We start from the raw sequence: 116,525 nt of genomic DNA on the forward strand, positions 1-116,525 counted from the left end.
TTTATAATGTGCTGGAGTTCCAACATAATATGTTGGAAGTTTATACGTTAAAATAGCACGGTCTAGCAAGTTTTCGGACGGGTCATTCAAAAATAACCAGCGTTTACCAAGTCATTGAAAAATAGCCACTATTTTGCTGCAATAGAGATCGGTCCAGCATAATATACTGTAGTTCAGTGCACCTGTACATGAACTTCCAACATATTATACTGGACCGGTATACTTTGCTGGCTCCAGTGTACTTTGCTAGAACTTCAGTATATTATACTCGAGTTCCAGCAAAGTATACTGGAATTCCAAACTCCAGTATAATATGTTGGAGTATAATATATTGGAATATCTTCCGAATTTTGATCAGTGTTTCCGTTCAAATTTATCTTTACATGAAAAGTGGCTAAATTTCGATGACTTTTGAAACTGTGGCTATTTTTGAATGACCATTTGTAAATATGGCTATTTTTGAATTTCTCCCAGTTTATACACAGGAGCTCCATAATCCAACATATTATGCTGAAACTTTCCATGTGCAGGAGATATGCTGGATGTTTATACGCATGAGCTCCATAATCAAGCATATCATGTTGGAACTTTCCATGTTTCAGCAAAATAGTGGTTATTTTTTACTGACTTTATAAACACTGTTATTTTTCAATTACCAGTTCGAAAACTTTCTAGCCCGTAATTTACTACTTTCACAACTCGAACTGTGACCTATAGGTCATACAAAAATAATTGGGCCTCCTTTGAGCCCAGATTACATTAGAAGAATTAACCCAAATCGCCGCTCACCCAACCACTTAAACTAGAAATAGTCGATGATGGTATAATTTATGCATAATTTATGTATTATATATGTATAATCAATGTATAATTTATGTATATGATTAGAAAAAGTAAGCAATGAATATCGCCGGCTATTTATGTGAAGATCCCATTACATTATCTGCTTTTGAATCTGGGCCTGGGAGTCACTTCTAAGCCCAATAAAATTGCTAATGGACTATCCACACTTGAAAAGGACCTCACAGAATCTGCTTTAAGTGAAAGGTATGGGCTTGACTGTCCAACTTGCATAGCAACATGCTATACTTGACCATGGAAAGCAACTCCATTGAAGAAGACATAATTCTAGATATTTCACACTATGACAATTGCAGTGGTGAACAACAACAACAACGACAACAACCCAGTATAGTCCCACTAGTGGGGTCTGGAGAGGGTAGTGTGTACGCAGACCTTACCCCTACCCTGGGGTAGAGAGGCTGTTTCCAATAGACCCCTGACATCCTTCCCTCCAAGAACTCCCTACCTTGCTCTTGGAGTGACTCAAACTCACAACCTCTTGATTGGGGTGAACCTTTTTCTAATATATTTTTTACATCTATTAATGTGATTTTAACTTGGTGAAAAAATTATTTTATTACAAGTTTGAAATATGAAACAATTTTAAAATATATAATTTTTTGGTGCTGGTGCTGGTGGGGTTGCTGGTGGGGGGGGTGGGGGTGGGGGGGTGTTGCCTAGTATCAATTTTTCAAGATTCAAAACTTGATGGAAATTCTATCTTAATAATTTGATCTTTCTATTGTTTATTGATAAGTTTCTTATTTAATTTGTTGAGAAGTTGTTGAATCTAAGAAAAAAAAAGGATAAACAATTTGAATATTGTCACATTTAAGAAGGATCCTAATTAAATTACAAGTCAATATGTGGAACACTTAACTAGTCATACTATAAGGGTCGTTTGATACACGGGATAAGATGTAATAAGGTGGGATTAAGTGTGAAATTAAATTTATAACGTGTTTGGTTGACAGTATAAATTTATCCCAACAATCAAATATAGTATAAATTTAATTCCAAACTTAATCCTGGATATCCTACTTTACCCCGTTAAACTTGGGATTATTTTAACCCACCTGCCAAGTGGGATAACTTAGTCCAGAGATTATAATTTCAGGACTTATAAGTTATAATCCCGAAATAATTTAGTCCGCGTCCAATAAAACCTTTAATGTTTAAAATGAAAAGATAGACAATATCAAATTTGGTCCCAACAAATTAATTTCATGGCAGTGCCCATAAAGAAATCAATTTCTAAAGATCTAGGTAGGGTAGGGTCTCATCCCCAATTTGAAGAAACTTTAGATTGGCTTACATGCAGAGGAACAATATTGGACTATACTTAGTGGGCGTTTGGACATAAGAATTATAAAATTTCAAAAAAATAATTTTTTTTAAGTGAAAATGGTATTTAAAAATTAGCGTTGTGGTTGGACATGAATATAATTTTGGGTTATTTTTGAAGTTTTGTAAGTGATCTGAATGAAAATTTTGAAAAACAACTTTTTGGAATTTTTTGTTTTTTGAAAAATTCCAAAATTCTTTTTCAAGTGAAAATTGGAAATTTTATGACCAAACACTAAATTCTAACAAAATTGAAAATTATTCGAAAAAAGTGAAAAATTTGTTATGTCCAAACGTGACTCTTTAAAAATTACAACATGAAACAAAGAAAATTTGGAACAAGCGCTTTCTCCTTTAGTAGGCTTAGTGGGCGTTTGGACACAAGAATTAAAATTATGAAAAAAAAAAATACAAGTGAAGATGGTATTTGAAAATTAGAGTTGTGTTTGGACATGAATATAATTTTGGGTTGTTTTTGAATTTTTGTAGTGATCTGAGTGAATTTTTTGTAAAATAGCTTTTTGGAGTTTTAAAAATTTTCGAAAAATTCTAAAATTCATCTTCAGGTGAAAATTAAAATTTTTATGGCCAAACACTAATTTCAAAAAAGAAAAAAAATCGAAAAAAGTAAAAAAAAAAAAATCAAAAAAAAGTAAAAAAAAAAAATGCATGCCAAACGGGCTCTTAGAAAGACGCAAATCCAAATTAATCAGTTCCTATATAGAAGTTGTAAATGATTCTCTTATAAATGTGCTTAAATTAATTTCTCTAAAATTTGTGGTTCTAACAATGTGGCCACTTTCGGAAATAACCATTTTACCCCTCGAAGTAGTGATAAGGTCTGCATACACGATACCCTTTTTAAACTCTACTAGTCAAATTTCAGTGGCTCTTGTTTTAACAATGTGGCCACTTAAAAGCAATTTAGCATTGATTGATTGAAAAAAGAAAAAGGAAGAAGACTTGGGTTCCTTCTAAAAAAGCATTTCCATTTTCTTTTTCTTTCTCTATATGTCAAGTCTTAAACAGCTTTTGATCTTAAACCAAGAATTCACGAGACTCCCTTGAAATCATTGCTTTGACATTCATCCTTTTTTTTCCCCCCAAACCAAACTAACTTCTTTTTTCTTCTCAACATGGCTATTCCAAAAGTTTCATGCAACTTTCACAGGCTACTTCTGCAAAAAAGACTCCATTTTTATGGCTATTTTTCTGTCAATTTTTATCACCATGAAATCTTTTCTACCTTATCTTCATCGTCTTTTCCTTTTCCACAGCTCTTTCTTGTAATTTTTACTCTTCAATGGTCTTGAAAGTTCTCTTTCCTTAATCATGCAAAGCTTCTTTTCTTGTTTTTTTAACGTCAACCTTCCTAAAACGCTCTTGTCTTTATTTACGTGAAGGCAAAAAAGTTATCGCACTAGCCAAAGACTTCCTGTCTATTTAATAAAGAAAGACTGATTCTTGAAAAATGGTCTTGAAATTTTTCTTTCTTGTTTTTTAACGTCGACTTTCCTAAAATGCTTTGTCTTTATTTAGGTTAAGGCAAAAAAAAAAGTCCGCGCTCTAGCCAGAGACGTTCTGTCTATTAAATAATAAAAGACTGATTCTTGATCTTCGAGTACTTTGAAAAAGTTTTTTGGTATATGGCTTAATGGTTTGTTTTAATGATAGATTAATGAATTTAAGTTTACCCTTTAGAACCCATGTTTCTAAATCAGTTCATGCATTTCTTGAAATCAAATCACACATTCAGAAGAAAAACACCTCCTGAAAGTGTGTTTTTGATACTTTTTGTCTTCGATTCTTAGAGTGCCAGTATTAGGATTGTTTTAGTACTATCTTCCGCTTTGGTTTTCTATTACCCTGTCGTTTTACTGCTTGTTGCTATTGCTACTGCTTTCTTCCATTTGTTTTTCTTCGGTTCTTACATTGCTGATATCATTTTCCTAGCGCCGAGGGTCTTTCGGAAGTAGCCTATCTGCCCTCCGGGGTAGGGTAAAGTCTGCATCACGTTACCGTCCCCAAACCCCACTTGTGGGATCCACTGGGTTGTTATTTAAAGGGGTTTTGTCAATTTTTTTTCCCAATGGCTACTTGTTTTAATCCCTTTAGGCTTAGGAGATCAAAGAGTAAACCATTAGAAATGCCATCATCATCATCAAGAAATCAATGGAATTCATCTGATATAGAAACAATGGACAAGAAAAGATTTGATAGTTTAGAATCATGGTCAATGATATTAGAATCTGATAATGTTGAAACTTGGGAAGTTTCTAAAGAAGATCAAGAAGAATGGACAGCTGATTTGTCTCAGTTATTTATAGGTAATAAGTTTGCTTCAGGAGCACATAGCAGGATTTATAGAGGAATTTATAAGCAGAGAGCAGTTGCTGTTAAAATGGTTAGGATTCCAACTCATAAGGAGGAAACTAGAGCTAAACTTGAACAGCAGTTTAAGTCTGAAGTTCGTTTGCTCTCTCGTTTATATCATCCCAATATAGTTCAGGTTGCAGTTCCTTTACATTTCAAAATGATGATTTTTTATGCTCTTTTTATGTTATTTATCGTGTTTATTTGTCGAGTAGTTTTGGTGCATTACTTAGTGTTAGTCTTGTACTTTCTTATTCTTGAATCTCTGTTATTACTTGTTGTTTCTTTCGCTTCGGTTTTCTGATTGGTTTGCTTGTTGTTGTTCCTTCCTTTTTATCTTTCCTGAGCCTAGGGTTTACCGAAAACAACCTTGATCTCCGCCTTCTTAAAGGTAGAGGTAAGATCTGCGTACACACTATCCTCCCCACACCCCACTAGTGGGATTACACTGGGTTTGTTGTTGTTGTTGTTGTATCGTGTTTATTTGGTACGTGTTATCTCTCACTAGCACATGTACCGCGACATTCTGCCCACTAAGACTTAGGCAGATGGAAGGAAATCTGGTTTTTGTCTCATGTTTACTTGTATTCTTGTAATTGGAATAGTAGAAATTTTCTATGATTAGTGAAAATTATGCTCCTGTGGAGGCTAAGTGTTCATTTTACTACTGTATTTAAGAAGATTCAACTAACCAAATATACTACACAGGTGACTAGAGAATTGTGACATTACCTGTTAGTAACACATGGTTTTTCCTTAAGCACAGAAACATTGATGTCTAGTATTTGTCTTTTTTCTAAGCAACATACTTTTTCATGTGTTGTTTCTCCCTTGTTCTAAATACTTGATTTTCTCATACCTCTAGCTTTAACTTCAGCTTGATTATTAGGAGGAAATGCTTGAAAGCACAGAAACATAATAAATCTTAGGCCTTAGCTTGTTCTGCTCCGGTGAAAATCCCCCCGTTCTAGTGTTATCAAAGGTGCGCCTAAATTCTGAAGCGAGGCTCAAAACGTGTTGAGCGCTTAGTCTTGCTTAATGGGCGCTTCAATGCTGTCATCAAGTTCTAAGGCATACTTTTCCTTATCAGTGAGCGTAATCCTGAAGAGACTACACTAGACAATTGATATTTCACTTTATCGTAAATTTTCTTCAATTTCTTTGTCCATATATTTGGTATTCATGCTTATAGATATTAGTCTTGGACTACAGATACATATTTGTAGTTTTCCTCCATTTGCGTCTTTCTTCATTAAAGCTCACGCTTCTACCCTCTTTTATGTTCAGTACAAACAAATTTATGTTCATTGAGTGGTTTTGTTGTGTGGGATCTTCCAAGTTTTTAGCTTTTCTTTTTCTTTTCTAATTTTTATATCCGTAAATGAGACTGTCCCTCGTGCCGAGGGTCTATCAGAAACAACCTCTTTACCTTCTTATGGTAGAGATAAGGTCTGCGTATACATTACCTTACCCAGACCCCACTCGTGGGATTACACTGAGTTTGTTGTTGATGTTGTTGTTGTTGTAAATGAGACTGTCATTTTGGATTCCTTAAATATGTGCAGCTTCAAATTGATGCATAATTTACTGTCAAATTCTTGTCCAATGATACAGTTTTGCTTACAAAATATCCTCTTTTATCTACAGTTCATTGCTGCTTGTAAAAAGCCTCCTGTATACTGCATTATTATGGAGTACATGTCACAAGGAACATTGAGAATGTATCTAAACAAGAAAGAGCCTTATTCACTTTCAATAGAAACAATTCTGAGGTTAGCTCTCGATATATCGCGAGGGATGGCGTATCTGCATTCACAAGGAGTGATCCATAGAGACCTGAAATCAAGTAATTTACTTCTGAATGACGAAATGCGTGTCAAGGTTGCAGATTTTGGGACATCATGTCTTGAAACACAGTGTCGAGAAGCTAAAGGAAATATGGGAACTTATCGTTGGATGGCGCCAGAGATGATTAAGGAAAAACCTTATACGCGCAAAGTTGATGTGTATAGCTTTGGAATTGTGCTTTGGGAGCTTACAACAGCTCTGTTGCCGTTTCAAGGAATGACGCCTGTGCAAGCCGCTTTTGCTGTTGCTGAGAAGGTTAGACTTCTGCACATATTTTTGTTTTCAGTTAGGCAGTCGCGCGTTTCTGTTTGTCTTGCTCAGTTCGCTAGCGTTAGTGTTAGTATGATATCTTTTTATTCATAAATTGTTATTACTACCTAGAGTTTAACTGCATTCTTGGATTCGATCTTATTTTATCTTGCTGTTATTCCTACTTGTTGCAATTAACTTTTCTTTTTCAGCTGTTCTCTAGCCGAGGGTCTATCGGAAACAACCTCTCTGCCCTTCTAGGGGTAGGGGTAAGGCTGCGTACATCTTACCTTCCTAGACCTCACTTGTGGGAAACTACTGGGTTTGTTATTGTTATTGTTTTTCATTGGAAATTTGAGGAACTTATTAACAAGAATAATTCATCTTCAAAATGTTATGGAGAAAAGATCTGCTCTCAACCAAAAGGAGGAGGTCATAGTACTGATATCGTCGTGTACCTTTACCTAATACGTCAAACATCTCTATAATAGTCTCGTTTGTTCCGATATTTTTTGGCTGCTATAGTGAAGTGTTGTTATAGAGAACTTATACTATAACCTAATATAAAAATCAATTCCAAGAAAAACTTAGCTTTTATAGTAAATGGTTGTTATATAGGGATACTATTATAGAGAGATCACACTGTTATCTTATTCTCATCACAAGCGAAAGCAATTAAAGAATTGTGCTTAGGCACCCTCGCTAATGAAATGGCTCCGTTACAATGGATGACAGATGGTCCATAGTACCCGAAGCACTGGAGCAATCTAGTAGCCGGGAATGAGCCTAGAAGTGGCTACTATTACAACACATTACACTTGGCTCTACACATTTATACCAACTCCCAAAACAATAGCCAGTGCGCAAATGTATATCTTTTGTATATTAAGTACAATATACATATTACTTTATACATAATCAGTGTATATGTTTTGTATATTTGGCTAACGACTGTAATTATTTTTGATCGCCTGGAGCCCTGGACAAATGTGTTAATAGCCCGAGACTTATTGAACCGTTTTTCATTTCTGTTCTGATGCAATGTTCTTGATAGTTCCATAAAACTTGAATGAAAATTCATCTGTTTTATATCTTTCTTTCACTATATTGCAGAACGAACGACCACCTTTGCCCGCGAGTTGTCAACCAGCACTCGCGCACCTCATAAAACGCTGCTGGGCTGCAAACCCCTCAAAGAGGCCAGACTTCACAGACATTGTATCTGCATTAGAGAAATACGACGAATGTGTCAAAGAAGGGCTTCCATTGACACTCCATTCAAGACTTGTCAGTCGAAACGCCATTATCGAACGATTGAAAGACTGTGTATCAATGAATTCATCTATACCTGTACATATCTGACCTGACTCTTTTATAACCAACAATAAATATTGTCATTGTATTATTGATCAGCCTTTTGGTTTCTCCAATAGGTTAGTAAACTACAACTTGTATATATAGTATACTTATCACATCTGATGTAATTCATGTTATATGATATCTAACAGTGCTATTGTGAATGGACTGCTGGTGGCATTTTAGCAGTATTTTCTACTGCTAAAATATCATAAATTATTTTATTGTGTTATGTATATTTAAGATTGGAAAGAGAGTCTTTGGCGCCAGAGGTAAAGTTGCTGCCATGTGACAAGGACGTCACGGGTTCGAGTCGTGAAAACAACCTCTTTCAGAAATACAGGGTAAGTGTAAGGCTGCGTACAATAGACTCTTGTGGTCCGACGCTTTCCAGACCCCGTGCATAGCAGGAGCTTGGTGCACCGGGCTGCCCTTTTTATGTATATTTAAGATTGGCTTATTTTATTTGTGTGTGCCAATAACATCAAATTTATAGTACATTATTTTATTTAAACTGAGTTTACCGAAAACAGCCACTTAGCCCTTCCAGTTCCAGGGTAGGGGTAAGACTGCATATATCCTATTCTTCTCGGATCCCACGTATGGGAATACACTGTTAGTCTTTCAAATGATAATGATAATTAGTTGAAAACGAGATCTATTAGTTTTCTCTCATACGCCTTTTTGTATGAAACTTAAATTTGCATAGACTCCATCTTCATTATATCATGATTTTATACAGATGAAGTTTGAATGAACAAATTATTCACTCATTTTTCTGAAATAATAAATTTTATTATTAACCAGGTAGGTCGCTGGTAGAACAGGCGACCTGTTGTTAAACTATTAACGTCCTAAACCATAATGAAGTATTTTGATTAAGTGACAAATAACCTAATCACAAGTGATTTGTTTTTACACAAATTAAAGAATGTCTCATTACCATATATGTCTTTTGTAAGGCATTTAACACGTTGTTTTTGAAGTTTTCTTTTGCGCGTCTATTGAAATAGTTTGACTGAGCGCGTAGTTTAAGAAAAAAGAAGAAGACTTTTGAAACTTGTAGTCTTAAAAGTTTAAGGGATAAAAGCTTTGTGGAGTCATGATATTTGTGTGGTTATGAAAGCTTCTCATTAAGGGTAAAATGAAAAGTTTAAAGTTGAATTATTTTCAAATTTAGAAATATGACATTTATTTTGGAACATATTATAAAGGGAAATACTTCATCTAATTTGAAAAGGATGAAGTGATAAAAATGCAACTAAAAGCAAAATAAAAAATAAATAAATAAAATAAGATAATAGATTTTAAATTAATAATTTGTACGCATTCAATGAATTTATTAAGATAAATATAGCATGTGTTTATCACATATGGCACGTGTAAGCATGAGATTTTTGCTTCACGGACAATCGCTCCAAAAGAAAATAAAAATAGTGACAAATGACTTCGCTGTACAATGTTTCGAGTTTTCCGTGACATGTGTTGTTAGTCATTTATGGGTCTGTCCATTTTGCATTTAATCTTACCGATCAAAATACAAAGCATGTATGTCAGGGTAATTAAAATCATAATTCGGTCATTAAAAAGAACGAAAATTCAAAAAAATATATATGCATCGTTCGTTCTAGGTTGTGATTTAACTTACTTAAATATTTTAATTTGGTGTGATAATTGTGTTGAAGTGTCACATGGTTGTTTGTTTTAATTTCATTTGTTTTATTATTTTTTTTGTTATTTCATTTTTGTTTTAAAATAAGAGAACAAAGAAAAGAGTGATTTGGGCCCAGGAAATGAAATAAAAATAGGCCCAAAACCGGCACAAAGACCCAGTCCAAGTCAGGCCTGCCCAAACACTGATTCGAACGACGCCGTATCAGCGTCCTTATCAGAACCGTTGATCTGACTCAAACAAACGGTCCTGATCAGGTTGATCACTTCACTTCGACGACGTCGTTTCAGGCAGATTAATCTAAGCCGTCCAACCCCTTGATCCAACGGACCTAGGCCATTCCCCCTAAAACCGTCAAACTTTGACCCGATCCAGCCTCACCCGGTCTCACCCACTATCAAACCCAAAACGACACCGTCTTCCCTAAGTGAATAGATCCTGGCCATAGATCTCATTTGATCCAACGGCCAGGATCTAAACCCCTAGATCGTATATAAGCTTTCTATCGTACCCCACGCCCCCTATCCGAACCCCACCCTTCACTCATCTCCTTCCCCAAGCCCTGAAACCCCCAAACCCTAGCAGCCGCCCTAGTTTCCCTTTCACCAGAACCCGGCGGCATGAACGCCGGTGACCACCCCCTTCACACCCCTGAAACATCCAACCACCCTGAACACGAATCCACTAACCATGTACCTCGAATCACCCCCATCGTCTCGAATCTGGATTTGAAGATTCGAGACAAAACTCGATCTATACCAAACCTCACCATCTTCGTACCAGACACTCCCATGACTTCCCTCGTGACCAAACCAAGCTTGGTTTGGTCCGAATCTACCCACAACTTCTAAAAACCAGATCTGAAAATCCAGACCCTAGAACACATGAACCTGTGGAATCCGGCCAGTCTTGACAGGGGTTTGAGGTCTAATAGACCTTAACCAAGGTGTTCTCATGTGAGAACACCCTGGTTAAAGTTTGTTCGGCCTCAAATGGTCAAAGTTGAGTCAGATTTGGGTCAGTTTGGTTTAAACATTTTTCGGTAAGTTTTTCTTTTCCTTTTTGTTTATTCAACTGCTAATTAAGTCGTTAGCATGCTTTGTTGTGATTGTTTGTTATTTTCTGATAGTTTTCTTAATTTCTTCCATCTCTGTCAAAGACCTTTTTATTTGGTCGATTGTTTTCTGTGTATGATTTGAATGTATCCTGTGATAAGCATGTCCGGTTAGGATAGTCGTCGCATAAATAACTTATATAGGTTCCCAATAATTGCACAAAAGTTGTCCGAAGCCCTTTGGGTCCATGTACGTATTGTTTATATGAACGACTGATTGTTACCTGTTGTAATTAGTATAGTCGACTTGATAAATGTCGTCGATTAACTTCCTACGACTGAATGTTCAGATATGCTAATGCGTACAACCTCACATGACTGAACGAACCTGTATTGTGAATTGAATGTTGGACATTATCTGTGAATGCTAGTTTGTAACTGCATTGTAAACAATTAAAAGAATCAGGCTAGGGCAATTCTGAAATTGAACTTTCAGAAGTTCAAAATGCCCTGATGCTACTATGGGTTTAGGGCAGTAATAATCGAGGTTTAACAGGGGGAGTCTGGGGTTTGAAAAGAACAGAAAACTTAGTTTAAATGAGCTGACAAGTAGGGTACTAATTTGGGATTAAACTAATACCAATGGGGAACAAGACACAAGAGTATGGGGTTTAAAATGAATACTAAAATGAGCCCATAACTCTTGATTAAAGAATAAGCCAGGCGTGGGGAACAAATGGCTGGCATCAAAAGATGCTTAGGCATGGGTTTAAAGGGTATGGGCAGTCTGCAAATTGGCAGAATCCAGGCAGCTTGACTGCACTGGTGGTTTGGCTTATAAATAGGCCATTTTCAGAACTTAAAAGGGGCTGGAAATTTTAGTCTTGAGAGAGGTCTTGTGAGTTTAAAGAAAACTGAAAACATAAGGAAATTTCCAGTAAACACTGTAACCAAACACTGTCTGAAAGCTACATAGGAGTTCATATTGGTCAAGCTGTCTTGGCCAAGTTCTGTTGTTTGCACTGATTGAGCTGCTTGTGATTGTTGGACTGCTGGTGTTGCTGCATTGAACACTCTGTTACTTCTGTTGTTTCATTACTCTTTTCTGGGATTACTTGTTTGGTGCTCGACCATCTGTTGGTTTTCTTTGTTCTGGAAACTGTTGCTGGTTGTCTGTGGACTGTGGAAAACACTTGTGGTTGTTGGTTTGTTGCTGTGTTGTTGCTGTGTATCTGCTGTTGCTGTGTTTATTGCATACTGCCCAGCTGATCATTCCTTTCTTCTTTGTCCTCTATACCAGGTACACAACCAATGCACTGTCAAATGTAATTGGAACATTGAGCATGAATACAAAAAGAAAAGACCTGAAGTTGACTTTCATACATAGATTGTTACATTAGATATCATGTACTGTATAATAATTTTCATTCCTGTGTTGACAATAGAAGTAGCCTGTATGCCCAGTGTATATCAATATAGATTAGCTGAATGATAGTTTATATATGTATGCTGATAGGTGAAAATATTCCCAATGAAATAGGTTGTATCTCAGACTTAGTTTTACTTTGTAATATGTCCTTTAATGTAGGCCAAGCATGAAAATCGTACTCTATTAATTAAGTTCTTTCCTTTCTGATAAACTGCTTCATATAACTGGTAAATCATGTTTTAAGACAAAGAACACGGAGACTGCAATCTCAACCTCACGAAGGTCGAGCCCGGGTCGAAACAGACCAAGCAGGCCTGCATCGAACGAACAATGGCCCAGGTCTGGTCCATCACGCATGGGCTGGATTTGGGCCCTTAATTTTTGCTCGGCCGACTGTGTACGTGGCCGTGCTTCTGATTTTGTGCAAGCACTCGGAACTCTGTATAGATAACTTGGCAAGCATGTAATTAATTAGGGCTATCTACTGTTTTCAATTAGTAGAGACAAACGCAACAAGAAACGTAGTTGCTATAGGATATCCTTTTAAAATAAGGACGAGATGAGCCTCGACAAAAAAATAAAGAAAAACGCACAAATTGTGGGGCCCTTGTTAAATATATATATGTTGAAGCATTCAGTCCCTAAGGTGGGTCGTTTAGCAAATCTCACGACCTTCCCGGAATAATAACGCGATAGCCTCTTTAAGCGCGTACTTAATAATTTTACCTTCTTAAATTCGGGTGTGCATTTATGTGACCCAAATCCAAATCTCGACGGATCCGAAATGTGTTTCTAATCACGGGTACATTGATTGTGACGTGGTTCGAGATGCATGTCCATGACGTCGCAAATTCCTTTTAAAATAGAATGAGATGAGCCTCGCCAAATAAAAATACAAAATTGCGGGGCCCTCAATAAATATTTGCCTTAAAAATTGCTTAGATTTCGGGATGGACCGTTTAGTAAAATTCCACGGCCTTACCCAAAGTAAATGATACGCTAGTCGCTTTAGGCGCGCCTTTAATAATTTAATTTTTCTTAAACTCGGGTGCACATTGATGTGACCTAAATCCAAATCTCAACGGAGTCAAAGTGTGTCGACGACCACGGGTACATTGATTGTAACGCGGTTCGAGATACATTTTCACAACGTTGCAATTCCTTGTAAAAATAATAATAATAATGATAAAAGCGGTTAAAAGTTAAATTTTGCACATAAGTTTACACTTGTATAAAATCAGATAATCAAGCCGAATATAACAGTTGAGCGACCGTGCTAGAACCACGGAACTCGGGAATGCCTAACACCTTCTCCCGGGTTAACAGAATTCCTTATCCGGATTTCTGGTGCGCAGACTGTAATATGGAGTCATTCTTTTCCTCGATTCGGGATTAAAATTGGTGACTTGGGATACCCTAAATCTCCCAAGTGGCGACTCTGAAATAATTAAACCAATCCCGTTTTGATTGTCCTTTAATTGGAAAAAACTCCCTTGCGCCCTCTCGGGTGCGTAAAAAGGAGGTGTGACAGCACGAAAGGAACTTGAGGATTTTCAAGGGAAAACTAGGCAGAAGGAGGCCATTATACGGGTAATAGTAAGGGTGTCCATTCGATTTTTGACCCTTATCGATAATTAATTATCGATTATCGATTTGTACATATGCTTATCGTTATTGTTTCAATAAGGTTTCGATTTTTTCGATTTCGATTTATCGATTTTTGGGGCTTATCGATTCGGTTATCGATTACACCAATAAGAAAATTTGTGGGATTCCACGAAAAGTATATCGCTATAAACACGCCTAACTAATATGGACAAAAAGAAGCTAAAATAAGACGAACACCGTTTATAACATAAAAATTGTGTCAACAAGCACATGCAACGAAACTAAAGTAAGGGATCAAATGTATGCCACCAACACTCCAACGGTATAAAAAAAATACATCATCACAACTAATTCTATTTTCTATTAATTTGAACTTCATTTCCTTGAGCTTTAAATATGATCATTCCTTAAATGTGGTAGATGAAATAATAGGGCTAGGGACTTAGGGTAAAGGGAAGGGTATTATAGAATAAGGGTAATTTTTTTTTTTTTTTTGTCTTTTTAGTATATCTTATCGGTTTATCGATAAACCGATAAGATATACTAAAAAGACAATTATTTTTTTTACCCTTCGGTTTATCGATAAACCGATAACCGAAGAGGACAAAATCGAAATCAAAATCGATAACTCGATAAGAAAATTTTTTAAATCGAAATCGATAAATCGATAAACCAATAACAAATAATCGATTCGATTTATCGATAAACCGATTCGAATGCACACCCCTAGGCAATAGCATAGGAAATTCATAGTCGTAGAAGTAAATACAAGAAGTTAGATAGGAAATTACAAGAGATGAAGGAGTATCCTAGACTATGAGTTAGTAGTAGACTATTTGCTGTTTTTTTGTTTGTAATTAGGAGAAACAGAAGAGTATAGGACCTGGGGCATGATGTCGAAGATTTTAATGAACGAGAATTGTAAAGATTATACTTGGTTTGTGAACTAGAGATTAGCAAGTACTTATTATGTCCTGAAATGTTAAACTAAAATTTTTAATTACAGGACACTTTTGTCGTTAAAAAAATGAACTGAAAAATAGAAATTCAGAACGCACTGGCTAATTCCTAAATAGCAGCCCTTTAAAGTGGCTACCTTGTGTCATTTCTACCAAATCAAAGCCTAGTTGCCTAGCCACAAAGAAGGAGTCACATAGATTGAAGGGCGGTCAATTGATCACGTACATAGAGATTTTATATATATATATATATATATATATATATATATATATATATATTAAATCTTGAACAATTAATACTTTTTAAACATATATATTAAATCTTGAACACTCTTAGCGATGTTTAGAAGGGGAGTCTTGGCTTAGCTGATAAAGTTGTTGTCATGTGAAGTTGCATACGATAGACCCTTATGATCCTGTCATTCCCCGAACCCCGCGCATAGCGGGAGCTTAGTGCACGAGGCTGCCCTTGCTCTTAGCGATGTTTACACACATTAATAGTTCCACCAAATACATATTATCTCCCAATTTTGCCCGTCAAGGCTTAGGCATATTATAAAAAATTCCTCCACTGTGTCAATATGGACCTAACCACAATTTTAATTAGTAGCAGGGAGAAGAGTTGTTAGGCAGCCAAGTAATACAAAGTTGGTGGACGTGGATTATCAGATGAGTTTATGATTTCAGGGTGTTAAAATTGAGTTTTTCGGGTTGCTATTAATTGATTATTACTTCCTTTCGTTGTTCTTGAGATGAGGGTCAGTCGGAAACAACTTCTCCACCTTCATAAGGTAACGGTAAGGTCTACGTATACACTATCCTCCCCACCTCACTTGTGAGATTCCACTGGGTTTGTTGTAATTGTTGTTGTTGTAATCGTAAAACTCCTTAGAAATCTTGTATAGTTGTCTTGTAGTATAAGATTTGTTCTCGGTTATTGTATACATTATATATTGAACTATTGCGCCGAAGGTCTATCGAAAACAACCTCCCTACCTTCACGTTGATTCCTCTAAACTTTTCGGTATCCTTTCCTCCAAGAACTTCCCACCTTGCTCTTGGGAAGACTCGAACTCACAATCTCTTGGTTGGAAGTGGAGGTTGCTTACCATCAGAGCAACCCCTCTTGTCCGTCGTTGATGTACAAAAACTTGATTTCCCTTCACACTGTCAACTAACGCATTGTGCGCTCTTATGTTATTTCGATGGCTTGTCTCTTATCCGTGTTCGGTTTGGCGATGAAGTTAAGGAACTTTTTCTATGGAATCCGTCCACAAGAGAATCAATAGTACTTCCCAATCCAGAATTTTTACCGAAGGGATCCAATTTTTACGGATTAGGATATGACTCAACTAGTGATGACTATAAGATTCCTACGATTGGCATGTATAGGCCTAATCGTCCCCAAGTTCTCACGCTGAATAGTGGCTCCTGGCGAAAAATTGATGAATATCCTTGCTATACTAGCAATGTGTTCTTTGGTATGGACTCTTTGGCATTTGTACATGGGGCATTTCATTGGATCATTTCCAATGGTAATTATGTGATTTCATTTAGTATTTCAATGTACGGAAAGATACCTTTGGCAGAGCGAATCTACAACAACACAACAACAACGACAACCCAGTATAATCCCACTTAGTGGGGTCTGGGAGGGTAGTGTGTACGCAGACCTTACCCCTACCCTGGGGTAGAGAGGCTGTTTCCAAATAGACCCCTGACATCCTTCCCTCCAAGAACTTCCTACCTTGCTCTTGGGGAAACTCGAACTCACAACCTCTTAGTTGGAAGTGAAGGTTGCTTATTGGGAGGAATGCTTTGCGCTTATTCTATTGGTTATGTTAATTATAAGGAGAGAGACACTTTTAAGGTATGGGTTATGAAAGACTGTGGTGACAAGGAATCTTGGACTGAATTGTATAGTATAGGACGAAGACAACAACAACAACAATAATAATTCAGTATAATTTCATTAGTGGGGTCTGAGAGGGTAATGTGTACGCAGGCAAGGCGGATTTAGGAGGCGCAAGGGTGTTCACCCGAGCACCCTTAGCCGAAAAATTCCACTGTATATATAAGGCAAAATTTATTTTTTATCTCTATATATTAAGTTTTGAACACTCTTAACACAATCCAAAAGTGTAGTTTAGTGGTTAAGGGGATTCAAAATCTACATAAGGTCATGAGTTCAATTCTTACTAGCTACAATTTTTTTTTTTGAACCCCCTTCGTGGAGATCCTGCCTCCGCCACTGTACGCAGGCCTTACCTCTACCCTGAGGTAGAGAGGTTGTTTCCAATAGACCTTCGGCTCACTCCATCCAAGAACTCTCACCTTGCTCTTGGCGTGATTCGAACTCATAATCTCTTTGTTGGAAGTGGAGGTTTGAATTGTATACTATACGAGACACTAATTTTTTCTTAACCATACCAAGATATAGGTTTGCATATGGTGAAGTACTACTCTATTGGAAAAATTGTAAAAATTTATCGGCTGCATTTTATACATCCGGAGGACCATTTGAATTATGGCCTCAATTTGAAGCTCATCAACAAGGATTCGTTTTTACAGAAAGCTTGATCTCTCCAAAATTACTTACTTAGTATTTCTTTATGTTGGATAGAAACAATTTTCTTTTCTTTTTACTTAGTATTTGCTTATGGTACTTAGGTTTTATTACATTAGCAAGGTGGTACTCACTTTGAACAAGGTAGAACACTACTACACTTTTCCTAAGAGATTATACAGCATTTCTATTATTCTCTATTATACTTTTGGAGTGTCACAGATTTCAATTGGACCTGTGTTCCATCCTGCATTTCCAATTACAATAAAAGGGCACCCGGTGTACTAAGCTCCTGCTATGTGCGGGGTCAGGAGAAGGGCCGAACCATAAGAGTCTATTGTATGCAGCTTTACCTTGTATTTTTGCAAGAGAATATTTTCACGGCTCGAACTCGTGACCTCCTGGTCACATGACAGTAACTTTATCAGTTACGCCAAGGCTCCCCCTCGTATTTCGAGTTGCAATAATCTCCCAAAAGTTTTACTTAATCATCAACTGAGGTAAAGAACATACAAGTATGTCTCAATTGGGTATACTGTATTTAGCGATGTTTTTGTTGTATTAGGGTAGGTTGCTTACATCACATCCTCTTGGGGTGCGGCACTTCATCGGATCCTGTGTGAACGCGGGATACTCTGTGCACGGGTTGCCTCTTTTTTGTTGCATTTAGCACAGTAGAAAAGTATAGAACCATTGCTCCATTTTTTTCGGGCAAGTTAAATATTTGGCTGGTCGGTAAAAAATAATTGTATTTGCTAGACAAATATATACAAAAATATACACTCATCATGTAAAAAAATATGTATGTAATACATTAATATACAAAAAATTTATTATTTTCTGGAGCGACTAGTTTTTCCTCTCTTTTTTTCCTTCTTGTAAACTTTGTACTAAAACTCTTCTTCGCAGGAGCCTAAACTGTACGGAAAAGTACTCGCAGTATTATGTGAAGATATAATAATAATTTTGTCCCTCTCATCCTGAGCAAAGGATTGATTGGTTCTGTTTCAGTTTAGATTAAATCTGAATCAACCCGAACTATGAACATTCCCTGATCCAAATCATTTTTGGTTGGTGATATATCATATATGATTAAGGAGATTCAATGTCCCATTCAAAAGGCAAACAAGGTGTCGTTTCTTACGGACATCAACTTAAATGCTCAACTCAAATTGAAAATGCCAATTAAAAACAAACAAACTTTTGCAATTTGAGGACCAAAATAATTGTGGTAGAAAATGAGAGAAAAATTAGAATTAAAAAGATGAATATGATCACACAAATACCATAAATGGTGATCTTAGTATTCATGATTCATAACATAACATAACATAACATAAACAATATGTAGCTAGTGGTAAGTACTTATCAATTCTTCAAAATCGAAATTGTATACTGGTACTTACACTTTTATGAGGATTCTAAGACACGATCATCCGTCAAAGAAATATCCTTAGGCCTTAAGTGTACAACTCTGTAGCTTGTGTTACCTATATAGGGTAGAAAAAAATGCTTTGCAAAAATATCTCAATGTCCAAAATAAAAAGAACGAGGAGAAAAATCAACGAGGCGAGTATTCTCGAAGAGAAAATCGTGACAAAAAAAATGTGAGGAGAATTCTAAACTCGAGATATGCAAAATAAAAAGACTCCTTGGGAGATGGTTCTTTGTTTTAGGTCTTGATAGATTTTTCTATCGATTGAGGTTATTACGGTGGATGATTAAATCTCTTCCTGTAATAAGAGGTAACATGTTCGAGTCCTGAAAATAGAATTATCTTTAATAGGAAGCGTTTTATTCACAAAATGGAACTTTTCGAAGCGAATATAAATTATTCGGGTTCCAAAGCGGATAGTTGATACCGGGTGAAAAACCACCCTCTCAGTTTAGTGGTAAGAGTTGTTGAGTGGTTAGATAGACTCTTTCAGAGATGCTACTACTAGCATATCATTCTTGGTATCTTGTACTACTAAAATATTACTATTTCATTGTATAATTGAGATTGGCTTATTTTATTTTGAGTGTGCCAACAACAACAATAATATTACATTATTTTAATTAAACTTAGTTTCATGATTAATGCTGCATATTCTACTCAAGAATCATGCCATACTTTCTGAATATATTTGTTTTATTTGAGGTAAGTTGATCTTGCTCTGATATAGAGATGCAATTCTAATCTTAGAGGTCATTTGGCTGGTGGAATTAGGGATTACAATCTCGAGATAAAATAAGGTAATTTTACGGGATATTCTTGTCTATTTCATTCCGATAACCAAACAACCCCTTAATGTTTGGAGGCTTGTGCATAGGGCTGCCCATCATTTGATAATATTGAATTACCGTACCGAAAGCAAAATTTTGGTATTTAATATTCGATATTTTGGTATTCGGTATGATATTTGGATTAATTTTTAAAAAAAAAGTTGTATTAGGTATGGTATTTGATATTTTAAAATAAAATACCTAAATATTGATACCGTGCCTATATATATATATATATATATATATATATATATATATATATATATATATATTATACAATTAAGTTATTAATTATAAGATAAATATAAAAAATCTAAAAATTTATTTTTCTTTATTCTCTAAGCTCATCAATTTCCAAGCAAGTAACAAGACATTTCTAATGATCAAATTTATTTCTTTATGTATAGTTTTCACTCTCCGAGTTGATATTTGCTGGTTTTGGACAAAACTTTTGTCAATAAACTTTTTTAGTTTTGCACTTTTGAGTATTTTAATTAAGAATATTATAATTTATGATTCTATCGCACTAGTTAGTATTCAAACCGAATAAATCAAAATTACTAAACCGAAACCGAAATGTTAAAAATCGAACCATATCGAATTTAATTAGGTACGGTATTCGTATAGCATTTTAAGAAATCGAATATCGAAAATATCGAATCGAAATATCTAAATACCGGACCGGACCGACCGACGAACACCCCTACTTGGGCAGGAAGAGCCTACCATTGCAGAAGTGCCACTACTAGCAAGTTTTCCTTGGTTTGATTTTTAGAGCCATTTAACGTAACTAATATACACTGACAATAAAAAATTAGCCAATTACATGTAATGCTTTGCAATACGTAGTCGTGAATTTATGTGTATTTAAGTTAAATTCTTTTTTGCGTAGTTCAAGATTTCTACGATCTATAAAAAGTACTTCCATCTTTAAAACTTGACCAAGATTTCTAAGATTTGACGGATTAGTATTTAGCGTTAAATCTATTATATTCTTAAAGTTATGGGTATATACTTAATATTTATTGTACTTTTAGCAAATTTTTTATACGTGAATTTATGTTCCGTATTTAAAATATTAAATTCAGATGAACCCGATACTCCTACCAAAATGTGAACCGACCAAATGTTGATAAGCTCCATCTTCATTAAATCGGTTTTATACCAATTAATAAATGGTTGATACTCGCTCCTCAACGGAGGGAAATAATGGTTACCATAAATTCAGCTATGTTTCATAGTATCTATGATGTTTCTCTTTTACACGCCCCTAAATATTAAATAGAAAAAGTTTTTGACTATTTTATTTTTATTTATGTCTCAAGATATAATTTTTCTTTTAATATTTACTCATAATTAAGGTATTTGTAGTCTTCAATAATAATTAACATTAGGACAAAATAGGAAAAAATTAAAAGGAATTTATTTACTCTTGAACCTTTATAATAACAAGTAATTTGAGACAACTAATTTAAAAACCACATTAGATAATTTGAGACAGAAGGAGTATTATTCATCATTTTAGTTCTTGATTGGAATATGTATCCATCCATAGCCTTTACTAATAAGTTAGGACAAAAAGGAGTTGCTCAGATGGTCAGCAGCCCCTCATCCACAACCCCGAGTTATGGGTTCGAGTCATTAAAATAGTAATAATTTCAACAAAAGGGAATCAACCCCTATCTACAACCCCGGGTTATGGGTTCGAGTCATTAAAATAGTAATAGTCCCAATAAAAGGGAATCATAAGGAAATAAAAGGGGGAAGGGGGGGGGGGGTGGAAATCAAAAAAATCAAAGTAATTTTTTTTTAAATAAAACTAATAATTTAGAATTAAAGAACAAAAATTAAGTACTACCAGATTAAAGTAACCTGAAAATTAGAATAAGAGTTTGCTATAACCAAATTAAATGCACTGATAGTATAAAGAATTTATACATTATTATTGTATTTAACTTAAATAAAAAAAAATCAAAAACTATAGAAGTACTCATTTTCAACATTTATGTTGACTTATTTCAATAGTAAGAATTGTTGAACAACCAATTGACTCTACTTTCTTGGTAATTTCTCCACGCAGACCATTTTTTAGGTTTTATTTTGGACTTGGCCTCCACCAACCAACTAATTGTATCCATAGACTTCCATTAACGGCTGCTACAATCTTATTTAATTGGTTTATAATTGTAGAGCTAGTTTAGGATTATTTAGTCGGAGGTCTCGAATTCAAATTATTAAATTAAAAACTTTTTATTAGGAAATACTTTACCTCTTAATGTTTATTCGAGGTAAATTCGAATTAGGCTGATTAGTGGGCTCTGATTATTGAATAATTAAAAGAAAAGGTAAAAATAGTATGGGTTAGCTAGTTTTTGGATTGGTCATTGAAAAATAGCAAGCGTTTGCAAAATCATTGAAAAATAGTCATTATTTTGCTGCAACACGGAAAATTCCAGCATAATATATTGGAGATTGGTGCACCTGTGTATGAACTTCCAGTATATTATGCTGGAACTCCAACACGTGAAAAGTTCTAGCATAATATACTGGAGACTGGAGCAACTTTGTATGAACTTCTAGCATATTATGCTGGACCGGTATATTATACTGGAACTCCAGTATATTATACTAGATAATATACTGAGTTCCAGTATATTATACTCTAACTCCTTATAATATACTGGAGTTCCAGTATATTATACTGGAATTTCAGGATATTATGCTGGAATAATTTTCGGATTTTGAACAGTGTTTTTTTTTTCAAATTTATCTTTACATAAAAGGTGGTTAAATTTCGATTACTTTTGAAACTGTAGCTATTTTTTAATTATCACTTGTAAATCTGGCTATTTTTGAATTTCTCCCAAAAAAAAAAATCGAACAATAAAATAATTTTCCTAAGGTGTCAAATTATTTTGTCGAGGCCAAAGTTAAATAAGACTTCCTAATAAATTTTCCTTGGATTTCAAGGTATCTGAAAGACGTTTTCATCCATAGCCTTGCCTTGCCTCCATCCTCATTTACACTTGTCTCTCATGGAAATAATCATATTATACTATTTGAGAAATAATACTATGCCTTTTCAAAAATATTTAAATATAAATTTGTGATTTACAATCCCTTTATATATTTTTGATATAAAATTTTATTAAAAGAGATTTACGAAATCAATAATCGAGTTCACGTTGAATTACGTTAAATGACTTCAATCCTTCAACTCCAAATGTCATTTCATTTTTTAAGGAGTAGCTATTTTTGTTTGGCTATAAAAAAACAACTAGCAAAATTATGCAAATAGAAAAATTAAATTATTTGGCCAAAACAATAATGAGATGTTTAAGTTAGCCTAATTAAACATGGTTCCTGAAAGTATATGCTTAATAAACATAATTAGGGGACCAGACCAATGTATTTAACTAACAAAACAGTTACTAATATTTAAATCCTGTACTTTTCCAACCCATATTAGTTATTATCTTGAAAATAACTTTTTGTTTAGTCATAAAAAGACTACTACTTGGACTAATATGGAAAGAATTCATTGAGTTGTTCCAAATATAACTCTTAGGGTCATTTGGTTAGGAAACAAAAATCTCATGATTAATTATCCCGATATTAGTTATTCCGGAATTAGTTATCTCACCCTCCTATAGGCATAAAAAAAAAATACTACAAATTGGGATAACTAATCGAGGGTTTAGTTATACCATGATTTTATCCCAACCAAAAAAGGGATAAACTCATGTCAAATTTAATCTCGAAAATAATTATCCCTTATCCCTCATACCAAACGAGCCATCAGGGGTCGTTTGGTTGGAAATAAGTTATCCCGGAATTAATTATTCAGGGATTAGTTATTCCACCCTCCCATGGGGATAAATAAACACTACAATATCAGGATAACTAATCCCAGGATTAGTTATACCGCAATTTCATCCGAACCAAACATAGGGTAAACTTATTTTAAATTTAATCTCATGATTAATTATCTCTTATACTTTGTACCAAACGAGTCCTTTGGGGTCATATAGTTAGATAACAAGTTATCTCATGATTAATTATCTAGGGATTATCTCATGCTCCCATAAGGATAAAAAAAATATTATAATCCCGGGATAAGTTATCCCGAGATTAGTTATATCATAATTTTATCCCAACCAAACACGAGATAAACTCATCTCAAATTTAATCCCGAGATTAATTATTTCTTATCTCTCGTACCAAACGAGCACTGAGAGCCGATGCATGTTGACTTATACATTTCACTCAACAATTTTGCGTAGAATTTTCCCTTGGTATTTATCCTTTTCCATTTTTTTCCCCCGATAATTTACCTGTGGTGCTTTTTTGTTGGCTACATGGAAAATAAAACTGTCTACTAACATTATTTTTGACTTATTAATACGTAACAGCAGTCTTAAATATGTCATGGCTTAGAACAAATTTATTAATTGAAATTTGGAATTCCAAAAAGAAACAAAAAACAAAGTCAAATTCGTCAGGCATAGTTTGAACAAAAGAGATAAATCGTAATCATAATGAATTCAAATGTGGCATACAAAATCCCAAAATGTTAGTTTATCAACTAGAGTCTTGTCTCTGTTTGAAGACCTTGATTTACACTTTGACCAAGTCAAGTTTCAATTTTATTAATATAAAATAGTAAAGGACAGTCTAGTGTATTAAACTGCTGTTATGCGCGGGATCCGGAAAAGAATCGAACTATAAGGATTATTAATATAATGGTGGTGTATGAGTTAATTTGCACTATTTTATCGGATATCCACCATAATAAAAATCGGATAATTTTACTCTATAAGATGTAAGTAAATGAAAAAGAAAATACTTAATATTTATTTTTATCTCTGCTAGAATTTGATATTCCAATTTTTTAGGTTTACATCCATTTTGTTGATCACTATGCCAAGTTCCAAGCTTTTCTTTTATTGCCTATTGCTGTGTAAAAGAAAAACAAATTTAATCAGCTGAACTTACATGTTTAACATATAAAATATATATATATGATCAACATAGGCAGATTTATAATTTAAACTCTATGAATTCTGTTTTTAATGTTTTAGCATTGAACCCATTATATTTTAAAAGTAATGGGTTCATATATACTATTTTTGCAACTTTAATGAATTTCTAAACATAAATTTTTACTATACGTCGAAAGTTATGGGTTCAATTGAACCCGTTGCATATATACTATATTCGCCCCTAATGATCAACTATTATATATACACCACTATTAGATTTAAAGGTAAATTCAGAATTTAAATTTAATAGATTCAAATTTAATTTGTAGTAAACTCATTATATTGTTCAAACTATTGGTTCATATAACATTTATTATAATTTTAATAGGTTCTTACGTACATATTTATACTTTATATCGAAAATTATAAGTTGGAATGAAATTATAAACTCTAGGTTACATCTTCTTCTGTGATTTATCAAATGATTATTAAATTTCCTTTTGAATAATAAATATTACAAAACTCATGTGCTTATAAATGGACTCATGGCCCTCCCTTCCATGCAGTGGAATGCTGGATGTTACGATATTTATTTATCAATTTTTTCTTGGCTTAACGCAATAAGATAAGATCTTGTCAAGTGATTTTGGTGACAAATTTCAAAACCCTAAATTGGATTTTGACTTGGAAATTGTAACATGTAAAAGCGAAAATGACTCCGTCCGGTTCAAAATAAGTGATTTTTTGGTTGTTTTCACATATATTAAGAAATTCACCTTTTAACATTAATTAGCAATGAAATTGACCATATTAACATTTACTATCTCTTCACATAAACACTCCTAACACATACTCCAACATTAATTACTCCAAGAGCAATGTAGGAAAAAAATAATTAATTTATTCTTGAAATTTGAAAAAATTACTTATTTTGAACTACAAGAAAAAAACCAAAAAAATCACTTATTTTGGACCGGAGGAAGTATTTTTTTTAAGACTCCTTTATGTTAATTTTCTCCCAAATGACCTCAACCACGGGCGAACGTAGAAATTCAGATATGGCTTTAATCGAACCAAATAACTTTTGTTTGAACAATATATTTATGTTAAAAAATTGTTAAACATGTACACGTTAAATTAAGAATTAAATTGTTAGTGCTAAAATCGTCGTTCTACAATTTAAAATTTATAAAATTAAAATCCTGGCTATTCCCTAACAGTCCGTTAGTATTAAACCTAATAGCCAGTGGCGGATCCACATGCTAATTTTGGGTGCTCAAGCACCCATTATCTTTGACAAGATTTAGTAAATGTGTATAGCTAATTATAAAAATATTTAGATAAATATTGGGTGAGCACCCATAACTAAACTTTATTTTTCTTTTCTTTTCGAATTTTTATCAGTGAGCACCCACGACTTTAAAATCCTGGACCCGCCACTGCTAATAGCAAGCATTGTTCTGGCTTCTATTATATGTTTTTAAGCTCCCGTTTGACCAAAAAATTTGGCTTCGTTTTTTCAAACCAAATTTGTTTATGAAATATGATCATGTTTAAGAGGGGGATCAAAAAATTTTAAGTTCCCAACAAAAAACTGGTTTAGGGTAGTTTTTTGGTGAAATTTTTTCTTCCTCTCACAAAACTTCAACTTTTCTTCAAATAAAATACATGTCCAAACATAACTTCAACTTTCAAAATTTATTTTTCAACACAACTTCAAAAACTATTTTTTCAGATTTCTATTAAATTTATGTCCAAATGCTAGCTAAGTGGTCAATAATTAAAAAAACTTGTTTGAGCAGTCACTTCAAGGACATAAGTTAAGTTGCTAGATGTTTTAAAGAACTAAAAATTAATTGAACTAACATGATTCTAATATTCCCAACAAAATTATATGAAATCAGCTAATTCACTATTCAAAATTCGTTCGGCCTTTATTTTTCTTCACTTAAATACCAAATTTTTCATCAAGCAGTGGATTTTAAACTCATGGGTGCGCCTAACTCGTATCCTATATTTCATATCTCTTATATTGTTGTTATTTTATTATGCATTTTTATGGTACTAATATATCGGCTCCTGTTGCTTTTTTTGAGCCGAGGGTCTCCTGGAAACAGTCTTTCTACCCTTCAGGGTAGGGGTAAGGTCTGCGTACATATTACCCTACCCAGACCCCACTTGTGGAATTATACTGGGTCGTCGTTGTTGTTGTTGTTGTGAGTGCGCCTAACTCGAATATTTTACAATACGCTTTTACCACTATACCAAAGGCCATGACTAATTTATGTTTCTTTTGAAATTCCTAGTTATTTATTTTAAAAAGTTTTACCAAAAAAGGTAGGAAAGCATTAGAAAGAAAAAAAAAAACTTTGCTTGGAGTTTAAATAGTTGTGTAAAAAGGAAGCAGAGTGCTAAATAATGGAAAGAACAAATTCCCTTAGGCTAAAGACTCAAAAAGGAAGAATAATTTAAAGGCAATTTTGGACTCAATTCTCTTAGTATATCTCTTTTTTAAGCTTTAATCCAAGCTAACTTTAACAACTTCTTCACCACTTTCTCCAAAAAAAAGATAAATAATAAAAATAATAATAAAGGGAAACGTGTTTTTTTTTGTGGGGGGGGGGGGGGTGAAATTCAGCAAATAAATTAAAGATAAATGGGGCTGTCTTTAACTTATACTCCATCTGTCTCATATTAACAGTCGTGATTACTAAAAATAGTTGTCTTAAATTATTTGTCATTTTAAAAATTCAATACAAATTGATAATTTTTTCCCCCTTTTTTACTCTTAGTAATAATTTTTCTTGAATGGAGATAACATATATATAGAATAAGTATTCAATGAATAGAGATTATATCTTAAGACATAAATTAAGGTAGAATAATCTAATTCCCTTTTTAATTAATATTATTTCTTAAGGGGCGTGTAAAAGAGAAACACGACACATAATATGAGACAAATTGAGTATTATAATATCCAAAAATGAATGTTCTCTCTTTGTGGCATTTAATAGTGCAAAATTGCACGAATTTAATGTGGAAATTAAATCCTCCCTTTTTGTGTATAAAGTTAAACTTGTTAATGATGGAAATGTAAAGTCTCAAACAAAAAATGCAACAATAAGAGGGATTTTTAAGTGCAAAGGAAAACAACCATAGTTAGATTTGAGTTTTTGGCAAAAATCATCCTTAAATTATAGCTCAAAGCAAGGGTACATCCTTGTCTTATCCTAGTAAACAAAAATCATCCTTATACTATTTAAAAAGTTGCAAGAATCATCTTTCCGTTAAATAAATAAGACAACACTTGATGGGAATTGAGGAGTAGTAAGGAATGATAAAGAGTGAAATTCAGTCACCCTCTCCGCTTTCTTTTCTTGAGAAGAATGCTCTGGTCTGGCATAAATGCCACTAGGTCATCTATGATTTGCATCTGCAAGAATGAAGGACAGAAGATTGGAAAACTAAAAAGAAAGCCAGGGCGTCCGGTGGATGAAGTCTACCTTTGTAATGTCAGGCTGAAAAAGGGGGGATATCACTAGAGAGTCGGGAACTTTCACTGCAACTGAAGAGGCTCACAGTCACAAAAACTAACAGCATCATCAAAAGACCATGTCCATCACGTGCCTTTTCTCCTCAATTTTCCAATATTGTCCCTCCTACCCAATCGACTTTTCCAAGAACGTGTTGACCGTCTTCTTTTTCCTTCTTAATTTTTGTTAAGGATGTACCCTTGGTAGTGGGGATGACACTTATATTTAGCCTTATATTTTTTTTCCGTTACAGTGATATCCGGACTAGCTTGTTCACATCTCAATTAATTTATAGAATATTTTCTTCCTTCTACCAGATATCGAGTAACTTTATTCACAAAAATTTGGACATAGTGACGACCCAGGAATTTGAAGGTCGGGAGTGTATTTTTGTATTCAATCAAAATCTACTTTGTATATAGGGTGTCACTACTAATATATCAGTATTTTCTAAAAAACATATACATGGATTCATGAAAATTTTGTCGAACTTTCCGGTTGTCGGTGAACCCTCTCTTAATAACATAGATCTGCCTTTACTTGGACAGATAAAAAGAAATTATCTAGTATTTTTATCTCTACTATTTGAACCTAAAATCCCATAATTATCAACTCATTTCATCCAAAAGCATAAAACAAACTAAAGCTAAAATTAAAATGGAGATAGATATTATCCTCCTAGCTTAGCTCACTGGGATTTTTTTTTTCCAAGTGTCCCTAAATAAGTATTAAACTAGAAAATGCCAAAATGTATATGATCATCTCTAAATTAAATAATTTTTTTGGATTAAAATAGTAGTAGTAGATAATAGTACTCGTGGTAGATAATTATATCACATCACGAAATTGAAAGTTTTCCTATTTGGATTATTGAATATTTTACATTGATCACATCAAACGTACTATTGAATCAAGAAATTCAATAGAGTTGGTAATGTTAGTATCACCAAACCCACATTAGTATTTGGTACAATTATGTACACTATTATAATCAAGTTCACAGCAAAAATATTTCAATTAAATATAAATAAAAAGGAGAAATAATCAAATTTGCCTTTTAATATCCGCAGTTGAATAAATTAGGAGTAAATTGTAACGGAGAAAGTAAGTATTTTTTTCTAACTAGTCCAAGAATTAATAAACAAAGTTGCGCGATACTTAGCTAGCGTTTGGACATAAATTTGAGTAAATTTTAAAAACGAATTTTTGAAGTTGTGTTGAAAAATAATTTTTGAAAGTTGAAATTATATTTGGACATGCATTTTATTTGAAGAAAAGTTCAAAATTTTCTGAATGGAAAAAAAAAAATCACCCAAAACTGTCCTAAACTAGTTTGTGGGAACTTGAATTTTTTTTTTAATACAAAATATGATCATATTTCATAAACAAATAATATTTTTAAATTTCTTTTAAAAAAAGAAACCAAAATCTACGGCCACACCTCAACATAGAGTTTTCCTATTAGGCCCTTTAACTAAATCACATCTATACCAATTAGACACTTTGTAGTGACATAATTGAGTGTGTGGGGATCGAAGACGTGTGAACATGAGAAAAAGGTTGTTGATTATTATTATATTCTAATAACTTTGACATGAACCCATCATTTTTTCTCTTAATTTTTTTTAAAAATAAAGTTTAGTGTACATGGATCTGACTATTTTTATTTGGCATGCTTGTTCTCTTTACATGACACTTGTAAGTCACACCAACTTAGACGAGGAATAGAGAGAATAGCGTGATTTCAGTAAAATCGAAACAAGAAGAAGTGAGATGAAGTTGAACGGGGGAAATTTTCAGCGGGCTTTTTAGGGTACTAAGTCGCAGAGGACGGTCAGGTTTTCCATTTTCTGAAAATGAGTTCAATTTGTTTGGGGGGTTAATTCTATAAGGTCGAAATTTTTAACGTGTTAGAGGCAACTGTAATACACACATTTAATTTTTATAAAACTTTTTCTCAGATGGTCTACAAAGTGTCTAATTGGCACAAATATGATTTTAGTTGAACGTCCTGATAAGAATAACTCTGTGTTTAAGTGTTTAAATGACAAAAAAGGCCAAATTTAAGGGTCCAGTTATGTATTCTGCTTACAAAAGATAAAATTGAACAATTTCAAACAATGAGCCAACCAATTCAAATCTTTTTCAAGAGGCGGACCTATGTCATAAAGAAATAGATCAAAAAATTCTCACACACACACATATATATATATATATATATATATATATATATATATATAGAAAATAGTAATATATAAATAATTACACTTCTTTATACAAAATAAATTTTTGGTTAAATATAAAAGTTCAGGCACGACCTTCAAATTCTGCCTCTATAGAGAGGACACAAAAAAACCAGTACATGAGTGTCTGAGTCATTCCTGGCAAGATGACAAAATTTTGAAAAGTGTCGTCCTTTGTTTCCTCGAGCCAAATGAACTTTTTTTATATAAAAAAAAAGTACTCAAAAGTAAGAAAATAAAAGGACAATAGTTTTGAATATTCAAAAATCGACACCAAAAGTTGCAGAAAATTATTTTTAGACCAATATTATTTTCTATGGCCTAGAAAAAAGTTCAAACCTTTCTCTATATCCAAGAAATTTCAAGAATGGCCGACGTTTTTTGTCACTGTTCAAAATACAGACTTCAAACCGTCCATAGATGACCTAAAATTCCCTAGCCACTTTTGGCCATTAAACAAATAAAATTCCAATTTAACCTCTTTTAAAAAACTAATTATTTACAAAAATGTTCCCTTTTTTAACAAAAAGAAGGAAATGCTGATACCTACACTATCTTGCCACTTTATAATCAATAATATCCAAGAAAAAAACATATAAAATTATATAGTTAAAGTTTAAACTACACCCATAAGCAACTTTTAACCAATAGGGAAATAAAACATTTTCTACAAAATGTAAAATGAAAATTACCCATAAATTATAAAGTGGAAATGAAGTTGGCAAAAAGTAAACCTAAATATTTCTTGGAATTAACATAAAAAAATTTATTATTTTAATCTAAACTACTCCTTAAGCAACTTTTAACCACAAGGGAGAGAACAAAGATTATACAAAATGTGAAAATAAGAAAAAACCAATGAAGGTGATCATTCAAAACTACTACCCATATTTTACATTGTGAAGTAAAAGGGTATTTTACAGACCCCCAAATGAGGAACAACAAGAAAAAAAAATTAAAAATTAAAAAAAAGAACTAATATGAGATTAAGTAGAAGGGGAAATGGCAAAAAACCAAACTAAATATTTCTTGAAAATTACCTTCAAAAAATATTTTTTTAGGTCCAAACACTCCAAATCTTTTCTCCAATAAAACTAACAAACTTTCTAACTGAACCTTTTTCACCTCCCTCTTCTCCACCACTTTCATCTTCATCGCCGCCGCTATGGTTGCCGGAAGTTTCCTCCACCGGGTCGGACTCAATTGACCCGGCCGGAACAGACCCGTTTATGTTCAAATTTGACTCAGATGATGTCGTTTTTAGCTCAACAGAACCACTACTAATATTAGAGCCTTTGTTTTTATTTCTTCTTTCTTTTTTGCTTTTTTCTTTTTTGCTTTGTAAACCTTCTTCATAAGCATCAAGAATCTCATGAATAAGTTGACGGTTAGGTGATAAATCCCATTTCACCCAATAACTCATGTAACAGCTAAAACAGTCGCAGTTAAAAGAAGCTGGATGGTCAGCAACGCCGCCAACGCCGCCGCTAACGGCAGCGCCACCTTTTGTTCCACCACCGGAAGATGTTTCAGTAGCTGAGTTGGGTATCTTTAATTTGTGGGTATTTCTCCGATTTCCAGAAAACTCACTGGAAAGTACACGTTCAGCTCCTCCGCCGCCGCCAACGCCGCCGCACACGGCGGAGCTACCACTTTTTGCACTAGAAACTGCGGTTTCAGAAGCCGAGTTGGGTGTTTTCAACTTGTGGGTGTTTCTCCGATTGGTGGAAAAGTCGCCGGAAAGTTTGCCGGAGCCGGTAGAACAAGAAATGAGATAAGCTAAAACTTCTTTATCTTCTTGAGATAAAGCAGCAGCAAGAGTTAAAATAGCAACTGGTAAAAAAGAAAGATGGTCAGAAACCAAAGGAGGAGTTGGATGAACTGTACCTTTTCTATAAAGTTTCTTCATAATTAATGAAAAAATGGAGTTTTTTTTTTTGAGAGAGAGTTTAGAGAGGGTGGGGTAGTTGAGTAGGGTGGGTGGGTGTAAGGAAGATTGAATTGAACTAAAGAGAATGAGGGTTTGTGGGGACTTTGAAGAGTTTATGGTAAGAGAAAAAAGAGCATAGAAATTGATTACATAATTTTATATGACTTAGTAAAAATAAAAGGAAAAGGACATTGGGGGTAGGGTTCATCTGTGGGACAGTGTATTTTACAGAATTTAGGGCATCAATTTCTAAGAATTTTGATTTTTTTTGTTGGATTTTGATTGGTTAATAGTGGGGGCTATTTGATGGACCCTACTTATTACAGAATCTAATGATCAAATTTTCCCTCTTTTTCTCTCACTTTCCGAGAAGAGATGAAGTTAGTAGAACAAATCTAAGAGATAAATTTAGGCAAAAAAAGGTAAAAAAAAATTGGATTTTAGTTGCGATATTAGAGCAATTAATCTTAGCATATATATGTATTAGATAATAGCGTAATTGATTAATTATATAAGAAAAAAATAATTTTTGCATAAGTAATATAATATTTGGTTGAAGATAATTCTTAACAGTTGCGAATACAAAATTTCTGCTAATGGAATTAAAAAAAGAAAAAGTTAAAAAATTACAATAAATTATGGCGTATGAGAATTGAACCAACAACCTAATAAAGATTTTAAATCACTAAGATATGTTTTTGGGATATGTCAAAAAGATTCAAAATATAATATATAAAAGTAAAAATTAGATTTTGTCTTCTACGTACAGTGTAATTTTCCGCGCGAAGGAGGTTCAGGTGAATCTCTTTCTGCTCCTATTTCGTAATAACCCTATTAAGTTGTGAAAATTCATATATATACGAAATAAAAATATATATTAATAATACAAAGATTAAACTATTAAAGATAAAAATACCTTTTAAAAATAAGTAATTCATAAATATCCATTATCTTACTGTTAATCATCACATAATAATTTATTTATTATTCGTTATTACATAATAATTCATGTATTATAATTTTCGTATAAGTGTAAATGTATCTCAAGGAAATAATTAGGGAAAGAATGCGTCTACTCTATGTTTTGATTTGACATGTCTTGCTGTTTTGCTTTATTTATCAATAATCAATTTATACCATTGTTTGTTAAAGGGACAATCGTTCATGAGATTAAGTTTTCGTTTGGCCATAAATTTTGACTTCATATTTTTTTAAAAAAATTAAAAATATTATTTGCTTATGAAATATGATCATATTTTTGGGGGAAAAAATTCAAAAGTTTTCAAGTTCTCAAAACTTGGTTTAGAGCAGTTTTTGGGTGAAAATTTTTCTTCCGTTCAAAAAACTTTAATTTTTCTTCAAGTAAAATATATGTCCAAACACAATTTCAACTTTCAAAAATTATTTTTTAACACAACTTCAAAAACTCTTTTTTCAAGTTTCAATCAAATCTACATCCAAACGTGTAAGGCCCCGTGAAAATTTCTACTCAAAAACCCGAAATCTCGTAATGCCAAGTTAGGACCATTTTTGCGGTCCATTTGCGGGCCGCATGTCCATTATGCGATCACAAAGTGTGTCGATGCTCCTAGTTTCTAACTTTTAAACCCGATCTCATCCTATTAAAAATACCCATTAGACCTCTTTTATGTTATTTTTACTGCAAATAGAGTAAGAGAGGGAGCTCTAGAGGGAGAACTAACTCTCAAACCTTGCCAAATCTTTGAAGACTTTCAAGCAAAATTTGCTAGGTTTTCACCCCAAGAGATTGAAGTTGCTAAGAATTCAGAATTTTGTAAGAATTTAAGGAAAGCTCTATTGAGGTATGTATGGTTAAACCCCTCTCCTATTAGAAATTGAGCTCCGTTGGTATGTGTATGTGCAAATGTGGTAAGACCGAAAACTTGATTGATGTATTGATTGTCATTTTACATTAATTGGTTTTGAAATTGTATATATACATGAAACTTGTACCTCAATGTGTGCAAAGTACTATTCTAGATATTTAAAGATGTGCAAAGAATATGAACCATGTGTTGAAATTGCCTAGATTTTACGTCAAGAGTTAAAACTGAGATTGTCATGCTAATATGTGAAATCTTATTTATGCTTACAACTTGAATTGCTTTTGTATGTACCCATGATCATAAATTGCAAGGTTGACATTGAAAGTGGAAATGATGTGATAATTGTGGCCCTAAGCGCCAATGAATTGATATGATATATGTGAAATAAAGATTCAAATGAGATGATTAATAAGAAAGGAACAACGCCTAGGTAAGGCGGCCTAGCCGATCGGGCCGTGATTGGACGTCATGCCGCACACATGGTGGTAATGTGCTGATATTGAATTCCGGAAAAGGGAAATAAGATGGTGATTGAGGTATATGTCTCAAATGAGGCAACCTAGCCGATCCGGTCGTGATCGGACTCCGCTCAAGATAGCGGTGGTATTGAGAACAATGATGAACATATGAAATGCCCCAAACTAAAGTTATGGAAATCATGTGAAAGTTGTAAGATTCTTTATTTGATGATGTGGTGTTTGGTTAAAGCTTTGATTGTCTCTTGTAATTCCCTTGAATTCTTGTATGATAGTTCTTTCTAATAAGATGGTGTTTAGGTATACATACTAGTACTATTCCATGGTACTAACGTCCTTTTTGCCGTGGGCGCTACATTTTTAAATGAATGTAGGTGGCTCCATAGCGGATAGTGCCGATCGTACGTAGCGGAGTATCCCCCTCTCAAAGCTTTGGTGAGCCCCTTTCTCCTTCAAGGGGTTATATTGTACATCTTTTGTTATAGATATCTACTTTTAAGGTATAGTCGGGGCCTTGTTGTTGGCGTTGTTATAATTGTCTTTTGTATTCTTAGAGGCTCCGTAGACGTTTGTGTGGGTTATGTATGGGTATTGAATGGGTCTATGAACTATGCTGTAAATCTAAACTCTTGTTTCTCTAGATTGTAATTGTATGAGATCTTGGAAACTTTACTACGGTTTAAGGTTGTGATATAAAATGAACTAAAAATGTTGAATATACAATCTTTCCTATTGTCTAAGTAAACAAAAACATGGTTCCCTTAATCATATTGAGTTGGATAGAAAGTTTTAAAAAGGCTTACTCAGTTGAGATCACTCGATTAAACGCCGGTCGCGCCTTCCGAGATTGGGGCGTGACAAAACGCTAGCTAAATTTCACTGTTCTCTTCTTTTGCAATGACTAATTGAACCTTTCTTACTTTATATCAACTATGTAATAAAGACAATTAAACATTTAAAATAATTTTTACTAAATATTGTACCAAAATAAAAATCCATTATTTTCCTCTCTTCATTTTCTATCAGTCAAATGATCCCAAAGAAATCCCTTTTGCCATTTTAGGAAGAAAAGATTGGACTGATAAAGTAATGGGCTTGGGCCGCTCTTTTTTTAAGTTAATGGGCCTAAGTGGATCATATGAACGTGAAGTAATGATTTTCAGTTTTTCATATTCGGTGCCAAACCCACTATTTCTTCTCATACAATCATATGTCATAATTAGTAATTATGGTAACTATAGTATAATTTTTCAAACTCTAGTTTGACACAGATTTCCTCTACAATTGATGTATTCACCTAACTCATTTTCTAAATCAAGAGCAAAAAGTTTTTGGGCGAAACTAATTTTATTCGCTAGCCGAAAATTATATCAAATATGTATATACTATACCCATATACAAAAAAAATAATACTTTATCCGCTATTATTTTTTAAAACGGTTAAAAATATACGTTTCTCAAAATTTTTAATATTTATATTTGCCAACTCATTGTAATTATCAAGCTCTTAAAATGGAAGAACTCTCTGTATTTACTTGTTATTGTTTTCGTGTGGGCTTTCTGATTGTAGTACCTAGTGTATTTAATTTTGTATTTTTGCTTCGGTTTTCTAATTGATATGCTTGTTGTTGTTGCCCTTCCTTTTACCTATATTAAGCCGAGGGTTTTCCGGAAATAGCATTCGTGCTTGAAAAACGACCTCATCGCTCCTTTTAATGGACATTCTTAGTCGTTTTCCGAGGGTTAACACCCAATAGATGAGATCGTGAACTCTTTCAGACCCTTAGTTTCACTTGGTTGGGGCAAAGTTTCAGCCTGTCTTCCACCGAATATAAAAATGACACCGAATATAAAAACCCTTAGAGCTGCCTAACCTGCTGACATCCCGACAATCTTGAAGGTAGGGGTAAGCTCTGCGTACACACTATCCTTCCCAGACCTTACTTGTGGGATTACACTAGGTTTATTGTTGTTGTTGTTGTCTCTGTAATAAATCCGAAATCCAGACTATAATCCAACAATTTTCTTTCAATTTAACAGTTCAACTACTGGTCCCATATTTCATAACTACAATTGTAAAATGAGTTAAGAAATACAGTAGAAGAATTAATATGTGAATGAGAAGGCATTCCAACTCAACTATAAATATTGTAATATGAAGCAAGCTCATCACACAAACAAGCAAGCAGCAAATGAGCAGCAATTTTTGAACTCAAGAGCTTGATTGTATGAAATGCAAATCGAATATCATGTGGACCTTTAAGAATTGCTTTGAAGACGAGTCTTGATCCACGATTCCAAGTTCTTCAACTCCTCGTTGTTTATCGAATGAGCAAGACCAGGGTAAGCCTAACGAATATGGCAGACAATGGCTTATTGGTGATGCATTCACGAAAGATAAACGAAACGATCTGAGAGACATGAGTAATTACCTTGAATTCGCAAGTCATACCAGCTCGCTCCAGGAAAGGTGGTCCTGCTTGTCCGGCTTCAAACAGTACTGTCCTATCAGCGATACCATGAGACCACAAAATAGGAGTCTGTTCAAAGTGTTTTGGTGTTAGATGCTATAACAACATGGAAACTAATCAAGAAACACATATCAAATGGTAAGAAGGCAGTTGTGATGTGTGGATTAGGTGCATGTCGGGAGTTTGGACCCTCTGGTAATTAAGTGGAGAATTGTTGAGGGGCAAACCAAATTATCCACCGAGTTTCGAATTGTGCACCAGCAGGCCCTCGAGAATTTCTCGATTAATTTAATAAAAAAAAAAGGGTTCTCGAGATAACATATCTTCCAATCATCAACAACAACACAGTAAAATCTCACTAGTGTGGTCTGGGGAGGATAGTGTGTACGCAGACCTTACCCTTACCCCGAGGGAGTAGAGAGGCTGTTTCCGGAAGACCAATCATCAACATCAACATCATTATTCAAATTACAAATGGCCAAATACTCTTTGACGAACATCTCCATACAGGGCGGAGGCACTATTTTATATATCTAGGTAGAAATGAGGAACAAGTGCTAAATTCGTTCAATGGTGCTGTATCATATTGTCATATATACATCCTAAGTATTGGAACAGTTAGCAGATCGGGGATCATATAATAAAGTCTTATGTAACCGATGCCCTTAGCACAAACTTAAGACTCCCTCCACATAAGAAAGCAACCAACTTTACGACAAGAATAACATTTTCTACTTCAAAACAAAATTTTAGAAAATTATAAGTAGAAGTTAGTATCAGACAATTACCTTTTTAGCTTCAGGAGTTTGTTTCTCTAATATAGAAGAATTAAAGGGGACCCATCCGCTAAATACGGCACCTCCTCCTAGAGTTTTTGGGTACAGAAGAACACTTGCTAATGTTAACGCACCTACAAAATCAAGTATAAGTTGAAAGTTCAGTGTATTTAATAGCAGTACAAAAACTTGCCAGGAAGAGAGAGAGAGATAGAGAGAGAGAGATAGAGAGAGACCTCCTTGACTAAATCCACATATGAAAACATTATTAGGATTAGTGCCAGCATCGATCTCTTTATCGATCATTGCATGAACATTCTTAACCGCTTTGAGCAGACCACTCTCATCGTTTGGCGAACTCTGGTACATGGTATTAAACATTAACTTATATGGAAACAATATCAATAAACGTAAGTACAACCATGTCTTTGTTTCTGAAGCCAATGCTCAGACAACATTAACATAAGAATTTTGATGGAGACTATTACTGGCATATATCATACTCACTCCGTTTCAATTTATGTGAACGTATTTCCTTTTTAGTCCGTGCCAAAAAGAATGACCCCTTTCCTTATTTGGAAACAATTTACCTTTACAGAATGATTTATAGCCACACAAAATATATGTGCCTCATTTTACACCATAAGATCAAAAGTCTTCTCTCTTTTCTTAAACTTCGTGCCCAGTCAAATGGGTTCACATAAATTGAAACGGAGGGAGTAGTATTTGATGACATAATGGGGTCCCAGATAAGACCAGTGTTATCAAAGGCGCGCTTAAGCCTGAAGCGAGGCTCAAAACATATTGACCGCTTCGCCTCGCTTAACGGGCGCTTCAGTGTTGTCATCAAGGCTCTAAGGAATACGTTTCCTTGCTAACGAGCGTAATCCGGAAGATGCGACACTAAATAGTTGGTATTTCACTTTATCGTAAATTTTCTTCAATTTCTTTGTTCATATATTTGGTATTCATGCTTATAGATATTAGTCTTGGACTACACATACATATTTGTAATTTTTCTCCATTTGCGCCTTTCTTCATTAAAACCCACGCTTTATTTGCGCTTTGCGCTTAAAGCCCCAACATACCTTAGAGCGTTTTTGCGCTTTTCGCCTTTGATAACACTGGATAAGACATGTTATTGTTGATTTCCTTATTTTCTATAAGTCAAGTGGAAAAAGTTCGCCTTAGATAAAATTCTATCCTATATTTCTCAGTATCATCCTTGCAGATAATGCATAATGGCATGAGTATAAGGAGAATTTGAGAAAAGAAAAAGTGAAAGGAGATACGAGGAATGAAAGGGGTGGAAGAGAAAAACTTACAGCAGTCACTGGTATTTCATGAATGTCAAACCACGATGGCATAACAGCACCATCTACAGTAAAGTAAGACACGAAATAGTTTAAACTGTAGATATAATAAGTATCACCAATATTAGAGTGAAAAAGCTGGCAATGTTACCATAATATTTATTTGAAATGAATGTTACCATAATAATATTTACAAATAACACAATCACTATTCCGTTGGAATTTGTTATATCGCGAGATGATAATAAATGGACAAGGTCAAATATCTAGCAAAAGCAATTTCCAGTGAAGGACTAACAATCATACTGTCACTTTAGTAGGAAAACAATTGGAAGACTACAACATCTTACAGACACGTTAGTGTATCAACCCTGCTCAAACATTATTGTCCTTAATGGAGAATCTACATATTCTCTCATGGAAATGAAAGCTCCGGTAGAAAACCAAGCAAGACTGGCATCATAGTATTTCAGCAAACAAGATGGCGTTAAAAATCTAGTGTTCTTCTTACAAACTTCCTTTGTACCATTTTCAGATACAATAATATGATACATCATAAAGTTTATGGAGAATGCTCTTTGACGTTGTTGGCCAATTGCACCTAAATCACCGCCAAGCTAATCTTATCATTAAGAAGCTGTTTTTCACATCCTGAAATGTAATTATGCACTAATCAGGCTGAAACTAGCCTGAGTTGCTTCATTATCTTCCAATATGTCCAGAATGAGATGCAAGATTATCTACGCTAGTAGTTAGACACATCCTTCAGGGAGAAAATTGCTTATATTTATCAATTTGCCTTTGTTGTTGACTAACTGTCATTATACAGAAGGCTATTCCAAGCAGTATTTCGCAAGTCTTGAGTGTTCATCTTAGTCATCTAAGAGCTAAAGCTGCTCATCTTTGCCTATAATGGCAAGCATTAACTATCAAAAAGAAAAGTCAAAACAACCAAAAATAAAGGAACTTGATAAAGCTTCTATTTAAGATGGTTCATTAACAAAGAGGAACTACACTACAACGGTTAAATCCCTACCCAGAGGGCTAACTTTCCCTCTACGCTACCAATTCTCCTCCTTTCTACTGAATTGAATGAAAAACCATAGGAAAAGGAAAGAACTAACGTATGTTTCCTAGAAATTCATTGGGTTGGTTTCTCAGAACTTCTCCATTAACACATTGTTAGAGGAACAACAAAACTACATGTTTTGCTATGTTACACTTTACTATTCAATTTTTTTTCTTTCTTTTTAATTTTTGAATCACAACTACTGACATAATACTGAAGCAGAAACTGCATCCCTAAATTGAAATTACTCTAGTCTAGACAATTTCTCTCATCTCCTCGAACTGCAAATTATCTTATAAGGACCAGACATATATCCATTCACACCTTGAAAATGAGCTGAATTTTGATTAACCAGCCGATGAAAGTGGACCTAGTCTACATTGCAAGTAATCCCATCCGCTAGACCCAAAAGGCAATCACAATAAGAACAACAACTATGCCTCAATCTGTTTGGACCTGAACGATTCCATTTTTTTTTTTACCAAAACAAAGACTCGTGTTATAAAGACTATCATATCAATAGTGACCATACATGATACAGGTGATTTGCCAACTACAAACCCCATCAAGCGGTAGGTCAAAACCTAAATATCTATCCAATTCGCTTATACCATTTGACCATAGAACGACAATTCCACCAGAACCAATAGAAACAGTTACAACACAACACTACCAAATCAAAGACATAGTGCAATACAGATCATAATTAATAAACTGTGACAAGAGTGCTCTCACTGTGTGTCGGGGGGGGGGGGGGAACGTAGTGAACAGTGATCTAAATGACAATATCTTTATCTACTACACTGATCACGGTGGTCCTGGCCTTATTGGTTCGTCTAATGCAATGTTGATTATTATACTTTAGTTTCACCTTAATTACCATTATATATTTCTTAAGAATACTGATTATAATATAAATATCTATATATTTTCATTCTCTTGTTATATTCCTAGGTATGCCTGATGGAGATTTTATCTATGCCAACGATCTGAACAACGTCATTTGACCCAAAAATTAAATCTTTATTCGATTTCAGTATACAATTTGACCCAAAAGTGCCATTTCCATTGTCAAGATATAGAAGAATAGAAACAAATACAACACATAACAATACCATACCACAGGGTATGCCAAAAATGGAATCTTTATGCAATCCCAATACACCATTTGACCCAAAAATGCCAATTCCACAGTGAACACATAGAACCAATAGAAACAAATACAATACACAACCAATAACAAACCCCACTAAGGAGTAAGCTAAAAATGGAATCTTTATGCAATCCAAATACAACATTTGACCCAAAATTGCAAATTTCACAGTGATCACACAGAACAGAACCAATAGAAACAAATGCAATACACTACCAATAACACCATACAAACCCCATCAAAGAGTAGGCCAAAAATGGAATGTTTAGGCAATCCGAATGCACCATTTAACCCAAAAATACCATTTCCATGGTGATCACAGCAAAACCAAAAGAAAGAAAAACAATACAAAACCAGTAATACCATACAAAACCCACTACAGGGTAAGCCAAAAATGGAATCTTTATGCAATTCATACCATTTGACTCAAAAATGCCAATTTCACAGTGATCATACAGAATACAAACAAAAACAATCACAAACCCCACCACGGAGTAGACTAAAAACTGAATCTTTATGCAATTCTAATATACCATTTGACCCAAAAATGCCAATTTCACAGTGACCATACAAAATACAAACAAAAACAATACACAACCAATAACAAACCCCACCAAGGAGTAGGCTAAAAACTGAATCTTTATGCAATCAAAATACACCATTTGACCCAAAAATGCCAATTTCACAGTGATCACATCATAACCAAAAGAAACAAAAACAATACAAAACCAGTAATACCATACAAACCCCACTACAGGGTGAGCCAAAAATGGAATCTTTATGCAATTGTAATACTACCATTTGACCCAAAAATGCCAATTTCACAGTGATCATACAGAATACAAACACAAACAATCACAAACCCCACCACGGAGTAGGCTAAAATGGAATCTTTATGCAATTCTAATATACCATTTGACCCAAAAATGCCAATTTCGCAGTGATCATACAGAATACAAACAAAAACAATACACAACCAATAACAAACCCCACCAAGGAGTAGGCTAAAAATTGAATCTTTATGCAATCAAAATACAGCATTTGACCCAAAAACACCAATTCCACAGTGATCACACCATAACCAAATCCAAAAGAAACAACAACCCACTATTACAACTACAAGCAAAATTATAACTTACGGTTGCAGGTAACTGGGTTAGAAGGAGCAGAAGGGAAAGACCATTTTGTGTTCTTGAATTGAGGAGAAGTGAACAATGTCTTTATTGGTTCATTAGCTGGGCCAGAATCACCCAACCCATGTAGCCAAACAATAAAACTTCTAGAAGCCATGGGATTGGATTTAGTGGAAGATGGGTTTGTTGTTGTTGGCTGAGAGAGTAGCACAACGAAAATGGTGAAACCAAAGGTGATTACAAGGACTAGCAAGGGTTTTAGTAATGGAAAAATGAATTTCATCTTTGGTCTTCCATATTATTTGGTTAGTCTTGTGCTTTTTTAGTCCTCGAGTTTGGTGGAGAATTTAATTTTTCTCCTTGCTTTAATAGCAGTAACCATTCTTTTATTCTAGAAAATTAAACAAAGTGTATTAATACTTTCGTCCCGATTTATGTGGCATCAATTCTACTTTTTGAGAGTTAATATTTTTAATGTTAAATAATTTCAAATATAAAATTTATGATTTTTTAAAATAAAATTTATATAATTAAGAAGTATATAAAAAATATTATAAGACATAATAATTAATAATTTAAAAGACATATGAAAAATCACGTTCAAAGAATAAGTCATTTGACTTTGAATATTAAAAGTGCCCATAAATTAGGACACATAGAGTAATTTTAAAGAAAAGAATTTTTTTTTCCCATGAAAGAATAGAATTAGAGTAGAGAAAGATTTATTAAGTCATACTCAATATTTATCCTAAAACATCTAAATTAACAAGTCCAAATTTTAATATTTATTGTCCATGATTCAGTGACATACATTGACCACAGAATAGTGAATCATATAAAATAAAAATAAAAAAAGGCAGTCTGGTACACTAAATTCCGTTTATACTGTAAGCACTATTTATCTGCATTTCTATAAGATGTTACTTTTACGGTTCGAACTCGTGACCTTCTAGTCACATGACGGCAGTAACTTTCTAGTTACGCCAAGACTCCCTTCAAAATAATGAATCATATAAACACATGAAAAAAAAATATCACTCAATACATATGAATATTCATTCATTTATGAGCCATGAGATACATGAGCATCTAAGCTAGCGTTTGGCCATAAATTTCCAAATTTATTTTGAAAATCTGATTTGGGTGAAGTTTGGTTTGAAGATGAAAATATGTTTGGACATAAGTTTTCAAAATATATTTCACTTTTTTTTAAAAAAAAAAAATATGAAACATGACTTATACACACAAGTTCTAAAAACTATCACAAATACCCAACAATACCTTTATCAACAACATTTATTATATTATCGCAAATCATAGTCCTGAACATAAATAAATTTGGAACAAAATTATCATTTTTATGATGAACTACATAATACACTATCAGATGACCGATAAGACAAAGTAGCAATGTTACAAAATAATAAATGGTGGGCTCTTTTATAAAATACAAAAGTTTGAGATAATTTTTAAAAAATGTAATAGTGATATTTTGGGCCAAAATAAGCTCTTGAGCTGGGATTTAGGTTTTGGGTTTTGGTTTCTGGGAATTTGTCAAAATATTGATAAAATCAATGGCCAAACATGTATTTGTCAAAAAAACTTTAAATATATTTTGACAAAATCTATGATCAAACGGGTCCTAAAATTATTTAATTTGCAATATTTCCTTCAGAAACTCTCCAATCAAAATATTTTTCTGCATTTGCCATTGAATATAAAGTGGCCACCAAAAGTTATAGCCAAACAGGCAAGCACGTTATAGCAATACATTTCCAAATATTCCAACCAAAAACCCTATAATTAATTATGACTATCCTATAGTATAGATCCACCAAACAACACTACAATACTTTGGCCGATACATTAATTCACTACCCCATTAGAAGAAAAAAAAAATATTTAAGTTATATACACTAATAATATTAGTTTATACAATTTAAATTGTTATAATAAATTATTATTTTATCCTTTAAGGTATGACATCAAATTTAATAAGAAAACTTACATGTTATAAGTAGTCTATATTGCTCGGATTCTTCGATAATATTATTAGATACGTGTTAGATCTCAAAAAATAGGACAATACATTTTTTGAAATATTCGATACGTATGTGACAACATTTTGAAAAGTTCATCCAATATTGTCAAAGTAACACAATGATATATAAATTTCTTACACATAATATAACAAAAAACAAAAAGAAGGTGGGACTATCTCAAACCATTTAATATTAATAGTGTCCTTAATGTTAATGTCAAACTATATTCTAGGAATTTATTAAATTAATGAATTGACAATTCTTTTGGTGTGAAATTCAAAAATAGCCAGATTTATAAGTGGTCATTCAAAAATAGCCACAATTTTAAAAGTAATCGAAATTTAGTTACTTTTCATGTAAAGATAAATATGAACAAAAATACTGTTCAAAATACGGAAAAATACTCCAGTCTAATATACTAGAGTTTCAATATAATATACCGATCCAGCATAATATACTGGAGTTTGGAGCACCTGTGCTCCAGTCTCCAATATATTATACTGGAGCCAGCAAAGTATACTGGTCCAGGATAATATGTTGGAAGTTCATACACATGTGCACTGAACTCCAGTATATTATGCTGGACCGATCTCGGTTGCAGCAAAATAGTGATTATTTTTCATTGACTTGATAAATGTTGGCTATTTTTTAATGATCAGTCCGAAAACTGGTTAGATGGTGCTATTTTAACATTCTTTTGATAACCAAAAAAAGTCAATAAAACACTACAGTAATAATAATCCGACAGATATTATTATACAGAGAATAGTCAGAAGCAGCATCTCTCCCTTTCATGGCGACTTCAAAATTCCAGGCTCTATGGAATCACCCTGCTGGTCCAAAGACCAGTGAGTTTTTCTTTCCTTTTCTAGGTTTTTTTTTTTTTTTTTTTTTTTTTTTGCATTTCTTGAATTTTATAACTTTGCTTAGATTTAGATCTTTCTTTTTTACCGATTTGATATGCAAATTTATCATCGCATCTTGAAACTGATTGAGTTAATGATTCTTCTGGAAAATCCCATATTGCATCTGGGTGTGTCTTACTTTGATTTTTTATTTTAAATTTTTTTTGGCTGTCTGCCTATTTATTTATTTGAAGAGGGGAACAAAAATGACAAGAAAAGATTTTTTTTTTTAAAAGATTTTTAGGTTTTATATTGTACTGTCGTTAGATTATACTTAACAGAAGTAGAAATTGCGATACTAAAAAGTGGGAAAAGAAAAGGAAAAATAGACAGCTGAAAACGGAAATAATGAAAATTAGGTCATTTCAGTTTTATATTATATGTTTAGTATTGGAATGAAATGAGCCCGAGTATAGCGAAATTTTTGTGAAAGATTCATAATTTACCTCAACTAGTTTAAGATTGAGGTATAGTTGTTTGATTGATGGATAACGTAATGCATTTGTTGCTGCAAATTAGAATGAAGGAATTAATACATACTGTGAAGTATGTTTCATTCACAGTAGGTGCAGGGAGATATACTCCACTGTTATGTAACCTTTCGATTAAAAAAAAAAGGTCTTGGCTAGTCTGTTTGGCTTGGTCAACAACAACAAACCCAATGTAATCCCACTAGTGGGGTCTGGGGAGGGTAGAATATACGCAGACTTTATCCTGAAGAAGGTAGCCTCAGGCTGTTTCCAGAAGACCCTCGGCTTAAGAAAGATAGAGAGGAAGGAGTCTGGTTGGCTTGGTCATTGCAAAAATTCTCGGGCAGTTAGATAGCAATTATGCTTACAAGTAGAAACGAGACAGTAAAGAAAACCGATGTTATGCTTATTTAACAAGAGAGAAAGAGAGAGGGAAAAGAACCTTGGTTATCTTTTGATAAGAACCTGAGAAATTGATGCTTTTGAAAGGCTGTTTCTCCTGAAGAAAGGAAAGCATTCGGAGGAAAAAATGAAGAAGATTGCTCCTAGAGCTATTCTCACACTCTACTTCTGTAGATAACATAGACAATGTCTAACCGTACTCTTTTCTTTACTCGTATATCTTCTCGAGTCTCGCAAGCTTGGACTAGTACAGCTGTGGCTCTCTTTTTTTTTTTTTTTTTTTTTGGTTAAATCAATAGTCATTTGTAGCTTATGTTAGAAAAGAAAGTAAGCTGGGATTTTCATCAAGAATCAGAAAGAAAATAAGCTGATATCTGTGATGTCTGTATGATCAGAGAATGCACTTGAAAAAAGTAGGAAAACATTTTCTTTAAAAACTATGGACTGCGGACATGTAAAATTAAATGTCTATGCATTCTTAAGAAGTGCAGCTGCCCAAGCGCCCTAGCCACTCTTGAAACGTTTCGTTTGTCGTTAATCGACTTATGCATAGGTTGACGAATTCTTTCTTCAAAATTTTCTGACTCTACAATGTATGGATGTTTTCCTATGATGGATGGACGTTGGAAATCATTTAAATGCTTGGCTCAAGTTGTTCAAATTTTGTTCCTTGAGCTTTCTCTACTGCCATGCAAATTGCAAAGTGTGTACAGACTTACTTTTTTCCTTGTTTATATATAGCAGCTGAAGTTGGTATGCTTGTGTTTTTCAATTTTCTTTGTTTGCCGATTCATTCACTCGTTGTGCTCTTCTAGTTCATTTCTGGGCACCAACCTTCAAGTGGGGCATCAGTATAGCAAATATCGCTGACTTTGCTAAGCCTCCTGAAAAGATTTCATTACCCCAGCAAATAGGTTTGTCTCATGTTGTTTATTATTTTCTCCTTCTCCCAATCATTTGTATTTTTTACTGTGATTAGCTCCGGATATTCCCTCTTTCTCTTTGTCTCTTGATCTATCATGAATCCAGATGTCAATATGCATAATTGGTCTTTCTCGTCAAACTTAAACTTTTCATTATATGCTATATTCCATTAGTTAGATAGGTTAGGCTTTTGTGTTTCTGTTTGGTTTTATTTATAAGAAAAGCTGTTTTGGTTATTGCAGCTGTTACAGCTACTGGACTTATCTGGTCTCGCTATAGTTTGGTAATTACTCCGGTAAGTTCAATATTACTCTGGATGTTAGAGTATGATGGACAGACAAATAAATCCTTTCTATTTCTTCAGCTGAATTTTCTATAACGGTTTTAGTACATAATTGTAGACTAAAGTATATCCTTTTCACATTCATTGCAAGTTCTTACATTGTTAAAATCCATTATCACCAGACCTAACACTTTACTCTAGGGCTTTACCTTACAAAGGAGAATAAATAAATAGTCAAACTCATGATAGGCGAGAAATTACACGCACATGGTTTAGCGGTTTGCTGTGCTCTGTGATCTTATTCTTCTCCAAGACCCGATGCTTCATCTGCTTCTTTAGTTTAGTAGGACTTCTTTCACGCAATCAATTGTAGGGTATCATCACTAATTACGTCATAGAAATGTAAGTTACACTATTTAACTGGTTGCTATAGCATAGTTCCATGGCATTGTCCTTTGCCAGATTTATCTTTTCAATAGCATTCCCTGTTAAATCTCACGAAAAACCCAGTGAAATCTCACGAGTGGGGTATGGGGAGGGTAATGTGTATGCAGACCTTACCTCAACCTTATGAAGGTGGAGAGGCTATTTCCAACATAAGCTTGGCTCAAAAACAGTTAAAGGAAGCAACAACCCTAATAGCATTCCATGTTAGTATTATTTGGATTTAGGACATATAGCCGTTTGAAGAGCGGCATTAAAGTTTTAAGAATGTTAAAGCCACTTTGATGCAATTTTTCCTTTAACTTGGACATCTTTTTCTTTCATTAGCTTCTTGATTTTCTGATGTCGTCCTCTCTTTATCTTGTGATCGATAATTCTAAATTGCAGAAAAACTGGAACCTCTTCAGTGTAAATGTGGCAATGGCTGGAACAGGCATATATCAACTTTCGCGAAAAGTTCGGTGAGTCATTCTGTCTCATTACTATATGAAGATCATTAAAAGACTTTGCAAATGTTCATGAAAGGCAGAGGTGGATCTACAGTCTAAAAAATGGTTCACGTGAACCCGTGGTCCTCGGGCTAAAGTATAAATATGATGTACATAATTTGGCCAAAATATATATATATATATATATATATATATATATATATATATATATATTTGATGGAACCCATGGTCAAAATAGATGAAGTGGTGAACTGGTTTTTGTCTCTTATTTCCAATAGCCTTAAGGTCAGGGGATCGAATCCCCTACCAACCTTTTTGTTTAATTTTTTTTTTTTTTTTTAAAGTAATGGTGAACCCATCCTCCGGAAATCCTAGATCCGCCTCTGATGAAAGGGAATCCGATGATATTATATCGAAAATTTCTATAGCTTTGGTTTTTCGTTTGATTAGCTTCTTTTTGTAGATAATTTGTAGATAACATCATCATTTTTCGGTGAAGCTATAACTAACTTTTCGCTTGTCTCGGTTCAGGCATGATTATTTTAACGAGGAGGAGCAACCTGTGGTAGCTAAAGAAGGATGATGAAATTGTTATTAGTCAGGATTATTGAATTCCTGAGCTTTGAATACAATTTGATGTTTAGTCCTTTTTCTCTATACTTGCTTCTGATATACTTACCACTGTTCATGTGGTGATTTGATAAGTGATTGGGTGCATAATCACAGTTGATAATCTGAAATTTCTTTGTAGATTATGGGAAGAAAGAATGGCATCATGTTTTTAGACTTCTGTTTTTAGTAAGTAGAAGGGGGAGCCTTGACGTAACCGGTAAAGTTGTTGTCATGTGATCAGGAGTTCATAGGTTCAATCCGTGGAAATAGCCTCTTGCAGAAATGGAGGGTAAGACTCTATATAATAGACCCTTGTGGTCCGGCCCTTCCTCGAACACCGCTCATATCTGGAGCTTAGTGCACCAGGCTGCCCTTTTGTTTTTAGTAAGTAGAGAAAGCAAGAGATAGAAAAGTTAGTTTATGAAATGAAAAAATAACTAACTTTTTGCTTGTCTCGGACAATGTCAATCAATCAACTCTTCAGTGTCAAACTACTTGAGCTTGAGTATATAAATCTTTTACATATTCATTCTGGACGAGCAATGCTGCATATATTGGAGGTAGAAAGCCCACGGGCCGTGAACTACTTTTTCTAGAGAAGAAGCGATGACGGTATCTGAGAAATAAGCATCGGACTATTCATTTGAATACTAAATAATTTATCTTAGGACAAACTAAGAGTTCTTTAAAACTTATGTCTTTAAACCTCTCACTTAGGCATACATTGAAGCACTATTCTATGCCAAAAATAAAGTGAGGAGAACCATGAAGTCTTAGGGTCAAAACTTAGTGGAGGCATACGCTAGGTGATTTCTTTTTATCTGCATAAGTCGAAGTGCGCGTAATCCTTTGGAAACCAAAAGAGCTATTGAACGAAAGGGATGCAGTCTCTCCCTTATCTTTTGGAGAGGAGAGGACAGAGAAGAAAACGTCCTTCATGCAAGTTTTTGTTGCTTCCTGTGTCCTTACTCCTTACTAGTCAACAAGGAGTCTTCGACCAAGAAGGCATTATGGTAAGTCGATATCCATCCAAAAGAGAAGCAAGCTACCTTTCTTTGATTCTCTTTCTGGGCAGGGAAGAGAATGAAAATGGACCACAAATGGTATAGCGGGTGATTCGAGAATCGTATGTGACGAGGCGAAATCTTGTTCAATAAAAAAATACTATGTTATACCAATTAAAAGGACTCTTGGCAAAACATGAACCTTTACAATAGTGTAACAACAATAAATCTTAATCGCAATTAATTGACATCTCCAGTTGGTCTTTTGATTATATTATGTTCATTCTTAACTAATTTGCGTTGAATGGTGATCTTCATTCCTTAATCATGATGTGTCGAACCCTTTGGTTAATATTCTATGGTCGAAATCTCATGATTTTCTTCTATTCAAAAAATGTAAAGCTCAAGTTCTTTGATAAGATTTTGTAAAGCTCAAGTTATATTTACAAGAAGTGTTTACTCCACAACGTCATTATCCACAAAACTACTAGTTTAAGCTGTCTAATTATGGTCCCTTTGCTTTTATGCTAACTTATTTCACTACATTTGAGCTTACATGCAGTGGCGAAACCAGAAATGTTTCCAAGGGTGTTCAGACTTGAAAGAACTAAAAAAAAAATTCCGACAAAGAGTGTTCAATATATATTTTACACATCTAAAATTAATGTTTTACTTATATACACAGTGTAATTTTTCGAAATATGGTGTATACTACTTTCTCCGGTCCACTTTAATTGATTTTTTTGGTTATTTTCACACATATTAAGAAATCCGTCTTTTAGCATTAATTAATAATAAAATTGATCTTATTAACCTTAATTTGTTCATTGGAAATATAACAAATATTCCTAGGCTCTTTACTTTAAAGACAACTTTGAAAAAAAGAAATTAATTCCTTCTTGATATCTGAAAAAATCGAATATTATGGACCACAAAAAAAGGGCCAAAAAATCAATTAAAATAGACCCGAGGGAGTATATTTCACCAAATTCGAAAAGTAGCTCTTAATGGATATATAGGATAGGAAATGAAGCAGCGCTGATCCTCAATTCTTTTCTGCCTTCCCAAGAGCAAGGATAATCTCACACTTGGGGAAATGGCAATTGAAATAACAAAAATATATGATTGAGAAGAAACTGCAAAGTGTTGGTCATTTATAAGTACATCCTATTTTACTTTTTCATTTTATTTGAGAAATCCTCGAGATCCAGCTTGCGATCTACGGGTTCACGTGAACCTAGTAGCTTTTGTCCAAATAATATAAATGTGTTCCAAAAAATCAATAAATATTTATAAATGTTTAAATATGAACCAAGTTACTATTGAAAATTTACTCGAGATCGTTGCAGGAACCCATAAACATTAAATCTTGGATCCGCCTGAGCAAGCACACAGTTCGAAACACGGTGGATAATGAGCACATCTCTCAACCTTTTCCACTTAAAAGAGGGAATGTTTGCTTTATCCATCCAACTTATTTCTTATAACAAAAGATTAAAGCAACAGCTTTGCAAGTGGAATATAAGAAATCAAACAATTTCTTCAATGTGATGCACGTTAAATTTCATTCAAAGAAGTTCAATGTCATAGAGTTTTACTACATTGCCGGAGAAAAAAATTGTGAACTCAGTCAACAGGGAAAAAACTTTCTACTTAGTATATTCTAGTACAATGGTTTTACATTACAATTACCTCAAGGCCATTGTCAACAGTGAGGACCAAATTCAGTTAAGACGTCCAACGGATACGAGCAGCATTTACAGAAAAGATATCATGACCCAGTGCTACTGGAGTTCAATCTGTCAAATTAAACCTCTTTTGTTTGATCCCTTTTCGAGTCAGAGTCATTTTCGTCGTGACCTGTCAAGCCTAAAGACAAGTCCAAAGTGCTTTCATTTAAATCTTGTCTTTCTGGAGGTTTATCCTGTGTATCCTGATGCATTAAAGCACAATTAAAAAACACTAATGGGCATTATACTCACAAAGTTAAAGAACATGACACCAGGAAGAACAGAACAAACCAAAGAAATACAAAGAAAAGATGAAACTGTTTGGTTGATAAAAGAATTTTTATTGTTCTCTTTGAAGATGAAAGAGGCGAAAGGGGAAACCTTGTTTGTTTGCTTAAAAAAGAAGACAACTTCTAAAGAAAATTTTAAACAACTTTTCTAAAACAATCTGAAATCATATAAAAACTTGAGAACGCAAAAAGGCTACAACATGCTGGAAGAATGGAGATAGGAAATTGTTTCACGAATCGAACAGACCCTGTGTTACACAAACACACAAATGTGAAGCTGTATGAAGTCCACTGCTCGATTCAAAGTTGGGAAAACAAATAGCGATGAAAGACTAAATCATTATTTCATGCCTTCCCCAAATCACATTTAAAAGTTTCATACTAGTCATTTTGTATAACGAGTTGAGAACACAACAAACTAATAAACATGTTACAACAGTCAGTTATGTGCCTTATCTTTTTTCCTTTAGCATTTTTCCCTATCACAGTTCTTCATGTTGGGAGAGGGGAAGGTTTTAAAGTACCTGATTTTCTTCCATCGGCAAATCGTTGATGTCAGGTTTTTCATCAGAACCATCAGCTTGAGATGTTGGCTCCCCGGTATTGGCATCAGCCTCCATAGGTTTAGCTTCATCCTCATCTTGTTCTGACGTCTCATACTTTTGATCTTCAAGCACAGCAATCTATCTCAACCATTTTGACAATGAAATTTATTATCACTTCTTTTTTTGCTAGGGATTAATGAAGAAGATGCAGTCAGACATAAATATTATTATCACTTAGCGAAAACCAAAGCTATTGCCTTACTGACGTACCAGAAGCAACCCCCGATGAGGGAAAAAATTAAAAAATAAATATTTAGGCATTCCGCAGATTACTCAAGTACAACAACAAGACCACTATGCCAATGGTATTAGGTGTGGTAAGTGACAAGCGTAGTATCTATTCTTATCAATGATGAGTGACGATTACTAACATGGGGAAGGATAAATATTCTAATTCCCAATGGAAAGAAAGATCAAGTAAGCTCTTCGACCAGAAAATTGACAAGCCCTATGCTCTTAATTAGCAGCTCTGACTTAATTTGGCATTGCCTCCTTACATCCACCAGGCATAAGATGAGGTTTATAATCACTGGAGGAATATACTGTTGAAACCAAATTAACGTTTTCATCTCAATTGCATAATTGGCCACAAAAATCTCAGCATATCTTTAGAGGTACTAAAATACGGGACCAGTAGATAACACCTAGATGGTGCATAATATAATAGCTTCTCCTAGCTGCTAAAGGAAATTCTACAAGTTAATCATCTCTCCGGGTTTCAAACAACCAACAAAAAGCACATAAGAGTCAATACTAACAAAGCAGGAACAGTAATTAAAGGTATCAAGCTCTGTACACACACTCGGTCTCTCTCTCTCTCTCTCTCTCTCTCTCTCTCTCTCTCTCTCTCTGCTAATAGACTCACTATAACCAGAACATATTTCTGAAAGCTTATGCTAGCTTCCCTCTCCTCTCTCATGCATATAGGTAGTCTCCACACTGACATGAAAAACCACCAAGCAACATGAGAACAACATATGGGGGTCTAAGAATACTTCTACTGCTTCTGCCATATTTGATGAACAAGAGGTAAATGGGCAACTGAGAGACGGACAAAGAGAAAGATTTAGTCTTGCATCCTTGATTTAAAATTAGATGAGAGACAGGAAAGAAATTGCTTCCAGTGGAGATGAAAAGATGGCTTAAAAGTTCCGTCAAGTGTCAACAAGAACTTACTTCTTTATCTGGTAGGTAGGTATGACTATTCAAAAATCTTTTAGCGATCAACGAGACATATATCCAATGCCAGAACCAATTTCTAGATCAAAAACTTGCAGCCTAAGAAGTACAATGGTTCTGTAGTTCTTACACCTCAGCAGAGTTGGAAATTTTTACATTTTCTTTTATCACTGAAAGATCCACATCTTGACAACCTAAATAACTTGTAATTTCCTAAATCTCACAATTTAAAACCCACGATATTCGCTTTGGTGTTTAATTAAAAGCAATATATAACAGCCCCACAGCTATGCCATTTGATGTCAGATCTACACAAAACATAAGGCAGATCCATAAACCTTACTCTCCAACAATTAAACCAATTTCTCCACTTCTTTCCAAAATTCCAACCAGTAATACATTATCTATACATTTTTCTCAAATCCCTACCTCAATACGGTTTTAAAATATATATATATACTAACAATGTTACTCCATTATATTTTAATTGGTTGTAGCAGGCCACTTACCTTGCTCTCAAGTAACTAGATAGCGTAAAAACACTCTCAATGTATAAAACTTAAACCTGTTCTAACAAATCCAATACCCAAATAGCTGTCCCACACCAAATCAATTCCCCGTAATCTGATTTCCCAAATTCCACAGCATGAAAAAAACAAAAACAAAAATAAGAAATAGTAAAGCAAACTCCACAGACTGTTGAAATAGCTCAACATTGTGCGCAAGCGTATGGTTCCAATGCACGAGATCTTATAGTACTTACTAGTGAGTTCCTATCAATTAGTATTACACATAAGAAATGAATTATAGACACTAATACAATTAGATCGGGGAAATACTCAAATGATCTAAGCAATCAAATTCAGTAATTAAAAGAAACTAATAAAACCTTGAAAGATCATAAATTTATAGGACCTAAGATGATTTTTTTTTCATCTGTCTATTCCTTGGAGGATATTTACCGGATACTTGTGCTGGTGGGAGCTAGTAGAAATAGTTGAGATGCGGGCAAGCTGGTCCGGCACTACGTCATAAAAAAAATACTATATAGGGAAATACATACGGTTGATCTCTAAAAAGCACTCAAACTAGGTAACTAAAAAAATAAAAACTTAAAAGATTATTAATTTATTACCGGAATAAACTTAAATTTTCGCTTGCGTGGTTCCTCGATCGGAACGACTTCGTCTTTGTTAGGATCGCCATCCTTTTCATCGCTACTGTTATTTTGGCTGGCAGTAATAGGTCTCCACTTCAGAAGCAAGAGATGAGAGCCGCTACTTCCGTTAACTCCGCCGTTAGCAGCTGCCGTCGTCGTTTGATGATTGTTTTTGTTTGAGCTAACATGGATCCACTTCTTCTTCCATCTACGAACCGGACCGGTAAATACAGTTGTTGGACCGTATCTAGTTGATGACCGGCCGAATCTAGCTCCTACTCCTTCCATTTACGGTGGCGGATCAGTCGTGACTCACGGCGATGTATTCTTTTCCGATACGGAATTTTGTTTATTTGTTTTATTTTATTTTTTTGATCTTCGGGTATTTATAGTTTCGCTTTCTGAGAGACGTTTCATGGTTTTAGTAGACTATGGGAATTATCAAGTGTGAGAAGGTATACGATAAGGAATTTAGAAGCGATCTGAACCGTCAAACTGATAATTAGTCATTTGGTAAATATTTTTCTTTTATATTTGTATTTTACCCTTTCATCTTATATTTGCATTTTTTTTTGTTGCTTTTACATATTTTTTTTCTTTTTTCTTTTTATTGATGAAATCGCCTATGTTTATATTCTAGTGATCACCTATGTGTAGGAGTGTCAATGGATATTCGAAAACCGATTAAACCGACCGAATCGTACCGCACCGAACCGATTTTTAGGTTTCTTTTTAAGAAACCGTAGGTTTTTATATAAATTTATAACCACACCGATAATTAGGGTAGGTTTTTTATTTTATAAAAATAAACCGAAAAAATATCGAACCGTACCGAATAAATTTTACATGAAGAAAATATATTTATTTAGTAAGTTTAAAAATAATAATGCATTGAATTTTTTTTTAGTCTTGGAATTATGAAAACTATTACAAGCCAACAAGTAATTAAACTCAAAATACTAATTCCTAAAACCTATTATGCTACTTCTACTTAAACTAATTTATTTCAAGTATCTTTATTAGCAAGACACAAAGTATTCTAGCGATTATGAGTAGCAAACTACAATGTATTGAATATGTTTCCTTTCATACAATTTAGATTTATCTTTTTGAATATTTAATCTTCTATAAACTTTATTCTTGAGTCCCAACTTGGTATATCTTTCAACTCGTGTGATTAATATTTTCTTTGCCTTTGTTTGATTTTTTTTACGGTGTTGTAGAATAGTTGATGGATCTATACTCTAGCCATCTTTTTTTTTAATTCATCACCTCTTAAACAGTAAAATGTCTAGAGAGTTTTGCTAAGTCAGATAAAAGAACGTATGTTATTGCATTTCTACTTCTATTGGTGAATTTTACATGATATTAAAAAAAAATACCGAAAATTAACCGAATCGTACCGATACCGAAGAGAAATCGACATGATTGGGCGGTTTCGAAAAGTCTAATTTTGGTTATACATAATAGAATAACCGAAAAATTGGTATGGTACAAATTTTATAAAATAATCGGCCGAACCGAACCATTGACACCCTTACCTATGTGTATTTCATATTATATTAAAAGGCCGATTATAAATATCACTTATTTATCCTTAATTCTTTATGTGTAAAATGGGATTGAGGCATCGAGACTCAATGAAATAGAAAACATTGGTTATGGATCGATTCGCGTTTGATAACTTAAAGAACTAGAGATTTCAAAAACAAATAATAACAATAAAAAGAACGATAATGAGGTATATGATTACGCTATTTAATAATGTATTTTTTTAAATCGTAATAATAAAAAATTAACCAGACACATATTTAGTACTACTATCTATACCATAAACTCTAAAAAACTATCAATTTTAAAGAACAAATACTTGTTTTTGACAATTTATGTTGACAAAATTTGATGTAAATCGCCAAATGTATTATAACTAAATTTGACAAAAAAGAAATGTTTAAGATGTTTTGGAAGCAAAATATGATTGAAAGTAAATTAAAATAAACAATACTTTAAAGTTTGGATATACTCAACAATTAGGACCATTTCTCAAAAAAAAATATAAAAAAATCTCATATAATTGAAGTGGAAATACAATGCATCATAACCACCTACATTTGCACAATGTCATTATTCAAGTATTAATAAAAAATTTATATTGATTTTACAAAATTTTGAAGTCAAACTTATTAAATAATTATTCCAAATTATCTTTTGATGCATTTTCTCGTCGAACTGTCATTTTCAGGATTACTTTGCTTTTTTGCTTGCATTACCAATTATTTTAATTACAAGTTAGCTTAATATCTTAATTATTAAAATCAAGGGAAATAGTTAATATATCTACTTTTGGCCGAAAAATTCAAAAATAGCCAGATTTACAAGTGCTCATTCAAAAATAACCACAATTTCAAAAGTAATCGAAATTTAGCCACTTTTCATGTAAAGATAAATCTGAACGAAAACACTGTTCAAAATCCGGAAAAATACTCCAGCATAATATACTGGAGTTCCAGTATAATATACCGGTTCAACATAATATACTGGAGTTTGGAGCACCGGTGCTCCAGTCTCCAGTATATTATACTAGAGCCAGCAAAGTATACCGATCCAGCATAATATGCTGGAAGTTCATACATAGGTGCATGAACTCCAGTATATTATGCTGGACCGATCTCTGCAAAATAATGACTATTTTTCATTGACTTGGCAAATGCTGGTTATTTTTGAATGACCGGTCCGAAAATTGGCTAGACCGTGCTATTTTAACCCCAAAAAGTTATAGTCCCAGTGAGAGGAAAAATTGAAAAAAAATGCTAAGTGAGCAAATTACCCCATCAAAAATCAAAAAAGAAAAAAAAAAAGCACCACATTATAAATTTCTTTGTTTTTTTCCTTTTTTTTTTGCACCATTTTAGTACCACTTTTTACTATATTTTGCAAATAATAATTGGACAAAAATTCACTCTTTCTCGGCCGCACCACCCCTTTCCCGCCTTCCTCCTCCTCCCGCCGCCACTTCTGCCGTTCACCTCCGCTTCCCCCCGCCTTCTGCTACCTCACGAATGGAAGCTCAAAAATTGTCTTTTGGACTTTCCTCCACTTTATCCACTTCACCAATTCAAAACAGAAAAAATCCAATCTTTAAGATACCATCTTTTTCTTATACTTCACCAAATAATCTTACCCTTAAAGGGTTTTTCTTAAAACCCCATTTTTCTTTTTCTCCTAAAGTTTTGCCTTTGCCCACCAAGAAAATTTTCCAGTGTACAAATTGTTTGCAAGGAATAGAAAAAGAATTTGTTACAATTCCTAATAATTGTGTGAGCAAAGAACTTAAAAAGAAGAAGCTGGCAGTTTTTGTATCAGGTGGAGGTTCAAATTTCAGGTCAATTTATGAAGCAACTATTGAGGGTACAGTTCATGGAGAAGTAGCTGTTCTTGTTACCAATAAACTTGGTAAGGTTTTTGGAAAATTATTATTTTTCAGTTTATTTCAAGATTTAATTTTTAGTTGGTTTTTAGTCCCTGCTTATTTGAGATTTTGGTAAAGCTTTAAGCTTTAATAGATTATTTAGGTCTATATAGGTGATACATATTAGCTGAGGTTATGTTTTAGACAGTTAACACTTCTGATATTTTTACCTATATTTGCATAATATTAGCATGAGATGAGTTTAACTAGAGTAACATTTCAGTGAGGATTCATATAGCCAACCCCAACTTATTTCGGACTAACGTGTAATTTTTATTGTTCTTGTTGTTGTTGTAATTCAAGATTATCTGTAGTTGGCTTTGGTCCCTGCCTATTCGAGATTTTTTAAAGCTCCAAGCCTTAACAAATTGTGTAGGTCTATATAGGCGATACATATTAGTTGAGATTATGTTTTAGACGTTAGTGCTGTTACTGTAGGTCATATGCTTTATAGTAGCGATTTAGCCTTTCAGAGATTTATACTTCCGAATATATAGAGAACTTCTAATATTTTTTTACTTATATTTGCATAATTAGCATGAGATGAGTTTAAATGGAGTAACATGGTCAGAAAGGATCCATATAGCTGGACTCCAACTTGTTTGGGACTAAGGCGGCGTAGTAGTAGTTGTTGTTATTGTTGCAATTCAAGATTATTTGTAGTTGGTTTTTGCGTCCTGCCTATTTGAGATTTTAGTAAAGCTCTGCCCTTTAGTGAAAACTTGTAAATTCAGTGTATTTGTAGCAACCGTCTTGATTAATTTGCCAAAGAATGAAATTTTATTTTAAGTTTTTACGTCAGCCTTTATCTGTATTCCTTCTTTTGTTTCTTTCTTCCTGATATTTTATTATTCTGTGACTTCATGAATGTGTTCTGCTGTGTTGAAAGTTGAAATCAGTGGCAACCAAACTTTTTTTTTTTGGCGCTCATGTTGAGAAGTTTCTTGATACAATATCAGCTTGATAAATTTTTGGTGGAATCACTTGAAAAGTTCAGAAATTTCTGTTTCAACTAAAGTTTCTCTTATGCTATTATTTTTGCTTGTAGCACAGATAACTTTGTGAATATATGGATTGGTGGAATTATACTCATGATTTTCAAGTGTTTTTCTATCCTTTGAAGGATTACTCAGTGAAGCTTTTGAAATGTCTAAAAGTCACATTTAGCCCAGTTTATACCCGAAGATATGCCTATTCAATTGTCTTCTCCTAGTTGTCACTCTTTTTTTTATATATATTTTTTGTACTGAAATGCAGATTGTGGAGGTGCAAAGTATGCAAGGGAGCAAGGCATCCCTGTTATTTTGTTTCCTAAAGCAAAGGATACATCTGAGGGTTTATCGGAGGAGGATCTCGTGGGTGCTCTAAGGTTTTGTTCTTGTCTATCCACAACTCCTCTATTGACCTGACCACATGAGCGGTTGTGTATTTTGTGCAAAAAAGATTTTGTCTTCCCTGAAATTATGTCGTGCCGCAATCAGTTCCTCTTTTTCTGGTGTTTTTCTTTTCTTTTCTTTTTGACTAATTAGCAGGAGAAAGGTGGTATCTGAATAGAAGGAAATATACTTGTACTGCTACTGATTGCTGAGGATATTTGCTTTTGAGATATAATGAAGATTCTATATACAAAAGATAGATGAGGTTTAAGATATGGTAGTTCTTTGTGATCGATATGGCGATGCTTTTGGTTTTCTTAAGCTGGACATCTGCCAAATATTTCTGTTTTTCTCTCAGCTGCATTTATTTTTGTCACCTTCTTTCACTGTTGTTCTTCTGCTCACCTGCAAACTATTGTAAAATTTTCACCTATTTGGACACTACTTCTGGTTATTTGAAACTTTAGAGTTGTTCTGTTAAGCGCTTCTCTTTTTGCTCACCTTTCTTTATTTTTGGTCATCCTTTTCGTTTTGCCCTTGCTTTCTTCTACTTGGAGCAAGAAGACGATCACGGAAAAAACGGGAAATGAAATGTGAACAAAAACAAGTAAATCATGATAACGTCTATATTGCTTGCTATTATGCTGTGTTCTCTGTGTATGGATACTTTTCGCACTTGTTAGTCATCTGAATGACGCTAGATAAATCATCTAAAAGGGGATTGGTTGGTTATCTAGTGTATGAGTATGACATGAATTATCTAGTGACTTTGCTCTCAGAAGTTATGTGCTTTAGCTTTTTGTACTGGTAATACCCTGTCCGTGCCCCGTTAAGTTGATGTCTTTGTTTTCTCCCTTGCTTTACTGAAGTTATTACATCATATTCTTCCCAGATATCTTATAGTAACATTTGTTTACAGAACCTACAATATCGACTTCATTCTTTTAGCCGGGTACTTAAAGCTTATCCCTACTGAGTTGGTCCAAGCATTTCCAAGATCAATATTTAATATTCATCCGTCACTTCTTCCAGCTTTTGGAGGCAAAGGCTACTATGGCATGAAGGTGCATAAAGCAGTCATTGCTTCTGGAGCTAGGTATGTAAAATAAAAATGAATTTTTTTGGTTAATCAAGTATCATGTATCTTCTTTGCCTTTAATTTTTCAGTTGTTAACTTCAAACTAAAAAAAATACTTTGCCATGATAAGTAAAAAAGTAAAGAAAAACTGTCATGTGTACTGAAAATGGTCTGTTTCAGGCGCCATTTGCTATACTTTGTCTTTAAAGTATCATGTGTTTGAGATTCTTTACTAGGCCTGGAAGGCCTAATAATCCAACGTTTTTAAAAGTAAAAGGCACAAAATAGCTATGAGGTCTGTAGGGTTTGAAGTGAAAAACAAGGAGTGAAAGTGCAGAATTTATGACAAATTTTAAAATATCATATGTGTACGAATTTAGTACTACAGTAACCTCTTAAAATATTTCAAAAACAAAATAAAAATAAAAATTGTACTATACTAATCAAATTCCTTTCAAATTACTAATTTCCCTATCCAATAGCACAATACCGTTGTTAATCCAACTCCTCAAAGTTGAGACTCAAAGAATCTGCCATTTCTCATTGGTATCACTTTGTGCATCAATGTTTGAAGCGCACACTTTTCTGAAGCACATATCGTCAGCCATGAAGCGATGCGCCTTCACTTCACATCACTTCATTGCTTTAAGCAAAGAAGCAATGGCTTTTAAGAACACTAATAGTCCTTCAGAACCTGTTTCATTTTTGCCTTATAAAAAAGTTATTTATTTTGATATTTTCCTTTATCTTCTTTTCTTTTAGTGGTGGTGGGTGGTGGTGGCAGGCGAGTGGGAGAGAGATTATTAATCTGTGCAATGTTTTAGGACACATGCAATGATGAGGAATATAGCTTACAGTAAATCTGACCCATATGGAACTTTTTCTATTCTAAAGACAAAGAGGTTGGATTGAGGGAAATTTTTAGTTTAATAAGCTTGAGCATTCAGTAACAGCCAATGATTTATTATTTCTTTTTGCCAAAATATCTGGGTTTATAAGCCAGTATGTTAATTTCCTTGTCATTGCTTCCAACGATTCTACATCTCGTTATGGGTTCCCTGAAAGAATGCTTAAACTCCTAGTACTTTGTTCTGTTTCTGTTGCATTTTTTGGGGTAATGATCACCTGTAAACTTATTTAACTCTTTAGCTTGGTTTGAATTTTGGCTGGAAACTGACGGCCAACAAGAAGTTTCCCTGCTTCTATGCCCCGTAGAAAGTTGTATTAAGTCATTTTCCTGTTAGTTACTAGAGTCATTTAATGGGGTTCTCTAAATTGAGACTTCTAATCAATCGATCTGCAACAGCTATTTTTCTGATCTGAACAGTGCATCAGCTGTACCATATTTGAAAGCGTGTCTGTATATAGTTGGACTTATTATGTCCATGATGATGCCGAGTTGTTAGCAAAGGCAGGTCCAGAAATGGATTAGCAAAGGCAGTTTACTTTAGACATCCACACACAGGGGCGGAGCTAGCCCTTCGTGTACGGCTTCGGCTGAACCCAGTAGCTTTGGTCCAAACTCTGTATTTGTCTTATGAAATCCATTGAATATGTACAACTTATTTATTTAGAATTCAGTAACTTAAAAGAACTAGAATCCCGAACCCATATACTTCAAGCTCTGCCTCTGCCACATAGATATATTTTAACAATTTTCAGCTATACGTTTATAGTGGAAGTCGAAAGCAGCCACATCAATGCTTATAATGTGGATCCCCCTTAGTTGCTTACTCCAACTTCAGCGTACTATGCTATCCAAGTCAATCATATAAGAGACTAAAAAAAGTAGATGTCAGAAGCTGGTTTTTCGTATTTTCCCCCTTCAATCAATTAAATATATGCCCGGAAAGTGAACTCCTGAAATCCAATAAAGTCAATCCAAGTTCGAACACACTTTAGTTTTCGTCCATAATTCAAATAAGTGCATATGATATGACTAGCTCTTTCTTGTAATCCCTGCATAAAGGGAATGCGCTAATGAGATATATTTGTATTCACTCTTCAGAAACACATGTTTGTAAGAACTGCTGATGGAAGATATCCGCTCCTTCACAAGTCTATAGAGGGCATGAATTTTCCTGTCCAAATATCGCAAAACATGCAATTTTAGCTCTTCTTTTGCAGGAGGCAAAACCAAAGCACATTAGCTTGTAGCTGAACAAGAAATAGTACCACCATTCAGCTTGTAAATTGTAAATTGAGTGCTTAGTTGAAGAGCTAATACTCTCTGTCACTTGTGTTTTCTCTATAAGTTAAATACCAACAATCACTTAACCCATTGCTTTTGGATTTGAATTTTCTATTTCTGTTTCTATTAAATTTAAATGCATGTGAAATGTGATCTGGGAACATATCTAAGATCTTATCGGACAATGTAGCATCTTTTTGTTGAAATGTTGAGGATTCACATTCTCCAAGCAAATAATTTCTATTGCTAGTTTTTACCATGCAGATTTAGACCCCTAGTTTGAGTTGAGAGCCCTTACTCCATTATCTTGGAATTTCCGGTGAATTGTGATGATCTGTTAAAGACAATTCCTATCATGATTGACCAGAATTGGTCATTAATTGTTTACTTTATTGTTTCATGTTGATATTGTTGCTTGTGACCTAGTTGCTACATATTTCAGTTTATGTCCTCCACCCTTTACAGCATTAAGCACCTAACTTTGATTTCGGTACCTGCTTTGAGACGGGTTTAGTTTTCTCTGTCTTTAATGCTTTGGATCCTCATTTTAGCTCCTACACATGTGTCTACGGGTTTCAAGTTCTGAGCATAAGCAACTCATTTTTTTTTTCTATCTGCTCTTTTCCAAACTGTAGGTATTCTGGTCCAACAATCCATTATGTTGATGAGCATTATGACACCGGGCGTATTCTTGCTCAACGGGTGGTGCCTGTGCTGGCTAACGACACAGCAGATACACTTGCAGCAAGGGTTCTTCAGGAGGTCATGAATTTCTTTTACACATTTCTTGTTATGATTAATATAATTGTTGTCACAATCAAGTTGAACATTTCATGTTGCACTTAAAAATAACCTATCAGTCATAGTTCTCAATCTTTTATTTTCTTTCCCCTTCTTTCTGGATCCTACCTTATGTTCCACGCCGAGTTCCTATATTAATAGGAGACTGCTCCGTTCCTTATGGATTTCTTCATGTGCGCCTTTTCAGTGTTTTAATGCAAGTATATCCATTATTTTGTCAATCCATTTATCCATTAAACAAACGATTAGCAATTTTTTTTTTTTTAAATCAACATGTATGGTCTTAGATCATGAATAATAACCATTATCTTCCCTTTTTTTCAATATTGCTACTACTTGCACTTTGTGGCTTGCTTTTCTGCTTACTTATTTGGCATGCATTAATAATCACTTTTGTTCCATAGCTTGTCCATTTCCTTCTTTTCCGTGCAACATTTTGTACTAACACACAGAGGCAGATCCAGTATTTAACTCTTATGGGTTCAATATTTAAGGTTCTTAGTACTGAACTCATTATATCCTTAAAGTTATGGATTCATATTTATAATTTATTGCGATTATAGTAATTTTTACACATAAATTTATACTCCGCATCGAAAGTTATGGGTTCAAATTGAACCAGTGATATAGAGCTACATACGCCCCTGCTAACACACTTCCTTAGCAGGAGCATAAACTATACGTGGAAGTAGCGGCAGCATTATGTGAAGAGAGAATAGTGTGGCGCCAAGATGGCGTCCCTCTTATCCAGAGCAAAGAAGATCCCAATCACTACAAGTAGCAAAATGGCAAATCAACAAAGCCTAAAAGTCAGTAATTCTGCATGTGGAGTTGCAGAAATTTTGCCTTGATGCTAACATAATTTTGGTATGGATGCCTAATGGAAAGTCTACCAATTTCCTTAATTGCTCAACTGACCAGTTTACCTTAGAAATTTTACTTGTTTATGATACAGATGAATATTTTACTCCTATAACTTTTGTATCAGTATTTTTGTTAATCTTTTTTATGTTTTCACTTATTTAAGAAATAGCTTGCTGTTGCTCCACATTGCTGGATATTATATATTTGAGTTGTAACCTTGAACCGAGAGGTTGTGAGTTCGAGTCTCTCCAAGAGCAAGGTGGGAAGTTCTTGGAGAGAAGGATGTTGGGGGTCTATTTGGAAACAGTCTCTCTACCCTAGGGTAGGGGTAAGGTCTGCGTACACACTACCCTCCCCAGACCCCACTAAGTGGGATTATACTGGGTTGTTGTTGTTGTTGTTGTTGTAGTTGTAACCTTGAACTTTATGAAGATATCATATTGTGAAGCGTACAAGTGGAATTCTATATTTCTCATATTATTGAAGCTATTCTCGGGGATGTATCATAAAAACTTATCCGCACTTGATATTTACATTAATTCGAGATATCTGTCTCACATGCATGCATTTATTACTTAGCCGTGATTAAGTGATATGTAATTTATGTAATTGTTAAAGTTAAGTTGCTTGGTTTAGTGTGACAATTGCTCCTGACACTGCCATTTAGGTAGTTTATTACTCCCAAATTTTAATTTTCTAGTTAATGGCGCCATTTGAGTAGTCAAGAAACTAAAAAGAGAATTGTTCAAATATGAAAAAGGAAAGCTGTTCGTTCCTTGAGGTTTTCTGCCTAGTACTTGGACGCTCTTCGCTTGCTCAATAAGCTAGTGAATATACAACAATAACGATCCAGTAAAATTCCACAAAGTGGGGTCTAGAGAAGGTAGTGTGCACGTAGAACTTATCCCTACCCGATAGGGTAGAGAGGCTGTTTCCGATAGACCTTCGGCTCAGGAAGATGAAAATAAAACAAGAAGAGATAATTCATCAATATCGTCAACATAAACCATAGAAATAGTGACAGCATCCTCAAAACCATAAAATAGATGACATGCAATAACAATAACCAGCAAATAAGGAACGGAACTATGAAAAACAATAAGGGTAGTGTGGACTCTACATTAACCACAAGCCGTCTACGATTAACCTTATCAAACTCGCTTCACCCCCGGTATGAAAAAGGAGAAGCTCGATTATCCCCTAGCCTACAACCCTAATGCTCGACCTCCAGGCCTTCCTATCAAGGGTCATGTCCTCAGAAATCTACAATCGTGCCATGTCCTACCTGATCATCTCTCTCCAATACTTCTTAGGCCGTTCTCTACCTCTTCTAATACCCTCCAAAGCCAACCGTTCACATCTCCTCACCGGAGCATCCGGGCTTCTCCTCCGCACGTATCCAAACCATCTGAGTCTCGCTTCCCGTATCTTGTCATCTATAGGGGCCGAGATGTGGTGATTGTTTTAGTCCTAAGTAAATTGGAGGGATTGTTTGGTACGCATACTTTCATGTATTTTGAACTTAAAAGGTGAAAAATTAAGGATACTTTCATGATTTGAACTTTAAAAAAAGGTGAAATACTATGCCAGTACCTTGGATTTCATTCAACATAACTAACTATTTTTCAATGACTTCTTAATTTGTGGCTATCTTCAGTTACAAGTCCAGAAATAACTATTTTTGAATTTTACCCGCTTTTGAAGGATTGAAATGAATTGCACAAAATACAAAATTGCCCATTGTATTTGCTAATCAAAAAAATCTAAAAATATGTTTTTTTATATATAATACTCATATTTACAACAAATACACATTTTTGTCGTCTATTAGTATTGGGCGCGGCTAAAATTCAAATGATTGTCAACTTATTAGCAAATCGTAGAAGAAAAATTAATCTAAATAGCCGTTCACCTAATCTCTTAAACTAAAAATAGCCAAAGAATATATAATATATATATATATATATATATATAATTCATATATAATATATGAATAATCATGTATAATTAACGTATAATCTATGCATACCACTTAAAAAAATAAATATTGAATTTGACGGGCTATTTGTGTAATAATCCCATCGTAGAATGAGTAATCATCTAGCCCAGCCCACATAAGCAGTTGGGCTTTTAGTCCATATCGCCCCAAACAAAAGGCCCATATCTCACTCTCTCTCACACAAACCCTCACTGCTCCATATATAAATCCACCTTATTAGGTTTAGGGTTTTATTGAATCAGTATACTGCAAAGCAAAGGACAGCTTCAACTTTCAGCAATGGCCGCAAAGAAGAGTCCCCGTAATCCAGAGCTGATTCGTGGAGTGGGAAAACTTTCCCGTTCCAAGATGTACCACAAAAAGGGTCTATGGGCAATCAAGAAGAAAAACGGCGGCTCTTTTCCCGTCCACAAAAAAGCCGCCGCCGTCGCACCACCGGCCGTCAAACCACCCAAATTTTACCCAGCCGATGACGTGGCAAAACCCCTTGTCAACAAACACAAACCAAAACCCACGAAACTTAGAGCAAGTATCACACCCGGTACTGTTTTAATTATCCTTGCCGGTAGGTTTAAGGGTAAGAGAGTTGTGTTTTTGAAACAGCTTAAATCTGGGCTTTTACTTGTTAGTGGACCATTTAAGCTTAATGGTGTTCCTTTGAGGCGTGTGAATCAAGCTTATGTTATTGGTACTTCAACTAAAGTGGATATTTCTGGTGTGAATGTTGAGAAGATTGACGATAAGTATTTTGCTAAGCAAGCTGAGAAGAAACAGAAGAAGGGTGAAGGAGAGTTCTTTGAAGACAAGAAAGAGGTTTGTTTGCATTTTTAAGCTTAAAGTTTTAATCTTTTTTGCTCATTTTCTGCTTAATGTGTGATCTGTTTGTTCATTATGTGATTAAGGAATGTGTCATTATGTTCAGTATATGCCTATGAAATGGATCTTTATGCTCATTTTATAATTATAGTTTGAATCTATTTGCTCATTGTACTTCAATTTATGGATTTTTTCATTTAAATTTTTGATGATTGAATCTATTTGCTCATATTCTACTTATAGAGTGGACTTTATCCTTATGTTATGCTTAAGGATTGGGTCTCACTGTTCATTTTATGCCTAAAGATTGGGTCTTTTTGTTCATTGCATTATTTGATAGAGTCATGTTTTTTGTTTTAGTATTTGTCCTTTTTGTACTTAAAGATTGAATCTATTTGTTCCTCTTATGCTTAAGCAATGAATCTTTATGTTTATATGCCCAATGATGGGATCTGTTTTGTTCATTGTTTGATTAAAGATTGATCACTGTTTTTGATGAGTTTTTTTTTCATCTGTTTTGTGTGTGCCGGTGTATTGTAGGAGAAGAAGAATGTGCTTCCCCAGGGAAAGAAGGATGACCAGAAAGCTGTGGATGAAGCATTGATCAAGGCCGTTGAATGTGTTCCTGAATTGAAGGCATATTTGTCTGCTAGGTTCTCCCTCAAGTCGGGCATGAAACCCCATGAGCTTGTCTTTTAGTCTGTGAGATGTTTAAAATACTCTTTATGAAATTGATTTTGTTAGATTTATTTTGGTTTATGTTCTGTTTTGGACCTGCTTTTAGTCGTTGTATTGAGGATTTTGTTGGCTATAAACATCTTAAGTTGGCATATCCAGTGTGAGATTTGTTCCTCTTATCCTAATATTGTGTTATAGAAGTCAATTCTTGAGCTCAATTGATTAGGGTGAACTGACTAGTCTTGAATTGATATTAGTGCCTGATGTTATCCTTGTTATTGTGTTATATAAAGATTAATGCCCGAGCTTAGTGGGTTAATTTTGAAAAGCTACATGTACCAAGAGAATGGTGAAATTCAGTACCTTTGATCTTGACTGCCAAGGTGGCTGTAGCAATATGAAAGATTTTATTTGAGGAGTTTACTGGTCGGTTGTTGTTCTTTGTCAGCATATCTGCTTACCGAACTTCTTACATTTTTTACATAATTGTCGTGAATCATTTTCCTAAGCCAGAGTTCTATTCAGAAACAACTTCTCTTCTCTGCCTTCTTGAAGGTAGGGTAAGTCTCAGTACACACTTCCTTTCCCACACCCCACTTGTGGTATTACGTTGGGTTTGTTGTTATTGTTGTTGTGAATGATTTCTTCTATGTCTGTCGTATTGTATGTGCATATTACTCTGCTAGATGAGAAGGGGAGAAGAAGGAAATGCATAGAATTTAGCATTTCTAGAGACCCTTCTCTAAAATCAATCATCTATATGCACTTTCCAGGCTCACTGCTTTGGTTCCTGGCAGTTTGCGTCTATTGGTGCTTACATTGCAAATACATTACAGCTTTTCGCCTTTCAGTGCTGAATATGCATTCGATGGTATTACTGGTGTATTCATAAGATTACAAAGATTAGTCCTATCTTGAATCTTAGATAATCTTCAAGTCTTATCTTGAAACTCTGATAGGTTATCTATAGTTGAATGAGTTAAGTATACTATAGCCCTTGCATCAAAATAGTGTCCGTACTATCTGGACTTTACATTACAACAAACCCACTGCACAAATGTGGTTTGGGAAGGGTAGAATGTAACGTTACCCCTACCTTCAAGAATGCGAGAGGCTGTATCCGGAGTTTATGTTACAACAACAGATCCACTGTAATTCAATAACTGGAGTTTGAACTTCAAGTAGGCTGTATTGGGATTTGGGACTTTACATTCACTATTAGAATTAGACTATTGTTCATGTGGTAGGTGCCCCCCTTTGTCCGTCTAATAGTTTGTTTGGTCAAGCTTCTAAAATCTGCTTATTTTGATAAGCGTTTTTTTCAAAAGTAATTTTCAAAAAAGTACTTTTGGTGAGAATCGATTTGTGTTTGACTAATTAATTTGAAAAGTACTTTAGAACAGTAATTAGTGTTTGGCCAAGCTGAAATTGCTTTTAAGTGTATTTTTCTCAAAGTGCTTCTCAAAAAAGTGCTTTTGGCGAGGAGTTGTCTCTCAAAAACTGCTTCTGCTTCTCGAAAGCACCTTTTATCCTTCTAAAAAGTTTGGCCAAACCCCTTAATTTTTGGCGAAAAAACACTTTTGGCAAAAAGAATAGCTTGGCAAAAAAAAAAGCTTGGCAGGCTATAAAGTTTGCTATGTTATGATAAAAATCAAAATATGGTGGATATCTACTCTTCCTCCATGATCTTTCTCTCAAATGGTTAATGACATATTCAATGACATATTTTCTATGTTCAATGACATATTTTCTTCACTTTTCATGCCTATATAAAGGCCTTGTAATAGATAGAAAAATACACACAATTGAAGAAGAAAATCTCTTGCTTTTCTCTATCTCTATTTCTTGTTCATGTTTTACTAAATTGCTTTTATTTCTTGTTCATGTTTTACTAAATTGCTTTTATTCCATAACACGTTATCAGCACGAGTCTTTAACCAATTATATATATATATATATATATATATCTACAAAAATTTTCCTACGTCCAGAAAGATTACAATTAGAAGTCATACATATCATCACATGGTTAAATGTAAAGAGAAACTATATATGGTAAGTAATGAAATGTAAGAAGGTATGATTATCTTATACTTGTCATTTCTTTAAAATATCATATGCACACAACTTCGTACTACACATGTATTGCATAAGCACATATTAATATTACATCTTTTATATCACATGAATGGAATAAAATTTTTGAAGTTCTATATGTTAAAATCATAGTAGCAGTTAATTGTTGATATGATGCATGTCATGGTAACCAAGGATATTTTATATAAATTGTCTTATGCATATTTATGTGTTAACTATCTTCAATCTGTACTGCCGTTTTTAACATTTTCTTTCACTTGGATGAATATTTTTTTTCTTTTGGATTTTTACACTTGCATATAGTACCCAAAAAAAGGAATAAAAAATAAAATAAAATTGGTCATACTGATTAAAAGCATAAATCATCTTGAAGAAAACAAGAAATACTTCACATCTTTATCTAGGTTGATTAATTACTTCAAAAGCTATTGAGAAAGTATACTTCATAATTTATGGTCGTATCATTTGAAAGCAAACAATGATTAGTATGACTACTGGAAGAGGTATTTTTGAGTATCCATGACCTACTTAATGCTTGCTACTGACTTACCATTTTTAAGTATTTTATATGAATGATGCACAAGCTACAACTGGTAAGTTGTTACCTATAATGTCACTTTTTAGGTAATATAAATGCTGAATTTATGTATTAGTACTATATATGTGTTGTTACCTATATGGTGTACTTTTGATAAATTTATTCACTAATTGTTTGGTTGAATTGAGTGAACGAAAGTCATGGCGTTAAATCAAATCCAATAGGTAGGGTATACCCCGAAAACAACAATATTTTTGAGAGAGACTCAATAAATATTATGACAATGATTTTATGATCCTTTTAAACTCTAATAGAATTTAGAAGAAATATTCTGACTACAAACGATTGTATTTCATATAGATGCTACAAATAATTAATAAAGCTCTACGCTGATTTGAGATTTGTACACTTATTTAAGAAAGCAAATTTGATTTGCTAAGTTGCAAATTAGTTGTGTATAACTTTCTTGGCATGTGATTGAAATTAAGGCTTGAGAATGAATCTCAATATTGTTTAGCCTATTATGCCATTGATTGGGGATAAAACATCGGGATCAAGTCCTGATGCTCCATAATGATAAGAGTTGGGTTTGAGTCCCAATTTATTATGGCCTAACATGCCTTTATATTGGTAAGACATTGGGTTTGAGTCTCAATGTACCATATTGATGATATAATGATGACTAAAGAAAAATAATATATTTTTCATGAAAAGGCATGAAAAATGTCCCACTTGATTTGCTCCATTCTTGAAGTGAATGTGATAGCAGTGCATAATAAGTTTCAATGAAGACAAGTGGTTGAACAATGAACGTGGGCGTTCCAAATATCAAAATAATAATAATAATCACTATGATTATAAAAGGAGAACAATAAGCGTTCTCAAAATAGTCCTTCAAAATGTGAAGGCAATGCTTTCCATTAAATTGATATGAAAATAATAAAGCACTGATTATGATCCATTCCTTGAAGAGAATGTGACTTGTGATAAGCATTGAGAATGCAAACCCATTCCTAAAGTTGAATGTGACAATATGTGATAAAATATTATTTTGTCATGCCTTATAAAAGTCATGCCTTATAAAGTTATTCCAAATATTATTTTGTCATGCCTTATAAAAGTTATTAAAGGCAAAATTAAAGCAAGAAATAATTTTGCTTATGATGATTTTGACCATGACAATTTATTATGATATAATTTTCTCCGTGAAGGAGACATTTACCATATGAATGGTATGATAAAAGATCTTGTAGTACAAAAGTTGTTAAGAACTCCGGAAAAACTAATTTGTTACTACCCGGATGAATAAACTTATTCATGACATTGATATTGTAAAGTCTCAAAAGAAACTTTTTGAGTTTCAAATATATAAGTCAAAGTGATTGGCATATTGAGACTATAAATGAAAGGAAGATTGAATATCTTCATATTTCTATAATCATACCGGGTAAATATGAAAGGTTACCCGATCTTCTTTCTATTTGTACTACACAAATATAAGCATGATGCTGGAATCATATGCCACAAGTAAACTAGAGATTTACTAAAATAAATATTAATTGGCATGACCGGTTGACCATATCGGTTCAATTATGATGCGAAAAATTAATTAAGAATTACATTGACACGTATTGAAGAATAGAATATTCTTCAAGAATTCTCTTGTGCTGCTTATTCTCATGATATACCAGTTAAAGGTTAGGATTGAATCCTTTGATTTCTGGAAGGAATAAAAAGTGATATATATATGGGCCCAGTCACCTGCCATGTGAACCGTTTACTATTATATGATTTTAATAGATGCATCTATTTTATGGTCACATGTGCATTTGTTATCAACTTGCAGTTTGGTTTTTGCAAGATTGCTTGCTCAAATTATTAGAGCACAATTCCAGAATATAAATTATGATGATTTATCTTAATAATACTGGTTTAAATCCAAGTTGGTTTAGCAGAAATTGTATGCCTCCAATTATAGCTAAATCATTGGTTATGAGAACAAAACTCCCAAAAACGAAATTTGGTATGAGATTTATTATTTAATATACAGCAGCACTTGTACGCATCTAGCCAAGTTATAAAAATTTCTCCCTATCACAATCGGTTCAGGGTCAGGAACCAAATAATTTCTATATAGAAATATGGATGTGCTATATGATTTAATTATGCCACCAAAATGCACAAAGATGAGTTCCCAAAGATGGTTGGGAAATGTGTTGGTGATCCCAACATTAGGGGGAGAAAATGGGCAGCTGAGAAAGTGATACGTGAAATGAATTATTATGAATACATATAGATCCTCGTACAAGAAAATATAAACTTGAAGTTCAAGTGATAATTCATTTACAAATTATTGCCAGACGCATTTGCTGACCCAAAGCTAAATGTCATATTTCAGCTGCTAATGCTCCAAATAGAATAAAGTCCATGAGGGACAGAGTCTATGGCACGCATGAAGTGTAACAGACCAATCGGTTCCAAAGATAAAACTCCTTGAAGAAGGAGAGGGGCAAATATTCAAAATGGTCATAATAAGGAGGCAAGTGCCCTAGAAGAGCACCACGACATAACACTTCATAAGACCTCATGGGAGAGGCTCAGGTACCTGAAAATAATGAAATAAAGAGATCTCAATAAGTTATGTCTTTATTGGGTAATAATGGAACCGACATAAAATGATTGTCGACGATATTGTTAATATAATGTAGCGCTCAATATGATTAATATTGACGAGGATCTTGAGATCAAATCTGTCATGAAATTTGGACGGATAAAAGATTGGCCAAATAAAAAATACGCAATGAAATTGACTTCACTTGAAAAATGTGAAGTTGGACGGATAGTCCAACACCTGAAAGTATAAAGTCAATTGAGGTATAAATGTGTTCTTGTGCGAAAGGTTCAAGTCGATAGACATAAAGACGACTTGTGGCACAAGAAAATTAGTAAATATCCTCATATTGATTATATGGAGACATGTTCTCTTATAGTGGATATAGTCACTTCAGGTTTTAGTCTGGCAATATATGAAAAACTTGATATGCGTATTGTGGATATCATTGAAAGATTTAAATTGTCTTGGAGCATATTAAGGTTTCCAAGAAATTTATTAAATAAGCTTCAAAAATCCTTATACGGATTGAAACAATCAGGGCCCATGTGGTATAATCGCCCGAGAGAATACTTGTTGAAAGAAGGGTATAAGAATAATTCAATTTGTCCTTGTGTCCTTATAAAAGGATATGGATTTGAATTTGTTATAATCGCCATGTATGTTGATGATTCAAATATCATTAGAACTCCCGGAGAGCTTCCTAAAGCAGTAGACTGTTTAAAGAAAGAATTTGAAATGAAAGATCTTGGAAAGACAAAATTTTGTCTTGGTCTACAAATTGAATATATGAAAGATGGAATTTTTGTCCTTCAATCAGCATACACTGAAAAGATTTTAAAGAGCTTCTATGTGGATAAAGCACATCCACTAAGTACCCCGATGTTTGTGAGATTACTCGATATAAATAAAGATCCACTCCGACCTTATGAAAATAATGAAGAGCTTCTTGGTCCTAAAGTACCATATCTTAATGCAATTGTTGCGCTAATATATCTTGCTAACACTACAAGGCATGATATAACTTTTTCAGTTAATGTCTTAGCAAGATATAGCTCCGCTCAAGGAGAAATCGGAATGAAATCAAGCACATATTGCGTTATCTAAGGGGGATTACCGATGTGGGCTTATTTTATGGCAATGATTGCAATACCGATCTTGTTGGTTATGTCGATGTGGAGTATTTATCTGACACACACAAGGCTTGATCTCAAACATGTTATGTGTTTACATGTGTGGCACTGTCATATCTTGGCGATCGACTAAGCAATCAATCGTGGCTACTTCTTCTAATCATGCTGAGATAATTGCTATTCATGAAGCAAGTCGAGAATGTGTATGGTTGAGGTCTACTATACATCTTATTCGAGACAAATGTGGTTTGAAGTGTGATAAACTACCCACAGTTTTGTATGAAGAAAATACAACATGCATAGCCCAATTAAAGGGAGGATTCATAAAGGAGTTAGGACAAAGCACATTTCACCTAAATTATTGTTCACACATGATCTTCAAAAGAATGGTGATATTAATGTGCAACGGATCCGTTCAAGTGATAATATGACTGATTTGTTCACCAAATATCTATCAGCGTCAACCTTCAAGAAATTAGTGTATAAGATTGGGATACGAAGGCTCAACGATGTGAACTAATGATCTCATCAGGGGGAGTTAATACGCGTTGTACTCTTTTTCCCTTACAAGGTTTTATCCCATTGGGTTTTCCCTGCAAGGTTTTTAACGAGGCAACCAAAAGGTATATTTCTAAATATGTGTACTCTTTTTCCTTCATTAGGATTTTTTCCCATAGGGTTTTTTCCTAATAAGGTTTTAACGAGACACATTATTTATGGACATCCAAGGGGGAGTGTTATGATAAAAGTCAAAATATGGTGGATGTCTACTCTTCCTCCATGATCTTTCTCTCAAATGGTTAATGACATATTCAATGACATATTTTCTATGTTCAATGACATATTCCATGACATATTTTCTTCACTTTTCATGCCTATATAAAGGCCTTGTAATAGATAGGAAAATACACACAATTGAAGAAGAAAATCTCTTCCTTCTCTCTATCTCTATTTCTTGTTCATGTTTTACTAAATTACTTTTATTTCTTGTTTATGTTTTACTAAATTGCTTTTATTCCATAACATGCTATATATAGTTTGATTTGGAGAAGGCATAAGTATCCCTATGAACTCTTGTAAAATGGGAATGTGCAATTTGACTTTTTCGAAAACATGAATTTGCTTTTATTTCTATTAGTTTTAAATTATGCGCGTGTACTTCATATCTATCAATATATATATATATTTTAAAATAGCGTATTTTAAAATTATATTTGAAATAATAAAAGTTTGTTTTAAATATGCATCAAGACTATATACAAATAAAATTATGTAATATTTGGCTGGTGTAGGAAAAATTACTCGAATTAATGAAACAAGGTTTTAGTAAATTAAGACAACTACTTCAAAGGAGGGTTGTTTTTTTAATCATAGGTGTATTTTTCAACTCAAGTAGAATATTTATTAGTTTCTGTATAATTATAAATAAAAGAGTCAAATCATAATTAGATAGACAATACAACTAATTAATATGTTGTATATTTCATATATTTGCATTAATTAAGTTTATTGCTATATCTTTTAATCCAAAAATGATTTCATTTATTCTAATAAAATAAAATAAAAAGACAAAAAAAAATGGATGTAAGAATATTTTTAACCACTTTCAACATAAAAAATATAGGAAGAGAGGTAGCTCGTTTAGCCAAGATGCAAAAGATCAGCTTATTTTGAAAATTATTTTTTTTTTCAAAAGTGCTTTTCTCAAAAGTACTTTTAGTGAGAAGCAATTTGTGTTTGGCTAATTAATTTGAAAAACACTTCTGGACAGCAATTAGTGTTTGGTCAAGCTTTAAAAAATTGCTTCTAAGTGTATTTTTCTGAAAAGTGTTTCTTAAAAAAATGCTTTTGGAGAGAAGTTATTTTTTTCTGTTTCTCCAAAATTACTTCTGCTTTTCCTCAAATGCACTTTTTTTTTCCTTCTAAAAACTTGACCAAACACCTCAATTTTTGGCCAAAAGTATTTTTGGCAAAAAAAAGAAGAAATATTTTTGGCCAAAAAGAAGCTTGACCAAACGGGCTACAAGAAACAAACCCTTTTGAACTATTCAAAGTTACTGCTTTTCTACCCAATGATTAAATATAATGACCAAAAGTCTTGATTTTTTAACTGAATTTTATTTTTAATTTTTATATAATTTATTATAATTGAATTATATTTAATTTGAATCATTCAAATAAGGTAATGATTTATGACATAAAAGCTTCCTTATTTTGTGATCCTAAATATCAAAAAAAAAGAAGTTAAATATTAATTTATCTAATGTGAAATCTATTTTTAATGGATAAAATAAACTTTTTAAAATATTCTTCATATGCGATTGAGTTATAAAATAAAATTTAACAAAAGAAAAAAGAAATTACTGTTGATCAGACTTTGGATCATTCCGGTGGTTTTAAATTCCTAACTTTTAGGAAAATAATTTAATGACTATTTTGTCTAGTGTCAAATTTGCTTTTAAAGGGTAAAAAAGGCGGCGATATTTCGCTAAGAACCTTCGTGCTTTTAATATAATATAGATAGATAAAAGCATTGATTTGATGCCCAATGATAGGAAATATAATGAAGAATTAACCCAAATATAATCCATGAAAAAAGAGCTCAAGTTCTCTCCTCAATCAAATGTAACGCACCTAGCAGCAACAACAACAACAACTACACAGTAAAATTCCATATAGTAGGGTCTGAAGAGGGTAATGTGTACGCAGATCTTACCCCTGCTCCGATAGGGGCAGAGAGGCTGTTTCTGATAGACCCTCGGCTCAGAAAGACGAAAATAAAGTAAAAGAGGAGAGAATTCATTAGAAACTCCAATAGAAACCGTAATAGTAACATAAACATAAAAACTGAAAGACGAATGACATACAATAACAGTAACCATAATCTAAGGCCCGAGGCTAAGACAAACATCAAGAATAGTGTGGGTGCAACATAAACTGCAAACCATCTACGACCAACCCTAATCCAACCCCGCCTCACCCCCGAAATGAAGTAATGAGAGCTTTACTACCCCGATCCTACAACCCTAATACTTGACCTCCAGGCCTTCCTATCAAGGGTCATGTCCTCGGAAATATGCAACCGTGCCATGTCCTGCCTGATCACATCTCTCCAATATTTCTTAAGTCTCCCTCTACCTTTTCTTGTACCTACCACGTCCAACCGCTCATACCTCCTCACCGGTGCATTGACGCTTCTCCTCGGACAGGAAATACTTAAAAATTTTTGAACTTGATGCTTAAAGCCTCAAATACAAGATCAGTTTTCTCTATTCGTAGTATCAAAGTGACCACAAAATAATATCAATCTAAATATTATTTGTTCAATCAGTCAGATTAATCTCTCCTTTTATCTACCTAACTCAATCATTAACATATTCTAAACTTGAAAAATGCAACATATGAGTCGTTTACATTTTACAATATCAATTATTGGTCAAAGATGTTTAGATGAAAATCAATTTAGGGGGTTATTTGTCGTTCGACCCGATCATATTCAACACGACCCGCCCGTTTGTCACCCCTACCTCAATGGCTTAGGCTTCTAGGAATTGTATTGAATCAAACACTCATTCATCACTTCCCTTATTATTTAATTTGTGCCGAATAGTTCATCGCGTGTATGACCAGTGGCGTATGTATGATTTTTTATAAGCGGTGTCACGATTTTAAATAATAATCAAATAATAATTTATTATAATAGCATATTAAAAAAAAATTCGAACTATTTTTATAAAACACAACTCAAGTATATTGATATCAATTTTAATTTTTTGAAATGTATTCAACATAACCTCATTGGAAACATTGCTAAATACTTTGTATATGTAGAACATCAAGTAATCACACAAAAATTCAATATTCGCTCGATTTTGCAAATTGTTCTTAAATCAATTTCAATATTGAGAAAGAAGAAACAAAGAAAAAAATAACCGAACAACTTATAATACTAGACAGATAATTTATTATTGCATAAAATATGCAAATGTGATTGTTGATCCATTGATAATTTTAATGCTTAAGAGGTCCATGGTTCAAACCTAAACGCATTTTCTATTACAAAAATGAGGCACAAAGAATTTAAAACAATGAACCACAACATATTTTTTATTACAATTTACTCTCAAAATCGGATAACAATTGAATTTATACACGGTGTTAAGGATACGTGATATAACTTGATACACGTTGAGAAAATAGATTAATACTGAAATTAATGACAGTGAAATAAATGCAAACCAAACAAATTGAACAATCTTAGCCTTGAAGGTTGATCACCCTCGAGTCAAGAAATGTCTCGATCGATGGTAGAACATGGTTAACAAGATAACAAAACTAGAAATGATCAGTATATTGCTTCTTTGATGCGTGTTGCAATGTGTTTTACAAATGATCAGATCTCCCTTTATATAGTAGGGGAACCCCACTCTTGATACAGTTCTATAAAAGGTAAAAAATCTAATGATTTGTTAATTAATCGGCTTCTCCTTGATACGTGTCGAGATTTCTGCCGTGATCTTCAACTGATCGCGGATATTTCGGCCTTCCATTATTTGGCTCGACAAAGTTCCCTCGATCTCGTTCGGTCTCGCAGTCATGAGCTCAACGATTTAACTTCGCGCCTGAGTTCGATATAATCCGGGGTCGAGCTCCGACCCATCACGTTTTGGTCTCGACTGATCATACAATATACGAATCCGATTTCGACCGTATACAATTACAAAAATGAGGCACAAAGAATTTAAAACAAAAGTTGAAGCCACGGTATTTGAACGTGTGAGATCTTTATGAAAATTAAAGCGCCTGTCCAGTCGAGCTACACATCATTTTTTCTGTTGGATTTTAATTACACATACTTATAAAATTTTTCGTCCAAACGATAGTCACGTGACACCGCTTGGGCTAAAGTAGATTTGCCCCAGTATATGACCAAACGTATATTTGACTCTAGTTATGTTATTTTGAAAGTTTCCCAGTTCCCAGAGGATGAAGATAAGAACCAGAACTATCTGATTGCCCATATTAATAGTGGTGGATCCGAAATTTTCGCTAAAAACAGTCAAAATATAAAGAAATAATACTCGAAAAGCTAGAAAATTTAATATCTAATATATATGCATAAAAATATTAATTTACTTGCACAGTGTAAACATCTGGCGAAGAAATATCAATCGACTCCTTTAGACAAGGATAGCTCCGCCCTATAAATTATTAGTATAAGTACTTCTTACGTTCATTGTACAAGAATCAACTGTACATCAATTTATGCAACTCTAGATTAAGGAGATGATTAAATAGAATTCTGCTTATAGTGGCAAAAAACAGACGGTTTTAATTATCTCGGTATTAGTTATTTCACATTTTTATAGGGATAAAAAACATTACAGTCCCGGAATAACTAGTCCCAGGATTAATTATAATGTAGTTTTCTACCAACCAAACATGAGATAAACTCTTCTTAAATTTAGTCCCGATATTAATTATTTCTTATCCCTCGTACCCAACGTGCCCTCAGATTTTAACTAAGCTTACTTTACTTATTTTTAAATAGTCTACTACGTACGACGCATATGAGAAATTGGTGAAATATCAGTCAAATAGTCAAGATTTGTAGATAGTTGGATTTACTACAAGCATACGCTATTTCACCAAAATCAACAAAATCACCATATATATATATATATATATATATATATATATATACTTTATTTCTAAAAAGAATAAAAATTTCGGCACTTTAGACTGGAAGTTCTAAAACCAGAATATCCAGAGAATGTAATTATACAGTTAAGCAAGATGCTTCCTCCCTTGGTCTTGACCTATTTTATAGATCAGCATATACTAAAATTATATTAAAGACTTATTAATATTTTATTAATAGACTAATCTATTAGCGTGACTTAAAATTTAAGCAAATTCACAGGGAAAAAATGATTTTCCTGATTAACTCATCCTCTGAGATATATATATATATATATATATCATAAACTATAAAGCATGTGAAATACATATATATACATACATACATACATATAGTATATATATATATATATATATATATATACTATATGTATGTATATATATATATATATATATATACTATATGTATGTATGTATGTATGTATGTATATATGTGTGTGTGTGAATTTCACATGCTTTATAGTTTAGGATCGTAGTAAATGATATGCTCATATGAAAAAGATTTAAAAGATTAATTTGTTTTTTGCCGACTCAATAATACAGTCATACCTCCTTATAATATCTCTATATAACAACCATTCACTATAAATGCCAAGTTCTTCTTGGAATCGATTTTTATGTTACGTTATAAAATATTTTCTCTATAACAGCAATTCACTATAGTAACAAAAAAGTATCGGAACAAACGAAATTGTTACGGATAAGTTTGACGGTATATATGTTCATCTTGAAAGGTAAATATGTGTCACAAATAGATAAATGCATAGTATTGAATATTCTCCATTACTTGATCATAAGTACATAACTTATATACAAATTGCTTTGCAACATACTAATTACTTACTAGAGAGGGATTAAAGAATGAGATCAAGAATTAAAACCCTCATTTGCAACTTGGAATATAGTAAATTTTTTCTCCACTAAACAACATTGCAACTTTCCTAACTAATTACAAAATAGAAAAAATAGCAAACTAAAACCAACTTAAATTACTACACAAGAATGGCTTTCTAATTATAAAAAATGAAACAAAACTTATATTCTTCATAAATATCATCCATTCAAAGCTGCAGCCAAATTTCCAATTTTAATGCCCTTATTAGAACCAATAATATTCTCTCTGCAATAGAAAGAAATTGTTGGCATTGGCACAAATCCAACAGCTCTCTTCTTTGAATAATTAGAAGAATAATTAAAACTATTCTTCTGATAATTATCATTTGATTTAAACTCATTAATTGTTCTCTTATAAGATCCAAACCATTTAGCTTGCATATAAGCAAGTCTTCTCCATGGTGGAACATAAATATCCATTTTTTTCATAGATTTTTTCATGGCTCTACTCATTATTTTCACTATTTGCTTCAATTCTTCTATTTTTCCCACAAATATTTGAGGATAAATTTCGAGTAATGACGTGTAACATGCCGTTGGTCGAGCTATTTCGAATTCTTCGGCTAATGAAATCTCGATTATGTAGCGATTATTGGCCATATTAATGTCGATGTACTCGTAACTTCCTGATGTACGATTTCCAGATTTTTCCCACTTTGATTTGCAGAGACCTGTAAGATTGAATTACAAGAAAACAATTACTATAAGATAAAAGATTTAATTTATATACACCGACTATATAATTTTTACGGTATTTATTTTACTATGTTATAATAGATAATCTCTATTTTTCATGTCACCATGTCCACTTATTACAACAACAACAACAACAATCCAGTAAAATCTCACAGGTGATGGATCGGGGAGGGGGGGGTATTAGTGTGTACGCAGACCTTACCCCTACTCCGATGGAATAGAGGTTGTTTCCGATAAATCTTCGGCTCAAGAAAATGAACGAGACAAAGAGAGACAATATATCAGTACCATCAACAGAAACCATAGCAAATCGACTTATTATAAATATAAATAATTATACATGCAATTATCTTTTCTATTGTATTTTAACTTGTTTTAGTATGTATTTGCCTTATTTTCAGGTCATTAATATTATGCAAAATAATTATTCCCCAATTTCAATTTAAATGAAACATTTCACTTATCGAGAGTCAATTTAACTAAATTTTAAAACTAAATTAAATAATGTTCAACTTAGTATTTTAAAATTAAAATTTAAATATTCCAAAATTATACGAAAAGTATTATAAGTCGCAATTTTTCTCGTGTCAATATGATAACAAAAAATATTTAAAAATATTAGTCAAATTTAACACAGTTTAATTGAAACAGAGGAAGTACAGTATTTTTTTTAAATAAAAAAAGTGTTTACCAGCATCAAAACCTCGATCACGTAATCGAGTCATCAACCGCCGTTTAAACTCCGGCGAACTCCGGTCATTCTCTTCAAGCAATACATTTTCCACAGCAACACTAATACTTTTATTCAAATCATCACTTGAATTTTCTTCAATACCTAACAAATTCATCAATTTTTCCTTAATCTCCAACTCATCAAAACAATTCTCACCATTTCCATTAATCTCTTCTAATTTCTCATTCTCATCACTAATAATTATCTCTTCTTCGCCTCTTTCTAAAAACGAATTCACGAGTCCCGATAAATCCGTCAAGCTCGCCGCTGCCGCTGCCGCCGGAGAGTATTCGCTGCCGCTGCTTTCGCAGAGCCTTGCTTTTGCCACCTCATCAAACGCCGCCGCTACTCTCTTAAACTTCACCGGCACGAATCTCGCCATTTTTTTCTAATCAAATATTTTTTTTCTTAAATGATTGAATTTAAAGATGAAATCAAATATTTATGATGATTCAGTTATGTCGCTATAATGGAGAAAAAATGTTCACAGAGAAGAAACCACTAACCATTAATGGAGTTTTTTGAAAGTAAAGATGAAGACATTATGATGATTATGAATCGTGTAGATATATATAAGTAATTTGGTAACGATAAGTATAATTTTTGGGTTCTGTGTAGTATTCGAATAAGTTCGTATTTTTACGGTAATTTGGGTTAAAGTTTATGATTCAATGTATGTAGACATGATATAAGATTAAGTTCTTTTGCTTCGCTAAATGATAATTTAAGGGATTATCCAATAATAAGGTAAAAATAGTTGGTTAATAGTATCACTTTTTAACTCGCGCCAGAAACTATTTACATTTGGTATCGACAAAAGTGTATAAATTTTGTATAATTTTTATAGAAGAATTAACCCAAATAGCCGCCCACCTAATCGCTTAAACTAAAAATAGCCGGTTGAAGCATAATACATGCATAATTTATGTGTTATATGTGTATAATCATGTATAATCAATGTATAATTTATATAAATGGCTAGAAATAGTAAACAATGAATATGACCGGTTATTTGTGTAAAGATCCAATTTTTATATATAACATACTTAATGTATATATATACAAAAAATATATATTTTTAATCTATTATTTTGAGAGCGGCTATACAATGTCATTTCCCAAAAGAAATTAACATTTAAATAAAAGTTTAAACTTGGTGTTTATGATAAAAATTTACGCACCTTTTCAAAATACTATTTCTCAGCTAACAAAATCACAGTACAATTTTTTATTTCATTAATTAATTAATATTTGTGAATAGAACAGCTAATATTGCCTTTTAACTTATTTGTACCTTATCGTACACTTATATATAACAATTTCAAAAGTATTTTAATAATTACATAAGAATGTGGTTATTAAAAACCTGGCTTAGAATTCTTAGATATCGATTAACTTAGAATATATTTACAAAGTTTTGATGTAAATATTATATTTCTGAACCACCTGATCTTAATTAGTCGAAGCATGAATCTAATACTTGTTTGTTGATACATAAGATTAAAAAAAAAAAAATTACCTACACCAACTTGTTGATATTTGTACCTTAATCAATTGTGCAAATAGTAGGAGTAACTTACTTTTATAAATCGAAAATCAATAAAATAATTATTATATCATGGGTCGGACATGATAAAAATAAATTCCATTTTTTCCGCTTTACTTTACTATTTTGTATTTATTAATTACTATTATTTTTTACTCACAATCATCACGTGAATCAACTTTTTTGCTTTTGTTACAAAGTATGTATATCCTGTAAAATTAGTATATTTTTGACTTGTTCAGAATTCACGAGTGGTCAAAATGACACCATAGGTATACAAATATGTTTTCACTATTGATCACCTATTGTTTTAAGATTGAGATGGCTATGACTTAAAGGGACCAAGTGGAAAATGTTAATCGTTTGTGTTTTCTTAATTACAACAATCTGATGATATCATGGAAATAATTTGAAAAGAATAATTAAGTTAAAAGTAGTAGTCATTTGGTAACATAAAAATGTCTCCATTATTGCCCACTATTCTTAGAAATCGTTTCAAGCATTATACGAGTTAATTTCATTAGCACCTTGGTTTTGATGGAGTGAATATGATCCCTCCTTCCTTAATTAGTTGTCTCGAACTTTTTAGCTTTGGATATAGAAGAAATGTAGGATAAGACTGCGTACAATAGATCCTTGTGGTTCAGCCCTTCCCCGAATCCCGCACATAGCGAGAGCTTAATGCACCGGACTGCCTTTTGAATATGGAAGAAATCCTGGTAGCTAGGAAGCGCTTCCCTTTATAATAGGACTCATGCAACGCGAATGCGAACTAGTTGGAGTAGAGGTGGAGCCAATATTTAAAGCTTATGGGTTCAGAATTCTAAATCTTTTAAATTATTAGATTATAAATTAATAATTTATATATATTCAATGAATTTCGTATGACAAATACATGATTTGGATTAAAGTTCCTGACTTCAGTCGAACCCATTGTTTCTATTTTCGCTGCACCTCTGAGTCAGAGGCCCCAATACAAATATCATACCGGGTGGAAAACAAAAAAACGTTAAGTTCATTATGCACGAGTGTATTTGCCTAAAACCCCTATATTGTATTGTCACATATGCGGAAATTTGAAGCCGTAATGTTTGTACTGAGATAGCAATTGACTCCCTTTTGTCTTTCCTTTTTATTTTTCCTAATTATAGAGAGGCAAGTTCAATGAACTTGAAATTCCGTCTAGATACGTTGAATCTCAAGTCATGATAAAGCTAAGCTCCTTTCTCCACTTATAGTTTCGTGATATAGTAGAAAAACATATACTCCGAACAAATCCTCGACCTCCATACCTTCCTATCAAGGGTTATGTCCTCGGTCAGCTGAAGTTGCGCCATGTCTTGTCTAATCACATATCCCCGTCTCTTCTTTGGCCTACCTCTATCTCTCTGTCGACCCTACTATGTCAACCTCTCACACCTCCTCACCGGGGCATCTGTGCTCCTCCTCACATGACCAAACCACCTAAGCCGCGCTTCCAACATCTTGTCCTCAATAGGAGCCACACGTACCTTGTCGCGAATAACCTCATTTTTTTATTCTATCTAACCTGGTGTGCCCGCACATCCATCTTAATATTCCCATCTCTGCTACCTTCATCTTCTGGACATGAACGATCTTGACTGGCCAACACCCAGCCCCATACAACATCTTTGGTATGACCACAACTCTGTAGAACTTATCTTTAAGTTTCGGTGGCACCTTGTTGTCACACAAAATACCGGAAATGAGTCTCCATTTCATCCATCCTATCCCAATACGATGTGCGGCATCTTCATCAATCTCCCCATCCTTCTGAATAATAAACCCAAGGTACTTAAAACTTCCTCTCCTAGGGATGGACTATGAGTCCAACCTCACCTCTCCTTCCCCTCCTTGAGTGTCGCCACTGAATTTACACTCCAAGTATTCTGTCTTGGTCTTGCTCAACTTGAAACCTTTAGACTCCAATATCTGCCTCCATACCTCTAATTCCATCAGTAGCATAGTATTCCTGCCCCTTTTCCCTTTTCGATGAATTTTTCATTTAAAAATAATAATTATATAATACAAAATATTTTGGTGCTTATGTACATTATCTAGCTTTATGGTGGATATTTTTCATCCAGCAGCTGTTGTACCAGCAAGTTAGATCCCACAAAATAATAGTGTACTGCTTTTGTAGATCATAACCTAGTAGTTTTTTCTGGTTAAAGTCCAAAATGTACTCAAAAATTTGATTTTAGAAATCATTAAAGTTACATGAGGAAGGGGGGGGGGGGACTATTATGTGCGTTAAGAAAATATAGACCTGATGTAAATGATAATGTGGCTAAAATAATACAATACATAGTAAACATTACAATAAGCTTGCAATGAGAGATTTATTGTCACGAGATATTGATGATCATGTGGTGCCTATTTAAACAATCTAAAGCCTTGGCGTGCAAGTAAACCTTGTAGAAAAATGGATAGAAAAGGTAACCTATAGACTTAAGCGACCAGCTCGATAAAAAGCTAACACCATATTTCATGTGAATCGGTTTTACTTAAAGAATATAGTTTACTCATAGAGAGAAAATCACTTTTAATCTGCGACGAAACTATTTATATTCGGTAGTCGCGAAGGTATATAAAATTTATATACTTTTTGTATATAATATACATATATACAAAAAATATATATTTTTTCGATTATTATTCTGAGAGATTATACAATGTTATTTTCCATTATTCTAACACAAGAATCAAAGTTTTTCTCCTCTGCAAAGCTATCAACGCTTTATTCAAGATCTTTAGCAGTCGATCGTTCATTCTCCCTCTCCGATGGCTTTCGAAAGCTCGACATGAAAGAATAAAAAAAATAGGAAAAAATATGTACGAAATGAGTGTCATTAAGTTGATAAAAAGTTTGGGCCATCACCATGTGGTCCAATCTTTTTCTGGACAATCTTATGGTAAAAATTTTACGGGGCGCCCTATTTGATTCCCCATTTAATGTGTACCCAAATTTTATTTATTTTTAATTAGTACCCAAAGTACAGACAATTTCAGGCTTTTTTCTCCTCCTCCTCCTCCTTCTTTGTGAAAATAAAGGTGACGGTAAATTTATATGGTGTTTATAAATATATTGTCACGCCCCGAACCTAGGGACGAGACTGGCACCCGGTGCCTCACCTATCCTTGCGTACTAACTAAGGGACTCTGAACATATGATGTCATATTTTGGACATGGACCACATTGCAAGACAACTATGAATGCTGACTAAATATCAATATAAAACTGGCCCGACAAGGCCGTTATAATTACTACAGCTGACAAACCAACCAAATATACATACAAGGCCTACAAGCCCAACATGCTGCACTAACTGACAGGATATGTCTACAAGCCTCTACTGGTGGATACACTGTGATCGGAACGACTCCTCGACCTACACATAACATATATACATATCTACACAAGATGCACATAAAGCTCTAGACCCGACAACTCCGAAGGGCATAGAGCTTACCGATCAAGCTGAACTCGGGCTACACTTAATGAGGAGGTTTACCCATCTATCTGTCTGAACCTGCACGCATAAAATGCAGCATCCCCAGAAAAAGGGACGTTAGTACGAAATAATGTACTGAGTATGTAAGACAATATACTGAAAGTTGAAACTGAACTAATAATATAATAACTGAAAGTAACTTGGAGTCAAAGATAATCTGAAGATATGCTTACCTGCTGATACTGACTCAATTCTCTCAATAATAAGTAAAATAGTTGTCCGGCCTTATAAGGCTCGGTATATATATATATATATATGCTCTGCCATAATAGGCTCGCTCATAGGCACTCGGCCATACTAGGCGCTGTATCTCGACCGACTGGGCTCACTCATAGGCGCTCGGCCACAGTAGGCTCTGTATATAACTTACCATCTGATCAGAGGTTGCCCAATAGGGTCCTGCCCATCGATTATAACTCAATGGTAATGAAAATACTGTAATACTGTATATATAGTCTCTTTGTTCTCTTGACTGGAAGAAGACAATACTCAATTGAATATGAAGTCCTGATAAGGGAAAATACTGTAACTTACGAGACTAGGAAATATACATAAATTCAGGAATATGAATTTCTCTTTATGCCTCGTTATCAAACTCGTGTAATTACGAGATCATGCCAAAATAAAAGAAGCGCTTAGCCTTAACATACCTGAGTCGATTCGCTTGACAATTCTCCCAACACATGTCAATTGCGAAAACATGTAACGACGGATCAATGTAGGGAAAAAATCAGTATGATATTCTTGAGAAAGATTGCACCGTACTCCCTTAGAATTGTAAAATCCCGTTGCATCCTCTTTGGCTATAATTTCAGCTTTCAAATTATTCCACGCCACTTAAATGAAGATGTGTCTTCCTGGTGATTATAAGGAAGAACCACATACAGTTTATGTACAAAAAGAGGCATAATGAGCATAAGAAATCTGAAGGTAATTTGCCTCTATGAGATACATGATTTGTGCGATTCTCTCTTACCAAGAAAATATAGGTTTTAAGAGCACATCCATGACAGTACTTGGTTAAATACTTGTTGTCTAATGAACAAGAATGTTCTAGCCATATCAAAGAAAGTAAAATAGAAAATTTGAATCAACTTTTACCAAAGCAGAAAACCCAAAACTCCACTTACATTTTTGGACGTTGGTGGAGTCCTTTTGATGCATAAATGTTTTGTATACAACAAATTAGGCTGCCACCTATTTAGCCAAGACTAAGAGTCATATGGTTGGTGTAGTGGCTTGCTACCACATTTTGGTGGGTTTAAGCACTATCCAAATTTTATCCACCCATTTCTTTAATTACATGGTTAATCTTCCACCAAAAATTCATAATTAACCAAATATTCACATAATTAAGAATTATCTCAATTTACTCAAAATACTATTCACTTTTAATACACTTTATACACCTTACTATTATGGTCATGTGGTACCTTGTATGACACTGGTTCATAAATACCAGATATTTTAGCTTGGGCCGTATTTTATCCCAAAATACCAAATTTCGACGAAAGTTATTTTTTTTGATTTGCTTACCCTCCCACCTTCACGAATTTACTCATTACTTATTTGAAATAGCATAATGTTTGTAACCTCAAAATAATCTCATTCCCGAACTTGCGTCGATAAACTTATGACAAAACTTTAACGTCCGAAAATGCGGGATGTAACATCTCATTTCCGAGCTTTCATCAATTTATTTCTGGCGTACATCCATGTACAAAAATATGGGGTATAACATATATTAAGGTAGTTTATTGAGTTTTACAGTAGTGAGCTGTTGTGGTACTTTATTTTTTACTACTGCACAAGGTTTCTTCTTCTTCTTCTTCTTCTTCTTCTTCTTCTTCTTCTTCTTCTTCTTCTTCTTCTTCTTCTTAATTCCAAAATTAATTTGTTAAATTTATTGTTATTTTGATAAATTGATAATTGGGATTTATTTTTGAAGATAATTGGAGGTTATGTTTCAAATTTGAGCTCGTTTGGAATAGATTTAGATATTAAATCATGTATTGAAAAATGCCAAAAATGACGAATGGTCATGGAGAAGCATTGACTATGGTTCATTAGGTCGTTTCTAATGGGCCAATAAATTTTTAGGCAATTCATGGCCGGTCCCCTAAATTCATGATGGCATGGAAATTAGTATACGAAAAATCGAAAATGGTGCTGAATTCCTGTTTTATGGCCTAAAATGCCAAAAAATGAGGAACAGTCATGGAGAAGTAATGATTATTTTTCATTAGTTCATTTCTGATGGATCCACAAAATTTTAGGCGACTCGGGGCCAGTTCTCTTAATTCATGAAGTCAGCATGGACATTAGCACACAAAATATCGAAAACTATGTTGAATTCCTATTTTATGGCCCTAAAATACCAAAATATGAGGAACGGTCATGGAGAAGAAATTACTATATTTCATTTGTCCTTTATGATGGGTCCATAAAATTTTAGGCAACTCGGCCTGTTGCCCGAATTCATGAAGATGGCATGGACATTAGCACACGAAAAATCGAAAATCGTGTTGAATTCTTGTTTTATGGCCCTGTAACACCAAAAAACGAGTAGCTGTCATGGAGAAGTAATGACCATTATTCATTACGTTGTTTCTGATAGGCCCACAAGATTTTAGGACATTCGAGGCCGGTCGCCCGAATTCATGAACATTACGTAGACTTTAATCGTGCCGAAGTCTTATTTTATGGCCCTAAGATGCTAAAAAATGAGGAACAATCATGGCGAAGTAATGACTATTGTTTATTAGGTCATTTCTAATAGGCCCATAAATTGTAGACGATTCGGGGCTGGTCCATGAAGATGGAGTGGATATTAGCACTTGAAAAATCGGAAATAGTGCTGAATTCCTATTTTGTGGTCCTAAAACGCAAAAAAATAAATTTTTTATGGAAAAGCAATAAGTATTATTCATTAGGTTGTTTCTTATTGGTCCATTAAATTTTAGGCGATTCAAGGTCGGTCACATAAATTAATGAAGATGGCATTAATAATAGCATACGAAAAATCAAAAATCATGCCAAATTCTTGTTTTATGGCCCTAAAATCTCAAAAATCGAGGAACTATCATGGAGAAGCAATGACTATTATTCATTATGCGATTGGTCACCCGTATTGATGAACATGATGTGGACATTAGCACAAGAAAATTCGAAAAAATAGATATCGTGCTAAATTCTTATATTATGGCCCTAAAACGCCAAAAAATAAGAAACGATCATGAAGAAGCAATGACTATTGTTCTTTAGGTCGTTTTTGATGGGCCCACAATATTTTAAGTGATTCGGGGCTGGAAGTCCGAATTCATGAAGATAACGTGGACATTAGCATACAAAAAATCAGATCGTACTAAATTCCTATTTTATGGCCCTAAAACGCCAAAAAATGAGGAACGGTCATTGAGAAGTAATGATTATTGTTCATTGGATCATTTTTATGGGCCCACAAATTTTAGGTGATTTAGGGCGGTCGCCCAAATTCATGAAGATAGCGAGAACATTAGCACACGAAAAATTGAAAATCGTGTTGAATTCCTGGTTTTATGGCCCTAAAACGCCAAGAAATGAGGAATGGTGAGGGAAACACAATGGCTATTGTTTATTAGGTCATTTTTGTCGGCCCACAAAATTTTAGGCGATTCGGGGCCCGTCGCTCGAATTCTTGAAGATGGCGCGGACATTAGCACACGACAAAATCAAAAATCATATTGAATTCCTGTTTTAAGGACCTAAAACGCCAAAAAAGAGAAATGATCATGGAGAAGCAATATTGTTCGTTGGGTCATTTCTGATGGGCCCACAAAATTTTAGGCGATTCAGGGCCGGTCGCCTGAATTCATTATGATGGCGTGGAATTTGCACACGAAAAATCAGAAAATTGTGTTGTATTCCTCTTTTATGGCTCTAAAACGCCAAAAAAATGAGGAACGATCTTGGAGAAGTAACGACTATTTTTCATTAGATCATTTCTGATGGGCTCACAAAATTTTAGGCGATTCAGGACCGGTCTCCGTAATTCATGAAGATAGCGTGAACATTAGCACACGAAAAATCAAAAATCATGCTGAATTCCCGTTTTATAGCCCTAAAACTCAAAAATACGAGGAACGATGGCGTGGATTGTAACACACAAAAAATCAAAAATCTTGCTGAATTCTTATTTTATGGCCCTAAAATGGTAAAAAATGAGTAACTAACATGAGAAGCAATGACTATTGTTCATTGGTTGTTTCTGATGGGCTCACAAAATTTTAGGCAACTCGGAGCCGGTCGCGTGAATTCATGAAGATGGTGTGGACATTAGCATACGAAAAAAATCGAAAATCATGTTGAATTCCAGTTTTATCGCCCTAAAATGCCAAAAACGATAAACGATCATGGAGAAGCAGCGAGAATTATCCATTAGGTTATATCTGATGAGCCCTCAAAATTTTAGCCGATTCAAGGCCGGTAGCCGAATTCATGATGATGACGTGGACATTATCACAAGAAAATTAAAAAACATGGCGAATTCCAGTTTTGTAGCCCTAAAATGCCAAACCTAAGTAACAGTCATGGAAAAGCAATGTACTATTGCTCATAAGATCATTTCTGATAGGCCCACAAAATTTAGGAAATTCGGTGTCGGTTGCCTGAATTCATGAAAATGGCATTGACTTTAGCACACGAAAAATCGAAAATCGTGCTAAATTCTTGTTTTATGACCCCGAAAGGCCAAAATAAAGGACTCGTGGAGAAGATATTACTATGGTTCATTAGGCCATTTCTGATGGGCCCATAAAATTTTAGGCGGTTCGGGGCTAGCTGCCCGAAAATTCATGAAGATGACATGGAAATTAATACACGAAAAATAAAAAATGTGTTGAATTTATTTTTAATGACCTTAAAATGCCAAAAAATAAGGAACATATATGGAGAAGCAATGACTTTTGGTCATAAGGTTGTTTCTGATGGGCCTACAAAATTTAGGCAATTCAGTGTCGGTCGCCAGAATTCATGATGATGGCATTGACATTAGCACATGAAAAATTAAAAATGATGCTAAATTCCTGTTTTATGGCCCCAAAAAACAAAAAAAACGAGGATTCATGGAGAAGCAATGACTATTGTGCATTAGATCATTTTTGATTGACCCATAAAATTTGAGAATCGAACGAAATTCTAATTTTATGACCCTAAAGCGCCAAAAAATAAGGAAAGATCATGGCGAGGCAGTGACTATTGTTCCTTAGTTCGTTTTTTATGGACAGAAAATTTTTTAGACGATTTGGGTCTGGTGGCCTAGGTCTATGCAGATAGCATGGGCACACTAAAATCTAGGAATCGCGTGAATTTCTAATTTTATGGCCCTAAAACACAAAAAACGAGAAATAGTCATGCGCGAGGCGGTGACTATTGTCCCTTAGGTCATTTTTGATAGGCCGACAAAATTTTAGGTGATCCAGGTCTAGTGACCCGGGCACATGCAGATGGCGTGGGCTTCACAAAAATCTAGGAATCAGGCAAAATTACTGTTTTATGGCCCTAAAACTCTAAAAAATGAGAAACAGTCATTGTGAGGCAGTAACTATTACTCCTTAAGCCGTGTTTAATGGGCAAATTTTTTTTTAGGCGATCCGGGTCTTGTGGCCCGTGCCCATGCGACGTCATTGACTATTGCACACGAAAATCTAGAAATCGGGTAGAATTCTAATTTTATGACCCTAAAATACAAAAAAACGAGTAACGGCCATGGCGGGACGGTGATTACTTTTCCTTAGGACATTTTTATCGGCCGGAAAACTTTAGGTGATCGGGGTCGGGCCCATGCAAAAGGTGTGAGGTATAGCATACGAAAATTTGGGAATCGGGCAGAATTCCAGTTTTATGGCCCTAAAAGACCAAAAAATGAGTAACGGTCATGGCGAGGTGGTGATTATTGTTCCTTAAGATATTTTTATGGACCCACAAAATTTTAGATGATCAGGGTCCGATGGCCCGGGCCCATGCAGAAGGCATGAGCTATATCACACGAAAATCTGGGAATCGGCCGCAATTGCAAAAAAATGAGTAATGATCATGGCGAGGCGATGACTATTGTTTCTTAGGATGTCTTTGATTAGCCGGAAATTTTTTAGGTGATCCGGGTATGGTTGCCCGGGCCCATTTAGAAGACATGGGCTATAACACACAAAATCTGAGAATCGGGTAGAATTCCAACTTTATGGCCCTAAAACATTGAAAAACAAATAACGGTTATGGAGAGGCGGTGTCTATTATTTCATAGGATATTTTTTATGGGATGGTAAATTTTAGGTGATCTGGATTCGGTGGCCCGTCCCATGTAGAAGGTATGGGCTATAGCACATGAAAATCTAAGAAATAGGCGGAATTCTAGTTTTATGGCCCTAAAACATCAAAAAAGAGTAACGGTTATGGCGAGGTGGTGACTAGTGTTCCTTAGGATTTTTTTTATGGGAAGGAAATTTTTTTTGGGTGATCCGGGTTTGGTGGCCCGAGCCCATGCAGAAGGTGTGGGCTTTAGCACACGAAAATCTGGGAATCAGGTAGAATTCTAGTTTTATGGCCCTAAAATGCCAAAAAATGAGTAACAGACATGGCAAGGCGGTGACTATTGTTCCTTAAGACTTTTTGATTGTCAGACAAAATTTTAGGTGATCCGGGTCCGATGACCCGCGTCCATGAAGAAGGTATGGGCTTTAGCACACGAAAATCAGGGAATCGGGTGAAATTCCAATTTGGTGGCCCTAAAATACAAAATAAAAAGAGTAACAATTATGGCGATGCGGTGACTATTATGCCTAGGACGTCTTTGATGGCTGACAAAATTTTAGGCGATTCGGATATGGTGGTCCGGGCCCATGCAGAAAACATGGGCTATAACACATGAAAATCTGGGAATCAGACGAAATTACAGTTTTATGGCCCTAAAACGCCAAAAATGAATAACGGTCATGGCGAGGCGATAACTATTGTTCCTTATGATATTTTTGATAGGACAGTGAAATTTTAGGCAATTCGGGTCCAGTGGCACGGGCCCATGCAAAAGGCATGGGCTATATAGGAATCGAGCGAAATTCTAGTTTTATGGCCCTAAAACGCCAAAAACAAGAAACAGTCATGGCGAGGCGGTGACTATTGTTCCTTAGGACATTTTTGATGGGCCGATGCAATTTTAGGCGATTCGGGTCCGGTGGCCTTGGCCCATGCAGAAGGCGTGAGAATAGGGCAGAATTCCAGTTTTATGGCCCTACTCCTCTTTAGGTCGTTTTATGGACTATAGTAGAAGAAATCTAGGAATCATCTTGAATTCCTATTTTATGACCCTAAAACGAGGAACAATCATCATGAAGCAATGACTATTATTCGTTAGGTCATTTTCTTATGGGCTCAAAAATTTTTAGGAGAGTCAGGGCCGGTCGCTTGAATTCACGTAGATGACGTGGACTATAGCACACTAAAATTTGGGATGTAGACATGTGATTTTTGATCGTCCCCAAGATTTTACATATTTTTAGCGTAAAATATTTAGTTTAGGTTTACTATCGTTATTTTAAATAGTTTTGATTCTTTTACTTTATTTTATCACAAAAAATAAAATAAATATTTTCATCTTTAGGTTAAAGTCAATTAGTATATTTATATTTATAGTATTATAATATTTGAAAATACAAAAAAATTAGTTCCACTCGTAGTATTTAGTTTTATATTAGTCAATTTTAATTTAGAATGATTTTTATATTTTTATAGATACATTATATTATTTGGTCTTTTTAGCCTAAGTTCAAACCCAAAAGACATGGTCCAACCCAATTACCCTTAGCCCATTCCTCCCAGCCCATTAGCCCTTTTAAGTGCAAGATTTAATCCTAGCTATCTATTTCCTTCTAATCCATTGGTCATCATCCCTTCCCACCTCCATATAAAATACCCAATTATAGAAACCTTCCCCTAAAAAAAAATTTGCAATTCCTAGATCTAGCTATCACACAAAATCGATAGCCTCAACTCCAATTCCAAAATTGGAGAGCCATCACCTCAAAACCTTTAACAACAGACAATGCCAAATTCCTTTAACTTGAAAGCTGATCTTCTTCTTAAAGCAAAAATTACCATAGCCATTTTTACTTTCGAAAGCTAACAGAGATCAGCAAAAGAAAGACAAAAAAAAAGAGATTCATTTGATAAGAAAAACCAGCCTTTTCCCCTTTGGAATACAAGATTTCTCTCAATCTTTGAGAGCAACAACAACCATCTCCGGCCATCTCGCCGGAATCTGAATCCTCACGCCTTTTTACTGCCCAGAAACAACCATCGAACCAGCAGCAAAATCAGCTGCAAACAGTTCCGAAATTACCAAATCGAGGTCGTTGGTAAGTGTTCCGGTCGAGAGCTGATTAATCTCCAATTTGGTTGTAATTTAACTCAAATTCAATACACATGTCTATTCTATTCCCATCTACTCCTTCAAAATTGATAGTGATTGCAGCTCATGTCTGGTTTTGATTTATGAATGCTTCATGCTTTGAATGTGGTTATATGTATTCGAGTGGTGCATGTTTCAAAGTTTGGCGTGAGGTTATGCTCTCTAAGACCTTTTGAAAGTGTGAGGCGTTGGGTTAAATAGAAAGAATTAACTGTTTAGATAGCCCTTTGTTTTGCTTGAAAATGAATATCCCTTGAAATGATGGCTTCGTTATTGGATTTTGTGACGAGAGTATTTGTTAACTATTCCTTGGTAATTTCGTTTTGTAACAAGAATTAAAAAATTAGTTTCCTAATTTTTGTTTAGCGTCAATTGAATGGGAGTGGCCTATTAGTAGCTATAGGAATTTTACTTGCCGACTAAAAATGGGATTCAGAATTGTTTTCCTATTTTGTGTTGGGTTTAGCTTTGGTGCAAGGCCCAAAACCAATATCTTGAGTTACAGAACTTAAGAATGAGTCCTCTAAGCTTATAATCCGAAACTTAGGAAAATACTTATGAACATCATAGCTTGCTTTAGGCGCGATTAATAAATTATCGTGGCTATGGGTACGGTTCCCGTGACATAGTTGCGATGCCTAATTCCAAATTCGGGTGTGCACTTCATGTGACCCAACTCCAAATCTTAGCAACGTTAAATAAAATGTGTCTCGGACTGCGGGTGCATTTCATGTGGCGTGGTCCAAAGATGTATTTTAGATGACGTTGAAGTCTTCCCTAAAATACTTGAAAGCGGTTAATAAGTTAAAAATTGTAGCATAGGTTTAAAACATGTATTAAAATCAGATAATAGGCCAATTATAATAGTTTAAGCGACCGTGCTAGAACCACGGAATCCGGGGGTGCCTAACACCTTCCCTCGGGTTAACAGAATTCCTTATTCAGAATTTCTGTTCGCGGACTGTAAAACAGAGTTAATCTTTTCCTCGATTCGGGATTTGAACCGGTGACTTGGGACACCATAAAATTATTCCAAGTGGCGACTCTGAATCTCTAATAAATAAATCTCGTTTCGATTGTCACTTAAATTGGAAAAACTCTCTTATACCCTTTTCGGGGTGTAGGAAAAAAGGAGGTATGACAGCTCTGGCGACTCTATTGGGGAAAAGAACCCAGAATCTCTAGTTCAGGGTTCAGAATTCGAGCTTAGATGAATTGTTATAGTTGGCTTCATTTATTATCTGATTTTGTTACATGTTTGGGCCTAATGTGCTAAATGTTGCTTTACCGCTTTGATATTCTGTGAATTGTATATAAACTGCTACGAAACCCTTCCTTTCTCTAAGTCTTCTAAATCACGGAGAAGGGTGCACTTCGTGTGACTTCTCTTCTGTTAGAGTCATATCCCATTTTAGAACGAGACTCGGACAAGTTGCAAAGCTGGTGAAGCTTCTGGATTCCTGGTATGCTGCCCCCCGGCTCGAGTTGTCCGCTCGGGTAAGCCAGGTCTAGAACTATAAACCCGGGATTTAAACCTAGTATAACAAGGCCTCATGTCGGATCCCTAGTAGGAACGTTTGTTCGCATCGCATGCATTTGATTTTGGAGACTCAACACAAGGGTTGGGTCCGTCTAGGACAAGTGTACCCGAATTAAAATACCATCCTGATGCATCCTACGTGCTACTTGCGTATCTATCTGTTTCGGCTTGCATGTTGACTGGCTTCTAGAATAGGGAAAGAAAATGAAAAAAAGGAAAGAAAAAAGGGAAAATCAAAAAAAGAGAAGAAATCAAGAGTGAGAAGTAGGTATTTGAATTATCCTGAAACTCTGTCGAAATTTTGAAAAAAGAGGAAAAGTCCTTTCAAAATAAGTCAATTTCTGTTCCGTCAAAACAGGGCGAACTACATGGGTCTGATTCTCACCGGATGTGAGATACGTAGGAAAACCTCATCGGTTCCGGCCCACAATTTTCAAAAATCCAAAAATATGTTCCTTTACTTCCTTCTTTAGAAAAGTCTTTCTTCGTGCCCACAATTTTCAAAAAATCCAAAAATATTTTCATTTTTCTTTAGAAGTTCACCTTTCGAAAATTGAAAAGAAAAATTCAAGATTCAAAAATAATTTCTTTTCTCCTTGGAAGTCTTTCCTTCATAAATCCCAAAATAAAAGTCCAAAAAAATCCAAAAATATTTCCTTTTTTCTTTAAAAGTTTTTCTTTCGAAATTTCCAGAAAAAGAAGTTAAAATTTAGAAAAAAATTTCTCTTCTTTAGACGTCTTTCTTTTCAAAAATTCTTTTTTTTTTTAAAAAAAAACAAACAAATCTAAATCCAAAAATATTTTCTTTCTTCTTTATAAGTTTTTCTTTCGGAAATTAAAAAAATATCAAAAAAAATAAAAAAAAGAGTTAGTTTATTTACTTTATTCCCAATCTTCCCGAACTACGCAAGATCTGATTCATGTTCCCACATTATACGTAGGCAACCCACATCAGGTTCAATCACCATTAAAAAAAATGAAGAAATGAAAAATATTGATAATAATAAGGACCGACTGAGTCCATTCTAACATGTTTTGTTTTGAATTGTGAAGAAAGTTGAGGTGGTCGGTTTGTGGTAAGCTGGAAACACAAAATCCAAGGAAAAATGATAACTAACATCGAAGCTGTTACAAGTGCTCAAGAGAATCAGGGTCAGAGGGTTCAACAAGAGTCTACTGTTTTTGAGAAAAATAGAATACTAAAACAGCAAATGACCGAAATGTGTCAAGCATGGGCCAGTGGTCAAGGACAACCTCGTCATGAGTCACAATTTGCTACACAGCAAGAGCAGTACCACTCTCCTGAGTACCACTCGTACTCGTTTGATCTTCCTGCAAACATTGAGAAGCCTGCCCGAAAGATGGTACAGTAAGAAATGACCCAAAGAGTGAAAAGCTTAGAACAACGGTTGAAAAGTATGCAAGAGTTGGCAGGTCAAAAGAGTGTTGCCTTTAAAGATCTATGTATGTTCCCCGATGTCCACTTGCCACCTGGTTTCAAGACTCCAAATTTGAAAAATATGATGGGCATGGAGATCCCATAGCACACCTGAAAAGGTATTGCAATTAACTGAGAGGTGCGGGAAGAAATGAAGAATTGTTGATGGCTTATTTCGGGAAAAGCCTCACGGGAGTAGCCTCCGAATAGTTTGTGGATCAAGACACGTGTCACTGGTATGTCTGGGATGACATGGCACAGGCCTTTGTCAAACAGTTCCAATACAATATTGACATTGCCCCAGACCGCAATTCCCTTTCAAACTTGAAGAAGAAACCAATTGAAAGTTTCAGTGAATATGCCATTAAATGGAGAGAGCAAGTGGCCAGAGTTAAGCCACCCATGGATGAGCACGAGTTAATCACTGTCTTCCTTCAGGATCAAGAGCTAGATTATTTTCAAAACATGATGTCCGTAGTGGGTAAATCCTTCTCGGAAGCAATCAAAATGGGGGAAATGATTGAGAATGGTCTTAAGACAAGCAAAATTATAAGTCAAGCAATTCTCAAAGCCGTAACTCAGGCTGTCTCGATTGAATCCGATAATTTTAGTGGCACGAATGAGAAGCACGAAGAAATCATGATGACATCAGGGTCGAGAAGAGGTACCAGGAGAACATCTCAAAGGCATGAGCAACCTCCTCAAGTTTTCCATGACTCCCCTGAGCAGTATTATCCACCTCAGAACCCTCAATACTCTGTCGCTCAACCTCAGTATGTTGTCCAGCCACCAAAACACCCCAGAAGGCGAGCACGAGCATCACGAAATCTCCAACAGCCTCCACAAAATTTTCAAATGCCCTATAACCCACATCCAAGCTAGAGGTATAAAGGGGAACAAAGGCTGAAAGATAATTTTACACCAATAGAAGAGTCCTATGCAAGCTTATTTGAGAAGTTAAAGCATTATGACATGATTGCACCTATTCCTCCAAATCATGTGGACCCACGTGCGAGAAACTTTGTCCCTTCTAAAAGGTGTGAGTACCATTCCAATGCCCAAGGGCACAACGTTGAAAACTATCGGGATTTGAAAAGAGAAATAGAAAGGATGATCCAGGAAAACCTGATTGTGATCCAAGACAGTGACATCCAGAATATCGTGTAGAATCCTTTACCTGCACATCATGATGCACACTTTGTGGGGATGATGCCTGGTGACATGGAGTATAAGAATCCTCTCGGAAACTTGCTAACTGAAGTTAATGATGTTGAAATTGGAGAAGGCTTTGCTGATTCTGATGAGCAAATTTGTGGCTAAATGCCAAGCCTAGCAATTGAAAAGTCATTCCCTCCTCACTAGCAAGAAATCTTTGTAGCTTATTTTGATGTTTTTTCTATTATCTAGGTTATTTTAGGGTTGTGATCCAGATTTTATTTGTTTTATTGAGTCAAAGTCTTCTATCCCTCCATTCTGTTTGTGTAAGTCTTGTTTGTCTGTTCTATTGCTTTTTTTTCATTATTCGGGTTATTTTAGGGTTGTAACTCGTATTTTAGGTTGCTTGTTTAGTTGTAAAACCCTTTCATCCTTTACTCAATAAAATACCGTTTGTCCTTTTGTGTCATTCTGTTCCTAGTTCTTTTCTCGCTAGTTCTAATGACATGACATGCATGCGGAAATTTTGGCCAGATCTTAGGAACTGATTTAATCTGGAATTCGATAACTAAAAAAAAATAGTTTTGAGTATGAATAAAGAGTTGGAATACTTTGGAACTAAGGTCGAGTAAAATACACCTTCAAATCATTGTGAAAATCGGGCTTGAGGATGTTTAATCAATTGAAGTTTGTTGGAAAGTTTGTCACAAAGGGATGAAAAAATGTCTTGTAACCACGCACACCAAGAAGACAAATATGTTCGTCAATGCAGTGATTGCGAAAAGATACCATGTTTGACGTTCTTGAGGTTGGGAGGCCCTTTTTCTGCTACCCAAACACTTTATATCCTTTGCTACCCCTTTTGAGCCTGTGTTATTTTTTTTGACTACCCTCTTTTGAAATCAAGTTTAGAGTAAAAAAAAATCCATGTCCCAAGAGTACAAACTGGAGCAATTCTTAGAAAGTTAAGGAAAAAAAAGAATTGTCAAAGGTCCATGCCCTCAAAAATAAAAGTTGGGGCAAACAAGAAAAAAGGAAAAAGAAAAAAAAGAAAAGGAATAAAAAGAGAAAAGAAAAAGAGAAACAGAAAGAAAGATGAAAAATAGTTTAGGTCAGATGTTTGAACTACGTTAGACCTGATTCTTTTAAAAAGGATACATAGGCAGCCTCACGGTTCGGTCCAACCAAAAAAGAATTCAGAAAAGAGAAAAAAATCCAAAAAAAAAATCCCCTATATCTGAAACTGGGGCAAAGATTTTGTTTTACTTTTGAAAGAGTCGATTCCAAGAGTTGTAACTCTACACCCCCTTTATTTTGAGTCTACGTTGAGCCTTTATGCCAACCCTTCTGCCCAACCCTATCCGAAACACTCCCAAATAAAGACCTCCTGATATGCCTTCAAGAATGCCAAGAAAAGCATGCAATGAGCAACGGTTGTCACGCGACATAGAACACTGTCAAGTTGCCCACACAAGAAAGCAACAGAAAGAAAAAGAAAAAGAAAAATGAGAGACTCTTACTAGTGAAAACCTTCACGGGCACTGTAAGGCAACGGTCAACAGAGATGAATAAATGAGAGAGACTTGTTGGTGAAAACCCCTCAGGGCACCACTAGTCGAAAGTGAGTCATGAAGCTGATGCGAAGAATTGGCATAAACAAACCCGACTTCAAAGGTCATAATAATGGTAAAAGGGAAGTTTGGTAGATCGGCCGTTAAGTCCAAAATGCATGTCATGAACATTAAGGCTAGTTATTGAAAAAAGAAAGAAAAAAGAACTCTTCCTTCTGTCTTTCCAACAGGGGCATTTCTTGTTAATACTTGTTTCTTTGCATAATTGTGTCCTTCACTCCGAGTTGGTCCTTGTCAAAACAAGCAAGAAAAGATTTCAAAATCTGCTACCAGCTTTTCAATTGCATAAAGCAAATTTGACCAGCACTAAGTTGTTTCTGTCAATATACCTTGAGGATTCATACAAAGGCTTCCCCAAAAAGACTATTCTCAGCCTACTTGGTGCAAGAAAGATAACTGGTAATTCTCTTTGACAAACAAATTGCTCAAAAAACAGAAAGTCATTCAAGATATTGGAAAGGGTCAACTAGGCAAAGATCTCCAGTTGAGATAAGGCTGATTGAGCCGCAAGTACATATGATACTAGGTGTGAAACAATTAGGATTAATGCAGAGCAAAAGTCTATTAAAGCCAACTCAAGCTAATTGAGCAGAAGCCAAGCTGCCCAAGACTCAAGGTCACAAACCGACCACCATTTTCAAATTTTTCTTTGTGTGAAACAAGAACAAAGCATTGGAAGGAATGTGGTTGAAAAAAAGAAAAAAGAAAAAAAAAAAGAAAAAGAAAAGAAGAGAAGAGCCGATAAAGGGAAGTTTCTCAAATCTTTGCCTTTATTTATCTTGCTATTGTGCATTAAATCTTGCCATTGATCTTAACATTTTTCCTTCTAGGATAAAAAGCCCTAGTCTGATGATTTTTTCTCCTAAGATAGAAGACCTAGTCTGATGAACTTTCTCCTAGGATAGAAATCTTAGTCGGATGAATCTTTCTCCTAAGATAAGAAACCTAGTCTGATGAATCTTTGTCCTAGGATAAACGTCCTAGTCTGATGAATTTTTCTCCTAAGATACCAAAAAAAGGAAACATAGTCTGATGAATTTTCTATTAGGGTAGAAATCTTAGTCTGATGAATCTTTCTCCTAAGATAAGAAAAGAGCCTAGTCTGATGAACTTTCTCCTAGGATCAAAATCTTAGTCTGATAAATCTTTCTCCTAAGATAGAAAACCTAGTCTGATGAATTTTCTCCTAGGATAAACGTCTTAGTCGGATGAATCTTTCATAAGATACCAAAAGCAAAAAAAAAGGACCTAGTCTGATGAATTTTCTCCTAGGATAAATGTCTTAGTCTGGTGAATCCTTCTCCTAAGATAGAAAACCTAGTCTGACGAATTTTCTCCTAGGATAAACTGGAAAAAAAGGAAGTCTAGATTTGAAAAAAAAAAGAAAAAGAGAAAAAAGGGGGTCAATTTTGGTTTTCTTAAGTTATCAATCTTTAGTTGTCTTGAAACCAGGACCCTCCTTGATAATGGGATGTAGTTTCAAGTTTTCGGGACCCTCATAGACAATGAGATTTAGCGTAAGTTTTACTTTTAGGAAATAGAATTTAGATTTCCAATTTTCACTCTTAAGTTGAGATTTAATTTTAGTTTTCAGGACCCTCTTGGATAATGAGATTTAACTTTTAAATCTATAGAACTCTTTTGGATAACAGGATTTGATTAACACTGACAAATGTTTCCGGTACAAAAATGGGGCAAAAAAGTTTCTTTTGTTTTGTCTGTTTTGTTGTGGTATCAGGCGCCCACGTGGAGAACAAGGGAAGATAGTTCAAATTTCAAGGGAAAACAGTTTCGAAGGAAGACGATTCAAGTTTCAAGGGAAAATGGTTCAAGGTGCAAGGGAAAACCGTTTCAAGTAACAAGAGAAGACGGTTCAAGTTCAGCAATCAGGCTCCCACCTGGAAAACAAGGGAATTCACTTCAGAATGCAATTCAAGTCAGTAACAAAAGAAACTCGCATCAAGAATGCGAGTCAACAGTCCAAGATGATCAACATAAGTAGTCACAATCCAGAATAAAAAGAAAAAAAGAAAGGCAAGAAGTGAATCTAAATACAGAAGTTGATGAAAGACGTGAGTTGCTCAAGACATGGCTGAGGTCACAAGCTCTGCATGTCCCGTCCCCAAGATTTTACACATTTTTAGCGTAAAATATTTAGTTTAGGTTTACTATCGTTATTTTAAATAGTTTTGATTCTTTTACTTTATTTTATCACAAAAAATAAAATAAATATTTTCATCTTTAGGTTAAAGTCAATTTGTATATTTATATTTATAGTATTATAACATTTGAAAATACAAAAAAATTAGTTTCACTCGTAGTATTTAGTTTTATATTAGTCAATTTTAATTTAGAATGATTTTTATAATTTTATAGATACATTGTATTATTTGGTCTTTTTAGCCTAAGTTCAAACTCAAAAGACATGGTCCAACCCAATTACCCTTAGCCCATTCTTCCCAGCCCATTAGCCTATTTAAGTGCAAGATTTAATTCTAGCCATCTATTTCTTTCTAATCCAATGGTCATCATTCGTTCCCACCTCCATATAAAATACCCAATTATAGAAACATTACCCTTAAAAAAATTGCAATTCCTAGATCTAGCTAACACACAAAATCGGCAACCTCAACTCCAATTCCAAAATTGGAGAGTCGTCACCTCAAAACCTTTAACAACAGACAATGCCAAATTCCTTTAACTTGAAAGTTGATCTTCTTCTTAAAGAAAAATTACCATAGCCATTTTTAATTTCGAAAGCTAACAGAGATCAGCAAAAGAAAGACAAAAAAAATAGAGAGATTCATTTGCTAAGAAAAATCAGCCTTTTCCCCTTTGGAATACAAGATTTCTCTCAATCTTTGAGAGCAACAACAGTCATCTCCGGCCATCTCGCCGGAATTTGAATCCTCACGCCTTTTTACTGCCCAGAAACAGCCATCGAACCAGCAGCAAAACCAGCTGCAAACAGTTCCAAAATCACCAAATTGAAAGTTCACTCGCCGAGGTCGTTGGTAAGTGTTCCGGTCGAGAGCTGATTAATCTCCAAGTTGGTTGTAATTTAACTCAAATTCAATACATAGGTCTATTCTATTCCCATCTACTCTTTCAAAATTGATAGTGATTGCAGCTCATGTTTGGTTTTGATTTATGAATGCTTCATGCTTTGAATGTGGTTATATGTATTCGAGTGGTGCATGCTTTAAAGTTTGGCGTGAGGTTATGCTCTCTAAGACCTTTTGAAAGTGTGAGGCGTTGGGTTTAATTGAAAGAATTAACTGTTTAGATAGCTCTTTGTTTTGCTTGAAAATGAATATCCCTTGAAATGATGGCTTCGTTATTGGATTTTGTGACGAGAGTATTTGTTGACTATTCCTTGGTAATTTCGTTTTGTAACAATAATTAAAAACTTAGTTTCCTAATTTTTGTTTAGCGTCAATTGAATGGGAGTGGCCTATTAGTAGCTATAGGAATTTTACTTGCTGCCGAAAAATGGGATTCGAAATTGTTTTCCTATTTTGTGTTGGGTTTAGCTTTGGTGCAAGGCCCAAAACCAATATCTTGAGTTATAGAACTTAAGAATGAGTCCTCTAAGCTTATAATCCGAAACTTAGGAAAATACTTATGAACATCATAGCTTGCTTTAGGCGCGATTAATAAATTATCGTGGCTATGGGTACGGTTCCCGTGACATAGTTATGATGCCTAATTCCAAATTCGGGTGTGCACTTCATGTGACCCAACTCCAAATCTTAGCAACGTTAAATAAAATGTGTCTCGGACAGCGGGTGCATTTCATGTGGCATGGTCCAAAGATGTGTTTTAGATGACGTTGAAGCCTTCCCTAAAATACTTGAAAGCGGTTAATAAGCTAAAAATTGCACCATATGTTTAAAACATGTATTAAAATCAGATAATAGGCCAATTGCAATAGTTTAAGCGACCGTGCTAGAACCACGGAATCCGGGGGTGCCTAACACCTTCCCTCAGGCTAACAGAATTCCTTATTCAGAATTTCTGTTCGCGGACTGTAAAACGGAGTCAATCTTTTCCTCGATTTAGAATTTGAACCGGTGACTTGGGACATCATAAAATTATCCCAAGTGGCGAATCTGAATCTCTAATAAATAAATCTCGTTTCGATTGTCACTTAAATTGGAAAAACTCTCTTATACCCTTTCCGGGGTGTAGAAAAAAAGGAGGTGTGACATGGGAGTCGTCCTGAATTCCTATTTTATGACCCTAAAACACCAAAGACGAGGAATGGTCATGGAGAAGTAATGATCATTGTTCATTCAGTCATTTTTTATGGGCCCGCAAACGTTTAGGAGATTTGGAGCCTGAATTTATGCAGATGGTATGGACTATAACATAAAAAATATGGGAATCGTACTGAATTCATGTTTTATGGCCCTAAAAACCCAAAAAAAAACATTAAGGTACGGTCATGGCGAAACGATGATTATTTTTCATTAGGTAATTTTTTATGGGCCTGCAAAATATTAGGAGACCGCCCGAATTCATGCAGATGGCGTGATTATAGCACACGAAATCTAAGAATCGTCTAAATTCTTGTTTCATGGCCCTTAAATCGCCAAAATACAAGGAACGGTCCTACAAATTTAATAGCCTTTTCTAATATTTTGTGAATATAATAATTGTTATTAATTTATTTGAATTCTATATTTCTTAGTTTTCAGATGAATTAAACTCTTTCAAACGATCAGAAACAAACTATCTTACATATTGGTGTTCAAAATTAGATATGATACCTTAATAATCTGAAGTATATTAATATTAAAATATTTTTATTTTAATAAAACGAACGAAGCCTAAGACTTATTGTGGATCTTGTGAGCTAATGGAAGGACCAAATTAGAGAGTAATTTTCCTGTTTCTTAATTTTTTATGAAAAATAAGCATGTTTCATGATTCATATTATATCAATGGTCTAGCAAGTTAGTAGGGTGAATTTTCACTTGTGTAATTTTAAAGTTCGAATAATTTTTTTTGGTAATTATAAATTTTATTACCAAGGAAACATTTACAGAGTGCACAGAAACCGCTAAAGTTGGACCACAACCCCAAGGTCCAACTTTATTACTTCACCTACAGCCATACAAAAAGATAGAGTTGAAAACTAGGCTATATCTTCCTACAAACTAACTAGGGTAGTAGTCAAGTTTCTTCAACTGGATTTTCAATTTCTTCCTCTTTCTTCCTCTGCAATGTATGTCTTGAATGATCTGTCTTACTGTAGTTGCTGCTGGTCTGGTTCTTTGTTGGAAGATTTTGTTGTTCCTTTCTAATCAGGTATAGTATACACTTCCTGCAAGGGTCGTTCGGTATGTCTCTGCTTTTTCATTGTTACTATAGGCATGTTTTTGCACCCACTCAACTTCTTCCTGCCATTCCATAGCATGGCGTTGAATTCCCTGCCACTGGAGGATCTGTTGCCAAATCTGGTATGTAACTGGGCATATTAAGAACAGGTGTTGCACATCCTCATCAACGCTATCACATAATGGACAGGTCGTTCCATATCCCATACCCCATTTTTGCAATCTAGTCCTTGTATATAGTCTGTCTTGTATTGCAAGGTATATGATGAATAATCACTTGGGGCTGACCTGCTTGTTGCACATCAACTTCCTCCAATGTACTTTAAAATAATTGTCTCTCGGCTTATTGTACATTGTCTTTATAGCATATGTCTCACAGTTCAAAAATTCCTTGACAGTTAGTCATGCATTCTCCAGGTATTGTTTATCCTTTAGGTTATTCTGAATCAGCCAAGATTCTTGTGTAGCAGTGGTTTCCCATACTTCATTAACCTTAGTATAGTAGATATGCACCTATTGTATCCAAAGCTTATCCTTCTTCTTACATAGGTTCCAGTAGTGTTTAAGTATGACAGCTTTATTCCATGTGTAGATGTCTGGTATGTTGAGACCACCTGCTGATTTTGGCAAGCAGAGTTTGTCCCAAGCTATTAGAGCCTTCTTTGAGCATTCATAATTTCCATTTCGTAGAAATCTCCGACACACTTGTTCAATCCTCTGAATCACCTTCTTGGGCAGGATGAATATTTGAGACCAAAATTGTTAGATGGCTGTGAGTACTCTTCTGATCACCTGCAATGTACATGCATAGGATAGAAACTTTGATGTCCAGGAGGTTACTTTCCTTATCATCCTCTCTATTAATGGTTGATATTGCCCAATTGCTAGTCTTTTTGAGCTGAGTGGAACTCCCAGGTACCTGGAGGGGAGAGATCCCACAGAGAATCCTGACTCTTGTATTATTTACTGCTGAATCTGGTCTGGCACACCTCCAATGTAGACAGCACTCTTCCCTTGATTGGCTACCAACACAGATGCCAGGGAGAATTACTGAAAGTACTTGTACAGTAGTTTAGTAGATACCAAATCTCCCCTATAAAACAACAGTAGGTCATCTGCAAACCCCAACTGTATTATATTCAACTTTTCACATGGAGGGTGATAGTTAAAGTCTAGATTATCTGTAACGACCCGGCCGGTTGTTTCATATGTTGCAACCTTGTTTCCTTCATTTCTGCTTCCTTGTGTGTTGTTCAGTGGTATTTCATCATATCGTGTTGGTTGTGTTGTGTTTGGAGTGGTCCTAGAGTGGAATGAGGCACTTAGTCTCTTAAGTTGGTTATTTAGTTGGAAAAGTCAATCGAAAGTTGACTTATGGGTAAATGATCTCGGAATTGGGGTTTTATGGTTCGGATAGCTTCGTTAGGTGATTTGGGACTTAAGAGCGTGTTCGAAATGTAATTTGGAGGCTTGTGGTAGATTTAGGCTTGAATTGGCGAAATTGAAAATTTGGCATTTTTCGGTCGGCAGTAAAAATCTTGATATCGGGAATGAAATTTTTAGAATTGGAGTAGGTCTATTGTGTCATTTGGGACGTGCGTGCAAAATTTCAGGTCATTCGGACGAGGTTTGATAGGTTTTGGCATCGTTTGCGGAATTCGGAAGTTTGGAAATCTTTAGGCTTAAATCCGAGGGTGATTTGATGTTTTGAGGTTGTTTTGAGTGTTTTGAAGATTGGAATAAGTTTGAATGGTGATAGGTGACTTGTTTTCATGTTTGGTTGAGGTTCCGGGGGCCTTGGATGATTTCAGATGGTTAACGGAAAAGAATGGACTTGATTTAAGCAGTTGAAGCTGTTGCTTCTGCCATGACCGCACCTGCGGATTGGGGACCACAAGTGCGAGGTCGCAGGTGCGTGAGGGAGACCGCAGATGCGGAATTGGGCCATCAGGAGAAGAACCACAGGTGTGGTAGGTTGGGAGCATCTGCGGGACCACAAGTGCGGTGCCTGGTCGCAGATGCGGTCCTGGGACTTTAAGTGAAAGCCACATGTGCGGTTGATTTGACAGCAGAAGCGGTCCGCAGAAGCATGATATGGGCTGCAGGTGCGGAATCCCTGGGGCAGAAAGTATATAAATTCTCCTTCACAAAATTTGACCTATTCCACCATTTTTGAAGTTGGGATTGAAGCTCTTGGAGGGTTTTGAAGAGGGAATCAAGGGGAAACTTGTTGAGATAAGATTTTTGAACTTAATACCCGATTCTATGATGATTTTCAGTAGATTAAGCTTGGAATTTGTAGGATTTAAGGGTGAAAATTAGGGAATTAAGACTTGAAATTGGAGAGTTTAAATTGGGGATTTAAGGGGCCATTTGAGGTCCGATTTTGATGGTTTTGGTATGTATAGACTCGTGAGTGGATAAGAATTCTAGTGTTGTAATTTTTATCAGATTCCGAGACGTGGGCCAGGGGGTCGGGTTTGACCAATTTCGGGATTTCCGAGTTAATTTGATCATTTTTGCTTGGGCTTTGTTCCTTTAGCATGTATTAATGATGTGATACTGATTTTGGTTAGATTTGGAGCATTTGGAGGCCGGTAGAGAGGCAAAGGCATTGCGGGTTAGAGTTCGGTCCGGTTTGAGGTAAGTAATGATTGTAAATGTTGTCCTGAGGGTATGAAACCCCGGATTTTACATCGTTGTACTATTTTGAGGTGACGCACACGCTAGATGACAAGCGTGAGGGCCGTTCACAGTTGGAAATTATGACTTGGTCCGTCCCGTAGCAACTATTAAGTTGCGTATTTGACTGAAACTACTTGATATTATCTTATGTTAGAAGGTATTACTATGTTTTGGGCTGAATACTATATTTGGGCCTCGTGCCATCTGTTTGGACCCTTAGGGGTTTTCTTTACTGAAATTCCTCATTGTTTTGATTTAACAATTGTACTCAATCATGCTATGTTTTACTGATTTCATAACTCAGTCTTATTTACTCTGATTTGATACATAAATGAAATTTTTGGGCTAAGCACCCTATTTTACTGTTATCCCGAGTGGCTTGAGAGGTTTCTGACTGAGTAAGGCCGAGGGCCTATGTTGTGAGGATATCATGGGATCGGGTTGCACGCCACAGTAGGTTGTACTATTTTGTGATATATGAGAGGTCGAGGGCCTGATTTATCCATGAGATGGATTGTGATAGCGCTTGGGTTGTAGGAGTCCCTCCGGATTCTGTACACCTCCAGTGAGCGCGGGTACCCTGAGTGAGTGATATGTTGTTGCTCGAGGGGCTGACTCTGATACATGTTATGCCCGATGGGCTGATTTCGAGTGATTGTGAGGTAGCCCGAGGGGTTGGTTCTGTTGATATTATGCCTGAGGGGCGATTTATGATACATGTTTTTGCCCGAGGGGTTGATTATGATTTTCATCATTTTTACTCTACACTTCTGTAAATTCTCAGTTGAAACTGTAGAAAGATATTTTTCAAAGTATTTTTTCTGAAACTGAGTTTTTATGAGATAATTGATTTCTACACTATTTTGGAACCATACCGTATTTGTTGTAGTGCTATGACGTGGAATTATATAATTTCTTACTGCTCAATTTTTATTTACTTTTATTACTTACTGAGTTGGCGTACTCACATTACTCCCTGCACCTTGTGTGTAGATCCATGAGTTACGGGTTGATAGCGAGCATTGATCTTCATCCAACGGGTCATTTGGAGTCGGCAAGGTAGCTGCATGGCGTTCACAACCCTGCTCTTCTCCCTCTTATCTTTCCTAGATTATATTAGTATTGTTCCCAGACTTTGATAGACTTTATTGTACTTAGACAGACCTTGTAATTGCTCGTGACTTGTGACACCCCGATGTCGGGCTTATGTTATTTTTCGCACTTGTTATTTAGACGCATGTTATGGGATTTTAGTAAATTTATATTTAAAAAATTCCTTTTTATGAAATACTGGTTTGATTTGGAATTTGTGTCGGCTGACCTAGTTTCATGATTGGCACCATCATGACTGGGCAGGTTTTAGGGTCGTGATATTATCTTTCAATGTTTTTAGTAGTCTACTGAGGTAATCCATGGCTATCACAAACAGGAATGGTGACAAGGGGTCACCCTGCCTTACTCCCCTTTTTGCAGTAAAAGGAGCACTTGATTTACCATTTATGACTATAGAGTATGAGACTGTTGATATACATACCATGATCCACCTAACAAATATTTCAGGAAAGTTCATATCATTTAGAACTTGTTCTAGGAACAACCATTCTATAGAGTCATAAGCTTTTTGCATGTCAATTTTGATTATGCATCTTGGTGACACCCCTTTCCTCCCATATCCTTTCACTAATTCATAGCTAAGGATAATATTATCAGTTATGACTTTGCCAGGTACAAATACCTCCTGGCTCTCATCAATGAGGCTATCCATAATCCCTGGAGTGTGCTAGTGAGCATTTTGGACATGATCTTATAGATTGTGGAGCAGTAGGAGATAGGTCTATATTGTTTTACTAAGGAAGGGCTTTTAACTTTAGGAACCAAGGTGATGGATGTGCAGTATATTGGTTGGTAGAGTTTCATGGTGTCAAAGAAGTTTAGAACAACTTCAGTTACCTCATCTCCAATTGAGATCCATGCTTTCTTAAAGAACAATGAGTTAAATCCATCTATCCCTGGAGCTTTGTTATCACCAATCCCCTGTAATGCTTGCCAAACTTCTTTCCTGGTAAATGGTCGAATAAGCTGCAACTGTTGTGCCCTTGATATGATAGATCCCCTCCTTATAAAATCTAATTGTATAGCAGGTAATGTGGGATTTGCAGCCCCAAGTAGGTTCTTATAGAAACCTAGAATCTCCTCCTCTATCCCCTTTTCTGATTGGATAATTTCACCCGTTGCACTAGCAAGTGATTTAATATGATTCTGAGCTCTCTTATTCTTGATGCTGGCAAAGAAATAAGCTGAGTTTGAGTCCCCTAATTTGGGCCATTGTACTCTGGATTTCTGCTTGCATATGCTCTCCTCTAAAAGTTTGAATAATTAGTGAGCTGAATTTTCACTTGTATAATTTTAATGTTCGAATAATTATGGGAAACTATTAGCTATGTCCGCCTATAAGTAACTTATTCTAAAAATTGACCAATTAATAAAATATTACTAATATTAACCAAATGCTATCAATATTAGTTAATTAGTTATTTGTGCAAAAAAAAAAAGTCAAATTTTTACTTTCTTTTGAGTGGGTGTTATTAAAATAGAATGAGTACATCTTAAGGAGTTTGGATCTCAATTTTGTGATGATTTGGTGGGGTTCTAAAGTGGTTTGAATTGAAAATTCAGAGTATAAGATGAACTTGAAAAAAGATGATATGTGCATCACTTTGTGTATCACATATGTATCACCTATATATCCATGTATATCTGGGTGTGAGATACATACGTGATACATGTGTTGCAGAAAAATATTTTAAACTCGATTTTAACTACGAAATTTGATACCAAATCACCTCCCATTTATATCATTGGTAATGAATTTTGACTCCAAACTAGTCTAGCTCGTCTCCAAACTTCGTCAAATTTTGCATATTACCTTATCTATGGTTTTCAATGAATCGCAACAATATCCGTTGAAAGAAAAAAAAAATTACTTATGTTTTTTGAATGTTGTATATTATTTATAAAATTTTGGGGTTATTTTTGGTAGTATGACTAAAATGACCAGTTGTTGATAAATAGTGTCTTTCTTTGATACATTCCCATAAGATTCCCAATAATTATTAATTCAACGGCCTTTTATTTTCCGAAACTAATTCGATCAACTTTTGGACAAAAAATTATGTGCAGAAAGTTCTTATATTTAAAATAACATTTGAAAGCTACTAAAAAATATTATGAGCTGAAATTTGACAAATTGAATTATGAAATAATTACATTAAAATTTGATCAAAGCTTAGTGCAATTAACTCGTACGAAATGTAAAATAATAAACGATTTAACTCATAAGCTTGCTCATGTCATTCGTAAATATCGAATACGGATAAGTTTTTACCAGCATAATAGTACTATGTCATCAACACATAAAAATAAGTACTACCAACAAAATCAAAATGGACCACGGCTTAGGCTGCGGGGACCTATTATTGATTCGGCAGAGTACCAAAAAACTCGCCAAATACTTCAATATATAAATATAGTGAGCTTGTTATTAAATTGGAGTATTATTACATCCACCTAGCTCTTAAATGCTCAAATAACAGATTGATTATGTAAGGACTGCGAGATATTTAATTAATACTCTTTTGTATTACCTTAATATATATATGGAAAATAAAGATATATATATATATATATATATTGGAAATAAAGAAAAAAAATTTGGATTTATATATATATATATATTTATATATATATATATATATTTTTTGGAAAATGTCAAGAACAAGAAAGACCTTATAGAATCTTTACGTAAAAAAATATATGTTTAGAATTAAGATCAAAGATTAAATCACTACATAAGATAAATCTTAAAGGAATAGGGGGAAGAAAAGTTCTCAGATTTGCATAATATAATGTTAGTAAACCCTCTTTCTTATTTGATTTGTTATTTTTCCTTTCTCGAACCTCCGACCGGTCAATTTCCTGTTATTGCTATCTCGTACGGCGTGTTATTCTGGCAATATTTTTCAGCAGCAAGCTTCGGTCTAATGATCCCCTAACCTAGGTTGGGGAATTTTTTCAGATTTTGCGTGATTCAATTTTTTAGTTAGCACAGCTATCATATAAAAAAAAAGGTATTTGTCTAACACAATCCTAAAAGTTAGTTCTAAAGATGAAAACTGCTAAAGATCATATAAGAAGACTACTCATTCTCTCAAGTAATGTAGGCCGACAATCGACATTTTAACATTCTATCTCTACGCGCAGAGGCGGATCCAGGATGTTTGAAGGATGGGTTCACTATTACTTTTTTAAAAAAATTAAACCAAAAAGTTGGTAAGGGATTTGATCCCCTGACTATTGGAAATAACAGACCAAAACCAATGCATCACTTAGTCTCTTTTGACCATGGGTTCCATCAAGTATATATATCTATTTTTTCCAAATTATGTACATCATATTCATACTTTAACCCGAGAACCACGGATTCACGTAAACCATGTTTCACATGGTAGATCCGCCTCTGTCTACGCGTTTAAAACTAAACGAGCGTGAATAATATAACATGGTGTCTCAAACAGGAAAAACCAAGAATAAGCATCATATAGTGACATTGCGCCTAACTCATGAGGTGAGTATATATAATTATCAAAAACTATATATTAAAAAGCAATAACTACTCGTTCCCTAATATGCAACAAACCCTACACTTTGGCTCAACACTTAATTTTGTCTCCAATTTCTTCTGTCTCTTCTTCTTTGCTTAAAGAACAAATATTACACCCTATACATCGTTTGAGTGTACATCTCATTTTCACGTAAAATGAATGAATTGTTTTATTGATAAATTGGCCTATAGTTATCTTGTAATTGTGGCAGTTTGGGTAGCAAACAACGAGCATCAAACGTACAACTTCAGAATTAATTTTTATTTAATTATGCAAAATATGAAGTCATTTAAATTTCATTTATCTACGACTGGCTGAACGTTAAGTGATTGATATTATATTCTGCTTGAATCAAAACTTCTTGTTTATGGTGATGAATTTTGATCAACCATTTATGAGGAACAAATAATTAGACCTGTCAAATGGGCCGGGTCAACCCACGAACCGGCCCATATAACCCATTAAAATTGACCCTTTAACCAGTCCATAACCCACGAAACCCTAATCGGACCAACCCATCAATTTAAGGGGCTTGGGTCGGGCCATAATATTTTGACCCACTGAACCGGAATCGGATCGGAACCGGAACCGGTAGCTGACCCATAGGTCAACCAGCCCGGACCAGCTCTCTCTCTCTCTCTCTCTCTCTCACACACACACACGTACACATATATATATATTCAGACAAGTGGTAAAAAATTGAATCCAAACATTGAAGAAAGAATATAGTACCAGACACTATGAGGTGTCTTGTCGAAATAGTCGAATTCCATATGTTTCTCAAGTCTTAATGTTAATAAAGTATGATTTTTCTTTCATTTTTATTCTAACTCACTTCAAGGACATGTAGTAATTTCAAGTTCGTTTATATATGCGTAAAATTTGAATTTTTTATCATTTATTAGTTTTTAACTTTTTTTAGTTAAATTGGATTCGACCCATTAGGACTCGGGTTAAGGGATTACGGGTTACGGGTCGGGTCAATATGTTTTGATTAATGGGTCAAATCCGGACCGGCTCTTATAAGAAAGTGAACCAGACCGGCCCGATTAAAGACCCACGAGCCAAGAATCAATGGGTTCGGGTCCGAGTTGGGTTGACCCATTTAACAAGCTGAGGAACAATCAACAATGTAGACGAATTTGGTCAGGAAGTCGTAAAAATAGTATTTCAAATTAAGTTGATCCATTATGATGCAGTCATGAAGGACCTAAGTGAGTCTTGATTAGAGGTAGTATATAAACTCGAAATTATGATTTTTCAAAATTTTGAAAATATTATGAAATTATATGAGGAATATTTTAAGTGAAATAATGATTTTCACTCACAAATCCCCAGCTTTTAGTTTTAAGGGAAATTTCTATCTAAACACAGCTTCAATTTACAAATGCTAATTGTTGAAGTATATTGTCCAAACTCCTACAAACAAATAAGTGGGCTTTTGGACATAAGAGTTGTAAAATTTCAAATTGAAGTGAAATCTTTTTTCAAGTAAAAATGTGAAAATGGTATTTGAAAATTAGAGTTATGTTTGGATATGAATATAATTTTGGGTTGTTTTTGAATTTTTGTGAGTGATCTGAGTGAAAATTTTGAAAAATATCTTTTTGGAGGTTTTAAAATTTTCGAAAAATTTCAAGGTTCATCTTCAAGTGAAAATTGAATATTTTATGGCCAAACACTAATTTCGAAAAACAATGTAAATTTTTCAGAAAAAAGTAAAAAATTTCTTATGTCCAAATGGGTTCTGAGAGTTCTAAAGTGTAAATTGCACTTGATTTTTTTTCTTTTATGTAGATACCGAAAAGTAAAAAAGAACTCAACTGATTATTAGAGCCCGTTTGGACATAAGAATTTTTTTACTTTTTTCGAAAAATATTCACTAAT

General features: G+C 34.4%; 8 protein-coding genes, 1 long non-coding RNA gene and 1 other non-coding gene across 10 annotated transcripts; 6 read left to right on the top strand and 4 right to left on the bottom strand.

Annotated features, from left to right (window-relative positions):
- The first annotated feature begins 3,190 nt into the window (after nt 1–3,190).
- LOC104229605 (serine/threonine/tyrosine-protein kinase HT1-like) lies at nt 3,191–8,231 on the top strand. Its single transcript, XM_009782264.2, has 3 exons — nt 3,191–4,696; nt 6,208–6,663; nt 7,771–8,231. Exons 1-3 carry the CDS (start codon nt 4,277–4,279, stop codon nt 8,017–8,019), a joined length of 1,125 nt encoding a protein of 374 aa, XP_009780566.1. The 5' UTR covers nt 3,191–4,276; the 3' UTR covers nt 8,020–8,231.
- A 22,932-nt stretch (nt 8,232–31,163) lies between these two features.
- LOC104222602 (uncharacterized) lies at nt 31,164–32,373 on the bottom strand. Its single transcript, XM_009773847.2, has one exon. The coding sequence runs from the start codon at nt 32,231–32,233 to the stop codon at nt 31,382–31,384; it is 852 nt and encodes a 283-aa protein (XP_009772149.1). The 5' UTR covers nt 32,234–32,373; the 3' UTR covers nt 31,164–31,381.
- A 4,214-nt stretch (nt 32,374–36,587) lies between these two features.
- Nucleotides 36,588–42,847, bottom strand: LOC104222603 (probable carboxylesterase SOBER1-like). Its single transcript, XM_009773848.2, has 6 exons — nt 42,499–42,847; nt 39,150–39,202; nt 38,061–38,184; nt 37,837–37,958; nt 37,010–37,117; nt 36,588–36,926 (listed from the first exon to the last, which is right to left on the bottom strand). The coding sequence occupies exons 1-6, from the start codon at nt 42,773–42,775 to the stop codon at nt 36,837–36,839; spliced, it is 774 nt and encodes a 257-aa protein (XP_009772150.1). The 5' UTR covers nt 42,776–42,847; the 3' UTR covers nt 36,588–36,836.
- Nucleotides 42,848–45,195: 2,348 nt separating this feature from the next.
- LOC104222604 (mitochondrial pyruvate carrier 4) lies at nt 45,196–49,197 on the top strand. Its single transcript, XM_009773849.2, has 5 exons — nt 45,196–45,382; nt 47,127–47,225; nt 47,478–47,530; nt 48,350–48,423; nt 48,943–49,197. Exons 1-5 carry the CDS (start codon nt 45,328–45,330, stop codon nt 48,992–48,994), a joined length of 333 nt encoding a protein of 110 aa, XP_009772151.1. The 5' UTR covers nt 45,196–45,327; the 3' UTR covers nt 48,995–49,197.
- Nucleotides 49,198–51,564: 2,367 nt separating this feature from the next.
- On the bottom strand, nt 51,565–55,380 carry LOC104222606 (uncharacterized). The gene is made up of 3 exons (XM_009773851.2): nt 54,967–55,380; nt 52,572–52,730; nt 51,565–51,960 (listed from the first exon to the last, which is right to left on the bottom strand). Exons 1-3 carry the CDS (start codon nt 55,276–55,278, stop codon nt 51,835–51,837), a joined length of 597 nt encoding a protein of 198 aa, XP_009772153.1. The 5' UTR covers nt 55,279–55,380; the 3' UTR covers nt 51,565–51,834.
- Nucleotides 55,381–57,922: 2,542 nt separating this feature from the next.
- On the top strand, nt 57,923–64,935 carry LOC104222607 (phosphoribosylglycinamide formyltransferase, chloroplastic). Its single transcript, XM_009773852.2, has 5 exons — nt 57,923–58,443; nt 59,717–59,828; nt 60,755–60,931; nt 63,740–63,866; nt 64,573–64,935. Exons 1-5 carry the CDS (start codon nt 58,050–58,052, stop codon nt 64,684–64,686), a joined length of 924 nt encoding a protein of 307 aa, XP_009772154.1. The 5' UTR covers nt 57,923–58,049; the 3' UTR covers nt 64,687–64,935.
- A 2,057-nt stretch (nt 64,936–66,992) lies between these two features.
- LOC104222608 (large ribosomal subunit protein eL6-like) lies at nt 66,993–68,480 on the top strand. The gene is made up of 2 exons (XM_009773853.2): nt 66,993–67,581; nt 68,125–68,480. Exons 1-2 carry the CDS (start codon nt 67,048–67,050, stop codon nt 68,281–68,283), a joined length of 693 nt encoding a protein of 230 aa, XP_009772155.1. The 5' UTR covers nt 66,993–67,047; the 3' UTR covers nt 68,284–68,480.
- Nucleotides 68,481–68,646: 166 nt separating this feature from the next.
- LOC138869877 (small nucleolar RNA snoR109) lies at nt 68,647–68,739 on the top strand. Its single transcript, XR_011400127.1, has one exon. It is a non-coding gene; the product is annotated as a small nucleolar RNA snoR109 (small nucleolar RNA).
- A 12,503-nt stretch (nt 68,740–81,242) lies between these two features.
- Nucleotides 81,243–83,180, bottom strand: LOC104211916 (uncharacterized). Its single transcript, XM_009761061.2, has 2 exons — nt 82,623–83,180; nt 81,243–81,906 (listed from the first exon to the last, which is right to left on the bottom strand). Exons 1-2 carry the CDS (start codon nt 83,044–83,046, stop codon nt 81,395–81,397), a joined length of 936 nt encoding a protein of 311 aa, XP_009759363.1. The 5' UTR covers nt 83,047–83,180; the 3' UTR covers nt 81,243–81,394.
- A 23,896-nt stretch (nt 83,181–107,076) lies between these two features.
- Nucleotides 107,077–111,265, top strand: LOC104211925 (uncharacterized). Its single transcript, XR_011399989.1, has 2 exons — nt 107,077–109,935; nt 110,971–111,265. It is a non-coding gene; the product is annotated as an uncharacterized lncRNA (long non-coding RNA).
- Nucleotides 111,266–116,525: the final 5,260 nt, after the last annotated feature.

Source organism: Nicotiana sylvestris, chromosome 5 (genome assembly GCF_000393655.2).
Source record: "Nicotiana sylvestris chromosome 5, ASM39365v2, whole genome shotgun sequence".
Classification (NCBI taxonomy): domain Eukaryota; kingdom Viridiplantae; phylum Streptophyta; class Magnoliopsida; order Solanales; family Solanaceae; genus Nicotiana; species Nicotiana sylvestris.

Excerpts from the sequence above, each read along its gene's own strand:
- LOC104229605 (XM_009782264.2), top strand. The coding sequence starts at position 4,277 with ATGGCTACTTGTTTTAATCCCTTTAGGCTTAGGAGATCAAAGAGTAAA. Across the intron at positions 4,697-6,207 it reads ATCATCCCAATATAGTTCAG|TTCATTGCTGCTTGTAAAAA; the intron begins GTTGCAGTTCCT and ends TTTTATCTACAG. Across the intron at positions 6,664-7,770 it reads CTTTTGCTGTTGCTGAGAAG|AACGAACGACCACCTTTGCC; the intron begins GTTAGACTTCTG and ends ACTATATTGCAG.
- LOC104222602 (XM_009773847.2), bottom strand. The coding sequence starts at position 32,233 with ATGAAGAAACTTTATAGAAAAGGTACAGTTCATCCAACTCCTCCTTTG.
- LOC104222603 (XM_009773848.2), bottom strand. The coding sequence starts at position 42,775 with ATGAAATTCATTTTTCCATTACTAAAACCCTTGCTAGTCCTTGTAATC. Across the intron at positions 39,203-42,498 it reads TAACCCAGTTACCTGCAACC|ATGGTGCTGTTATGCCATCG; the intron begins GTAAGTTATAAT and ends ACTTTACTGTAG. Across the intron at positions 37,959-38,060 it reads ATGTGGATTTAGTCAAGGAG|GTGCGTTAACATTAGCAAGT; the intron begins GTCTCTCTCTAT and ends TTGATTTTGTAG.
- LOC104222604 (XM_009773849.2), top strand. The coding sequence starts at position 45,328 with ATGGCGACTTCAAAATTCCAGGCTCTATGGAATCACCCTGCTGGTCCA. Across the intron at positions 45,383-47,126 it reads CCCTGCTGGTCCAAAGACCA|TTCATTTCTGGGCACCAACC; the intron begins GTGAGTTTTTCT and ends GTGCTCTTCTAG. Across the intron at positions 48,424-48,942 it reads CAACTTTCGCGAAAAGTTCG|GCATGATTATTTTAACGAGG; the intron begins GTGAGTCATTCT and ends GTCTCGGTTCAG.
- LOC104222606 (XM_009773851.2), bottom strand. The coding sequence starts at position 55,278 with ATGGAAGGAGTAGGAGCTAGATTCGGCCGGTCATCAACTAGATACGGT. Across the intron at positions 52,731-54,966 it reads GAAAATTTAAGTTTATTCCG|ATTGCTGTGCTTGAAGATCA; the intron begins GTAATAAATTAA and ends TGGTTGAGATAG. Across the intron at positions 51,961-52,571 it reads TGCCGATGGAAGAAAATCAG|GATACACAGGATAAACCTCC; the intron begins GTACTTTAAAAC and ends TTAATGCATCAG.
- LOC104222607 (XM_009773852.2), top strand. The coding sequence starts at position 58,050 with ATGGAAGCTCAAAAATTGTCTTTTGGACTTTCCTCCACTTTATCCACT. Across the intron at positions 58,444-59,716 it reads TCTTGTTACCAATAAACTTG|ATTGTGGAGGTGCAAAGTAT; the intron begins GTAAGGTTTTTG and ends ACTGAAATGCAG. Across the intron at positions 63,867-64,572 it reads CAGCAAGGGTTCTTCAGGAG|GAGCATAAACTATACGTGGA; the intron begins GTCATGAATTTC and ends CTTCCTTAGCAG.
- LOC104222608 (XM_009773853.2), top strand. The coding sequence starts at position 67,048 with ATGGCCGCAAAGAAGAGTCCCCGTAATCCAGAGCTGATTCGTGGAGTG. Across the intron at positions 67,582-68,124 it reads TCTTTGAAGACAAGAAAGAG|GAGAAGAAGAATGTGCTTCC; the intron begins GTTTGTTTGCAT and ends GGTGTATTGTAG.
- LOC104211916 (XM_009761061.2), bottom strand. The coding sequence starts at position 83,046 with ATGGCGAGATTCGTGCCGGTGAAGTTTAAGAGAGTAGCGGCGGCGTTT. Across the intron at positions 81,907-82,622 it reads TGATCGAGGTTTTGATGCTG|GTCTCTGCAAATCAAAGTGG; the intron begins GTAAACACTTTT and ends TCAATCTTACAG.